The 105578-nt window shown below is 45.1% G+C and overlaps 4 protein-coding genes, 1 non-coding gene and 2 pseudogenes across 6 annotated transcripts; 4 read left to right on the top strand and 3 right to left on the bottom strand.

The window, feature by feature from the left end:
• The first annotated feature begins 11979 nt into the window (after positions 1-11979).
• On the top strand, positions 11980-12053 carry LOC136490438 (small nucleolar RNA R66). The gene has a single exon (XR_010767723.1). It is a non-coding gene; the product is annotated as a small nucleolar RNA R66 (small nucleolar RNA).
• A 12169-nt stretch (positions 12054-24222) lies between these two features.
• On the top strand, positions 24223-31748 carry LOC136486276 (uncharacterized). Of its 2 annotated transcripts, XM_066483153.1 has the most exons (4): positions 24223-24343; positions 24559-25778; positions 26142-26264; positions 31451-31748. In XM_066483153.1, the coding sequence occupies exons 2-3, from the start codon at positions 24604-24606 to the stop codon at positions 26254-26256; spliced, it is 1290 nt and encodes a 429-aa protein (XP_066339250.1). In that variant the 5' UTR covers positions 24223-24343; positions 24559-24603; the 3' UTR covers positions 26257-26264; positions 31451-31748. The 2 variants fall into 2 exon arrangements, with proteins under 2 accessions (XP_066339250.1, XP_066339249.1); XM_066483152.1 differs by lacking the exon at positions 31451-31748 and having other exon boundaries at positions 26142-26426.
• Positions 31749-36187: 4439 nt separating this feature from the next.
• On the bottom strand, positions 36188-39323 carry LOC136487688 (uncharacterized). Its single transcript, XM_066484787.1, has 7 exons — positions 38973-39323; positions 38805-38875; positions 38417-38525; positions 37781-37863; positions 37516-37674; positions 36763-36864; positions 36188-36650 (listed from the first exon to the last, which is right to left on the bottom strand). Exons 1-7 carry the CDS (start codon positions 39037-39039, stop codon positions 36501-36503), a joined length of 741 nt encoding a protein of 246 aa, XP_066340884.1. The 5' UTR covers positions 39040-39323; the 3' UTR covers positions 36188-36500.
• A 15505-nt stretch (positions 39324-54828) lies between these two features.
• Positions 54829-66951, top strand: LOC136487689 (long chain acyl-CoA synthetase 6, peroxisomal-like). Its single transcript, XM_066484788.1, has 23 exons — positions 54829-55297; positions 56702-56762; positions 56834-56911; positions 58291-58362; positions 58457-58538; positions 58875-58980; positions 59060-59136; positions 59263-59307; positions 59380-59466; positions 62360-62449; positions 62548-62627; positions 62721-62814; positions 63319-63407; positions 63535-63623; positions 64107-64236; positions 64351-64466; positions 64985-65108; positions 65195-65281; positions 65587-65690; positions 65774-65859; positions 66083-66169; positions 66278-66364; positions 66446-66951. Exons 1-23 carry the CDS (start codon positions 55144-55146, stop codon positions 66539-66541), a joined length of 2121 nt encoding a protein of 706 aa, XP_066340885.1. The 5' UTR covers positions 54829-55143; the 3' UTR covers positions 66542-66951.
• LOC136487121 (uncharacterized) lies at positions 60567-61562 on the bottom strand (annotated as a pseudogene).
• Positions 66952-80662: 13711 nt separating the features above from the next.
• On the bottom strand, positions 80663-82796 carry LOC136488034 (zinc finger BED domain-containing protein DAYSLEEPER-like). Its single transcript, XM_066485090.1, has 2 exons — positions 81749-82796; positions 80663-81438 (listed from the first exon to the last, which is right to left on the bottom strand). The coding sequence occupies exons 1-2, from the start codon at positions 82794-82796 to the stop codon at positions 80663-80665; spliced, it is 1824 nt and encodes a 607-aa protein (XP_066341187.1).
• Positions 82797-94502: 11706 nt separating this feature from the next.
• LOC136488035 (disease resistance protein RGA5-like) lies at positions 94503-100088 on the top strand (annotated as a pseudogene).
• Positions 100089-105578: the final 5490 nt, after the last annotated feature.

The following is a 105578-nucleotide window of genomic DNA, read 5'->3' on the forward strand; positions in this document are numbered from 1 at the left end:
AGCGGTGGCCGTGCAATGCATGCATGTGCTGATGTGCATGTGCATTTGCATGCAGACGCAGACACCGGAGTTGACATCGCAACCACTCGTCACTCTGGCAGCTTCTTGGTCTCCTGATCTGGGGTCCTCCGGAGTCCGGTCCGCTGGATTCATCATCAGTCGCCAGGTAGGAGATTTAGGACCAGGGCTTCTCCATTGGCTTCAGGAGCCGTTTGGAGCCGTTTTCTATCAAACGGGGTAAAATAAAATAGCTTCACTTATGAAGCCCCTAAAAGCATGCTCTCATGGTGATTTGGAGTGGGATGGAGCAAAAAAAAATGGCTTCTCCTAGCTCCTCCTCCAGGCCCCTAAAAACATGTTCTCACAGGAAAGTCATTTTGCCAAACGGTTTACCAAAACCGCTTCAGCTCCACCGGTGGAACTGTTCGTGGAGCTGAAGCCAAAAAAAATGGCTTCACTAGTGAAGTGAAGCCCTGCCAAACAGGTTATTTGAGGCCTTTTTTTTGCGATTTGATGCTTGTATTAATGAGAGGGCAACATGCATGATCACAATCTTCAGCAGATTGGCAATACAGGTTGGGGTTAACTGCCACTCACCCACCCTGTGCCATTTGAGACTTGCTTTGCTAGAGTATGGGCTACACGATTACAAGCTCTATTAACATACATCAGAGAAAAATCAAGAAAAGATGCACTAATCTCTCTTATATCCGTGATGGTTGGTGAAATGCTTGATCTCTGAAGTTCTCCCATCTCCCAAAAGTTTCACCAGTTTTGGGCTGTTTGTTTCCACTTGTACCCGGCGGAAATTCACCTCTCTGGCTAAGATCACGCCGTCTCTGCAGGCTGCAGCTTCCACCATCAGGGCGTTGAGGCCATGGCGGTACCACAACGCCCTTCTTCCTCTGAATGTGCCTGCGAGCTTTGTTGCGGTACCCCAAATGACTATGAGTCGTTCATTGATTTAAATCGGACGGTTACGATGAACTATTACTTCCTAAGAGATAATAGATGAAATGTATATTTATTAATTTTTTTATTTTATAAAATAGGATAAATAAGGAAAGTTTTAGGTATAGAAAATCTTTTTCTAAGATATGATTGATGCATCTATGATATGATAGATATGGTAAATCTTTTTTATTTTATAACTTTGGACTTGATTATATTTTGATTTGCATTAAATTTTTAGCGTGTGTATGCATGCATTTTAGGTGAGAGTGGACACATGACATGATTTTTACCGTGTGTATGCAAATTTTTTAGCGTGACACATTAAAGTTTTATGTGCAATATGATTTGCATGTACGTGCTTGTGTTAGCGTGTGTATGCATTTTAGGTGAGTGGATACGTGACATGCTTGCATATTATTAGCCTATGTATGCGTGTTAGGTGAGTGGGTATAGTGTTAGTGCATGTAACGTAATTTCATTTGTAACTTCAGAATTTGATAAAAAAAAATATGTTTGTAATTTTAGGATTTGATAAAAGTTTCTATGTTATATATTAATTTAGTGACATTTTGTTTAATTGCTGCAAGCTCTAATACTGATAAAAACTATATTAATCTATTGATATTTCGCTGGAAACATCGGACGTATTATATGTGTATATGAATCGAATGGTTCAAATTTAAATTTATATTTGGATATCAACTTGATTTTGAAGACAACAAATATCCACTTACCTTATCTATTATTTTATTAGAATAAATATTTGTGCATGTTCAAATTTAAAACACGTCTCCACGGAAGGAAGGGGCTAGCTAGCGTGTGCATGTGGCCATGTGGGGAATCGGCATGTCTTCCAAGATTTCCCTCCCGTCATTAGGGGATGTGGCGAGATTTTATTTTGTTTTCATGGATTTTTTTAATTCATTAAGTAATTTATAAAATGTGAAAAATCAATGACTCGGATTGATTTGAAATATTACCACCTAAGAGGTAAAGTTTGTACCTTAGCACATGCCTGCAGGGTCCCGTAGTACCACCCCGATAGCTCCTTGCCCCATATCCGCATAAAAAGCACCATATTACATTGGATCCAACCATCAAGTGGCGCCCTCCAACTCCTAATGGCGTGAGTGCCCTTCGGTCTTGCAGCACTGGTCAGAAGATATAGATCATGTGCAGTATCGACTGTCCACTGCACCAGCTTCTTTATCGGCAACCGATCAACACCATGGCGATCTTTGTTCCTCTGCAGCCACAAAGCATATATACATACCGATACAGAAGACACTCCGATCATGCTCTAAACAGAAATCTAGGAGCAGTAGATCACTGACCCAGGTATGAGGATGTAGCCGCAATGTTGGGATGAATTCATGTAGTACTCTCCACCAGAAGACTTTAACTTTCGGAGGAACCTGCAATTTCCAAATTCGTTTCCAAGAATTATCACCTGAGGTGCTAGCATGGGAGACTTGGGTTGTGGCCAACTTTCTGTACGCAGATTTGACTGTATACTCACCATCATGTTTCTCTGGCTCCCAAGCCCATCAATCTTCCTCTTGCGGTCGCACAGGAATCCTGAGTATGGCCCAAGCATCAATAGGTAAAAAGATGGCTCGGATAACATCTTCATCCCACTGTCCAGCTTCCGTCATCAGCTCCTAGACATGAGTCACTTCCTGGTCGACGCTAGGGGTGGTCGGCCTTGCATCAAAATGCAGTGGAATCCAGCGGTCACTCCATATATTTGTCGACCTGCCATCACCGATCCGCTTGATCAGTCCCCTCTCCAAAACCTCTCTACCAGCCATGATCGATCTCCATGTATGGCTAGCGTGTTTTTTTCTGCGTGCTCCTTATTAGGAAATCACCATCATGGAAATAGCGGCCTTTGAGCACTTTGGCATACAGGCTGTCGGGGCGGGTGACAAGCCTCCACCCTTGTTTCCACAGCATGGCCTTGTGGAACATATGCATATCACGAAATCCCATTTCACCCTCAGATTTGTCCCAATGTAGCCAGTGAATGCGACAGTTATCTCCAGATCCTCCCCACCAGTAGTTAGCTATGATGGACCTCGTCTTCTTACATGTAGCTTTTGAAAGCAAAGCAGCTCATCGAGTAAGTTGGCATTGCCTGCACCACTGATTTTAGGAGGACCTCTCTCCCAGCATTGTTGGCTTCCCTACGGCTCCAAGTGCCAATCAGGCCCTTGATTTTTGTCGGCAAGAACTCAAAAGCTTCAGTGGTGGACCGACCCAGCGCTGTTGGAAAACCGAGATATCTATCAGACAAAGCCTCCGTTTCAATGTGCCACTCAGATCAGACCACCTCATTCACTTCTTCCAAGCAATTCTTACGAAAAAAGACAACCAATTTTTCTCTATTAACCTGCTGCCTTGATCCCCGACTATATAGATGTTTAAGATTCCTTGAAGTCTAGCATACCCTCTTTGCGACGCTTCTGAAAATACTATGCAGTCATCCGCAAAGAGAAGGTGTGATACCCATGGAGCGTGGATGCCCACGCGAACACCTCTGGATAAGTACACTGGGCCAAAAGACTTCAAGAGCGAGGACAATCCTTCCGCACACAACAAGAATAAATACGGCGAGATTTGCCGTTATACCTCTCGTAGGGCTGAACACATCGGAAAGAACTCCGTTAACCTTGATAGAAAACGAAACCGATGTCACACACCTCATCACAAGTGAGACAAAAGCTCCGTTTAATCCCAATTTCAGCATAATTTGCCGGAGATATTCCCACTCTACGCGATCATATGCTTTTGCCATGTCAAATTTGATTGCGCATGCCCCGGATTTCCTTTTCTTTCTTTGAAGATAATGTGTGCACTCATAAGCAACTAGGACGTTGTTAGTGATTAATTAGTGATTAACCTGCCTGGGACAAAGGCGCTTTGTTCCTCAGCCACAACGTCATCAAGAAACACTCTTAGCCCATTTGCCAATATATACCTTCGAACATATCTTATAGACCACATTGCACAATGAGATCGGCCTGAATTGTTTCATCTCCTGTGGATTTTTCACCTTAGGACAATAGTTGTCCTATTAATCGAGTTCGATATGTCACCGCCATTCAGAAAATTGAGCACCGCGGCCGTGACACTGGGGGTATGACCCTGGATACCCACGGCGCAAGACATGGGCCGCACCATCAGGAACTGTCCAGCCCACCAGATGACGACTTACGGAGCACGGCACCGCTTGGCTCACACCACAAGGCATCTAGGCAATATCCTGAAGATGGCGCAAGATCTCTGAGGTTATGCCGTATATTAGATTCTTTGTAAAGATCTCTTAGGATATGCCGCATCAGCAGGCCGCCGGCCGGCAACCGACCACGCCTCACATCACCGAGCAGCCGTTGGGGTTTGGGGTGATCCTAGCCGGAGAAGGAGGGGTTGCCGGTGAGCACGCGTGGCTGCGAGCACGGCGGCGCCGTCTCGAGCAGTAGAGCACGGGGAAGGAGAAGGATAGGATTAGGTTTTTGGTTATTTCTCACTGTCCACCCCGCCACCTACACAGCAGAGTTTAACATGTTCATAGTACATGGGTCTCAGCCCAGACGCGCCAGGCGGCCCATTGCCGACTTACAGGTCCAACTCGAGAGACTTACAGTCCAATACAAATAACCTAACAAGCGTAAGCATAATACTAAGAAGGTGTGACAGGGTTCTCGTCGCTAAACATGTTGTCATGCGGGTGACACTGCGGCGGCATCGGCGGAGTAGTACGCCGGCGGCGGGTACTGCGGCATCGCCGGGAGCCCGTACCCATACCCATAACCGCTCGCCGCTGGTGCCGGCGGGTACCCGTGGCCTCCGCCGTGGGCATGGTGGCCGTGGTGGTGGCCGTGGTGGGCGTGGTGGTGGCCGTGCCCGTTCAGCAGCATCTGCTGCTGCTGCATTTGACCACGGCATGCTACCATCGTACTCGGGCTCCTCCATGTTCCGTTCTCAGGCGTCAGACTTCTCGTCGTCTTTCTTTCTCGGCGGCGGCGCTCCTGCTACCAACCAAGACTTGACTGTGGACGGCGGTGATCACGTCGAAGGCAGCCTGGGCCCTCTGCTCCATGGCAAGGCGCCCTTGCATGCCCTGATGCATCTCCTCGAACAGCAGTACCAGCCAAGCAGCAGCAACGCCTACCCCATAATGTCTCCAAGTTGTATCTATATAAAAATGGCAATGCAAAAAAGGAGTCTTTAAATAAGTAGGACTCCAAATATGTTGGTATATGCTTGCAGACCTAGTATATTCAATTCATTTATTGCTAATGCTAGAGATACATATATTTTATCTACAATTTATTTATTGCTAATGCTAGAAAAAGATATGCTTAAAACTAAACCAAAACATTTGTATTTTATCTACAATTTATTTATTGCTAATGCTAGAGATACATGTATGGTCTGCTATAGCTAGATCGACATCAATGCAAAAAAAAATATATGAGTCCTATTTTATCTATAATTCATTGCTGATGCTAGACAGATACCATGATATCTTCAAGTGCTACAAAAAATATAGTGTAAAGAAAGGAGGTTTATAAATTAGTAGGATTTCTTAGAAAAAATTCATAAACCAATCTACTACATTTATTTTTATTAGCTACAGTATGCTGTTGCCACTAGAGGTAGACATATGGCATGGTCTTCTAGCTAATAAGTCGTCCGCGGCTATAGCTAGATGTAGTGATGCCATAATTTCTCCAAGTTCTATATATATAGAAAATGATAATGCAAAAAAAGAGTCTTTTAAATAAGTAGGACTGGTAATATGTTTGATATGCTTGTAGATATAATAATATTCAATTCATGCAAACTTACACATATCTACAGAGACGACTTCACAAGTCAAACTCTACATTAATCGTTACAGATAGAAATGTGTCGCCTATAGCTATATTGATGTCATAATGCCTTAAAGTGCTAAGAAAATAGTCCAAAAAACAAATAGTTTTTTTATGGAAAAACTATATGCTTATATATCCACAAGAAGCTCACACGCTAATTAAACCAAAACATTTGTATTTTATCTGTAATTCATTATTGACGCCAGAGATAGATATGCATGTTCTGCTATAGCTAGACTGATATCATGATATCTTTCAAGTGCTACAAAAAGACATTGTAAAGAAAAAGGATGTTTATAAATTAGTAGGACTCCTAATATATCTATATGTTTGCAGGCTTAACATTCAATTCGCGCAAAATTACACATCTCTACAGAGCATACAAGTTAAACCACTATATCTCTATTGCCACCCCTAGAGCTAGATATGCATGGTCTGCGATAGCTACACCAATTGATATAATGTCGTGCGTCTCTAAGTGTGAAAATGATCAATCTGCTTGCAAAAAAAAGAGCACATGTGTTCTATGTTATAGGTCTTGCATTCAACCAATGCAAACACATATTGTATCAAGGAGTGTTTATTAGAAACCAAATAACAGCACTTTTTTCCCTCTCTACAACTCATTTTAACATGGCCAGTAGTACTATATATGATGATATGATGAATAGTCAGATAGACAAAATGCATGGGCCAGTATGTATAGACTCCATGGCCACCCCTCTCCTGCGCCCGCCGCCAAGCCACCCTCGGCCGGACTGTGCGGCCGCCAAGCCACCATTTGCGGAATGAACCCGACCCTCTAGTCTTCAAACCAAACACTCCTAAAAATGGGTCTAACCCACTCAATCCCCTGAACTAAAAAGACGCTTAGAGCCTCTTTAGCAAGGCTCCTACTCCGTAACTCCGTTGACAGAGCCACAACACTCGTCCGGAGCCCAAAGGGCCAGATTTGCCCATAGTCCTTACATGCAAAATGGCTCCGGCTCCAGCTTCGGTGCCAGAGCCGCTAGCAGAGCCGAGTCGAAACTACACTAAAGATACCCTTAAAATCTAGCATGTACATGTGATTTTGGGATTCTATCAAAAAAAATATTAAATACTTGAAATTTGCTGAGATCCAAACGGGACCTGATATATGGGGCCACTCAAGAGGAGGTGAAGTGAAAGAGATGGGCTACTGATTAGTGGGGGCCCGGCGTGTGGGGTGGGGTGGATTTGGAGCATCCTGCAGCCTGTTCGTTTAGCCGTGGCTTGTCGTAAATGATCGTAAATTTTTAGCTGGAACAGTATTTTTCTCTCACACAAACCAATCAGTAGTACTTTTTCACGAACCAGCAACAATACGAACCAGCCAACCGAACATGCTGCTCGTCTGGGCCACATTGTACTCATCACATCAGCCTAGAAGTTGCTTCCATCAACTCTTAAAGGCCTGCCTGATGGCATATATTTTAGTAGGTTTCTGTAGGGAAAAGGTTCCGACAATCATGCATTTTGGTTGAAATTGTGCTATCTACCTGCTCTTTTTTGTGAATCCTATCTACCTGCTCATCGATCACAGCTTTGGTCAATGACACGCCTTTTCATGTTACGGACTATCACAGGCTCGCTGACCCATCCTCCCATTGTGTTCCATAGCAAAAAATTAATATGAATTTTAGAGACTTTTCGGAAATGTCAATGAATAATATATATATATAGGGAGTATATATATATATATATATATATATATATATATATATATATATATATATATATATATATATATATATATATATATATATATATATATATATATATATTACGTACACGGTACGCTCGTTCTAGGAAGTACGTGTTTGTTTGCTAGACCGAAACTAGGAACAGAACGTGCTGGCTTTCTCGGGCCTACGTGTAGTTGTTTCCCAGCTCTTTTGTTGAATAGACCCCATATAAACTAGGCAACCGATTTTTGTTTATGGAGTGAACCGACATGTGGCAATGCCTATTTCATGGATAAAAAATGTTTGCTTTTGCAAGAAGACAAACAGTAAAAGTCACTGTAGTGCATTCTTCATTCTAAATTACGAGTCATTTTGATTTCTTTTATATATAGGTTTTACTATGTATCTAAATATAATGTATGTATATCTATATATGTAGTAAAATCTATTTATCTAAAAAAAAGTAGAATGATTATAATTTAAAACTAAATGAGAGGTGGTATATGCATGATATTTCCACCATCCATCATTTGCCGAGGGACGATGAGAAAAAGTGTCTTTTTAGTTATGAAGTTTTTGAACCTGAATGAGAAGCCTCAACCATCTGATGTGAACAGGGTTCAGGACTCTGAACTGTCATCATGATTCGAGGGACCGCCGGGACTTACAAAGCACTAGGTTAGCAGCCTGTTCGCTTGTTGGTTTCAGCCAGCCCAAATCAGCCAGCCAACAGTGTTTTTCTCTCACAACAAATCAGCACCAGCCAGCCCAAACCAGCCCAGAAACCAACCAGCGAACAGGCCGTAGGTCTCCTTTAACCACTCAGGGCGACGGCTCGTTCAGGGTACGGTAAAGTGCAGTGGACAGCACTTCTCGAACCCTAGCGACGAGACCACCAGCAGCAGCTGAATTCGGATCGGAGCCACACACACACTCCACCTACTGCTATACACACGTCCAAAGTTCTTTGTCCCCTTCGTTTGGCTTATAAACCGTACTTTTCAGTCAATAAATAGTATTTTTCTCTCATAACAAATCAGTCAACAGTATTTTCAGTCATGGTTTATCAGCCAAGCGAACAGGGCACTAAACTCCTTGTGGGAGCTAGCTACTGGTCTCACGTACGCCACTGCAGCAAAGTGGTCATTTGTCTCATTGTTTGGCAATTGTGCTGGTATACGGATCCTGTTTGTGGAGATTCATTGAAGGCAGGTAGGGAGCAAATCGGACATGATTGTAGTGGAGATTGAGTTTTTTTAACCTCCTAAAACTCCTAATAAAAATAGCGAATGATTTTTGTCTGATGCCCACTAGAATGTACGCAGATTTTTAGCCCTTGTTTAGTTAGAGTCCAAAATCCAAAAAGTTACTACAGTACCTGTCACATCGAATGTTTGTGGCCCGTGCATGGAGCATTAAATGTAGACGAAAAGAAAAACTAATTGCACAATTTGGTGGAAAATTGCGAGACGAACGTTTTAAGCCTAATTAGTCAATGTTTGGACACTATTTGCCAAATAAAAACGAATGTGCTACAGTAGCCCCAAAATCCAAATTTCGCGAACTAAACAAGGGCTTATTATTACTGGTAAATGGCTATAAAGAGAGTGATATTCTTGGGGAGAAATTGTTTTCAAAAAAACGCCGCCAAACATTCAATACATTATCGTGTATAATCACTACCGGAGACGGTAGAATTGCCGAGTGCATTCCATCGGGCACTCGGCAAACATCCAAGTTACCGAGTGTATTTAATAAAACACTCGGCAAACATATAGCACTCGGCAAAAGTCAACTTTGTCGAGTGCCTAATATAAAAACACTCGGCAAAATACAAAAAAACCTCTCGGCAAACACGGAAACTCGGCAAAATGGAGTCACGTGCGCTGGGCGTGCGGCGGCCATCTGACGACCGCTGGGTGCGCCGCCCTGCCGTTAGAACTTTGCCGAGTGTCCATTAAAGATACTCGGCAAAGACAAGGTATGTCGTGTGTTTTTGCTTGACACTCGGCAAATTAATATTTTTGCCGAGTGTTTTTTGTTTACACTCGGCAAAGTAATGTTTTCGCCGAGTGTTTTTTAGTGGCACTCGGCAAAATAATAATTTTTTTTTCTCTCCTGCCCTCCAAACTTTTTCTACTCTCCACATACAATATGTGGTACTACATGTTAAAATTTGGTATATTTCTCCATCTATTTGCTATATTTAAGTAATTTATTGCATTTAGAGATTTTTTTTGGTTTAAGTCAAATTTGAACTGCAAGTGATACAAATAATGGAATAAATTGAGTGGAGAAATCATATTCATGTTATTGAGTCCATTTTGGGGCCTTACTCGGGAAATGAAAAGAATTTTCGAACATTTTATTTAGGAAACACGACCACGAACGTGTGGCCAAATGGTTTTTAAATTCTAAAAAAAAACAAACGAAGTCTGAAAATGACGAGATTTGTCAAGATCTCCTGATATCATACGTGGAGACTGTGAAAAAAAATTGAGAAGGTTCTGCATAATTTGTCACGTACGACCTTTACAAACAGAAGCGTCTTCGTAGAAGAATTGTAGCGTTTAGAAGGATCCGGTAAGATTTGGAGTCAAAGTGACGGTCGAATTGGGGTTTGACTTCAAAACTTTTTGTATAGGCAATAGACAACATAGATTGGTTCACGTCAAATTTTGGTAATTTTTCAGATCCGTTTGATAATTTTAATTTATTAACTGCAATTATAGAATTTTAATTGATATATATTGAATTTGAGCGATAACTGCATAAAATAATGGATTAATATTCGTAGAAAAATCAAATATGCATTGTTGAGTGAATTTTACAAGATATTTCTAAATTACATTGTAACAGATTTAGTAGAACACGCTATGAAGGAGGACGGTGGAGCATGAAATATCGATTTATTTTGCCGAGTGTTTTGTATCTGACACTCGGCGAAAATAATAGTTGCCGAGTGTCATATAGGGGACACTTGGCAACTTCGTCGACCGGCCCCACTGTACAGTATCGGGCCGTAATAAAAATTAAAAAAAATAATGCCGGGTGCCTCAGATCTTGGCACTCGGCATACTCCTTCATATGCCCCCAGCGGTTAGCACCCCCGGCCCTCACCCTCGCACACACAACACGCCGCACCGCACCGCACGCTGCCAACCCCCGCCCCACCGCCTCCCGCCGTGCCCCACCGCGCCCCGCCGCGCCCGACCCTTCACACACACGCCGCACTGCACGCTGCCACCCCCCGCCCCACCGCGCCCCGCCACCGGCGCGGCATCGCTGCCCCGCCCCCAGCGCCGCCTGCCCCGGCGCGTCCCGCCCCGAGCGCCGCCCGCCCACGGCGCCGCCCGCCCCTCGCCAAGCAACCCCGCCGCCGTTCACCCCTCACCGGCCGACCCCGCCGTCGTCCGCCCCTCTCCGGGCGACCCCGCCACCGTCCGCCCCTCGCCGAGCAACCCCGCCGCCGTCCACCCTCTTGCCGACGGACCCCGATGACGTCCGCCCCTCGCCGAGCGACCCCGCCGCCGCCCCTTCCTCGTGGAGCGACCCCGCCGCCGTCCGGAGGCACCGGCTCCAGCGCTGCCTCTCGCACGGTGCGTCGGCCCCCGGCGTCTTCTTCGACAATAAGCCAGCAGGGCAGCAGGTCTTCGTCGGCCCTTCTTGAGGTCTTCGTCGGCCACCCAACAGGTATTCCTACCCCTTCTCTTCCCTTTATATGCTTTGTGAATTTGTATTCGGATCTGATCTATTTTCATTTCAGCATGCGGTTCTGCATTCATTGATCTCCTTTGATTTGAATGTTCCTAGCTATTTCGAAACGATCAGCAGGATTTGTAGCTCTGTAGTTCTGTACATTTAGCTTTCTGTATGTTCATCGGTCTTTTTCAAAATCAATTACAGTTGATAACAATGAAAAATACCACTTCAGTCAGCTGCACCCATATCATTGCATTGCATTGCTGATTGTCTTGTCTGCAAAAGGTTCCAGCCAGCTTTGGCAGTGCAGGGGCTGCCAAACTAGTCACTAAAGTCGTTGCAGTACTGGACATATTATAGCTAGCTGTCCGCTATCCTTCCCTTTTCATTAAGGAAAAACATGATCGTTGATTCATTTGTGTTCTCTGTTTTTTCCGGAAGAGCTGGTAATGTGGCTTCCAGGGAAAACAGAATTTTCGTGTTTGATTGGTGCTTGATTCCGTGATGAGAAATCCAACGAGACTCGAGCCCCTTGATGAGTCGATCCCTCAGATATTTCTCTCCGGGGCTCGAATTTTCCAGTGGGGCGAGATTTCGGGAGATCTTGAGTCGCTTCACCTACTGACCACCGTGAGGCGCAGCGAATAATATTCTCCCAAATTTGCCCGCAAAAAAGTTCTTCCAGATTTCTGTTCGTTTATTTTTGTTTTGTTTTTTGTGCTCGATCCGGTTGTGAGCCCCATGATGGCACAATCTTTGAGACCTGAGATTTTCTTCCTTGATGAATATCAAAAGCATGATTCCTGAGGGCCACAGATGAGATCGATCACCTTTTCTTACGCTTTTGTATTTAGAGACTAGTTTCAATTGATCTGGTTGTGGATGATGAAATGCACTGGGTTCCGAGCAGTGAAATTCTACTGCATTGCCGTGGCTAGAGTCAGTTGTATTGCTCAGCTGAGGAGCTATGATCCTTTATTTGCTTTCTGGGAGAGATAAATATGAACTTTTGTTGGGTGAAGAATATGTAGTGACTATAATGCTGAACTGTAAACTGCTTTAAACCCCTCAGACTCTGGGGATGTTTATTCCATAGAACACTAAGAAAAAAAGATAATTCATGGGATAATATCTTGGTCTGTAGATTGTGCAGGAGCTCTCAGTTTTAGTTTACTGTAGAGCTGCTGATCAACCAACCTGCATATTAGTACGTATGACCAATATATAGAGCAGAAGTTAGTTCATGTAGACAGTTGTTTCTGTCCAATAGCCGAAATTTATAATTGACACTATTATGTTCGTTTGTTGCAGGAGAGGCTATTGCAAGGATCATTCCCCACCGTTCTTGACTCGTCACTTTGCATGACAGCAAGGTGAGGCATCCTACACCTCTCTTTCCATATCATGTTCGTATATTACGTAACCTACCTAGGCGTCTCCCGTTCGAAAGAGGTACAGTTGGAAATATGCGGATCTTTGCATATCTATAACCGTATATGTTTCGAATTGTCCACGTTTTTTGGACATCCCGAGGATGTGTAGATGCGGTTAGTTTCTATGCTCTACTCCGATCCGTGATAGAGTTTCAGCAGCATCTCCCTGTTATTCTCCGGATACACAATCTCCCTTCTAGGACGTGTATTTGGAGAACAGCGGGGAGGTGCTGCCAAAATTCTGTCTCGGATAGGAGTAGAAATGGAAACTAACACCATCTATACATCCTCGGGTGGGATTAGGACCTATCTTCACCTATTAGATAGTATCGGAACGTGTAGATGCAACGTGATTTTTTATATTACTCGCTGATATGCTAGAGGATGGATGACCGTGAGTGGATGTACACGGGCCGCTTTAGTCAGAGTTCGTGGACCGAAGAATGGATTGACAAGACCGATGCTTTCTTGAAACGGACATTTGCAAGGGTTAAAGGAGCTAGTGTCACTTGGTGTCCCTGCAGCAAATGTGCAAACACGTATCGACAAACCAAGTTGGTCATGGGTAAATATCTTTGCAAGAATGGATTTACGGTAGACTATACCAGGTGGATCTACCATGGTGAAGTCGATCGTGGGAGAGACGAGGTCGTCAGGCAACGCATCGAGGAATATGATGGGGATGCCGGGGTAGGAGACATGTTAAATGACTATCATAAAGCACACTTCGATGAAGGACGTAGGGAGGAGGAGCCAGAGGCTACCGCAAAGGCGTATTACGACATGTTGTCTGCGGCACAGCAACCCCTTCACTGGTATTCCAAGGTTTCTCAACTGGATGCCATTGCACGCCTAATGGTCGTGAAGTCCCAGTTTAGCTTGAGTCGAGACGCCTTCGATGTTATGCTCACAGTTGTTGGCAGCCTGCTCTCAGATGGTCACATCTTGCCAAAGAGCATGTATGAGGCACAGAAACTCCTTCGTGCACTTAAGATGCCATACGAGCAGATACATGCCTGTCCGAAGGGGTGCATCTTATTTAGGAAAGAGTATGCGGAAGAAAAGTATTGTGTGAAGTGTGAATCATCTAGGTTCCTGGAGGTAGACTCTGGTGATGGTCAGAAGAGGCAGCTCACAATCCCCATGAAGATCCTACGGTACCTTCCTTTTATACCGAGGATCCAACGGCTTTACACAGAAGGACGAAGGGTTAAAAAAGAAGAGACAAGAACAATGAATCTGACCCAGGAACAATTCTTGCAGGTACATATAGAACATTAATACTTACTTTTTATGAGATTAATTACGCTTAATTTCATTTTTTCATATATCATACACTTGATCACGTAGGTGCCTCCGTACTGGTGCGCCCAGCATGCCCAGTGCTGGGAATAAATGGTGGACAAGTAGTTGGAGCCTGAGTGGGTAGAGACGCACAACGCTTGCCGGGACCGGCGTTTGCTGATGCCACGTGCATCACACCATCAAGGCAGCCTGAGCCTCGACGAATAAGGGGAAAATGGGTACGCGAATTTATTTATTTATTCTAACGCTCAATTCTGCATAATTTCTAATCATTTTGCATTTTTGCCGCAGTCGTCGTCACATGATGGCCAGCCTTGCTCCCAGTTCAAGGCATGGTTCTGTCCAAAAAGGGCAAAGCGACGTCAAACATCGACTTCAACCCGGAGGACCCGCCCGAGGCGTATAGCGATCCCAGCATCCACAGCCGCATCAGTGAGTATACAGCGATGGCAAGGCAGGTTCATGGGCCACAGTTCAATCCGAGCACCCAGAATCTTGATGGAGAAATCGTGATGAGGGCGGGAGGAGGCAAGAAGCATGGCCGATACTGGATTGGCGACAGTACACTCGACACGGCCTCTACTCCCACTCTCTCCCAGATCCGAGCAAGGAGCACGAGCTCGAGCCCGGCGATACGCCCACGGCCAACCGCTACACAGTTCCAAATGGAGGTTCTCTAGATTATTTCTGTTTTATTCATCGTTCGTTGATTATTACGTACTTTAGCTTTGCATTGTAACATTGGGATGAAATGTTATAGGCCTGGGGAAGCAGAAATAAAACAACGGGAGGAGATGGAGGCGAGGATGGTGGCCGAGCGGCAAACGATGGAGGAAGAAAATCGGTTGAGGATGAACCAAATGTTCCAATACATGTAGAATTTTGCATCGAGTATGGGTCAACCTTTGCCACCGCCACCGATGCTATTTCCTTCACCTCAGCCACCCACAACTACTCCTGTGAGTCACTTGACACCTTATGTTAGATCTATTTATTATTATTTTTTATGTCAAGATATTAGATGGATGGTTACCTTGCAAGTTGATGATTTTTACTACATACTTACATACTCATGCATACTATAGTATTATAATAACATATATGCTCGATCTAGAATAAATCATGGGGTGGCCTCCCTAACTGTGACAGCGACTTGACGAATTCACTTTAGTTTCGCCGGTGCTCCCAACTCTCAGTTAACTTGCTTTTGCACTAAATAAAAACTCACTAAAGAGTTTGTATTGCTTAACGAAATCAAGTCCACGAACTGTAAGTGTCATGACTGAACATCTCTGCTCATCAGGCACCTGAACCAATTTTGGAGCAGACTATGCTTCCCCGTTTCTAAAACTTAATGCAACAGGGCTAAACTATTTTCCTTCTCCGGCCATCAGACAAATGACCAGTCCAGTTGCTTTGCTCTTCCCAGCAAGAAAATAGCGCCAAACACTTCTCTCCTGTTGCCGTTTCCCTCCAAGAAAGAGAGCTGCTGATAGAATAAAGTAAAGAAAAAAAGAGGCTCTCATCCAAGCCGTTCCATATCTATCTTGCAGTTAGCAGCAGTGACTGCATCGGATCTGCGGCGGCCAAAGTCGTTGCTGTAGATGAGTAGGTCAGCGTGATTGGCTCTACATTGCTGCAGCACATGTATGCACACGTATGCGATTCAAGCTCCTGGAACGAATACTCCGCAGCAGCTACAGGCTGCAGCACATGGCCCAAGTGATGGTGAGGCGTAAGAGGCCTGCTAACTGAGACATCGATGAGCCATTATTGGGTTACTTGTCTTTTTTTGGCCTGCTAACTGGATGAGTCTTGCAGTGAAATTAGAATTAAAAATCAACTACATCTTTTCTGTTATTCTTAATTTTGTAACTGAGGCAAGTTAGATAACTAAACAGTATCACTCAGTTATTTGACAATAAAATTAGATGTTAAGTGTGCATAAGCTAGATACCTTGGAAAATTTGGAAAAATGAAAGAAACTGCACAGGTAGCCATAAGGTAGGAAAATAATTAAAAATCAGGGGTTGCAAAAATTTCAGGCTTAGGTAGTACTCTCTCTATTCCAAACTACACAGGAAGCATGATACCATGGACATCTTACCTGCGAAAGAAGCATGATACACAGGAAGCAGCACGTAGATATGTGGATGCTTGCTAATTCCCTTATTTTTAATATGCAAGTAGTCTGCTGTGTGCATAGCATGAATTTAAGTGTTGCATTAGTGTTGAATGTTGTGATTACAATTACAGTATGTTGTAGATGCACACCTTTCGATACTGAAATTCACTTTGCAATATGAAGTCTAACACTGTTAAAAAGGAAGCTAACACTGTTTCGAATACTTCTCTTTTATGCAGAATCAATCGGCGGCATCAAATAATCAGTCTCAAGACCTGGATTTGTCGCAGAGGTTCCAAGGGCCTCCGCAGTGATTGTGTTTGCATTTGTGGCTTATTGTGACTTAGTTGTGACTTGTGATGATGGTTTATTGTAAATTGTGATGATGATTTATTGTAAATTATGATGATGGTTTATTACCTGTGACATATAATTATGCCTGTGATGATGTTTTATTGTGAATTGTCATGGTTTTTTGTGAATTGAGAGGGGTCTGTTATATGTGACAGATTAGTAAAAAATGGGGAGTCTTGGTCGCAGGAGTTGCCGAGTGTCAAGCCAAAACACTCGGCGAAGAGACCATTTTCTGTCATTCTGGGAACCTTCTTTGCCGAGTGTATTCCAATGGACACTCGGCAAAGTGACTATAAAATCTTACCGTTGCTCGCTTGTTTGCCGAGTGTTTTAGGCGTGGCACTCGGCAAAGTGTCTAAACTTTGCCGAGTGTTTTCGTGTTGACAGTCACTTTGCCGAGTGTTTTCGTCTGGACACTCGGCAAATTTGAGAAACTTTGCCGAGTGTTTTCGTGTTGACACTCGGTAAATTTGAGAAACTTTGCCGAGTGTCAGGACGAAAACACTCGGCAAACTTGAGAAACTTTGCTGAGTGTTTTCCATCGTGCACTCGGCAAAATCGACGTCACTGTTCCATCCCGTCAAATTTTTTTTGCCGAGAGTTTATTTTTACCGAGTGTTTATTGACACTCGGCAAACAGTTTGTCGAGTGCCCAATAAAAAACACTCGGCAAACTACTGTTTGTCGATAAATCAATGTTGTGTGCTGTATGCCGAGTGTTACACTCGGCAAAGCGTTTGCCGAGTGTTTTTGGGCCTTTGCCGAGTGCCAGGGGCACTCGGCAAATCTACCGTATCCCGTAGTGAATATTCCTTGTGCGTCGACATATTGTTGGCACTATTTTTTTTTAGACAAGCTTGCCTGCTTGCCTTTCATTCATATCAAAACGGCTGGAGCCTCAGCCAAGACCAAATCACGCACACATGTCGGTATCTCATGCCACATCTCTGACTAGTGTGCGTGTTCGTGACTTAGGCCATGTTCGCTTGAACTTATCAGCGTACCGTTTCGGTGAAACAATAGTATTTTTTCTCACAACAAATCAGCATCAGTATCAGCATCAGTCGTTTTTCTAGCCAGCCGAACAGGACCTTGTTTAGCTAACACATGAGAAATCTTATTACAAAGATCTACTAACATACTTAAATACAAACTCCCTAAAGGCAAGCCTAAGTTCATTTATCTCTGACAAAACCGGAGCAAGGATGGACCGTTGCAGCACCATCTTTCCCCACAACTGAACAATCGATCTCTAGACAATCCGTTTCCAGGTGAACCCGATGCATTCTGAATTGTCTTCCCAATCTCACCGCATCTCTACACGCCAACGCCTCCCCTATGTCTGCATCAAGGATGTTCTCATACCATTTCGCTTGTCGGCACTTTTTTAGGTTCAGGGTGTTGCTGCAGCAGCTTCCATGCAAAGGTGGTAGGCATGCTTTGGACTCATCATTTTGTAGAGGGGCATGCATGGCGTGAGGAACTCTCCTGCGGGGAAGACCGTCCGTACCTGCATGTGTGTTCAACTGAACTCACTCACAGGACCCCTGCTTAGACAGGCGGTCACGGTTTTAGGATCACCTTAATTAGGTTCCTATATACTACTACTGATATCTCAACGATGCAACTTTGACACGTGAAGAAACCTCGTGATACACGTAATGTGCGTGATGAAGGTGACACATCTCAATTGGTTGCTAGATGATGTTTTATAAGGCATTAATTTTACATCGAGGCGGTGGTAGTACCTTGCAAGCATTCCTCAAAACAAGGCTAGAAAAACGCATCGGTCTCTTTAAACTTGTCTAGACATGGGCATGTGATATTTCGTTTTGGAAGAAGATAGCACCACAGCTATCTAGCTACAGAGTATATGAGTATATTATATATGTTGATTTTAATTGTTTGCGTGCCCAACCAAAAAGGCCGGTAATAAATGTTAGTGTAGTAATGGATTAATCGTGTATGGAGAAGTGACAAATTAGTTCAATTTATAATAATGTGGCTATTGTGTACGTCTATTATGAGTTTATATGAAAGGTGAAAAGCAAGATGTACGCTTGCACACGCCTCATGACACGAGCTGGCTCGGATGGCCGGTCCATGACATGAATGGTGCGTGATGTCGTTGTAGCTCCAAACTCAAAATGAGAATGGTGAGAGTGGGAGGCGACGGACTGAGGGATGGAAGAGGAGCGAGTGGCGGATGATCAGGGAAGAGAGTGAGGGACGGAAGAAAGAATTTTACCGCTTATAGAGTAGATTAGAGAATGAACCGAGGGACACAAGTGGATTACATGAGCGGTGGACCAATGAGAGAGTGAGAGACGAGAGAAACTTTTTAAGAAGAAACATAACTTTATTTTAGGGAAGATGCTGATTAGAATAACGTCATGTGTGTTCATAGGTGCGTGTCAGCTTTTGTGCTATGTTTCAAAAAGAAAATTAATTTGTATTAAGTCTGTTTTTTGGAATGAGGTTTTTTTAGTACGACAGTGCTAGCGCCTGGATGTCCGGACGGACGCGCGTGTTCGGACGCTCGTGCCTGTAGTCTATTTCACGCACCCACGAGGGTCCGCGCTGCTCGAACGTTGCCCGCGCTGCTAGATCCCACGCGGGGACCGCACGTGCCCCCTCCACATCCTCCTGCCTGGACATCTGCGCCCGCTCGGCGACGCCCCGCAGCAGGCGGCTACGGTACGTGAGTCCCCAGCAGCAACACCCGATCTACTTTTGAAACATCCAGATGAAACGTTTGCAACATGCGTTTGAAGACATATGACACTTGAAACATGCTTCTGAAACACTTGTAAAAAACACATGAAAACACTTGAAAAAGCCATTGCAAAACATATACAACATCCAGATAAAACACTTGCAACATATGTGTAAAACATATGCAACATCCAAAAAGAACACACTTGCAACGTACGTCTGAAACATCTGGAACAGATGTTTGCAAACGTGTACAACCACTACAACATCCCAATCTATTTTTGCAACATCCATATGAACCACTTGCAACATATCTCTGAAATATATGAAACAATTGAAACAAACGTTTGCAACATGCGCTTTTAGTGCAACATCTCCTTGCTGCTTGGGAGAATGGAGGCTCGTCGGCATGTAGAGTTCACCGAGCGAGCGGCCTAGCGACACTTGTAGGCGGTGGGCCAACGACGACGTGGAAGGGAGGCATCGGCCGCGTGATGCGGCGGGGAGGCAGTGGCCGCAAAACTAGAAGAGGGCAACCACGGCCGCCGCGTATGGCAGGGTCGGTGGCTGAGCACTGCCCCTCAGAGACGGCCGCGCGCCGCGCCTGACTAGGCTAGCGGCCGAGCGCCGGAGGCGCGGGCGAGCGAATAGGAGCAAGTGAGCGGATAGGAACGAGTATGTAGATGTGCAAATTTTTTATTTAGAAATGGAGAAGTGGGGTCTTGGGCTGGCGTCGCGGCCCACCTACGGAGCGTCCACGGACGCCCGATCCCAGCATTACAGTTAAAAGTCTGTGATTCTTAAACCCGGGTGTTTTTTCGTACTTATTAAAAAAAAGTAACGCAGCGTTGTTTGTTTTCACGTACCGGGCCAGGCCCTGTCATTTTCCCAATTAGTTTAGGCCCTTTTATTTGTATGCGCGTTCTCCTCTCGGCATCGTGGGCCTCTGTGAGTGTACGTACGCGCGCGACGTCGTATATCATGTCTCCAACTGGAATAAATGGGCCTTGTATGCTCAGGATTAGTGCCTACCAATCATTATGCACACACAAGACGTTAGCGTGGACACACCTACTCATCGATCAAGAGAGAACAAAACCATAGTCATATCATCGTGTACTAGCAAATATACACCCATGTGTTGCTATAAAAAACATCATTATACTCATAATAAGTAAATCGATAACTTAATAAACAAAAACATGCCGCTAAATAATATTTGTGACTGTAAATTCAAATTCAAAGATATTGGAAAACTATGAAACTTGTATAGCTAGATTGGCCTCAACTTAAAATGAACCATAGTTTGTATGATTGTGATATATGGTTTTTGTAAGGCTGGTTGTTAGTTTATCATTTCTAAAAAGAGAAAAAAAAAACAAATTTTAATTAATGGGCCGCGTGAATTTTAGTTGCACGAGATGGGTCTACGTTGGTGTTGGACATTGGATTGTTGGCATTTTGGCCCATAGAGAAATAACACAGAGATTGGAGATATATGACGAGTCCACGCCGTTGTGATGCGTGGCACAAACTCACTGTAACTGTAACTTTATCAACATCGGCTTCCAATACACTGTTTTTTTTTTATCCCAAGGCTTCCAATAAACAGTCCCTAACAAGTAGTAGTTCACTTGCTGGCTAAGGGAAGCTAAAATGGGCTACTAGGCCATATATCGAAACAACACAAGACTGAATTTATTTTAGTCACCTAGCAATTAGTTCTAGCAACTAGTGGACTAACAAATAGTATTAGTTGATACAAATAGGCCCTTAGTTGGAGTATGACAAAAAAGAACCCTAGTCCATCCAACTTTATGTGACTAAACTTTAATCCTAATACCCAAACAGACCCTAAATACCAACCCATATATACACATTATCAAAAGCATGCATGATACTAGTATATTGACAGAGTCAAACTAACTTAAGTCTGGATGAGTTTATGGAAAACAGTATCAACATTTAAGACCTTAAATAAATGTATATTATGAAAATATATTACATGACAAATTTAATGATATTTCTTTAGTGTATGATAAGCACTAATATTTTCATATATAAATTTAATCAGACTTAAGATAGTTTAACGGAGCAATTTAATCAAACTTAAGATAGTTTTACTGAGCATTATTCTAGAATTATACTGTTTTTACACTCAGGCAGTCTATTCGAAAGCTTAAATACCTAGCTTAGCTAGTACGATAGAGAAAGTCATTGCATTGTATGCATGTGTTCAATATCTATTTAACATCCTCTCTAACAACAGGACTCAAAGGAGAATCCTTTCTGCAAATGGGTTTTTAGGAGAGATGATACTTATATTTGGGTTGGGTCTCTCAGATAACTCAAAATAGGTCTCCTGTATAGATACTCTGTTAGAGACTAATTTTATGTGTTCTGCTATCCATTTTGGGTTTGGCCCCAGGAGACACTCTGACTCGCTTGCCTCCCTCCCGGTCCGACAGTTCCGTCATGGCACTTGGAAAGGCTGTTTGATTGGGTCGTCAATTTCACCCTGCTGCTCCCTGTCAATGTTGTCGTATATATATATAATGTTTGTATTTTTGTGGACATTGAAGATGGAGAACAGTCAGCTTAGATAGGGGAAAAAATTATACTCATCAATGCTGCTATATATCTGGCTGCTTGTACTATGGAGTATGATGGCTTTCTTTATTCAGGTCCAGCGTAATGTGATTGTAATATGAACCTTTTGAATATAATGTAGATCAGTTGTGACTTGTCTTGCTTAATTGCATTCTATTATTATCATAATAGTAAAATTTATGCAAACATGTCTTTCCAATGTAAAATTCTTGGACTAACTTGTACCATTCCATACAACCATCCAAACAAAAAATCATATTTCATCCTATATATAGGTAACCAAACAATTAACATGTACCATCTCATATAGATTGATCTCATCCATGCTCCATCAGCATGTTCGGATGGCTGGCTGGTTCGTGGCTGGATCGTGAATTATTATTGCTGACTGTGTAAGAGAAAAATACTATTCCAACTAAAAATTTACGATCATTTATGCTCCATGTATCCGGCTCCATGTATCCAGGATGATCCATCCCATCTATCTTCGTTCATCCAACCAAGCACTGCCATAATGATGATTCTGATTGACAACAGGCTCCGGTCCCACTGCCCAGTGCTGTGCACCACCGGAGCACCACCTGCCTCTGATTCTTTTCCCTTTTTATATTCATCTGCTGGTGACTTTAAGGAGTACAGAGCAGACACGGGTTGACTGATGCGATGTTTGGCCTAGGGTGGTACCTATGTGATGGCTATAACGTCATGCTTTATGAGACAGGACGGAGGGAGTAAGCATGCAATAAGTCCTTGTTTAGTTTCACCTTAATTTTTAAAAAGTTGCTACAGTATCTGTCACATCGAATGTTTGCGGCCTTTGTATGGAGCATTAAATGTAGACGAAAAGAAAAACTAATTGCACAGTTTAGTGGGAAATTGCGAGACGAACGTTTTAAGCCTAATTAGTCCATGTTTAAACACTATTTGCCAAATAAAAACGAACATACTACAGTATACCCAAAATCCAAATTCATGGAACTAAACAAGGCCTAACTCGATCGATTGCGAATATACGCGCTGTGCACTGGCCGCTGACTGCAAGTGGAAAGACGCCGACGGCGACCATGGTTGCTGCTCCAGCGGCGGCCGTGCAATGCATGCATGTGCATGCAGAGGCAGACACCGGAGTTGACATCACAACCACTCGTCATTCTGGCAGCTTCTCTGGTCTCGTCGGTCCTCGCCGGTCCGCTAGATCACCAATCAGTCGCCAGGAGATTTTAAGCCTTCAGCCCCTTGAGCGCGTGCCAGAACATTATGGCGTCTTTAAACAAAGCGTTTGGTTACACTACTTGCCACACCTAAATTATTTTGGTTATGGTAAACTGAGAGTAGTGTGGCTATTGTTTGAATTGGACGCCATTCGGTCAAGGATATTTGTCATCTTTGACTTTGTACGGTCTTACAATAGCATATCTTTGACTACTAATTCTGTTACGATATATCGATATATATCTTATATAAAAATAAACTTCACTAGCTTTCTATCTTAATATACAGGCTATCTACGTCATATCTTACTAAATGCCACATCATCTATCCATTAGTTTTCAGCCTCAATATGCAAGCTATCAACGTCATCCTCATTAACTGATACATCACCAATCCCTACTAGCTAGCATTAAATCTCTTCATGCAACCTATGCACATCATCTTTCACTAAGTGCAATTACTATCTTCAATCTATCAAAAATGCAAGGCATCCATATTAATGCTAGTTGTTTTGCCATTCCATCATCTTACAAGTCCATCTAATAGTTTTTATTGGATTCTTTTATTACTTTGCCTAATTTCTATATGAACCCAACCCACTACAACAAAAACTCTCCCAGGAGAGTACCATTGAGATGGCTTATTAACCAGTTTCTATCCAAAAGCACTCTTATGAATCCCTAGGATCTAGGTACAAATATGAGAGACAGAAAGAAGCCGTGTGTAGCATGAACCGAGATTTGGTTTTAAATCATGAATTTCAGCTAAACGTGCAAAAGCGTCAGAGTATTACAAATAAACAATTGTTTTAGTAGAACCGATATTGTTTAGGTTTTTGTCTCCATACAACCCTAACTTATCTTGTACTCCAAGAAAATCCCTTTTATTTCTATATAATCCGCCTACTGCCTACTAGACAGCATTTATCCACTATTCTACCGATTCTAATCGAGACCTCATTCTAATCTCCTACAAGAAACAACCTCTAAAATGGCTTCTTGATGTTTAACACAGTGATTAATTTTTTTTGAATCTAAACCTTGATTAAATTGATTCGGCCTAAGTTTTGATCTTCGCTCTATTTTTTTCTCCATCCACCCCTAAAACGTGCAACGCGCAGTATTTTCGTGGGCTGGCCAGTTGGGCTATTATATTTTGTGGAAAGTTTCGGACGGCCCATAAACTTGGGCCCGTTCCAGTTGGGCCGTCCACCGACTTAAACAAAAGAAAAAGAAAAGTCTCCCGTGGCCTTCTTCTCCCTCGTGCCCTTCGTCTTTCGTGGCGGCGACGGCTGGGCGAGCGGCGCGACCCGTTCCCAGGTCTTTGCCGGCGACGAGCATCCACCAGGTACGCCCCTTCCCTTCCCCTTTCCTCGTCGTTCCTTACTTTCCCATCCCAGCTTCCGCTGTCCGAAACCGAGCACCCCCAAACCCTAGTAAGCTATTTCTGTTCGAATTCGAATCTTACCCGAACACGCGCACTATATATGTACCCAACTACCCAAGTACTATTGTGGATCCGCCCCAGCTCCTGTGTCACATCGCGATTTGTGTACTTTGCAGGTCGACCAGAACGCAGGAGTGGGGAATCGGTGAGCAACTGCAGCCATGTCCGTGTCGGCCGGCGTGAGCGACGCGGCCATCGCGGTGCGCGACAAGCTGCGTGGCAAGATTGGCCAGACCAAGGTCAAACGGTACTGGCCGGGGAAGCCGCCTGAGTGGGCTGACGACGCCGATGAGGACATCGATCTCAGGACGACACGGGTTGACAAGGCGTTCCCCAAGGACGACGACGGCGATGTCCCCGCGAAGGATGACCGCCGGCTCCGCCGCCTCGCAGAGACTCGCGCGGAGAATAAGGAGGAGCTGAGGGCGGATCATCGCCGGATACGGCAGGCGGAGATCGTGTCGACTGCAGAGGAGGAGAACGAGAGGCAGGAGGCTGACGTCGACGAGGAGGATGAGGAGGCCCAGGAGGAGAGGAGGAGGAGAATAAGGGAGAGGCAGCTGCTGAGGGAGCAGGAAGAGCTGCTTCCTCAGGAAGAGGAGGAACCGGTGGAGGATGAGGAGTCTGAGGAGGAGTCTGAGTATGAGACGGACTCTGAGGATGAGCAGATGGGCATGGCCATGGTGAAGCCTGTGTTCATACCAAAGTCACAGAGGGACACCATTGCGGAGCGTGAACGGCTGGAGGAGGAGGAGCGGCAGCTTGAGGAGCTGGTCAAGAAGAGGCTGGAGGCTAGGAAGATTGAGACTAGACAGATTGTGGTTGAAGAGATTAGAAAGGAGCAGCACATTGAGAAGGCGCTGAATGAAGAGGCCAACATTGAGGATGTCGATACAGACGACGAGTTGAATGAAGCAGAGGAGTATGAGGCATGGAAAAACAGAGAAATAGCAAGAATTAAGAGGGACAGGGAGGAAAGGGATGCGAGGTTGAAGGAGAAGGAGGAGATCGAGAAGGTCAGGAATATGACAGAGGAGGAGCGTCGGGAATGGGAGCGGAAGAATCCAAAGCCACTTCGTCAGACGACGAAACAGAAGTGGAAATTCATGCAGAAGTATTACCACAAAGGTGCCTTCTTCCAGGAAGGTGCTGATGATGTTATCCAGTCAGCTGATAAAGATGATATCTACAGCCGTGATTTCTCTGAACCCACTGGAGAAGATAAAATGGATAAGAGCATCCTGCCCAAGGTCATGCAAGTTAAACATTTCGGGCGCAGCGGCAGAACGAAGTGGACACATCTTGTTAATGAGGACACTACAGATTGGAATGCACCGTAAGTACATATGTCTGTCGCATCATTATTTACTCTCGTGATATTGTTCAGTTGGCTTGTTTAGTTTTCTTGCAAGTGCTTTCATTTCTAATTTCCTAGTTATATTTTGATGGCCTCAAGGCAAATTATTTCGGATGCTTTTAATTAGGAAGTCCAATGGAGGCCCTGGCATAACTATTGTAGCTTTTGAGACAGAATTTGACTGCAGTTCTTCAATCCACTAGTTCGTTAAAACCTCAAAGCTTAGTACATATTTGTCAATTGAATTGCTTCGAACGTTTTCTGGGGTGCTGTATCTTGATCTTTTAACAAGAAAACATCTGTACTGAGTCTGGACTAATAATTTCTTAATGAATTTTTCAGATGGTCAACAAATGGGCCTCTGCGAGCAAAGTATAATGCAAAAATGGCTGGCATGAATGCGCCTATCGCTAAACCAAAGGGAAGTAAGAAGCTGAAGGACTGGGATGCAAAATGAGATACCAGGTGAGCTGGCATTGTCTAAGCCTTATTGCCATACAAGCACTACCTAGCCAACGAGTGCAAACAATGCTTATGCAGATGCTTTCTTTTCATTTGTACTGCATAAACCATGTGACCTTTATGTGCTATAATCTGTTAAAGTGTCCCACTAGTATGATGTAATAATCCATGAATGATCATTAATATTGCTTTCTTGTGATGTTTTATCAGAAGCGTATCCCATGTATATTTTTCCTCGAATGGCGCTGGAGAGGTTCCCGTCATTATCATTAAGAAAGAGTACCTTATCCAAACAGTGTTAAAAATGCGGTCGTTACGGTGTTTCCAAATGTCCCAAGCGACTGAAAATGATCAAAGTGTTAAGGCCTCTCTGGTGCTCCTTGTCTGAACCCTTAATTTCACCATCCTGAGAAGGAATTAACATCCAGTTGTGGTGAGAGTATGCAAACCAAATTTCTGAAAAACAGTGAACCACACTTCCCTTGCAAGTTGCCACCACACATGAATTCAACATATAGTTAATATATTCTGGGGCTTATCACAAAGTGGACATGCTGCAGGGTGTGGTAGTCCCAGCTTTGGTAGTCTATCAGCCGTCCAACAGCAATTAAGGACCTCAAACCAAATGAAAATCTTGCACCTTAAGGGGCCCAAGACTGCCAAATCCCCTTCCATGAAGTGAACCTAATGGTCCCAAAAAAGAATTCATTATAGGCAGATTTGCTAGAGTAGTTGCCAGAGCTAGTAGCTTCCAGATATGCTGATCCTGAACATCCGGTTGAAGGTGAATGTTTTCTGAAATTTCCCATGAGTAGAGATTCCACCAGGACAGTGACAGAGAGAGGTCCTTTAATATCACCCACCCAACACCAGATGTCCAAGGTTTCTTGCGCCGTTCTCTTATTGATAATTCCTTGAAGGGATGATTGCAAGAAGATTAGGTGCAGTCTCAGCCATAGTCTTTCCTTGTATCCATCGATCAAACCAGAATTTGTATCCATCGATCATTACCCACATTTTTTTTGTCATGGCCATGGCAAATAAAAGCTCTAGCATTTTGTAAAAAAAGAACTCCGCCTGTCGGGGAAGATCATCCCCATGACACTTCATTAAGAGGAAGAAACTCAGCCTTCACCTAACCGAGAAACCCCCTGAACCTGAACCCTGACAGTGCAGACCCAAATTTGTTGCCAGCAAGGGGGATTTTTTGCAGCCCAGCCCCGAATTCATCCCTGTGGGGGATTGAACCCAGGTTGCTGGGGTGCTACTAAGGAGCGCCAACCAACTGAGTCCCTTTCACAAAGCTCATCTTGGTGAACCTGAATCTGAAACCCTGTGCATGGTTTGGTTGGGTCTGTTTTTTTCCTTGCCACAGTCATCCGGCACGCAGCATCAAACACATGTGCATGGATGCCCAGCCTGCTATACTGGATAGGTCTTTGAACCCTTTTTGCCATGAAACCAAACAATTGCCACCATTATCCTGTTCTTGACCCTTCCAAATAAACCCTCTTCTTCTCTTGTCCATTAGAAAAATAAAGATCATTGGAGAGAGTGGGTTGCCCTGACGGAGGCCACGCAGCCCACGCTGTTGAATAATCTCCTTTCCTGGTTCCCCATTTACAAGCATGTGCAAAGGAGGTTGCAACAGTGTCGTCTGAAACCCTATTTGATCAAGACTTTCAGCATAAATGCCCAGGATACTGAAGAATCAAACACCTTGGAAATGTCCAGTTTGAGGAAGACATGAGGTTCCTTTTGTTTTTGTAAATAAACATTTCACAGTTCTGCTGGAGTGCTGGGTATCTTTCAAAGAAGCGCTGATTTAGGATAAGACTAGAAAGACCGGCGCGGCTTTGCCACGCCCACTTTAAAGATTGGCCGGTTCATCTCTTTGATGCGTTGCTGGATTTGTAGTTACTGGGACTGCTATAGCGACCATACAACATACATGGCCTGTCCATGATAGCAAGGGGAGATAATAAGCAAACCGGAGCATTATTGTACCAGAGCCTTGTACTACTTTGTTTTGCTAGTTGTTGTTTTTTTTAATTTTGCTTTGCAGTGACCTGAAACATCGATGGTACTTTGTTGAAGCTGTTAGTTAGTTCAGCCGAAGAAGAGCAACTCCAACAGAAGAGCTATCCATGTTGTGTAATCTATATTTGACTATTTTGGGGAAAATGAGAGATTCCAACAGTTATTGTATCTGGCTTTCTAAAATAGCAAGTCATGTATCCAAGAGTTCTCGCATGCTAGATATAGCTTGCATGTGCCACTAACCATTCTCCTCACCTTATTGGAAAGGTTGTTGGAGTTTTCTGTTTTTTTGCTAGGGTTTCTATTTTAGAGCTTGGTTAAATCATGAGTTGAGCCATTTATTTTTACCAACTCTGTTGGAGTTGCTCTAACTTTTGCATAATGAAAGCCATTTTTTGAGCTCTTGCTTTGTCTATCATAATTAAGCTTACAGTTGGCACTAAATTTACCTATAGATTATACGAGGTTTACATTTACATTCTGATTAATCTATACTGAGTTTATACATTAAAATATGTATTTTGGTTTATTATCTACTTATGATAAAAATTGTAACACTACCAGTGAAGTTTGATCATATTTGGTGCTAACAAGTTCTGGCCAAAATTATATTTATTTATATTGTAACACTACCTCTTGAGTTATTAGACGAGCCTTGAACCTCAACACCAGATCTTGGCATGTGGTGGGTTCAATTGCACGAAGTACTGCCCTGACTTCCTCCTCAGCAATGGGTGAGGATTCTCTTCTTTCTGAAAGAGATGATTTTGATATTGGTTCCAAAGAAGACAGCTTTTCATCGTTGACAACCAATGTTCTAGTTTCCTATATACCAAGAAATAGGGCAATTTTAAAGCAAAGAACCTGGTGCAACTTATGATTATATGACTGCAACTCAAATTTCACGTGTGTAGTGTGGAGAATGAAGAAACTGCATACAGGTTCTATCTTTATCTTTTTGGAGGTTGCACCATTAGAAGTATTTGCATCACCACCCCCTGATTTCCTCTTGAGTGGATTTGGATGAAGGTGTGGCGCTATACAAAGATGAGTTCTATTCCACAAGATTAGGTTTGCTAAGGTGTCCCACCTCCTATGAAAGAATATGAGTTTTAAGAAGAATTGTGATCATTACATCTCTGTGCTTTTGCCGTCAACGTCAGACTCATGTTCCTGAAACAGAGAAAAATTATGATAAGTATTTACTAACTCTATTAAGAATTTAGTTAGACTTTGTAAATAAAGATAGTAACACTGTTTTTGTTACCTCAATATTCGCCTCTGCAATGTGAGCCTAGATTTTAATCTTTGTTCACTGCTCAATGTTTTTTTTAATATAATCATTTTTTAGTTTGAATAAAATAGCATACGTACCATCCTTAGGCATTATTAAAATGAATGAATATTTAGTTTGTAAGTACTGTATGATGAGATCATATATCATAATAAAAGATAGTCTCAAAAAGGGAGAGAGACCTTGTTTTTTTGTGCCAAGAGCCCATATTATGTGTTCTGCCTATGTGATGATCTATGCTTGGAAACAATATGGCTGTAATGTTGCTTTTAATGTTCTGTAAAATCTACAAGATTACTGTAAATTAGTAAATGGTTGCTACCCAGTGGCGCCACACCAGAAGGGCCTGAATGCCTTATCAATGCAGATGAACACAACACATAGGCAAGGCAGATGAGCCTACAATTAAGATGATGAGTCTATCCTTAACTCTGAAGAATAATACCATAGATTATCTTATTTCCTTTTGCTGTTTTCACTTGGCAGAGCATGAAACCTGATGCTTCCATGAATGATGCATTTACACATTAATTTAAGCACTGTCGCATAGATCAATCTCGAGAAGAGATTTTTGATACATGCCTGTCTAACCTAAGCTGTTTGCTCTCGCCGGCGATGGTGTACCAAGTTTGACCTCATACTTGATAAGTAAGACACTCAGTTCAGTTATTGGAAGATGTCTATTTGGCTGATTGTAGGTAACATCAAGAATAGAATGTTTTGAACAGGAGGGACCAAGATATCTGAAGTAGTTAGCAGCTCAGCATTGCATTATCAGTGTTTATGCCGAATTTTATTACATAAGGAAACACTAGTTACCAAAGCTCTTGTTGTTCTTCACATACTTCAACAGGAACTCGTCTGTAGGAAGATTCTCATCGCACAAATAGTACTCCAGCTTCATGTTTCAGAATGCAAACAGATCAGATAAGCAAATTTAGGAGTGAACGTATTGAGCAGAAACAGCGCATACGGAAAGAGAAGTTGCAGAGGGAAGGTCCAAAGACAGGTGTTCCGTCGTGATGCCGTCGAGAAGCGGAGCCAAGCAGTCCATACCGGAGGGCAGGGCTTCCTCCATCTCGACAGTATGAGGCGGATTGAGCTCGTCACCGACTGCAAGGGGCTCGGGTGCGATGGCATCGACAAGAGGTGGAGCTTCCGAGGCGCCAACGCCAGTCGTAGTTGTCGCTGGCGGCTTCGGGCGAAGGCGTGTGGCCGTGGGCTCAAGGAGAGGTTCGGGACGATCTGGGCTCGACGCCCTGGTGGTAGCACCCGACATTTTGGACGCCGCGGGAGGTGAGGGATGAGGCTGCGGCCGCGGCAATGAGAAGGGAGTCGGAGCTGGTGGCCGAGCCGGGGTGGCCGCAGCCGCCGTGCCTACGCCCGCCGTCCGCTCCGGGGTGGCCGGAGCCGCCACTCCGGGCAGCTTGGGCCCCGCCCGCGCCGGGATGGCTGGGACCGGAGCGTCCAGGGCCTCCGCGCCTGTGCCGGGATGTCTCGCTGGTTGCAGGTGCCCGTGCCGCCGCTCGCTCAACGGATGAGCCCAAGAAGGTTCCCGAGGTTTCGGGTTTACAACGAAACGGGTAGAGACCAAACCGATCCGCAATCGAACGCCCACCATCGCAAGATCGAACGGCTTACGGCTTAACGGGCGACGTGGCACGATGGTTAGCCCGCTTTTGGAAGCAGGATTAGTATATAGAGATACTGGGGATTTGTTAATTCTGGTAGATAACGTCCTCACTCTTTTTTTCATTTATTACTTGGGGGATCTGGACAAGAAACAAAATGTAGATTGAAAAAGTATTTCCCAAGGAGTCAACTGACATTTTATCCATAAACTCTCTTGCTGCAGAGAAGGGGGGCTTTGCGGAATGCTTCTGACAAGCCTCACCTTGAAGAATCATCATCAAAAGAAAAAAATCCGGAGACGGCTGGAAGTCTTTACGAGTGATGATAACATTGACTAAGACCTAGAGTGTCTTTTGTAGCTCTTTTTTGTGTTACGCTGAAGTGGTTTGCGTAGTGCGCTTTGCTCTGCGAGTAACCTGTGCTGTAATGTGCGCTGGCCGCTGGCAAACCCATCGTTCTTGTAACTCACTCGTATTGGTTTTACCCCTTTTTTTCTAAAAAAGATGAGATATTATTTTGAATACACCTTCCCTGAACAAAGGCTATTTGGTTTACTGAGACCAAGGTGGACAAGTTTGGAACCAGCTGATTTGACCCACTGATTTGTCAAAGCTGTGAATTAGGCTAGCTTATATAGTTCGAATTCCTTTGACTTGAAGGGCATCTAGAAAAAGTTATTGCTCTAGCAGTCTAGCTACGTGGATAACTCGTGCAAATTCCATTTTCACGAGCATTCACTCGTTTCTAATTCAGTGAACAATTCGACCAAACGAACACTCCACCACACGTTCACCTTCTCCTGTAAAGCTTCCGTTGTTCTCTGTCTCTCTTGCCTCTTTCTGTTACGCGGAGCGGAGCCTGCCAAGCCGTTTGAGTCGGACACGCAGGTGCTCGCACGCTAACCGCAGATGCGTCCATCTTTCTCCTTTTTTACTTTCTACTTTTTCTTTTACCTTTTCATTTTTTATACATTAACCTATCTATTTTACATGATCATATGTGTATTCATGTTTGTAGACATATAGTATATAAAACAGTGCCTTCGTTGTGGAGCCTGATCCGTTGATGTTGCGTTAATGATATGGTGAGTTCGTCTATCCGTCCGGGCGCCGTCTTTCCAAATAAAAAAATATCTCTCACTCTGTCTGACCGTCTCACGCGTTTGTCGCAGGCTCTGCTCTCCTTCCTCCGTTTCTCGCAGGCTCTGCTCTGCTTCCTCCACCCCGAGCGCGCAGCAGGCTCCGCTCTGCTTCCTCCACCCCGTGGCCCTCCCTCGCATCCGCGACGCCAGGCTTCGCCGCTAGAGTCATGCCTTCCACTTGCTCCCACCCTCATCGCTGTCGTCAGCATCGGCGTCCTCCTCATCACCTCCTCCTGTGGCTAGAGACATCGCGGACGTCGCGGCGGCCTCGAGGCTCCTCACACCCCAGTAGCAGAAGAAGCTCGCGGGGGTCAAGTCCATGGTGCTCTTCGTTCCGCCATCTACCAACCCTGATCTGCTCATCGAGGCGGTTATCAAGTTCCTCAGCGCGCCTGACATGGTGGTCGCCGCCCACTAGAGTGTGACATGTTGCAAGCATATGTTTGAAGTGGTTCAGATGTTTTAGAGGTATGTTGCAAGTGTTTCATAGATGTTGCAAAAAGTAGATCGGGATGTTGCATATGTTGCTAAGTGTTTCAGAGGCATGTTGCAAGCATTTATTCAAAATGTTTCATCTGTTTTCAGACGTATGTATGCAAGCGTTTTTTTATTTGGACGTTGCATATGTTTCACACATGTTGCAAGAGTATATTCCCATGGTTCCGGTTGTTTTAGTCTTATGTTACAGTAAGTGTTTTCATGTTGCAAGTTGTAATGCTACATATGTTTCACACACATGTTTCAAATATACGTTTCAAATGTTTCATCTATTTCAGATGTATGTTGCATTCAAATGTTTCATGTTTTAGAGGTGTGTTCGAAGAGTCATGGGGCATGGCTCGGACGCCGAGGGGATCACGAGCCAGGTGCCGGCGGTTGGGACGTGTGGCACGCCTAGGTCCTGCGGACGGGGCGTGCTCGTCCTCATCACGGCTCTCAGGTCCCACCCACACGAAGAGAGAGAGGAGCGGGGTCGTTGGGAAGGAGCCAACGACGACATAGGTGGGGTGCGCGTACGGGGTGGGGCGGGGTGAGGCGGACAAGGGCGGACTGCGTGTCGTTTGTGCTTGTTTGGCTTATAAGCCATGACTGAAAGTACTGTTGGCTGGTTTGGTGTCAGAGAAAAAATACTGTTCATTGACTGATAAGCCATGGCTTATAAGTCAAATACGACCAAGCGAACAGACTGGTTATTCTATAGGGTCCTAGGTATCAACCTCTCGGGTTAATTAAATTGTATACAAGCGTGCTTAGGCCTTCCACAATGTGGAAGTAGAGCCAGCAAAAAAACTAGGGCCCACAGCTAAAACCAGGAACGCTCCTCAAGTGTTGTAATGTGGACAGCAACGGGTGGTGGAACCCGCGTGAGAGATAAAAAAATACTACTCAGAAGTCATTAGCCATGAACTGGTACTCGGATGGGAACAGCGTGAGCACAAAAGTACCAAGGAAATTGTTTTCTATTAATTGGGCATCAGTTGGAAGCGGCGCAAGTTCTTGCTCCGGTCCTTTACATTGTTGGATTGTCAGGTTCGTATCATTCCTGTTCGATTGGTTGGTTCGTATCGTTACTGGTTCGTGAAGAAGTACTGCTGGTTGATTTGTGTGGGAGAAAAATATTGTTCCAACTAAAAATTTACGATCGTTTATGACAGGCCATAGCCAAACAACAGGCTGCTTGTTTTTCTGGCACCGGTACAAGTTGGAACTGATTGCTGTAATGGGAGGAGCGGTTCTCAATTTCTCTCTCTAAAATAAGCATCCCTCAAGCCATACGCTGTGGAGGGCCTTATATAACCTTATCAGATACATTGTTTTTTCTAAAATACGATTCACTCAATTTGTATACAGACAATACAATCAAAATCGTTACCTTACCGAAGCCGACTCGAATGGAGCTCTGACTCCCGACTTCGATTCAGACGATCGACGATATATGCACAGGCAGAGCAGATTCCCTCCCTGCTGTCCCTGGTAAGGTTTGCTCGATCATCTCGTTCGATCCATCCCGTGTTCACCCATCTTACTACTCCGCCCGCCGCCATGTCCTTTCCGGCCATCAGTGGCCGCCGCAGGAGGAGCCGGGACTAGCTGCAGATGGATGACACAATCCCTACTTCCGATGCTCCAGCTGGCTTCCTTCTAGTGATTATGCCGGTGCTCGTCGATGGCGAGATCTATGAGGTCAACTACGAGTTGGTGAGTTGCCAATAAGCCGCGACGACGACCGCCGCAGGCTGGACGCCATCTGGCGACAGCGGGAGGATCTGGATCTGGTTTTATAACCGCAAGTGTGCTCGAGCCCCCGCCTCCAGCGATGATGCCATCCAGGGTCTGCTGCGGGAGGCGAGGGCCGGCGACGCGGGGATGCCGGAAGAGTGCGCCGTGTGCCTGCAGGATTTCAACGCGAACGCGGAGGAGACACTCAGGGTGATGCCATGCTCCCACGCCTTCCATCCGGACTGTATCTTCAGTTGGCTCCGGGTTAAAGCTGTCTGCCCGCTGTGTCATCGCGCACTGCCCACGCAGCAGCATAAAGACCAAGACTTTGAGGACTATGACGACTCCGACGAAGACGAAGACGACTCCGACGAAGACGACACTGACTCCGACAAAGACGACGCCGTAAATTATCAGGAGGAGAGCACACCGGCGGTGCCAGATCCAGAGGAGTCCTAACCCTAAGACCTGCCTGCAACAGACAATGGTGGAGCCGTGTGTGCAATTGTTGCCAGATGTACCGAAGCAATATTGTCTATCAGCAGTTCCTTGATCTACTATTATTACTCTACTACTTGTAGCAGAGTTGTATAATAATAATAATTCCTAAAAAGAAAGATCGATGTGTTTATCTTCCTTCAGTGTAAGTTTTTCAAAAGAGTATGTCTACCCAACAACTATGTGTTTTATGCAGTTTCAACACATGAATTTTTTTACACCATAGGATTAAGATCCAACAGCCTCTACCTTTTTCTACTTTCAGCCTCCACAGATCAAACATCACAGATCATAATTTTTTTTCTATGGAAGGACAAAAAGACAGAGTCAGTGACACGCGGGGCCTACGGGGTGAGGTGGCGCCTCCCCACTGGTTCGTGTGACGTGGCCTGGGGCACGGCATTGAATGCCATCGCGAACGTGTCGGTCGTCGTCGTCCTCATTCCCATCCGCTCGGTCGACGAAGCGAGAGAGAGGAGGAAGAAGAGAGGGAAGAGAAAGAGAGAGGGAGAGATAAAAAAAATTCATGTGTTTTTTTTGTGCTAAAACACACGTGTTGTATAGCATTTTTGTTTAAAAAAATCTTCCTTCAGTGTAAAAATAAAACTAAACAAGAAACACCGAGTCATCTCTCTCTTCTTCCTTGGTTGACTACTCTACTTCCATATTTCTCTCTCTTGTAACGTTTTATTTCTCTTCTACTTTAGTTCTGTAACGTTTTATTTCTCATCATCCTTGGTCTACTACTCTACTCCTGGCAGTTTTGTAGCGTCCGTCACACAAATCCTTCATGTTTGTTTGGTCAAAAATCTGATCGAACTTTTAAAACTTATTAAACAATACTAGCTTTCACCAAAACATAAAAAAAGCATGCCCAAACTTATTTTCAAAAATAGTTCCACACTAAATCCCTCCACAAAATTTTAGCCATATTAAACATCCCATCACTAGCTCAAAACTGTTTCACAAAATACAAAAGGTCCAAAGTTAGATCACACTCCATGCCCTAACTTGAGTTCAAACTTTGAACTGATCAGACCCCATTCCCTAACTTGAGTTCAAATTTTGAAATCCAAGAAACTCGAGAGGGGCTCGATCAAATACCAAGACACCGTCGATGCTCACATAATGGAACAAGAGGCTCGGTACAACCGGAAGTTCCAACTCTCTGTCATGGTTTCAAACCGTACAGATTGCCTGCAGGTTGATGCGATATAAGAACATGATTGCCAGTGACCCATCACTTGCCTTGCAATGTGTTTCAAAAGGAAATACCGATAATTTACATTTGCCAACAGCCTAAACGGAATCTAAAGCAACAAATTTGTTGTCTTGTTGAGCCACATAAGATACTTCGGTACACACTCAGGCAAGGTCTGAGCGCCCCAAACTTCTGGCCCTCACACAACTAACGTCAATGGGACCCATTCTTCTTCATCCTCAGAAAGTTAACTAATGTGATTGCGGAGGGAACACCGGTGCCCTGCCTCTTCTTGATGGTGGTTGTCTTCCAAGGCCTCCCATCTCTTACACTGCTCGTGGTTGTCGAGGTCACGTTGTAGAACTGCATATAGACAAGCCATGATCAACACTGCAAGTCTGCAGCTGTTTAAGAGATAAACTATGTTCTTCCGGAGGAAGCTGTTGGATTTTCTTCGACTTGGGAACAAACTAACCTCACAAACACCGTGCAGAAGCAGCCTCTGAAATGGGTCCTGGACATTCAGCATAAGCACATCCTTGTCACTAGTATCTTCAATGAAGGCCCTAACTCGTTCCTGCAAACATGAAAAGGCAGAAGCAACGTGACATGAGCAACTGAAGAAAAATTAGTGGAAGTGGCATAAATGAAGTTAAGAAAATCGTAATTGTAATAAGTAGGAAAGAAAACTCGGCTCCGGTTTCTAGTGAGCAAAAGAATTTCAGTTATCCAGTAGTGATACCAACTTTTGAAACTCTAGATGAATTTTAGCACAAGGCGGAAACAAAGTAGTTACAGGGCTTTTTAGAGAATAAACACCCAAAATATTTCTTTAACACAGCCTATGCACCATAGAGATGATTGCAAGAAAGCCATCTCTGCTTTTACAAGCATAGTGTTAAACTGATATATATTTTTATACTGGAAACACAACAATTATTAATCAGCTATAAAAAAAACTGAGTAACAAACTAGATGTGGTATTGATGAATTATCTAGATGTGCTTAGATAGCAGATTCAGACATCGATACAAATACATAATATGAACTTTGATGTCTTCTTTACAAGAAAAACTAATTACCTATGAATCCATTATTATCGTTCCAATAAATAGAGGTTCAAACATGATTACTTTCTTTGGAGAAAATTAGAATTGGCTTTGGTTGAAGAGAGGGGGGGGGGGGGGGGGGGGGGGGGGGGGTTAAACTTGAGGAAAGAAGGCAGTACTTCATATATTTCAAGCAAATCAGGAAGGAAATTTTTCTTCATTGCTTCTCTAGTTTGGCGATCTATTCGATGCCAACCATTCAGCGCAATCAATTCCCCTTCATCCACATGATTCCTGGGGTTTTCCGATGATCTTTTCATATGTTGCAGCAATCTTGCCTATAGAAAAGAAAAAACTTGCTAAGTACAACTGATCCACTAAATTAAATTGTGGACAATGATGAAAAGAATGTGGCTAGCAAGACAGGCATTAACATCTACATACTTCAGCATCCATGTCAATGCTCCTGAAGGCATCCCATTCACCAACACTTGTCCTGCAGAATGCTGACAAGGGCACTTCCTCACCTGCATAATCATTATAATATAGAAGAGATGAGCTTTTCCAAAGCATACACAGGAAAATATCATGCATGTGATGCCCATGCTTAATGGAAGAGTGATACCACACAAGAATTTGAATCAAAAGAATGTGATTCACAATAGAAGATCAACAAGCATATGGTTTGACTAAACAATCTTTTAGGATTGTAGTCCTTGTGAAAGTTTAAAATGGGCATGCTTAAGAGAAGATTGTCTCTACGTTTCTGTCAAATGTCAACATAATTTAGAGCTTTTCTGATACACCATTACATGAAGCAATGTTGTTGCAACAGATAGTGAAAGTACAACGAGCATATCCTGACTCCAAATTTTTTTCAGCACTGTAGTTATTGTGAAAGTTTTAAAATGGGCATGCTTATAAGAGAAGGCGATATCTATTCTCCTGTAAACACACTGCTGAGCTTTTCTAGCAAACGTAAGCAATCTAAAAACACAAGCCGTGCAAATACGACAGCAAAGATTATTGCCAGGTTAGTAAAATTGCATTAAAAAGCTAAAGCAGCATCTGGAAGCTTACCCCACGGTGGAGGAGCGAACAGGCCTTTGATCTCTTCAACATGAAGACGCGGGACAAGTTCAATCAGCAAGCGGTCATTCATCCATTTACGTGATCTCCGGTTACTGACCTGTGCATAATAAGAACATTGTAATGTGTGAACCAACAAGCTGCGGAACCCTAGTATATATACACAACAAAAAATGTTTCATTTACAACAGACGTATTTCATCATTACATTAAAGCCTGCAAAAATAGACGATGTGATTTTGCACAATTTCATTTTTTTTGTTTATCATCACAGGAGATGCACAGAAAAATTTTGACTTTAAGCATGCACATTACAGAAGAAAAAGGGTGGCAAGAGGTACAGAAGGCAAACACCAATCAGGATGAAGCATCCTCTCACCTTGGTGGCCATGTCCTCGAGGAGTTCAATCTTCCTCTCGATCAGCTGTGAGCGCGACTTGGCGCCATCGCCTGCGCCCACACGCCACAATTTCAGAAAAAATCGCTACCTCCGCCAATTTGGGGGCGAAATCCGCATCGCCATCCAAGAGACTGGTAAAGGCGTTACCTTTGGCCGAATCAAACAAGGAGGAGTATAACTCCTCCTCCCTCCGCAGCAGATCCGCGCTCGCCATGCCTGGGGGAACCTTCTCTCCCACACGTCACAGTCTCGGGGTCCTGTGACTGCTGCGCGTGTCGATGCGGTCCCCGGTGGTCGGGCAGCGCAGCGGCGGTTGGAGGGGAAGGTTGGGCCGGGCGTCGGAGGACGCGAGATCAGCTGACGGCGATGCTCCGGCGGCAGTGGCGGGTGCGCCTTGTGGAATCGGGGCGGATTGGATTGGGGATTGGAACTTGGAACTTTGGAAGGAGAGATTGTGCGCCAATTGATTCGCCTTCCGTGATTCCGTCACGAGGGGCATGAAGGTAGGAACAGACTTGGGTTGGGCGAGAAACTTTAGGCGCCTGTACGCATTCTCAATGACAGTGGGACCGGCCTGTTATGGAGCCCGCATGTAAGGTATACGGGTTTCTTTTCTTTGGTCCTGTCTTTTAGACGAGGTCAAGCAGTTTTCCTGGTAGCCTCTAGTCGCTCTCTGGAATAGATTGGCGGCCACGGAAACGGGAAAAGGATATGCGTGTAGATGGCCAACGGCAGGCCTGGCCGGGCACGCACCCGTGCCTCTCGGGCCATGCCTCACAGGGCCATGGGCCTGGTCTTCGGCCCAGACATGGCACTATAGACTGATTTTTGTGCTGGGCCGGCCTGCGAGGCACGATCAATTTTACAGGCCGTGCCAGCTCGAGGCCCACTGGCAGCCGAGAGAGGGGAAGAGAGTCGCCGTCGCTCGCCGCCGAGGAGATTGACGTCGGATCCGGAGGAGGCTAGTGCGCTCGCGACCGAGGAGGCTGACGCCCTCGAAGCTGGATCCGGAGGAGCCGCTCGAGGCCAGCCACCACGCTCGTCGTCCCTGGATCCGGTTGCGCCCGCCCTCGATCCGCCGCCGGGGAAGCCACCACCCTTGATCCGCTGCCGGAGGACGGGCATGCCCTGCATCTGCCACCGGTCAGCGCGCCCACCCTGGATCCGCCGCGGGGGAGCGCCACACGCCTCCTCGCGCGTGGATCTCGTCGTCCTCCGCCTCCTCGCGCCGGATCTCGCGAAGCCACCGGATCCAGATCTCGTCGGGGCTACGAGCTCGGTGGATGCGCCGCCTGCTCCTGGCCGCCCCGCCGGGAGGAGGCGATGGAGTTGGAGCGGATCGGGAGCCCGTGTCGCGCGGTGCGGTCCTGGTCGATGGAGCTGGAGGAGGGGTAGTAGGGGACGACGGGCAGCACGGGAGCACGGTGGCGCCACAGAGGAGTGAGTGCGGCGCAGCCGCGTGGGGAGGGGACTGCGCGGGGCGACGGGGAGGGGGAGGGGAAGGGAGTTAGGGTTCGGGGCCACGTCGCTCGTGTGGGGCTGCGCGGGGAGGGGAGGGTGAAAGATCCTAATGGCTAGAGGGGGGTGAATAGCCTAATAAAAATTTCTACAACAACACTTAACCAAATAGTTAGACAATTATGAGGCGAAGCGAGTGTTGCGCTAGCCTACTCAAAATGCAAGTCACCTACCACAATTCTAGTTTAGATAGTGTCAATTCACACAAGAGCAATGACACTACCCTAGTTAGTGTGCTCTCAAAGGCTAACTAAAGAGCCACACCAACCAAGCATGCAAGCTCTCACAACTAGCTACACTAAAGAGCTTGTCAACTAGTTTGCGGTAAAGTAAAGAGAGTGATCAAGAGGGTTATACCGCCGTGTAGATGAATGAACCAATTAATCATGAAGATGAATAACAATGATGACCAATCACCTCGGAATCAATGATGAACACAATGATTTTTATCGAGGTTCACTTGCTTGCCGGCAAGCTAGTCCTCGTTGTGGCGATTCACTCACTTGGAGGTTCACGCGCTAATTGGCTTCACACGCCAAACCCTCAATAGGGTGCCGCACAACCAATACAAGATGAGGATCACACAAGCCACGAGCAATCCACTAGAGTACCTTTTGGCGCTTCGCCGGGGAAAGGTCAAGAACCCCTCACAATCACCATGATCGGAGCCGGAGACAATCACCACCTCCGCTCGACGATCCTTGCTGCTTCAAGCTGTCTAGGTGGCGGCAACCACCAAGAGTAACAAGCGAAATCCGCAGCGAACCACGATCACTAAGTGCCTCTAGATGCAATCACTCAAGCAATGCACTTGGATCACTCCCAATTTCACTATGATGATGAATCAATGATGTAGATGAGTGGGAGGGCTTTAGCTTAGCTCACAAGGTTGCTATGTCAATAAAAATGGCCAAAGATCTGAGCCATAGCCGGCCATGGGGCTATAAATAGAGCCTCAATCAAATAGAGCCATTATACCCCTTCACTGGGCAAAACGCGCTCTGATCGGACGCTCTGGTCATACTGACCGGACGCTGGCCCTCAGCATCCGGTCGCCCGATGGACGCCACGTGTCATCGCCTTCAAACGCTGTTCGTCAGATTCCAACGGTTATGACGCTGACCGGACGCTCCGGTCAAAACTGACCGGACGCTCCGGTCAAAACTGACCGGACGCTGAAGCCCCATCGTCCGATCGTTTCCAATAAGCTCCCCGAGGCATGTTTTTTCGACCGGACGCGTCCGGTCCACCTTGACCGGACGCAGACCAGCGTCCGGTGCTCAACCCTACCCACTGTGCTGTCTGACAACTCGACCGGACGTAGCCTTTCAGCGTCCGGTCGCTGAGTGACCCAGCGTCCGGTCAGTAGACCGACGCCAGCATCAATTCGATCAACTCTATTTCAACTCTAACTTCTTCACCCTTGCTCCAATGTGCCAACCACCAAGAATTTTGCATCCGGCGCAATAGAAAATAGACATTTCATTTTTCCAAAAGCGTCGAATCTGGACCCAAACCCATCTCAACCCTGCAAACACCTTGTGCACATGTGTTAGCATATTTTCACAAATGTTATCAAGGGTGTTAGCACTCCACTAGATCCTAAATGCATATGCAATAAGTTAGAGCATCTAGTGGCACTTTGATAACCGCATTCCGATACGAGTTTCATCCCTCTTAATAGTACGGCTATCAAACCTAAATGTGATCACACTCTCTAAGTGTCTTGATCACCAAAACAAAATAGCTCCTATGGTTTATACCTTTGCCTTGAGCTTTTTGTTTTTCTCTTTCTTCTCTTCAAGTTTAAGCCCTTGATCATCTCCATGCTATCACCATTGTTATGTTATGATCTTCATTTACTTCTCTACTTGAAGTGTGCTACCTATCTCATGATCACTTGATAAACTAGGTTAGCACTTAGGGTTTCATCAATTCACCAAAACCAAACTAGAGCTTTTAATCTCCCCCTTTTTAGTAATTGATGACAACCCTTATACAAAAATATGAATTGAAATTCAATTGAATCCATGTTGCTTGCCCAAGCATATTTACTATATGTAAAAGGATATGGACAAGTTTCATGAACTCTAAGTGGTAGCAATTGCTCCCCCTACATATGTGCTAAGAGTTTGGATTGAAGCTTGCACATATGCTTAGATAGGAAATATAGGAGTCAATGTCTACCATATGATGCTAAGGTATAAAAGATGGACCTTTGAAGCATGATACCAATCGGAGTGCACCAATATACTATCCTTAGCATCATGGTTAGCTCAATACCACTTAGAAATATTTGGAAGTGAAGTCACTGGATATCCTATACATGCTAGTTTGTATTTCATCATTCAAATCTACAACTAGCATACATCACATAAGCATAGATATTATAAATATGGAACTTATGCCATGCAAGCAAACATATGAAATGCACATTCAAATGCACCATACAAGTTCATGAGCTTACTCCCCCTACTTGTGTGCTCAAAATTTTAGTTGATCCCTTTTCTTTGTTTCTCTTATCCCCTTTATCTTTGTTTCTCTCCCCCCTTTGTCATCAATGACCACAAAGGTTCTAAATAGACTTACTTGTAGGGTCAAGATTATCAATATCAATCAATGGGGTGAGGGTCATTTTCCCAAATTTGGTTCAATTCTACATTATTTCCCAAAGATATTTAACTCGGTTTGATCCAAGGACAAGCTTCTTCACACCTCCAAATAAGGGTTATCTTGTACCATATTGAGTTAAACACTTATAGTTCATTTTCTAGATTAAACACTAGGTTTACAAGCCCATAAACATGTCATATGCCATCACTAGATCAAATCAAGCATAAAAGCAATAGTGATACCATATAGACATCAAAATTCATTTGATTTTCATGAATGAGCCTAATAAGATAGAACCACTTGCAAGGTCCTAATGAGATTGAAAATATGACTAAATGCACTAAACATGTCCTTAGCAAGGATGTATGTCATGCCAATCAACTTTTACCTTAGATTGCTCGAATGAGAGGCATGTCATATGAGTGGGGGTGCATCAACACATATTTGAGAAATCCAATATGTTCAACTCATTCCTTAGCTTGCAAAACCTTTTCTTATCCAATGGCTTGGTGAATATATCGGCAAGTTGATCTTCGGTGCCTATACTCTCAATGCAAATGTCCCCTTTTTGTTGGTGATCTCTTATGAAATGATGGCGGACATCAATGTGCTTTGTTCTTGCATGTTGCACCGGATTGTTGGTTAGCTTGATTGTACTCTCATTGTCACATAGCAATGGCACTTTCTTGAACTTGATTCCAAAATCACTCAAAGTGGCCTTCATCTAAAGTATTTGTGCACAACAACTACCGACGGATATGTATTCGGCTTCAGCGGTTGATAATGCAACACTATTTTGCTTCTTTGATGACCATGAAACAAGTGATCTTCCCAACAATTGACATGTGCCCGATGTGTTCTTCCTTTCAACCTTGCATCCCGTATAATCCGAGTCAGAGTAATCAACTAGCTCAAACTTTGCTCCTTTGGGATACCACAAACCAACATTCGGTGTATGCTTCAAGTACCTCAATATCCTCTTTGTAGCCTTCAAATGACTTTCTCTTGGTGAGGCTTGAAATCTTGCACACATGCATACACTAAACATGACATCCGGCCTTGATGCGGTCACATAGAGTAGGCTTCCAATCATAGACTGATACAACTTTTGATCCACCATGTTTCCACTTGCATCACTATCTAAGTTGCCATTGGTTCCCATTGGTGTGCTAATGACTTTGCTATCAATCATTCCAAACTTCTTGATCATGTCCTTGATGTACTTGCCTTGACTCACAAATGTACCATTCTTTAATTGCTTGATTTGAAGGCCAAGGAAGTAACTCAACTCTCCAATCATGGACATCTCAAATTCATTAGCCATCATCTTACCAAACTCATCACAAAATTCTTGATTGGTTGATCTAAATATGATATCATCAACATATATTTGCAACACAAATAGATCTTTTCCAATCTTCTTGATGAAAAGAGTGGTGTCAACCTTGCCCATGGTGAACCCTTTAGAGAGTAGGAAGTCCCTCAATCTCTTATACCATGCTCTAGGTGCTTGCTTCAAGCCATACAATGCTTTCTTCAACTTATACACATGGTTGGACTTCTTATCATCTTCAAAACCGGGAGGTTGCTCAACATATACTTCTTCATTGATATAACCATTGAGAAATGCACTCTTGACATCCATTTGATAGAGCTTGATGTTGTAGGCACAAGCATAGGCTAGCAAGATTCTAATTGCTTCTAATCTATCAATCGGGGCATAGGTTTCTCCAAAGTCAAGACCTTCAACTTATGTATAGCCTTGTGCTACCAATCTTGCTTTATTCCTTACAACTATCCCATCTTGATCTTGCTTGTTTCTAAAGACCCATTTGGTTCCAATCACATTGTGCCTCTTTGGTCTTTCTACCAATTCCCATACTTGATTCCTTATGAAGTTATTCAATTCTTCATGTATAGCATTCACCCAATCAACATCCTTCAAAGCTTCATCTATCTTCTTTGGTTCAATGGATGAGATAAATGAGAAGTGTTCACAAAATGATGCCAATCTTGATCTTGTTTGTACACCTCTTGAAATATCTCCAATGATTGTATCCAAAGGATGATCTCTTGCAATACTTGTTGGTTGAAGGATTGGAACTTGATTGCTTGCACTTGCTTGATCATTTGGTTGAGATGATGTACTAGCCATTTGATCTTGATCAATATCATGAGAGTCACTTGCACTAGCTTCTTTTGTATCATCTTGCACATTTGAGTTGGAGAGCACTTGCACTTGATCATCTTCATCATCATTCACTTGCCTAGGCCTCAATTCACCAACATCCATGTTCTTCATGGCATTTGAAAGTTGAATGCCTCTAACATCTTCTAAGTTCTCATTCTCTTTTTGTGAACCCTTGGTTTCATCAAATTCAACATCATGAACTTCCTCAAGAGTACCACTATCCAAATTCCAAACTCTATATGCTTTGCTTGTGGTGGAATAGCCAAGTAGGAGTCCTTCATCATATTTCTTGTCAAACTTGCCCAATCTTGTGCCTTTCTTCAAGATATAGCATTTGCAACCAAAGACCCAAAAATATGCAATGTTGGGCTTTCTACCATTCAAGAGCTCATATGGTGTCTTCTCTTTCAATCGGTGACAATAGAGGCGGTTGCTACAATAGCATGCCGTGTTGATAGCTTCGGCCTAAAAGGATTGACTCACATTGTACTCACTAAGCATAGACCTTGCCATATCAATGAGTGTTCTATTCTTTCTCTCAACAAGGCCATTTGATTGAGGTGTGTACTTAGCCGAGAATTGATGTCTAATTCCAAATTCATCACATAACTCATTAATTCTAGTGTTTTTAAACTCACTACCATTGTCACTTCTAACTCTCTTGATGGTTGTTTCAAATTCATTGTGAATGCCTTTAACAAATGATTTGAATATTGCAAATACATCACTTTTGTCCACTAGAAAAAATACATATGTGTATCTAGTGTAATCATCCACTATCACAAATCCATATTTATTTCCACCAATGCTAGTGTATTATGTTGGCCCAAACAAATCTATGTGCAATAACTCAAATGCTTTGCTAGTGCTCATCATGCTTTTCTCAGGATGGGTATTTCCAACTTGTTTGCCGGCTTAACAAGAACTACAAAGCTTATCCTTTTCAAACACAACATCTTTCAAGCCTTTAACTAAGTCATGCTTAATCAATCTATTCAATTGTTTTATTCCAACATGACCAAGCCTTCTATGCCATAACTAACCCATGCTAGACTTAGTGAACAAGCATGTGGACAATCTAGCTTCACTAGCATTGAAATCAACCAAGTATAGATTCTCATATCTAAAGCCTTTGAAGATCAAGTTAGAGCCATCTACACTTATGATCTCTACATCATCTATTCCAAATATGCATTTGAATCCAAGATCACACAATTGAGCTACGGATAGCAAATTGAAGTTCAAGCTCTCTACTAGCAACACATTGGATATGCTCATGTCATTGGATATAGCAATCTTACCAAGCCCTTTGACCTTGCCTTTGTCATTATCACCAAATGTGATACTATCATAACCATCATTGCCATTGGTGTTGACTGAGTTGAACATTCTTGCATCACCGGTCATGTGTTGAGTGCACCCACTATCAAGAACCTAATGCCTTCCTCCGGCTTTGTAATTGACCTACAAAAGAAGATCAATTCTTTTTAGGTACCCAAACTTGTTTGGGTCCTTGAAGGTTAGTAACCAAGCTCTTTGGCACCCAAATAGCTTTCTTCTTTGAGCCCATCCATGGTTTGCCAATGAACTTAGCCTTCACACCGTTTATACCCTTAACAAGCATATAGGAAGAATTAAGCTTAATAGAGGATACATTAGCATTTTTGCTTTCGTTGGTGCATTCATGCTCTCTATGACCAACTTGCTTGCAACTAGTACAAAATCGACCATTGTTCTTCACAAAACTTGTCTTATGAGGAGCAAAGGCCGCCTTGCCTTTCTTGGGGGTATAGCCCAATCACTCTTTGTAGAGAGAAGCTCTTTGGCTACCCAAGGCCATAAGCAAGCGGTCCTCACCACCATAAGCCTTAGCCAAGGTGTGAGTGAGCTTAGTTACCTCCTTCTTGAGGTTCTCATTCTCAACCACTAGTGAGGTATCACAAGTGTGACCATCACTACTAGATGAGGTAGAAGTGGAAGTGCTACAAGAAGGGTTAGTTGGAGGAACAATAATAGGCATAGATAGTGATGTATCAATTAAATCACAAGTTAAACCTACATCACAAGTTTCAACATGCTTCTTTTTATCTTGTTCATTAAGCAAAGTGGAATGAGCTTTTTTAAGCTTTTTGTGAGCCTTGCCAAGCTTCTCATGGGCATCCTCTTGCCTCTCATGAGATGCATTGAGCTCATCAAATGCTTGCTTAAGGGCTTTTAGTTCCTTACGCAAGCTTTTGCATTCCTTTCCTAAGATGTCAAAGTGTTCTCTAGCATCTTCTAGCATGTCAATTAATTCATCTTTTATAGGTTCATCATCATCATTATCACTATCACTATCATGTTCACTATCACTTCCATCATCACAAGTTTGTACCTTAGTGGCCTTAGCCATGAAGCATGATGGAGAGTCGAAGAGAGAAGGCTTCTCATTGATTGCTATACTTGCAAGAACCTTCTTCTTGGTGGTCTTGTGATCATCACTATCATCATCATCATCACTTGAGGAAGCATCACTATCCTAAGTGACCACATATGATCCACCCTTCTTCTTCTTGAAGAATGTCTTGTCCTTCTTCTCCTTCTTTTCTTTCTTGTCCTTCTTCTTGTTCTTCTTGTCATCATCATTGTCGCTATTATATGGGCATTGAGCAACAAGATGATCTTTGCTTCCACACTTAAAGCATCTTCTTGACTCATCTTTGTTCTTAGATGAAGACTTCTTTCTTCTTGCACGGTAGCCTTTCTTTACCATGAACTTGCCAAACCTCTTGACAAAGAGAGCCATCTTCTCATCATCACTATCATCCCATGAATCATCATCCTCACTTGATGTTTCTTGCTTTGCTTTTCCCTTGGATGATGTGGCCTTGAATGCCACGATCTTCTTCTTGTCATCCTTCTTCTCATCTTTCTTCTCCCTCTTTTCTTCCTTCTCATCATCATCTCTATAAGCATCATCGGTCATGATATCACCCAAGATTTGATTTGGTGTCATTGTGTTCAAACCACTCCTTACTAGCAAGGTGACCAACATTTTAAATCTCCCGGGCAAATATCTCAAGAACTTGTTTGAGAAGTCCTTGTCCTCTATGTTCTCACCAAGTGCTTTGAGATCATTTACAATCACCTTCATTCGGTGGAACATGTCTGGCACACTCTCATCCTCCTTCATCTTAAAGCTTGCAAACTTTTCTTTGAGGATGTATGCCTTTGCACCCTTCACGGCTTGAGTACCTTCAAATAATTCTTCCAACTTCTTTCAAGCCTCATGTGCCATCTCAATATTTTTGATTTGCTTAAATGTTTTTGCATCAATTGCATCATGAATGGCACTTAGAGCAATATCATTATTTTGGAGAAGTACTTCTTCGGCGGCGGTGGGATTTTTCGGATTACCAATCTCAATTTTGGTTTCTACCACCTTCCATACCTTTCTATTGATTGACTTGATATGTGTGGCCATCTTTGACTTCCAATAAGAATAATTTGAGCCATCAAATTAGGGTGGCTTCTTGGTGTTGTTGATTTGAGCCATTTTAACACCGAAGGTTGTTAAGCCTCAAATAACGGTGACCTCGGCTCTGATACCACTTGAAAGGTCCTAATGGCTAGAGGGGGGTGAATAGCCTAATAAAAATTTCTACAACAACACTTAACCAAATGGTTAGACAATTACGAGGCGAAGCGAGTGTTGCGCTAGCCTACTCAAAATGCAAGCCACCTACCACAATTCTAGTTTAGATAATGTCAATTCACACAAGAGCAATGACACTACCCTATGTTAGTGTGCTCTCAAAGGCTAACTAAAGAGCCACACCAACCAAGCATGCAAGCTCTCACAACTAGCTACACTAAAGAGCTTGTCAACTAGTTTGCGGTAAAGTAAAGAGAGTGATCAAGAGGGTTATACCACCGTGTAGATGAATGAACCAATCAATCATGAAGATGAATAACAATGATGACCAATCACCTCGGAATTAATGATAAACACAATGATTTTTACCGAGGTTCACTTGCTTACCGGCAAGCTAGTCCTCGTTGTGGCGATTCACTCACTTGGAGGTTCACGCGCTAATTGGCTTCACACGCCAAACCCTCAATAGGGTGCCGCACAACCAACACAAGATGAGGATCACACAAGCCATGAGCAATCCACTAGAGTACCTTTTGGCGCTCCACCGGAGAAAGGTCAAGAACCCCTCACAATCACCACGATCAGAGCCGAAGACAATCACCACCTCCACTCGACGATCCTTGCTGCTCCAAGCCGTCTAGGTGGCGGCAACCACCAAGAGTAACAAGCGAAATCCACAGCGAACCACGATCACTAAGTGCCTCTAGATGCAATCACTCAAGCAATGCACTTGGATCACTCCCAATCTCACTATGATGATGAATCAATAATGTAGATGAGTGGAAGGGCTTTGGCTTAGCTCACAAGGTTGCTATGTCAATGAAAATGACCAAAGATCTAAGCCACAGCCGGCCATGGGGCTATAAATAGAGCCCCAATCAAATAGAGCCATTATACCCCTTCACTAGGCAAAACACGCTCTGACCGGACGCTCTAGTCATACTGACTGGACGCTGGCCCTCAGCGTCCGGTCGCCCGATGGACGCCACGTGTCATTGCCTTCAAACGTTGTACGTCAGATTCCAACGGTTATGACGCTGACCGGACGCTCCGGTCAAAACTGACCGGACGCTGAAGCCCTAGCGTCCGATCGTTTCCAGTAAGCTCCCCGAGGCATGTTTTTCCGACCGGACGCGTCCGGTCCACCTTGACCAGACGTAGACCAGCGTCCGGTGCTCAACCCTACCCACTGTGCCGTCTAACAGCTCGATCGGACGCAGCCTTTCAGCGTCCGGTCGCTGAGTGACCCAGCGTCCGGTCAGTAGATCGACGCCAGCATCAATTCGATCAACTCCATTTCAACTCTAACTTCTTCACCCTTGCTCCAATGTGCCAACCACCAAGAATTTTGCATCCGGCGCAATAGAAAATAGACATTTCATTTTTCCAAAAGCGCCGAATTCGGACCCAAACCCATCTCAACCCTGCAAACACCTTGTGCACATGTGTTAGCATATTTTCACAAATGTTATCAAGGGTGTTAGCACTCCACTAGATCCTAAATGCATATGCAATAAGTTAGAGCATCTAGTGGCACTTTGATAACCGCATTCCGATACGAGTTTCACCCCTCTTAATAGTACGACTATCAAACCTAAATGTGATCACACTTTCTAAGTGTCTTGATCACCAAAACAAAATAGCTCCTATGGTTTATATCTTTGCCTTGAGCTTTTTGTTTTTCTCTTTCTTCTCTTCAAGTTTAAGCCCTTGATCATCTCCATGCTATCACCATTGTCATATTATGATCTTCATTTGCTTCTCTACTTGAAGTGTGCTACCTATCTCATGATCACTTGATGAACTAGGTTAGCACTTAGGGTTTCATCAATTCACCAAAACCAAACTAGAGCTTTCAGAGGAGAAGGGAGAGGGGAATCAGGGGTGGCCGCCTAGCCAGGTGGGAACTGGGAGCATGGGCGGTGGGGCTGTGGCGCTGCGCGGGCCACGGGGGAGGAGGCTGCATCCTACGACAGATGAACAGGCCAGGCCGCTAGCGGGCTGCCTGTTCTGTAGCAGGGCATGCCGTGTCGCCCCATGTGCCCTAGGGTAAGGCCCAGGCACGGTCTGCTCCTCCGTGTCGGGCCGGGGCGTGCTTGGGCTAGGCCAAAAAAGCGGGCCTTGGCCCGGGCCGACGGTGTGGCAGAACCATCCGAAATAGCGTACTTACGGAGGCGCTCGTCTTCCACCAGACACTAAGCACCCCAAAAGTAACTACAGCGAGCGGTGTCCGTCGGGCGCACCCCGAGGGAGAACTCGAAAGATCCATATTTTTCCCAAGGATCCAATAATGAGAACGAGTTACAACACAAGTCCATTTCATACATTAGAGTTTCTTAAAAAGTACATTATTACAATACCAAATACAGAGCGTGGAATGATAAACAGTGAAATATTAAAAGATAACATCTAGCGATAAGATAACGAGGATTCCATCTGAGCCCACCAGAAGGATCCTCCACACAAGGTACTCCTCAAGCATCACCTGCAACAGGGGTAAATAAACCCTAAGTACACAATGTACTCGCAAGACTTATCCGACTAGTGGGGATATTTTCTCGACTCCAAGGAATATGCTAGGCTTTTATGGTTGCTGGTTTTCTTTAGCAGAAAGCAATACTAATAGTGAGTCCTTATTGATGCTTATTATTATCAGCCGTATTAAGTTTTCATCTAGTTAATCTATATAAGCACATGTTCTACTTTCAAGCAAGAGTTGAGCAATCGATTCGTTTCTTCTCCTTTTCCACTTCCAGTTCTTACTACGGTGCTAAACCGCAGACAAGTCGTACCGGATAACCCGGCGATTCACGAATCAATGTGTCCAGCTGGGTGCCTCGAAGATACATGCCCCGCTTGTACTCCAGGCACAAGTAGGACTAACCCACCACTCTCCTGTCCCGGGTGTCTAGGTCTCCGTCTAAACTTAGACTCTAAGCCCCCGCACTGAGTCCCGGACTCAGTGCGGTGCAAGGACCTCCACCACCTCCTCTTCCCATCAGTCGGTCTGGAAAGAGCCGGATCCGCGATAAGAGAGCAGCAAGTCTTCCCTGCGTCCATACCCAAGTATGTGCTAGGGACAATAGTCTGTGACTTGCCTAGAGTCATATGCAACGACCGGCCCTTAATCGACACAAACAGAGAAAAAGTATAACCGGGCTATGCCCTATTGGCCGCAGGACACAACCCCTCACACCCACCAGTACCAAATCCATATCCCTGCCCGGTCACAATTTTCCTTTCCATTATTTCATCATGATATCATAGTTTAATCACCTATTTACGAGTAACGACAGGTTACTCACGCTACCGACATTCTGAGCACAAGAAATCATCTATAGAAACTATCTTCTACAGTGGAGGTGTCTTTGTGTAATAATTATTTTCTCTTTCTCTCTCCCGACTCTATCTTCTTTCTCCAATGAGAGTGTGGCACGAGCCTCCTGGAAACTGATGGTTTCTCCCCAATGGCGATTTCATTATTTTTTGGTGCATTGGGTCAAGAGAAGACCTGATTTCTTTATGAGAAAACCATTTCTAGGATTTTTGCTCTCTTGCTTCATTAATTACATTGTCATATCAGCATTTTGCCTACGTGGCAAGGCATTTAATGAAAATAGAAACCATCATCAATACACCATTGGGACTGCCCTTACATACAAGTTGTAGCCGTTTTCACCTACACACTCCACATGAACATGGTCTTGTAGGAACAAAATAACAAATTATGTTACATACATAAGCATAACTTGTATTTGTATACACTATATTAAACTGCACCCAAACTACTAACAACATAGTATTGAAAAAGGCTTTTGACAAAAAAAAAACGACACTAATAAAGTTGCAAACAATTTAGTTTTATAGGAATTCTCTTTACGTAAGACCTTCGTCTATCGATTTGGAGACATACTAGGTACCGTGCTCGTGCGTTGCTACGTGATAACTAACAATTTATACTAAAAATACACGGATCGCATGATAAGATAACAATACTGTAAAAATTAAATACCAATGTTAAAGTGACATTTAATCCAAAAAACAAAGTTTATGAATTTAACACAGTTACGGAGTGCATGGCATCGCAGACTCACAAACTCTACTTTATAGACATTTCCGTGATGCGGCTAAGATAATGTTTTATATTGGCATGAAGAAATCTTCGATATCCATTTCTTTCATTGTAATCCATTTATCTGGACAATGTTTGTGGTGAGGGCACGATTATAGTTTTTAGTAGCTTTACGATATTATCCAAAGCTATGAGATGATTGATGTCTTGCAATGATCCTTTCATTAATTTAGTTTTCTATCTATGTTTAATTGTTTATTCAGTCTGTTTTATAGGCACGCCGGTAGATAATGGATGATAAAATTCAAGCATCTATAATTTATCTCTTTGACTTTGAGCATGAGTTTTGTTTTTATTTTTTAATTGATATATTGTCCTTTTGTTTTTACCGTAGCGTTAGCACGGGCATGCATGAAAAACGAAGATGTCTTTACACTGTAGAAATCTTTTAAGAAGATCACGCATAGATTATTCTTGTATTGAATATTATATATATACAATCACCTAAATATTCTAATTAAACTATAAAATTTTGAATTAGGATACGAGGTAAGACATGCAAACAGATATTTCAAAACAACCTGTAGAGTCTAAAGAACTTAATAAATAAATCTTTCTGGAGACAATGCAAATTCTCTCTAATATTTCATTTGGTGTAGTTAGTGTTATCATACTACCCACATGTATTCATGGAAAATAAATCGTGGACAAAACATGGACACGTTTTGGTGCGACATTCCAACATGGGTCTATCGTCCTGCCAATATCCTTGAGGCATATCACATAGGGGATGAGAGTCCCTCTATGAGATTGCTTATAAGAGACTCAAACTTATATTTGATCATGGTAATGTTGAATTGCTTTGCATCAAAAACATCGACAATGATAAACGGGGACATATGTTTTAGTATGCATAGTGGAGAAAAACTCAACCTTGGCCTTCTCAGCGAGGACAATTTCAGCAAGAAACAGCAAGCGAGGGCGATGAAATACGTGAGCGTGAAACCAAATGAAAGAAGAAAAAAAGTTATCCCTTTTGCAAGTGCAAAAAGAGAAAGTAATTAAATGTAGGCAGATTTGGCAAGGTTCACAGAAATACAAAGAGTTTCCTTTTGTCTTAATTCTCTTTCATTCTGTATTAATTCTCTTTCCTTTTGCTCGTTGCCATGTATGCTGGTGCATGCAAACATGCAATGTGTATATGGATAGCACAATAATTTTCTACTTCCTATTTTGCCGTGATTCCTCTATCATATGACAGGCAATATTCAATCAAAGAGATGTTGTGGGATCGTAGACATGAGTAGACGGACGAATCAAAATAAATATCGCACTAAAAATATTCATACTTTTTTTTTTTTAGTTTTAGGAGATATAACGTGTTTGGTTTGTCGTCCGGGCAGCTCTCTCAGCTAGACAACAACGCTTGCACAGGCCGACTGGCCCATGGAGAGACTATGCCATCGGAAATGTCAATAATTATGGGCTGATGGCAACCCCTACCGTAGTACAAACATGAACATCGCTCTCATCTTCCTTTATTACGTAGAAATTCACTGCGACTACTACGTTGCGTTTGCACATCCCACGTGGAAGCCGTTGGCAGGTACGTACAATTACAATAGCAATAGCAACCAAGGAAAGACGAGGTCGCCGCGCCCACGCCCACCGACGGGCCCCAGGCGGCTATGCCCCGACGCACGGCACGACGAGACGAGAGAGACGCCCACGCGGCCACGCAAGCGAAGGCAAACTGACGCCGAGAACACGTACTACTACTATTATCCATTTATTTATTTTAATTTTATATATACTCCGTATATCCGTGAGCTGTTCCCTCGACGACTCCAAAAGGCGTCGAGAACACCGATGCACGCATCCATCCATCTAGAAACCGTCTCGATCTCGAGCAGTGTATCTATCCATCCAAATCCAAACCCAAACCCCCAAGGCCTGAACCCCGCGACCGCGAGCTCATATCTGTGGTGAGCGCGACGCAGGGAAGCCAGCGATTGGCGACCACGAGGAGGAGGAGTCCGTCCCCGTCCCCGTCCCGACTCAGCCCGCAGCCGTCCGACATCGCTCTCTCGCGCCTCTCGATTCCGACGCCAGGAAGGCAGGAACACGCGTACTATTACAACCGTCTCCTCCTCCGCCACCTCGGGCAGCTCTCGACCTCCCCGCCTTCCCACAATCCCACCCCACATCGTATCGTCCCCACGCAACGCAACGCCAGGGACAAGGACCGGACGGACTCCAGCCGAGCCGAGCACGGAACGGAACGGAAGCAATGGCGCGGGAGGAGCAGGAGCAGGAGCAGTCCACAATGGGCGACGCCCAGCACCGGCTCCGCGCGGTCTCCGCCCACGTCGGCCACCAGACGCCGGCGGCGGCCGGGGGATGCGGCCTCGCCGCCAACCCCGCCGCCGCCGAGTACGCCCACGGTACGTACGCCGCGCTCCCCCTTCCCGGCTCCCTCCCTCACCTATCCTCCGGAGTCCGGAATGCATGCGGCGGCGTGGCGTGGGGTGGGGGTGTCAGGCTCAGAGAGAGCTACCCGCCCTATACTTACTATTGCTACAATACCCAATCCGGAGTTGTCGGTGATGCCTCCGGGGTTCCCCGCCGCCGCCGTCGAATTATGCCGATCCAAATTCCAAAGTGCCACTGGAGGCCTCTAGATGGTTTCAGCCAACAGAATTTTCCTCTCACACCCAACCAGCACCGGCCAGCCTAAACCAGGCAGAAACCAAACCAGGAACACGCGGGTAGTCGCAATCCTGTCGGGGGATCTTTGGGACGCCGTGGGAGCGTCGGCTGCCGAGCCGCACGGGCGCGGCCACGTATCAGCGGATCGCTCGGTTGACCGCTCGACTTTTTTATGAATAAGAATAAGAATGGAACCGTCGCTTTTGCACTGGATCGGGGGTGTTGCTTTGCTAAACGCACTTCTCTTCAGATTGGATTGGACTCGATGCCTCTCCCTTTTTGACTTTTGTTCTTCTTTATCTGGGCCTCGTTTAGATTGTGAAAAAATTTCAAACCGATGAATAGTAGCTCTTTTGTTTTATTTGACAAATATTGTCCAATTGTGGATCAACTAGGCTCAAAAGATTCATCTCGTGATTTCGAACTAAACTATGCAATTAGTTATTTTTTTTACCTATATTTAATACTCCATACAAGCGGCTAAAAATTGATGTGATGGAGAAAGTGAAAAAACAATTTGGATAGCATCTAAACGAGACCCTGATAAATTCCGTACTACTATATCGGGGTGGGTGGGTGGGTGGGTAACCCAACAGTTTTGATGCAGAAACCGGTGAATGAAAAAGTTCTGTTAGCTAGCCCTGTTTGGAATTTGCTACTGCCTTAGTGTCCCGTGTTAGCTGAATAGCTGATCACGGTAGTACACCCACTTTAGTGCTCAAGACAGGACACTGGTTGTTTCATGCCCAGGTCCAACTCACCACTGTACATGTATCAATAGTATGGCATACAGTATAGTATAAAGACCGGAAGCATATAAACTATTAGTCAATGCAGTGGCAAGCTTATGAGTCTATCCTGTCATCCCCAACCCCAAGTTCAAATCCGTACATTGAATTTTTATAATTATAATTAATATGGACATGGATGGTTTGGCGGTTTGCTGCTTGCTGCTATCTGTTTCTTACCTATCCATCACCCATCGGTCCCATATATATTATCCCAATTTCAAATGTTCATGTTTCAGTTAACTTGGACCATTTCTTAGAGGCAAAATGCCACATTTGCGATTTGGAAAATAGCTTATCCAAACCAAAGATTTCATTAGCAGCTGACTTTTCATACCTTTTCTTTAACAGAACAGGGCTACAGTGTTGTTCTCCCTGAGAAGCTGCAAACTGGAAAGTGGAATGTGTACAGGTAGGTTGCTTACACGCTAAGCTGCATTTTGCTTCTAGTGGTGGCTTATATCACCTCTTTCTGTCTTGCAGATCTGCACACTCGCCTCTAAGATTAATAAATAAATTCCCTGATAACCCGGAGATTGGAACGTTGCATGATAACTTTGTGTAAGAATTCTCAATCTCTCTCATCTGACTTCAATTGAACGGCCATGACTTTCAACAGACCAAACAAATGATGGCGCTATTTTTTTTAACGAAATGGCACTATTTTTTATTCACCAGTCGTCAGAAAAAACTAATTTCTCTGTCAAATAACCTCTGAGATTGGAAAGTTTGCTAGTAGAGCTGGGAGAGTTTGTTATTGTGTACGTTTTTTAGAGTATCTTTTCTGGCCTTTTTTTTTCCTTGATGAGGTGGGAATGAGATGTTGTGCGAAAGAAAGGATGACCAGCACCATCAACCTACTTGATCTGTTTTAAACTTTAATTTAATCAATTCCCATCTCAACTTATTCGAAGGATGCTAGGTTATGAGATTTGAGAACATACCCTATGCTCCCACCAGGTTTGGTGCTCCCATATTCCTGGCGCACGTTTGCAAATATAAAAAGTGCATAAAAAATCCAACAAAAATATGGACAGATAGATCATGCAACCGTCTCTGTCTTGTAAAATTTGAGCTTGAATAAAAAAATGCTATGAGAAAGAGAAATCAGCATGTGAATTGGTGCGGGCAATGCTACCCTGACACATCTTTTTTTTACCAAGTCAGACACCCTGCACCTGTGTCGGATTTCCGACACTATGCTATTACAAGTGGTATGTAGCATGTCCCCAAAAAGTCTGGCAAATCAGATACTCTTGCTCGAGTTGGACAGTGACACCCTCACCGGTGTGCATGTAACACCACACATGAAGAGTTGCGCCCACACCAATTGTCCAATTCACATGCTATTTTTTCTTCTTTTTTTTTGTTCCTCCTTGCGCAATTTTTTAGTTCAGGATCAATTTTTGCATGGTCACATAGATGATTGTATGTCCATATTTTTGTTGAAATTTATCATGCCTTTTTATATACGCAACTGTGGACGGTAACACGAGAGCATCAAATATGGTGGGAGCACTTTGGATATGTTCTTGCTTGGTTATGAACCTTTATTTTCAACTCTCATTTTTTTTTCTTTTTTGTGCACATTCAAGAGTGTAAATTATTGATGCGATAGTTTTACATTGCTTATGAAGGATTTCCTAGAAAAACGGAGTTAGGTAAACAAATGCTAGTTATGTTGCGGAAGACTTGGATCTGAAAAAATATATCGTCATTTTTTGGGTCAGATTAATTTGGCAAAGTGGACCTGTAACTTTTTAAGCAATTGTAATTGTAAAGTAAGAGCTAAAAAAGTTGAATGACAGTTTTTTATCTGCTGTTTTTATGCAACCTGCTAAAATATGCTTATTTTTGCAGACTATATGATTCATAAGAAAATGCTTTAGTGCTTTAGTCATCTCCCAGGCACAATGACCTATGTATGCCATATTCCACAGATATGCAGTCGAAACTTTCCGAGATTGTAGATATTTGGGTACAAGAATCTGCCCAGATGGAACAGTTGGAGAGTAAGGATCAGTTACCTGATGCATGCCTAATTCTTACCTTTCTGCTACCTTTTTTCTAGCATTGTTTACTCTTTTAAGTCAACAAATATTGCAGCTACAAGTGGATGACATATGGAGAAGCTAGCACGAGCAGAACTGCAATAGGTTCTGGTCTTATTTATCACGGAATACCTGAAGTGAGCCATCATGCTCTCAACAAGAATTGTTCCGCTTTTTTGACTTTTAATAAGCATATATTTTGCCACACATTGATATATTTGTAAAGAAATTTTAGCATTCGTAACAGCAGCACCAACAACTAAGCCTTTTAGTCCAAAGCAAGTTGGGGTAGGCTAGACATAAGACACAGCAAATGCCTCAGGGAAGATCTAGAAAAAGAGGTAGTAGCAATAGTAATAACAGTTGGTAGAGGGGGGGGGGGGGGGGGGGGGGTGGGGGGGGGGGGGGTTACTTCTAGTATCCAATGGTGAATTATTTGAACTTACTTTTAATCTTTTTTTTTTCTTAATCAGGGTGCACGAATTGGTCTATATTTTATAAACAGACCGGAGTGGATCATACTTGACCATGCTTGTGCGGCATACTCATATGTATCTGTGCCACTTTATGATACTCTCGGTATGTTCACATCAAAGAATGACCATTGATCCCTTCTTCATTCATGTAATAATAACGTCTTTTTGTACACTTTCTTCAGGTCCAGATGCAGTTAAGTTTATTGTGAACCATGCAACAGTAGAAGTTATATTCTGTGTGCCACAAACTCTAAGCGCTGTGAGATTTCAATATCTTACCTCAACGTTAAATAATTACTAGTTTCTGTACTGTATCGTGATATATAATGACAAAGTGTAAACTGATTATTCAACCTGTTTCTTTGGGTTTATCTATCGGTCGCAGATTTTAAGCTTTATAACTCAAATGCCCTGTGTTCGTCTTATTGTGGTAAGTTGGACAATTTACAATTGTATGTGCTTTGTATCCTTCCTGTGTATTCAATAACATGTTTCTGCATAGGTCGTTGGTGGAGATGATTCAAATATGCCAACTGCACCAACAACTACTGAATGCAAAATTATGACATACAACAGACTACACAACGAGGTGGGTTTGCTAAATGATCCTTGAGTTTTCTCATAAAAAAAGATTCGTCTATGGAGACCTATCCTTAGCACTGCATAGTGGTTGTTGCTGTACATTATGGTGCCTGTAAACCACACTATGTTTACACAAACGTGCCTGAGCACGTATTTCCGTAAACCACACTATTGTTTGTTTTTTCGCGAGCGGGTCGGAGCCTGTATTTCATTAAGAAGACAGGAGTTTTGTTTGAAACGTTACAAGTCTGTTCACCATCTTGGATCGGTCTGGACGCTTGCAAGGCGCAAGCAGGCGCAAATCCACAAAGGTGGCAACAGACAACCCTCAGAATTACAGATTATACTATACGGCCAACCACTCTATTGTTTGTATATCTGAAGTTAAGGAGTTTTGAGAGATATCAAGTACATGATAGCCATTGTTACTGTCAATAATCTGAAGTAGGCTAAATCAGCTTCTCTTGAAGCACCTCAAAAGTAAAATTGTCATTCCCTTTTGGTCACTTGCTCTATTCTTGTTATTTTCTTGTCTATTGTCTACAAATGCTTTGCTGATATACTTGAAAAGGTTCCAACACTCTTTATGTGCCAACTATAAGTTGCTTTATTGTCCCCCTTGAACACGAGAGCACAGAAACAATCTTACATAGCAACAAGTTTTGGTCTACTGGATGGAAATGGTCTTATTGTTAAACTCATGGTTCTGTGTTTATAGTTGTTATGTGGTTGCTGGGGTTGTTGGGATCGAGAGGAGCGAGTTGAGGGAAGTGGCGGCGATGCGCGCGCTACAGTACCCGCAGTGCCACAGTACGCGGGTACTGTTCACGTGGTTGTGGCGGCGGCTAGGGCTAGGGCGCAGGGGGAGGCCGGCCGCAGGGCTTCGCCCACGGCCGGCAAGAGAGAAGGGATTTCCTTCTAATCTCTTGCTTTATTATAGATTGATATATCTCCTCTCATTATATAGAGAGGTCTAACTTGGCCCCTAAGCAAGCGACTAATTAACCCTAATGGGCTAAGGCCCAATAGGCCCTTGACTCCTCTAACACTACACCTCACCTGGACATGCAGCTCGTCCTCGAGTTGCAATCTAACGATGACACTAACGATGCCTCCACTAGACACAAACCTAACACATAAAAATAAGCCTTTTACATCTCGGCTTATTTTATTGACCCGAAGAAGACTACGACTCTTTATTTTTGACTCCTGAAGATACGGCGAGCACCCTCCGCTTGCTGGACCAGCATGTGTGTAGCCACCTGGATCCCATGGAGACCATCGGAACGAGAGGGGTGCACGGGTATGGCCACCTAGAATTAGTGGCAACAGCAACCAGTGGAGACGTGCTCGTGGCGGACGGTGGCGGAATGCGATGGCGCTAGGCAGTGCGTCCCCGCCGGTGACAAGGAGGGAAGCGGCTCCCATATCGCCGGTGCCGCAGAGTTGGAGTTCGCCGCCCGCGGAAAAAACACCATGCTTGCGCCTGAAGACAACAGCAGGTTGGCGCGGTTGCTGGTGGCCGTCCGACCAGGCGAGGTCTACCGACCATGCTAGGTCGCGCTCCCCTATGCTGAGGTCGACCGCCGTCAAGGTCGCCTCGTGCATAGGTGAGCGCATCTTCTGCAGCCGCCGGCGCGCTAGGAGGCCACGCGCCGTAGCCTGTAGCCGCACCGCCGCAAACACCTTGCAGGCACTTGCCCGCGCAATCGCCTTCCTCTCCGTGAGCTGCAAGGCTGCTGCTGTAGGGACGACTGGACGCCACCGCTTGAAGATGGGGTGTTGTCGTCCCTGCCGGCGCGCTAGGAGGCAATGCGCCACCGCCTGCAGCTGCGCCGCCGCCTGCAGCTGCGCCGCCGATGCCTGGATGCCATCCACGCCCCCGTAGAAGACGCCATCGCTGTCCTGCTGTGGCGGCACGGGGCTGGGGGTGGTGAACGACGGGATCAGTGAAGGAGAGGTGGAAAGCAGCGCGGGACTGCTGCTCTCCTCGGCGGTCAAGAGTCCGTTGGACGGTTGCGGCGGCCAGCTGATCGGCTGCGGGAAAGGGCCGGGCGCCGAACTCGCATGCAGGGCGGCCAGGGTCGCCTGCATGGCCGTCATGCCGCGGGCGATCACAACCACATCGGCGGCCAAAGATTCCAACGTCAGGGGCGCTCCCGAGGATGCGAACGACACCCCCGACGCGGCCGACGGCGCTGGCGCTGATGGTAGGGGGTGGACATGATCGAACCACATGATCGAACCAGAGATCTCTGATACCAGATGTTATGTGGTTGCTGGGGTTGTTGGGATCGAGAGGAGCGAGTTGAGGGAAGTGGCGGCGATGTGCGTACATATTATTATGTCAAGTTTAGGCATTAAGTTTTACCCTAACACGTGCCATGGCCGCCTGCATGCCCATACTATTATGTGGTTGCTGTGGAGCTACAGTACCCGCGGCGCTACCGTACCCGTGGGTACTGTTCACGCGAGGGAGGCTGTAGGCCGGCCGGGGGCCTTGCCCACGGCCGAGCAAGAGGGAAGGGATCTCCTTCAAATCTCTTGCTTTATTATAGATTGATACATCTTCTCTCATTATATAGAGAGGTCTGACTTGGCCCCTAAGCAAGCGACTAATCAACCCTAATGGGCTAAGGCCCAATAGGCCCTTGACTCCTCTAACAATAGTAATAGTATGGGCACGTGTTAAATGCTTATTGTCGTACATATTATGCACATCCTGAGCTTAAAACAACAAACCGCCTTAGCCCCAAGCACGCACATGCTGGGCATACAACAAAAGTCTTTGGTCCCAGGATGCACTTGCTGGCATTTTTTCTTTTGTATAGGAGTTTCCTGTATCAACAAACTGTCTCTCATGTTCTTGTTTTATGAACTCCTCTTTTTTCTTAACTCAGGGAAGGATGAGTCCTCAAACTTTTAGTCCTCCAAAACCTGAAGATATAGCTACTATCTGCTACACCAGTGGCACTACTGGCACACCAAAGGTAAATCATCAATGCTTTTATTATTCTTTGCTCCACTAGCAGAGTCTTCTGCATTTACCTTTCAAACTGGTGAAGTTGGATTGTCAATCTTTGCCCAGGGAGCTGTACTTTCGCATGAGAACTTAATTGCCAATGTAGCAGGGTCAAGTTTAGGCATTAAGTTTTACCCCTCTGACGTGTGAGTAAATCGTTAACTGTTTCTTTCTTCTGTAGCTTATTTTGCTTATGTCAACACTCAATATTGAAAGTAGCTATTTGTATCACTCCTCAGGTACATCTCATATCTACCTTTGGCTCACATCTATGAGAGGGCTAACCAGATTGCATTGCTTCACTATGGTGTTGCCATTGGATTCTACCAAGGGGTATGCAGATCTGAAACTAACTAGGATGATATCTTTATACTAGTACATTGCATTCTTTTTGTTTGAATAACCATGCCATCTCTAGAAAAAACTGTATTTGCGTTCATGGTTGTGTTCATGGTCGTCATGCGTAAGCAACCGTGGCCCTGGCTCCTATATGTTGCTTAAGCAACATAAGGTGAGCAAAATGGCATGTATAAAATAATATGGAGAATTATAAAAGAGAGGCGCTGAATAGTTCATTAATGCAATGTTTCATACTTACGTTGTTTTTAGTTTGAATGACTTATGGAACCTTTGGGCCATTCGATCTCTGAGATTAATATTCTAACAATCTATTATATTGGCAGGCATTGCATTGTCACTGAACATTATGTTCCTCTCTTATCAAATAGCGAATGTGGCGTATTAACTTACTGTTTGTCATAATTATTGCTTTACCTTTAGTTTTGTGCTCTTTTTTCATCTTTTTGGTAATTATGCTTATGTTACATTAACATCCAGGATAACTTGAAGCTGATGGATGATTTGGCTGCTTTGAGACCAACAATATTCGCAAGTGTTCCCCGGTTATATAACAGAATTTATGCTGCGTAAGACAATATCAGTAATCCGGATTTTGTTTTTCATGTTTGGTGTAACTATTGCAGGTCATTTCTTTTAAGATTATTGTTTCTTATTTCTTGGTGCTGATAACTTGATTGCATAATCACTTTGTAGAATTACAAATGCTGTGAAGGAGTCTGGGGGATTGAGAGAAAGGTTGTACCATACTGCATACAATGCCAAGCGACATGCTATGATAAACGGTAACAGACTAACAACTTTGTGGAGTCCATTTACATTCGCTTGCAGCTTGAGCTTGTAATTTCTACAATTCTACCTAACCAATTAACAGGATTTCTTTCCTGAGGTGCATAGAATCAATACGGGAATTCTTGTGTAGCCTGCTAGGTCATGGTAAATCACAATGTTGTTCACGGACTATGTATGAACTGGTAGTCTTGACTCCTGACTCCTGAGTCATCTGTCCTTGGCATGAACTACCTAATTAGTTTGTTACACAGTCCATCCTATATTTTTACATGGTATTACTTTGACCATAACAACTGAATCAGCTTGAAGTTCAGTTCTTCTTTAATGATATGATATGCCTCTCTCCCGAGGAAAAATAATAGCTTGAACTCCATTTGGACTGAAAGATGCAAAATTTCATTCATGCTCCACCAACAGATCAAATTTACAGACCCTACATGATGATGAAATGTTACTTCTGTGCTTTCTGTTGTTAGGTACAAACCCATCACCTATGTGGGACAAGTTGGTATTTAACAAAATTAAAGCTAGACTTGGCGGACGAATGAGACTTATGACTTCAGGCGCTTCTCCCTTGTCACCAGATGTCATGGAATTTCTAAGAATGTAAGCTGCGTTCGTTTGCGCTAAGTTGGTGGCATGATGATTATATGAAACAAGTTTGGCTCTGTTAATAATAAGTGACCCTAAATAATAAACACTATTAACTCTTTTCTCTAGATGCTTCGGTGAAGTTCTTGAAGGGTATGGAATGACAGAGACATCTTGTGTCATCAGTACAATGAATATTGGTGACAGATCAATTGGACATGTTGGATCTCCAAATCCTTCTTGTGGTAAGCTCTGGATTTAATTTTTTAAGATTGGAATTAATTTTGGGTAAAGCTTGCTCTTATGTCAACAGTAATTTCTCGTAAAGCTTGTTAATACATAAATAGCACGGAGAGAATCCATCTTCAAATAATGGTGTGTTTATGCTATTACATGCTTTTGATTTACATTTATGTTCCTCACTTTCATACTGAATTGTCGTGATACTTGAGAATAGCTGTACTGAAGAAACCTGTTCTGGGTTAGTCTTGCATTTGTTTCATGTTATCCTGAGTTACATCTTACATACATTCAAGGGTTATTTTTATGTTCAATGTTCAATTTTGTTTGAGGCTGCCCAGTTAACAAGATACAGTAGTCCATGAGTGAAATTATGGTGTTCCATGAAAAAGATGTCACCGTTCTTTCTCTTTTTGCACAAATTATACTAGGTTCAACACTTCAATCTGAAAGATTTGCTTGATGCTAAGCTATATGCATTGTTTTCAGTCTTTAATAATGTGCATTCTGTTTTCTTCTTCAGAGGTTAAACTTGTGGACGTCCCAGAAATGAATTATACTTCGGAGGATCAACCATATCCTCGTGGAGAAATTTGTGTTAGGGGGCCTATAATATTCCGTGGTTACTATAAAGATGAAGTCCAAACGTAACTTGTTGTCATCACACCTCTATTTACATCTTTTAAATAAATATATCCATTAAACTTTGATAAATGTATTTGAAAACCTGCAGAAGAGAGGTCATTGATGAGGATGGTTGGTTACATACTGGAGACATAGGCTTGTGGCTGCCTGGAGGGCGTCTGAAAATTATAGATAGGTAAAGCTGAACGATGTCTTTTGGTATCCCAGTTTGAGTGCAGATTTGGCGCCCTTGTTAGCTAAAATACCATGTTGCAATGTTTGAAAAATCATCACAAAAATCATGTATGTAGTACAAATGAAGTTAAGTATAGCCATAACAATTCAGTTTGAAATTCATCCTAGATGTCAAGAAATTTTCAAGGAAAAAGAACATTTTCAAGTTAGCTCAAGGAGAATACATAGCTCCAGAAAAGATTGAGAATGTCTATGCTAAGTTTTATTTTTGTGTTGTTAATTGTTTTGTACTTTTCTGGGTTCAAGGAAAAAGAACATTTTCAAGTTAGCTCAAGGAGAATACATAGCTCCAGAGAAGATTGAGAATGTCTATGCTAAGTGCAAGTTCATTGCTCAATGCTTTATATATGGTAATGTAATACTCGTGAATCCATATGAGCTGAAAGCGTCAAGTACCGTCGTGTACATCTTAAAGTTGTTGATCTGGATGCAGGTGATAGTTTCAACTCTTTCCTAGTTGCCATTGTAGCAGTCGAACCGGAGGTGTTGAAGGCTTGGGCTGCATCAGAAGGAATTCAGGTAAAAGTATTGGACTACTGCAGTTGTCCCCTGTTTATTTGAGCTCATGAAAGCAGTTTTCACACTGCTCCAGCCTCCAGTTTAGAATGTAAACCAAGCACACGTACTTAGGTTTTTACCACTATCTCATCACATCAAAGCTTTGAAATAATTTAGAGCCACAAATAAAATGCTTTGGATTTGCAGTCATATTTATTTTCTAAATTGCCTTTGTAACATGTAGTACGAGGACTTGAGACAGCTCTGTGCTGATCCTAGAGCAAGAGCTGCTGTCCTGGCTGATATGGATTCCATTGGGAAGGAAGCACAGGTATAATTCTTCACATGTGACCCTTCGCCTTGAGTATTCTCTCCCCAAATGAATTGTCTGTTACAGATGTGCCTTCTTATTGACGACTTTATCCATATATTGTACCAGCTAAGAGGTTTTGAATTTGCTAAAGCGGTTGCTCTTGTTGCTGAACCATTCACATTGGATAATGGTCTCCTCACCCCAACATTCAAGGTAAAGCTCATTTGCTCTGTTAGAGGCGATTCCAATACTAAATTACTGAGCTGCTGACACTCCATCTCAACGCATCTGTAGGTTAAGAGACCGCAAGCTAAAGCATACTTTGCAAAAGAAATCTCAGATATGTATGCACAGTTGCGAGAGACAGAGTTAGCTAGGTCGAAGTTGTAATTGACTTGTGCGATAACAGGAGAAAGGTCATCAATACAGCCATACAGGAGATTGGATTCTGCAATTGTTCTAGCTCACCAAATAAGTTAAATCTTTTTACTGACATGGGAAATAACGGATCATGTCATGCTCTGGAATCGATAATTTTTCAGCAGAGGACGGAGGTGCTTGGTGCATGCTGAATCTACTTATGGTTCCAGTTATAAAGAAATGTTTTTACAAAGTACATATTGGGTCTGAACAGGTGCCCTAGAATGTGTTACTTCACAGGAAAATATTGTTTATAAGTATATGTATATACGGTACAAATACAATACTAAAAACAAGTTGACTGGGACGGGCTGATAATAAAAGACAAAAAGTGAGCCCATTTTTTGTTAAAATTGTATAAAAGGTATGCAAGATTAAGAACAAAGCAAAATTGGTTCCTAGCCATGATTTGCCGATAATGACCAGCGCTTGTGTCCATCTAGGGTATTTTGAAAATTTTATAAAATTGTATTTTAAAATCTGATAAGGCCACTAAACAATCTCAAATCAAAATGTTATGAATTACAAAATTATGTTTTCCACTTCTACCCCCTCTTGAGCTGAACAATCTAGAGGCAGCGTCCTACTTTTTCCTATTTTATTTATTCATTCCGCCTAAAAACAGAACATAGACCTTACACCAACAACGTCAATACGGGCATCAAAAAAAAAAAAAAAAAACAACGTCAATACGTGCTGTTCACAGTATCTGCCTATGTCTGTTTCTGCTATTCTGAAATAGGCCACCATGGCCCTCGCTATGGCTGCTGCTGCAAAGCTGTGGGCTGGAGGATGAGCTCCTGCCGAGCTCCGCCTAGCCTCCCGCCGGTGGCCACCCCGGCCCCCGGCCCCGCCGTCCACCAAACCCTCGCCGCCGGCCACTCCGGCCTCGGCGCCCACATAGCGCCTTCCCCGCTCCCTCTGCCAGCTCCCGCCGTCCATGGAGTGCGGTTCCCCTTCAAGTCGCTCCTGGGCTGACGAGGTGGAGGCGGAGGAGGCCGCCCAGGGTTCGCCGGGCCTCAACCCCAACGCCGAGCCGTTCGTTGGGACTTGGGAGTGCTTAGCCCGGCAACCTGGAGTCTGGCCTTGGGGGGAGGCTTTCCTTCTCCGTGACTTAGGCCCTCGGGAGAGGACCGGCCGTTCGTTGAGCTCGTGGTGGTGCCGCGCTCAGCGGAGCTCCAGGCGGCGGAGGATGCTCTGTCGCTAGCGCTTGTCGCGATGGTCGGCGGGACCAAGCCGGCGGTCTCTCTGGCGATGGTGCGCGACTACGTGCGCATCAACTTCGGGATCGTCGACGACGCTGTTTCCATGCTGCGGCACGCGCCACAAGACTTCATTGTGCGTTTTCGACGCAGGGAGGACCTTGAGGCGGTGCTTGACACGCCGGTCGCGAGAGAGGCGGCGCCATTCACGCTCATCTGGAGGCGGTGGACCAGATTTTCGAATGCGTCCGCCGGTAGCTTCACATTCAGGGTTCTGGTTGGGATCAAGGGCGTCTCGGCGCACGCTCTTAGCCAGGCGGTGGGACAGTACCTGCTGGGCTCCTCCTGCGCCATGGTCGAGCTCGCCACGGCAGATGCAGACGGCGTCGATGTCAAGGATGGTCGTGAGATTTTCCTCGCCGCGTGGTGTGTTCGTCCAGGGCTGATCCCGGACCAGAAGATTCTGGTTATCCCAGAACCCGCGCAGCCACGCGATCCCTGTGGAATTCTGTTCCTGCGGGAGCATGAGACCGTCCACTGCGAGCTCCCGACCCTCCGTTATCTTGCTCGCATGAGGGTGGTTGAGTTCCAGGATTGGGCGGCGCCGCCGTCTTCGTCGGACGACGACTTCCCCGGGGCGGACGATGATGACGACAACGGAGATAGCAATTACAATGGCTATCATCCTGGGCTTGATGGCCCGTCCAGGTCGTGGTCGTTCGGGCCTCGGACGGTTCGCTCGAGGGATGCCGGTGGCGCTCCGTCGCTCAGAGGCAACGGCTCGGGGTTCCGCCCCCTCACGGTCGTCTCGGACGCGCAGCATTCTTGTCGTCCTGTCGCGGCCGGCGTTTCGGCCGCCGGCATCCGTTCGCCGGCGGCGAGGGAGAAGGAATCCACGGTGCGGTGGTCATCAAATCCGTACGGTTCGTGAGGGCACATGCACCTTGGGCGGGAGGGCATGGTCCTGGTCAGGACGACATCGCTTCGGTCGGGGGCCCGCTTGTCGCGAGATCCTGGACGTCGCGTCGCCGCGGCGCAAGCTTCGACGCGACGCCGCGATGCCTGATGTGCCTGCGAAAGGTGCGAAAGGTGCTAATATGCGGCATGTTCGGCCGGGATCGTATACTATCGTGGATTATTATTGCTTTATTACTGCTAGCTGATTTGGCGTGAGAGAAAAATACTGTTTTGGTTGGAAATTTACGATCGTTTACGACCAAACGAACATGCTGATGGCTACAAAGATGCTGAATAGCCTATTAAAACATTTTATAAAATATTAAAGCAATTGATTAATACAATAAACGGCTTAATACAATTTTGCTTTAGTTCTATAAGGGTTGTAAGCCACCTATCCCAACAATTCTAGTTGCTATGATCACTAAACAAATAACAAGTTATGTCATTATTCACTAAACTAGTGTGCTCTTAAAGATTAACTAAAGAGCTACACTAACCAAACTAACAAACCCTCAAAAACTAACTACACTGAAGAGTTTGACAACTAGTTTGCGAAGAATGTAAAGGAGTGAGTAGGATAATTATATCGCCATGTCGAGGAATGAACCAAACACAATGTGAAGACAGCCAATCACCAGGAGAAATCCAATCACAAGAATGACACACGATTTTTTTTCCCGAGGTTCACGTGCTTATCGGCACGCTAGTCCCCGTTGTGTCAACCAACACTTAGTAGTTCGGTGGCTAAGAGGTGTTGCACGAACCTCGTCCAACAAATGGACACCGTAAGAACCTACCCACAAGTGAGGTAACTCAATGACACGAGCAATCCACTAGAGTTACCTTTTGGCTCTTCGTCGGGGAAGGTACAAGACCCCTCACAATCACCGGAGCCGACCACGAATAATCACTAACACGTGCCGAAGCTCCTCCACTGCTCCGCAGCCACAACAATCCCCAAGTACCACTAGATGCAATCACTCAAGCAAATGCATTTAGGATCACTCCCAATCTCACTATGATGATGAATCAATGATGGAGATAAGTGGGAGGTGTTTGCTTTGGAAGAACCACCCAAAATAACATGCTTCCGGAGGCGCTCATCTTTCACTAGACACTTAGCACCCCGAAAAGCAAGCTATATCGGACAGTTTCGTCAAGCACACCCCAAGGAAGAACTCGAAAAATCCATATTTTTCATCCAGGATCCAATAATGAGAACGAGTTTATAATACTTAGTTCATTTCATACACAAGAGTTCTCAGAAATATATTTTTACAATACTAAGTTCAGAGTGCAGAATTTAAACAGCGGAATTAAAATAAACATCTAACGATAAGATACAAAGATCCGTCTGTACCCACCAGAAGAATCCTCCACACAACAGCATCTCCTTAAGCTGCACCTGCAACAGGGATAAATAAACGCTGGGTACACAATGTACTCACAAGACTTACCCGACTAGTGGGAATAATTTTCCGACTCCAAAGGATATGATAAGCTTTATGGTTTGCTGGGTTTCTTTTTTGACGAAAAGCATTACTATTAGTGAATCCTTATGTATATGTTTTATTAGTAGTCATGATTAGTTCATTGGCTAACCATTCTATGTAAGCACCTATTCTACCTTCAAGGAAGAGTTGAGCAATCAGGTCCATTAATCCCCTTTCATCTTCTAGTTCTTACTATAGTGCTAGATCGTAGCCAAGTCGTACCGTATCACACGATGATTCGCGAACCAATGTATCACAGCTGGGTACCCCGAAACACACGCCCCCACTTGTACCCCAAGCACAAGCAAGACCAGCCCACTACTCTCCTATCAAGGGATCCAAGTCCCCGTCCAAACTTGGACTCCAAGCCCCCACTCCTGAGTCTCAAACTCAGTGTGGTGCTTAGACCTCCACCATCCCCGCCTCCAATCAGTCGGTCCAAAAAGAGCTGGAATCCACGACAAGAGAGCAACGAGCCTTCCCACTCCCATAAACAAGTATGTGCTCATAATAATAAGTTTGTGACCTGACTAAAATCCACTACAATGGACGGTCCTTAACTGACACGGATAGGGAAAACAGTGTAATCAAGCTGTGCCCTGTTGGCCACGGGACACAACCTATTACACCCACCAATACCCATACCATATCCCTACCCGGTCTACATTTCTTTTCACCATTTTATTATCAGAGTGATAATAATAATCACCTATTGTGAGTACCGGCAGGTTACTCACGCTACCGATAGCCTAAGCACAGCAGCTACTCGACTTATGCTAGTAGAACTCATAGGTAGGTTTATCTATGCATGTAGTTTCAATATAAATCCTGTAACGTAAATGCACATCACATATATATATCCAGTGATTATTCAAAATAAGGGTAATGTACCGGGGCTTGCCTTGGGCAGGTGGTGTTAGCTTAGTCAGTCAGTGGTGGCTTCAGGATCTCCTCCTGGACGAGGATCTCCTCCTTGTACTCCTTGATCACCTCCTCAAACTCATGATCTCTGATGGTCACGATCTCCGCCAACTAGTTCTCTATATGCATGCGATGATGATGCAACACGTTAATACTAAGGCAACAACAATTCTTAAAATAAGAATACATCTACTAAGCCACTAAGCTAGCTCTAATGGTTAAGATACTAACTACTTATCATTTCCACAAAAATAGGAATGGATTCATCTAACAGATATTAACTTAGCAACTAAAATGTAGTCTTACTCTTATTAGCGATTTAACTTATATTACAACAAGGAGCATCTACCTACTCTAGTACCTAGCCTATTTTAAGGCTACAAAAATTACAGGGAGAACATAATAACACCATAAAGCTAGTGTAAAATTGTCAAAGCTAAAGCTAACACCAATTTACCACAAAAATTCCTACAATATTTAACCTAATAATATTAAGCACTCTCAAATAATTTAATAGCTCCTAGTATCAACATGTATATATCTAAACTAAATACACTAACAGATAGAGCACAATTTTACAAACTTAACAAAATTTGTTTCATAATTTTTGGATACCTACATTATTTTATATTAATTACCAAAGTTCAGCTCAGAATTAAAATGAAAAGCTATTTCTATTTTCCACGAAAAAGATAAACTCATTTCGGCCCAACGCGGCCCACGCGCGGAGGCGGACCGTGGCGGGGAGCTCGCGCACGCTGGCATTCTTGCAAAAACGCCCTCGTGTTATTAAACAATAGCACGAACACTACACGTACTATTTCTATAGACAACAGCTTTGCAATGGAACCCTTGCACTTTCTCCTCTTTACAACGGCATGGTCCTTGACCTTCCCCGTGCGCTCCGGCACGGCGAGCGGTGGCACTAGGCGGTACGACAGCCACCTAAGACCCTTGCGGACCTAGCTAGGAGACCAATGCTCACCTATGGGCCGACGCGTGATGATGGGCAGTGGTGGCATGAATGGGGGTGAAGCAGAGCGGGCTCTCCCCGGCGGCGAGTGACCTGTAACGGCGGCAACCACGTTTCGATGAGCCACATCACTAACATGATGGTAGAGATAGGGGATAAGCACCAGGGGCACACTGCGAACCTGTCCGAAGTGGTGGTTCGGTCGGTGACTACCTGAGCAGTGCTGGCCACGTGCGCGCGATGAGCATGGCGACGAGCCACGACGGACATGGCGCGTCAGCGGCAGCGGGGAGGCGGTAGCGCTCCCACTAGCGTGTGCATGGTGGAGAGGGAGCAAAGGCGAGCTAGTGGTGTAGAGAAATTTGCGTGGGGGTGAAGTGGTGGATGCTGGCCATGACGCGGGCGGTGACGGGCCTTAACGGCACGGTGGCGGACAAAGCTCCAAAATTGGAGCTCAGCTGAGCCGCAATCAAAGCGGGATGGGGCGGTTGGAGAGGGGACATGAAGGCAGAGATGTGAGCACGAGAAATTGATGAGAGGTGCTCGCTCTCTGTCTCACTGTGACGCGACTCGACGGTGGCGGAAAACAGAGGAAGAAAGAGAGAGAGATGGGCGTGGCAAGTGGGCTCGGCTCGTCCTCGCCTTGGCGGGATGTTAGCCACGACATCGGGAGGCCCATGCGCCGGCGCTAGCCGATAGGCGCGCACGTTCGAACGGCGTGGCCCACACGGCTGCAGCGCCATAATTGACAAAGCGACGACGGCGTGCACGGCCACGTGCGGACAACACCCAACCGGGCCAGGGAGGGGGCAGCGCGATGTAGCAAGCAGACGCGAGTACGGGAGCGACACGATGGTAGCGGCAGCATCACGACGCGAGGTAGCAGTGGCAAACGCGACGGCAGCGGCAGCGCGGCCGTGGCGGCATCAATGGTGGCAACGTGAGGCAGTGCAGCAGGATGCGGGGCCAATGACTCGCTGCGGCCGTCCTCGGCCAAGCCCGGGTGGCCCAATCGACCTAGCACAGCGACACAGAGCGACCGCGTGAGGCGCGACCACGTGCATGGTGTGAGGAGGCTGTGCGGTGACCGCGCACCCGGCGCCAACCAACCCGACACAGTGACGCGTATGAATTTTAAAGTGCTCAACACGACCAAACGGTTGCTTTAGGACCTAAACCATCTTCACCATGCTCAAGATGGCACATGAGACTACCAAATCGAGCTATAACACTACACCACTCCTTAACCCAATCTCTCACAATAAATTGCTAAACATAGCAGTGTCTAGCTATTGGCAGACATGGAAATTTCTAAGTTTTTAGGCTGGATTTGTTTTCAATTTGAGATTTCTAAGCTTGTGGAAATATTAGCTAGCAATATCATTTTTCGACTGCAATTATTTCACTGTCATCTACAAAGTTTGGACTTCAAACTTTATTTAAGTGTCACATACATGTTCTATAGTATTTTTGTTCAATAAAAATTAGTTTTAAACCCTACTTGATATGCATGAACTATCGAATCAACTTTTGTTTAGCATTTTTGTTAATCATTTTGAGTTATAGAAACTTATTTACACACTCTATTATATGCATTAACACATAAACATGATGCTTATGACATGCTTTAGTAGATGATTTACGGTGTAACACCGAGGATGTTATATTTGCTTAGGCCCACAAGGATGTCAAGTATGTCAAAGTGCCAAGAGTATGAGCCTAGGGCCGGCCAACCCCTTTAAATAGAGCCCAAGAGCTCAAAGAGCCATTGGCTCTCGTAGGCGTGACCGGACTCGCCTGACCAAACGCAACCTAGCGTCCGGTCGCTGGCATCCGATCCACCGATGCCTACCACGCGTCCTACCTTTAAATGTTGCCCGTTCATCTCCAACGGTCAAGTCCTTGACTATGGCAGAACCGCCCAAGTTATGATGATTCACATGCACTTATCATTGTCCTAAAGACTTCTGACCAATATGCGTGGGACTCACAACTCTGATAGTCTGTCGGGTGTCCTCAGGGATCCTAAATCATCCACTTTTTATATTCGATCAGGATCATTATAGAAGACATTGTAGTATTACAACAGTTGATACATATATATTACATCAAAGTTAAAGAGCGAAAGTATTACAAACCATAAGTTTACAAGCCATTTATTTAAGTCTTACAAACCATTAGTTTTCCCTTCTCAAACAAAGTAGGGTAGCATGACTAACACAACTTTATTGATTCCAAAAAGATATCATCCTGCCTAAGGATGAGAGTACAACACATCTACTGCTGGCTTTCATCTTCCAGAACCAACATACAATAAGGGCGAAAGCCTAACCGCTGTTGGGGTTCACCTGCAACAGGGGTTAACAAACCCTGAGTACTGAATTGTACTCCGTAAGACTTATCCGATGAAAAAAAGACTCCAAGGGTATGCAGGCTCGAGGGATACAAGATAAGTATTAGCAAGAATCAAGATTACCATTTGCGAAAAATCTTACTCAAGTGGATCCTTACTTTCAATATTTTAGCTCAACGTTAATTTCATTATTAGTATCCAATTTGCACCTGTTCTAAATCAATAACTTCTTTAACCAACACATCTCATGTTCATAAGTATCATAGTTTCATTGATAAACTACGATGTAGTTCAGTTGATCGAGTCTTCTTCTCCGAGAAGCAGCGGCGATTCAAATTGATTAAACCTAGCTGGGGATTCCCAACCACATGACATATGCAGGTCCCAGACCTACATATATCAACCTTCACTTGGATCCTCCAAAACATGAACCGGTCCGCGCTACCCGAGAGCACAGTACTCCACCGCCCTACGTCATCCCAGATGTTTCTGTAGGGTGGGTACACGCTACTCTCACCATCTCCCACTCTCAGTGCGCGGTTGTCTTTTCACATAATGGAATAGAAGGTATCAAGCTTACCGGAGTATGTCATCGGTACTGCAAAGTCTCGACCACAAGCGGCCCTACAGCGATTGGTCCTTAATCGACACAGGCAGAGCACTCCATTGAGACTCCATTCTCGATGCAAGCCACCTGCCCAGTCTCAATTTAAATTCATAACCATCATTAAACCTCAAGGCCTTCCCTGAGTATAGGACCATTGAAAAAATGGACTCATTATTCAACTCTTTTCAACTAAGCATGGCTAAGCATCATTAATCTACCATTACTAAGAGGGTGACAAGGATGGGTATTGAAATACCAAGGCATGCATGCAGCAGTTGGTATTCAACCAACCCCTAATAACTTAATGCTCAAAGCACAGGACTCAAAGTGTAATAATATTTGTAAATCACAAAGAAGGGTTCAAATGCTCCGGGGCTTGCCTTGGTTAGTAGAGGTGTTAGGTTCTCCCGATGAGCCACAAATATCGAAACTAACCTCCACAGGTGGATTCTCTTCCTCTGGAACTTGATCAACGGTCACTTCCTCGCCTTCGATCCCTACATGTGATAAAAGATGCATGCTTGATATGATGATACGCAAATAAAAAAATGATGTATGAAAGATGTATGCAAGTGCATGGATGAACTAAAACAAGATTAACAAACTTGAGTACAACTTTCCTTCACGGTACAACAAAGTTAATTACTCACAAAATAATTTGTTATTATTATTAATAAGTTGATTAAGAGCATAACAAGAATGTGATTAAGTTACCAAGGATCTGCAAAGGGGTTAGTATTCCAAGATGCACAATCAAGTCCAAAATCACTTCAAGGTTATTTAAATAGTTATAGAAATCATTTGTGTATTTATTTAATCAATAAAAAGTCATTTAAACACACTTAAATTAAGTGAATAATTTATTTTTATCAAATCAATAGCAAACTTTTTGTGAAGTCAGTTCTAAGCATGTAAAGTATACACATAATTTTATCAACTCTAATTATTTAGTTATGAATTTTACAAGATTCAGCACATTTATTCATTTTTAGAAAATAAAAAAGGAATAAAAATCATTTTTTACCCGCGGTCAGCCATAGAGACTGACAGTCGGGGCCCGGGCCAGCGGCACAGTGCGCCCGTGTTGACCGCAGCGGACACCGCCGTTGACCGGCGATTCCTCGCTGGCGGTGAGGTCTTCTGCGGCGGGGTTTGCACCAACACGAGCTCCATGACCGCGCGCATCCATCTAGCGTACTAACTGAACCTCTACCGCACTGAAGCTAGCATGACGGTGACCAAGGCGGCCGGCGGTGCTCCGGCGAGGCGGAAAACAACGACGGCGGGACCTCCGGCAGTGGTAACGGCACCAACGACTTCCCTAAGACCTAACGCATCTAGGCAAAGTGGCGGTTGAGCGGATTACGGCTCCGAGCGAGCTTGGCCACAGCCATGGCGACCATGGCGGCGCGGTGAGCGGCGCGCCGGCCACGAATGGCCGGTAGAGGTAAAAGAGAGGCGTCGGGCAGCACCACAGGCTCACCGTGAAGCTACTCGGCTACTCGGTAGAAGCGGGGAAGGGGCAGAGGTGCATCATCGACGTCGAGGGCGGCTGCGGCGGCACGGACCGACGGCGAGAGCTTTGTTCCGGCGCGACTGGACCGCTATAGAAGAAACGATGGAGCCAGTGAGCATAAGGGTAGCAAGCCGAAGCTAGAACGAAGGACGGCACGTCGAGAGTCTCACCAGAACGGCCTGACCACGGTGGAGTCGAGCACGGCGGCGATGGCGGGCCGCCGCGGTGGAAATTGCACGCGCGGCCAATTCCGGTGGCGAGAGACGGCTTGAGTGGGTTAGGGAGATGCACGAGAGCTTGGCGCAACTGCGATCGTGAGAGATTGGACTGCGATGCAGCGGTGGTGGTGAATTGCGTCGGCGCGGCAAGGTGACCGGCGACGAGCAGAGAGGAAAAAAGAAGGGAAGGATGGCGACGCTAGCGCTTAAGAGAGGAGAAGAGGCGTTTCTAGGTGAACCAGCTCCCGTTTGAGCTCGACACGCAAGCATTTGCGCGGGAAACGCCGCGAAGGCGCGGCCAAATCATGCACGGCGGTGACACGGCAGCAGGTAGCGCGCCGAGGTACTGTAGCTGCTTGAAGCTTGATCTTCTTTTGTCGATTTCTCCCAAATTCATGTAGCAACTTGAAAAACTCCAAAATAAAAGTTGTTTATCTTGATGAGATATTCAACTTTGCTTTAAGGCTCAACCCCTGATTCGAATTGATTGAAGAGTTTTTGAATTTGATTTGAAATCTGTTTTTAGGGTTAGTAAAACAGCTAATTAGCTACATTGGGCAATTATTTGATGATTATCTAGTTGTCAAGCAATTCAACCAATAACATAGTTTCAAAATAAAAACTCCATGCTTTAGAATGGTACCAAGGTTGCACCAAGTTTATTCATGGAAATTGTTTATTTAAATTCCCAAACATTGAACTTGTTTACCATTTTCAAGAGTTATTCAAAAATGGCTAAGTGCTAAAAACAGTGCTAAATTCAAATTTGGAACTTAAGTTTGAATATGTTTAACTTAATTTCATACCCCAACTTTGGTATTATGAGAAAGCACACACTTTGTACTTGAAAATTTATATTAACATATTTTCAAGTGTTTAAGAAACATTCAAACCATAAATTCTTAAAACACCTTAATTGATGTTATTGTAACCAATTTATGCATCATACAAAACACATCATGTGCAACATATGATTGCCCTACTTAAAACATGAAATGCATTTATACTATGATGCTTGATGATTATGCATAATGATGATTATGATTAGGGTTTTATTAGATGCTTAACACCTAGGGTGTTACATTGACCGCTCGCGTCTTAAGTGGTGATCGGACTCGCAGTTAGTAACGACCGAACTCACCGCAACATGGCATCCGATCGAGTATAGAGAGGTTCCAGAGCTGTTTTTTACTGACCGGACGCGTCTGATCAGCGTCGACCTGACACGCCCGGCGTCTGGTCCTCACAGCTGCTCACACACGGTGTTGGCGTCAGCGTACGTCAGCCTTGAACTGACATGGGCCCTGCATGTCCGGTTTCACTCTGTTGCCAGCGTCCAGTCACGAAGCCACGCCACTCCTTCTTTGGATCACCTGATCGGACTCTGCCCTAGAGTCAGGTCGCAGCGTATGGTCCGTCCTCGGCACTCTGGGCCAACTTCGCGCCGCCGGCTATAATTGACCGGACTCGCAGGTCCACCCTGACAGCTGCGTCCGGTCCTGCGCCAACTTCTCCTTTTCTTTTTCTAAGTCCACAACCACTTCACCCTTACTTCCAACATGCTAACCGCAAAGTGTAGAACTTATGTACATGTGTGTTAGCAATTTTCAAAGCTTTTTACAAGGGTCAAAGTTAACACACTATGTTCCTAAATGCATATGCAAGAAACATGTCACCTAGTGACACTCGATAACCGATTAGCCAAATATTTCCCCTCTTTATAGTATGGCTATTTATCCTAAGTGTGATCACACTCTCTATAGTGTCTTCGTCACCAAAACCAAAACCCTAAGCAATACCTTTGCCTTAATCTACTTGGTTTTTGTTTTTCTCTTTCTTTTTTTTTCCAAGTTGAGCACTTTGATCATCACTATCCACCTTGATCATCCTCTTGCTTCACCACTTGGAATGGACTATCCTCTTTTGTCTATACACTTAGAACTTAGGATTAGTCCATAGATTTTATTAATTATCCAAAATTAAATTAGAGCTTTCAGCCTGACCATCGGTGTGGCACGGGCGAAAAGTTGTCAGGGGATGTCCTTGTGCAGCAACGTGTCGCTCCATGGGAGGCTGACAGGTTTGACTTCAGCACCAGGGTGCCTGTCCATGTGGCCCTAGACCACGCAGCGGACCCAATGCAGCTTAAGGCAGATATTGCCGCGACTGCTCCTCACCTGCCCCCTGCGACGGACAGTTGCTACAGCGCTTGACCTGGCCCCAAAGCGGTTGGCCCAAGTTGACGGGCTGCAATGTGATCTGGGCTACCAATTCAATAGCCCAGTGGTCCAAGGTGGCGTAGTTAGGCCTAGATCGATGGGTGCTGATACTGGGCTAGAACTGTAGGTGCTCACTAATGAAGGTCCTTTGGAGATCGTGACTTTGGGCTGGGAGGTCATGGAGTTCGAGATGTTGGGAGCACCGAGGGAGTCCTCGCCCGTGCTGCCACCATCAGACACATCGCGGGACTCCGCGTTTGATAACACCGTCGGCCAGCCGTTGTCGCTAGGGTCGGTGCCTCTCCCTCTTCAAGACATGCTAGTGGAGCGACTGTGCCTATCGCTGCAGACGCCCGTCGTCCGCGGGCCGCCTAGGTTGCGCAAGTCCAGGACGCCGGTCTCCTTGCTGTCTTTGCGGCGCAGCAACTGACTTGCTGTGAAGTTGCGCGAGACGAACTCCACCAAGCAGGCACAGTGTGTGCTTATGCAGAAGCTGGGAGTCATGGTGGCCTCGCCCGGCGTTGACTCGGAGACGGTGCAGAAGTACAAAGCAACCTTCCAGGCGTCGCTATCTGCCTCCAAGCAAGAGGCGTTACAGCTCCTCTTCGGAGGTGACTTTGACCCGGTGGCCACGAACCTGGATATGGTCGGGGTGGCTGACTGGCTGGGGTTGCGGCTTAGAGCCCCCCAGGTACCTAGCAGCCACGTCGCACATTTGTTCCCAATGTCGTCGACTTCTAGTTGCTTTGTGTGGAACGTGTGTGGATTGAATGGTCGCGCATGTCGTAATGTCGTTAGAGAGTTCCTGGCCGGTCCAGCAACGGGTGACAGTCGTTTGCTTGCTGGAGACCAAGCTCTCCACGTTCTGTAATGATATGGCTAATGAAACTCTAGGAAGCATGTTTGACTACGATTATGTTCCTGCCCTGAACGTTTCTGGGGGCATCCTTCTCGGGTGGCAATGGCATAGAGACCTCTGGGCGGTTTCTGATGTGGTCAAGTATACCTGGGCATCGGGCCAGCCCGGCCCGGCCCGGCACGGTCATGGGCTGGCATGGCACGATGGCTATCGGGCCAAGGAGGCACGCCGTGCCCTGCGGGCCGTGCCTCATCGGCCTGCGGGCCTGGCCTTCGGCCCAAGCACGGGCCCGTGGGTCATTTTTCGTGCCGTGCTGACCCGTGAGGCACGGCAAAAATAGCAGGCCGTGCCAGCCCACAGCCCGTTAAATCTAAAACACCTCCAAATAAATATTTCAATCCATTTAAATATCAAAAAGAGCTGTTTTGTGCAATGCTACCTCATTAAAAACCTACCTAGATAAAACTCACCCTTGTGAGAAACCCTAGGCAGGAAAAAAGAGTGCAACCAGCTCCAAATGTCTTAATCTTACATAGTTATTACAGACCATTGTTCAAATGTTCAAATGAAAACTAAGCAAGTGAGTGAGGGACACATCCACTCTCAACTCACACAAAAGTACTCCAACACTCTCAGCCAACCAATGCCACTCTCAGCCACTAGATGCATCATCTTCACCTTCTGGTTCATCCTAGGAACAGATTCTCGAATGCATCTTCAATTTCCTTAGTATCAGCAGCTTCATGTTGTTCCCTCTTCTCTCCTAGCTCTCAGTCCTTCAACAAGGTCAGCATCTCAACATGTTCTGGTTTCAAGCTCCGACGCCGTTCTTCTATGATCCTCCCTGCTAAGCTGAAACAAGACTCTGAAGAACAAGTGGAAACAGGAACTGACATGATATCTCTGGCCATAATAGCCAGGATGGGATAGGTTAGTTTGTGGTCCTTCCACCACAGAAGAATGTCAAAACCATCCTCATAAGCAGTTATGTAGTCGCTGTCCAAATAGCTTGAAAGTTCAGAAGCAGTAGAGTGAGAAGAAGAACAGGCAGTGCCACTGGAAGGACCAGGCAGACCTGATCCTCCAAAAATTACCCCCCAAGCCTGTTTTCTCTTACCAGTGGGTGGGGTAGGACCAGCAACCCTTTGTGACCTGGTTGCACCAAACTTTCTCAAATATTTCTCAAACATTTTATGCAACTCAGTTTTCAAATCAGCATAGTAAGTAGTGTAATCAGTACCAGTATATTCAGTAAGTAAATGGAGGACCCTTTGCATACCTCTGAGCTTAGCTCTAGGGTCAAGAATGAATGCAAATGAGTATAAGAGAGGAATGTCCTTCCAATACTTAAGAAATTTATGCTGCATAGGGTACACAAAGGGTCTAAGATTAACATCCCTTTCACATGCATGCAAATGGGTTGCAATCTCCAGAACATGGTGCAGCACAAGAGGACTGGTAGGATAATAAACACCAGACAGTGTAACAGTAGAGTCATAAAATACTTCCAGGAACTCCAATATTTTCCCAGCCACGTGCCAATGGGCTGGAGACAACAGTGCAGAACCATAATTTGAATTTATGAACACAGAAAATACTTCACTGTAAGGAACCAAGTGTTTTAGCATGAGATAAGTAGCATTCCATCTAACATCCATGTCTAAGTCCAAATTTTCTAGGTCTCATACCTTTAGCTTCACAGTAGTTTCTAAACATAGCAATTCTTTGATTAGAGGAGTTCAAAAAATTAATTGCAGTTCTAAAATCCTCTATATAAGGTTTGATTCTTTTTAGTCCAAATTTGACTATCAGATTAATAATGTGACAAGCACAGCGTTGATGCACAAGACTATAACCAGGTGTAGGATCATCAGGTGTAGGATCACAACCAAGATAACCAGCAAACATGGGTGTCAAAGTTTCCATAGCCTTAGCATTAGAAGATGCATTATCTAAAGTGATAGAAAAGATTTTATCAACCAAGCCATACTCCTCAACAACAGATGCAATGGAAGCAGAAATGTTTTCACCAGAATGCTTAACTTGAATCAACCTAAGACCAACAATCTTCTTTTGCAATTCCCAATCAGCATTCACATAGTGAGCAACAACAGATATGTAATCCTCTTTAGCATTACCAGACCATATGTCAGAAGTCAAAGCAACAGATGCAGAAGCATGCACATAGTTCCTAATCATAGCACGACGTTCAGCAAATAACTTATCCAGATCTCTAGTGGTGGTTCTTCTAGATGATCTAACAAATCTTGGGTTATGAGAACTTTTAATATATTCCTCAAATGCATCAGTGTCACCAAAACCAAGAGGAAGATCAAGCCTAGCAATCAATCTACACAGTTCAGTTCTAGCAACAGCAGGATCATAGTTCCAATTATGCAAAGACCCATCAGCATTAAAAGCTAGTCGAGACTGAACCCTAGAAGCATTATCAAGTTTCTGTTTGCAAGATTTTTGGTGCCTAAGAATGTGACCAGTACCAGCAGCAGATCTAGCATTCAACACAGTTCTACACATCTTACATATAGCTCTAACACGCACATCGACACCATTAATCTTCTCATAAACCTCCTCAAAGTCACCCCAGCACTGAGACTTGCGCTTACCAAGTCCAGAAACAGCACCAGAGGAAGGAGTACGAGTACCATTACCATCAGCATTACCATTAACACCAGTGTAGTTGGAGTCCACCGTCCCTATCCCCGTTGCCCCTGCATCGACGGCATCGATGTCGATCGCCGGCTGTGTCCCGCGGGTGGTGTCATCAAACACCGCAAAGGGGTCACGGCCATCGTCGTTGTGCTCCAGGGACAGCCCAGCCGCGACCAAGTCATCGTCGCCAGTCACAGGGAACATGGCACCATTGCCCTGCGGGTCACACACCATGGGGCCCTTGATCGTGGACGGCTGAACTCCAGCACCGTTCCTCAACGGTGCGTGGCTATGGCTTGGCCGCGGTGCCATTGCCCGTCGTCCGTCTACGCCAAGGCTAGTTGACAATGAGGCATCGGTAGCAGACCTACAAAGAAAAAGAACACGAAAAGAAGAAAAGGATGAGAAAATGATCCCAAAAACAGAATCAAAACACTGAGAAATGTATAGATCTAGGGGCTAGGGTTAGGGTTACGAATGGGGATGGACTTGCCTGCGCAACCGGAGCCGGATGAGAAAATGATCCCAAAAACAGAATCAAAACACTGAGAAACGTATAGATCTAGGGGCTAGGGTTAGGGTTACGAATGGGGATGGACTTGCCTACGCAACCGGAGCCCGGCGTCGGAGAAGACGAGGGCCACACAAGGGCAAGACGGGATTAAGAAGGATGGCGAGCGACGGCAGAAGAGAGACGGGGAGGCGGACTCACATGTTCATCGACAAACAGAGGAGAAGGAGTAAAAAGGAAGACAGAGAGGGACTGAGGGAGTAGGGAACTCAGGGAGAGGTGATGGAGCGGTGGCGATATCACTGGATCCAAGGACGACGGTCACACCGGCGGCGAAGATGGATCGACGAGAGGAGGCGAGTGGCGACGTGCGAGCGACGAGCGACCGAGCGGGTGTCGAGTGCGGCTGCGGTTGGGAGGCGAATGGGGTTAGGGTTAGGGTGTCGAGTGCGGCTGCGGTTGGGAGGCGAATGGGGTTAGGGTTAGGGTGGGGGTGGGGGCCGGTCGAGGGGGGGGGTCGCGGTTATATGGGGAGTCGGGGAGGAGGCCAGGAGGGGAGGGGCGTTCTTGGGCCGCCGGCCGCCGGCCTACTTGCCTGCTTGCGGGCCGTGCCGTGTCGGCCTGTGGGCCTAGGGTGCGGCCCAAGCATGGCCTACACCCCCGTGTCGTGCCAGCCCGAGCCCATTGACCTTTGGGCCGGGCTAGGGCCGGGCCTAAATAGCGGGCTCCGTGCCGGGCTCACGGGCTCAGGCTTTGTGCCCAGATATATGGTCAAGGGGCGTTTCTCGCTGTTGGCTAGGCTAGCTGGGATAGGGTCCTAAGATCCCTAGTGGATCACCGTCGTCTATAGCCCGCAACATGACCCAGAGAAGGCCGAGTTTCCTAGATGAGCTTCTGCAGTTCAGGGGGATCAATGCAGGACCATGGCTCCTGTGCGGTGACTTCAACATGGTCTACCAGGCAGTGAACAAGAACAACGATCAGCTGGATCATCGTGCCATGAGAAGATTTCGCTCGTTCATCAACCGAGCGCATCTCTAGGAAGTTGACCTAGTTGGGAGACACTTCACATAGTCTAGCGAGCGAGACATTCCTACCCTAGAATGCTTGGACCGTGTTCTAGCTCGATGGACTGGTTTGCCCTACCCAAACCATTGTCTTAAGCCGCTGTCGTTCAATTGCTCGAATCACTGCCCGCTTCTTCTGCTACTTGACATGGTCCCTAGGGCCAAACGAAGATTCAGGTTTGAGTCATTCTGGACCAAACTACCCGGCTTCCTGGATGTGGTTGGCCAAGCCTAGTTGCAGTCGCTCAGTGACGCTGACCCATTCTGAGTGTTGGACTACAAGCTACGCAACGTCGCAAAGGCTCTGCAAAGCTAGAGCAGCAGCAAGATTGGCAGCGTCAGGTTCCAACTTGCACTTGCCCGAGAGGTTGTACTGCGTTTCGATGAAGCGTAGGAATGCATACAACTAATGGTATAGGAGGCAGATTTGCATAAAGCATTGAAGCTAAGAATTCTGGGGTTGGCGTCCTTGGCTAGAACAATCGCTAGGCAGCAGTCTAGGCTCTGTTCCTTGCTAAAGGTGATGCCAATACGAAATTCTTCCACCTCCAAGCATGTCACAGAAGTTGGAAGAACAGAATCGAGTCGCTATGGGTCAAGGGGAACGAGGTTGTCAAAGACGATCACATGGCACAGGCTCTCTTTGAACAATACAATTCCATCCTTGGCTCCACCTTCGAGCGTTCTAGAAGAGTCGACCTGACCACCATTGGGCCACCGTCACTTGATCTTAGCGGCCTTGAGGTCCTTTTCACTAAAGAGGAGGTTCTTGCGGTGGTCATGGACCTGCCGAACGACAAGGTGTCGAGGCTGAAAGGTCGAGATGGCAATCAGAGGGGGTAAATAGTCATTTCTAAATTTAATCATGTCGACTAACCGATATAAATGTGAAATTAAAATAATTTGGTCTAGCCAAGACTACATCCCTCTATCAAAGTTCCCTAGCACCTTATAAGGATCCTAGTTAGGCAACAAAGGTGTCGGACTAGCTAGAGCTCACCTATCCAATTTTAGGAGCAAGGTCACACAAACCTATGCCACTAGTATTTTAAGCAACGAGGGAGCTCCTATACATGTTAGTAAGCAAAAGCACAAGGCCAACTAAGCTCACTAGCAATGCTCAATAACAAGGCAACCAATGCCAAATTAGAGAGCGCAAATACTTAGCTACACAAACTAAGCAATGTGACTAACAAGGTTACACAAACCAAATTAGCCACGCAAAGAAGTTACTTCTATGCTACACAAGCAAGAAGGTACCTAGTGAGCTACACAAGCTAACTAACTACAAGAGCAACTACACAAGCACAATGTATATGAAAATAATTACAAACTTGTGTAAGGGGATTGCAAACCAACGGGAAGAACAATGTTGACACGGTGATTTTCTCCTAAGGTTCACGTGTTTGCCAACACGCTAGTCCCCGTTGTGTCGACCGCTCACTTGGTGGTTCGACGGCTAATTGGCATCACCCGCCAAGCCCGCATGTCGGGCACCACAAGAACCTACCCTAGAAGTGAGGGTAGCTCAATTACTAGAGTTGCTCTTCACGGCTTCCGCGGGGCGAGCACAATGCCCCTCATAAAGCCCTTCTCTAGAGCACCGCACAAGCTTCTTGTGGGCTTCGACGGAGACCACCACCAAGCCATCTAAGAGACGGCAACTTCCAAGAGTAACAAGCACCACTGGCTTGCAACTCAAACACCTAGTGCCACTCGATGCAACCTCATGATGAAATCACACTAGAATCGCTCACTCACTCAATCGGATAAACACTATCAAGCTAGAGTGAGTTAGAAGGTTCCCAAGCACCACCACATAAGCCACCAAGGCCCTAGTGTGCTCAGCTACTGGCCAAAAGCCAACCACCACTTCTATTTATAGCTCCATGGGCTAAAATAGTCGTTACCCCTTCACTGGGTGTTTTTTTGGGATGACCGGACACGCAGGTCGTTTGCATCGGACGCGTCTGATGGTGACCAAACGCGTCCGGTTGCCTGCGTCTGGTTGCAGCTGACCCGCCACGTGTCCCATTCAAACTAGCTATTGCCGCCAACGGCTCTCCCTAACATGTCGCATCGGACGTGCTGTTAGGAAACGACCGGACACAGAGATGTAGCGTCTGGTCGAGTCCAAGGAGTTCCCAGGGCCGACCGGATGTGTTTGGTCACTCCGGACCGATTCCAGAGAGCTCCCAGAGCCGCTCTAAGCTTACCAGACATTCCCAGCATCCAATCAACTGTTTCATTGAACATCGACTTCGCTGATTTGGTGACCGGACGCGTCTAATCGCTTTCTGCAATTCAGTACCGAGCCACATACCGGACGTGTCCGATCACTCTGTGACTAGCGCAACTAACTCCTTTTCTTCACCAACTTCTTCTCCTTTTCAAATGTGCCAACACCACCAAGTGTACAACACCTTGTGCACGCATGTTAACTTTTCACAAACATTTTTCAAAGGATTAGCCACTCAACTTGCCATGCCACTCGATCCTAGCGACGATGCAAAGTTAGATCACTCGAGTGGCACTAGATGACCGATATGCAAACAAGTTTGCCCCTCTTGATAGTACGGCCATCTATCCTAAACCCGATCATCAACTTCTCTATACACCTATGACTGGTGAAATGAAATGCCCTAGGTTATACCTTTGCCTTGCGCATTCCATTCCATCTCCTCCAATGTCGATGCAACACATGCACCAACACGATCAACAATGATATGATCCACTTCACATCATCACGTGATCATATTGGTTCATCGATCTTGACTTCACTTGCTTTTCACCGCTGCCTTTGTCCATCGGTGCCAAGTCTTGCTCAAGCTTCACCGTCATGTGGTCCATCGCTCCAAAGCCTCCGACTTGCCCTTCACGCTTGCAACCGGTCCATCAAGCCAAGTCTTGTCTTGATCTTCTCCACCTTGATCACATGACTCAATGTCATGTCTCATGTGCAATGAGATCCTTCATCATCACATGTGTGAGCTTTGCAGCATCTCCGCGCCATTTTCACCTTCATGTCATATGTTGCTCACACACATGTACCTGTTGACCAATCACCTGTGTATCTCTCATAAACACAATTAGTCTACCTAGATTGTCACTCAATTACCAAAACTACACGAGGACCTTTTAGGGGCCTGATGGCTACAAGAAGGCGAGGGACATAATCAAGGCCGATATCATGAACGCGTTCAATGCGTTTTGGTCGCAAGATGGAAGAAGTTTTAGTCACCTCAATGGCGCCTCTTCATGATACTGCTAAAGAAGGAGGCACCGCCAGCTGAGATTCATGACTACCGTCCTATAAGCTTAATCCATAGCTTTAGCAAGCTGATCACCAAGTGCATGGCTAACCGACTGGCAACGAAGCTTGATGCACTAGTCCGCCGCAACTAGAGCGCGTTCATCATGGGGCGCTGCATCTAGGACAACTTCAGAGCAGTATGCCTTTCGTGTAAAGCACTGCACGCCAAGCGCTCGCCGTGCGTGCTACTCAAGATTGACATCGTGAAGTCCTTCGACACTGTGTCCTAGACGTTCCTACTTGAGGTGCTCCAACACATGGGTTTTGGTCGCTGTTGGAAGAACTGGATATTGGTCATCCTTGGCACGTCAAGCACCAAAAATTTGCTCAACGGCCAGGCGGGCAGGAGGATCTGCCATGTGAGAGGATTGCAACAGGGTGACCCACTCTCCCCAATGCTCTTCGTGCTAGTCATGGAGGTGATCAACCACATTGTGCGCTGGCTTGATAGCGAGGGTCTCCTCACACAGCTTGGGTCCGCTACGGTTTAGCAACGGGCGAGCCTCTATGCTGACAACTTGATCCTTTTCATGGTGCCTAATCAGAACGATCTACTGGTGCTTAGGTCCATTCTCTAGATTTTTGGGCTCGCGTTGGGGCTCTTTGCTAATCTTGACAAGAGTGTGGCAACGTCGATGCACTGCATAGATGGTGACATTCAATGGGTTTAGGAAATCCTCTCCTACAAGATCGAGGGTTTCCCAAGTCGCTACCTGGGAATCCCCCTGTCCATCTTTAGATTGAAAAGGGGGGATGAGCAGGCCATCATTGATGCTATGGTTGCTCGCATCCCACAGTGGAAAGGGGACATGCTCAACATCACAGGTAGAATGACTCTCTTCAAGGCCACTCTCTCGGCTATCCCCGTCCACACGTCCATCATGCTATGCCTCTCCTCATGGGCAATCAAGTGCACCGACAAGTTGCATAGAGCATTCATTTGGTCTGGCTCAGATTCAGTTTCTGGAGGACGATGCAAGGTCACTAGGGGGAAACTGTGTGTAGGCCGCATGAGCTAGGTGGGCTCAGCGTGGCTAACCTTCGACGAGCGGGGGTGGCGCTCCGGGTTCGGTGGGCGTGGCTTCGCCGCGTCGACCACGATAGGACATGGTGGTCGCTACCAGACTCCAAAGAACGCACGGTGGCAGCAATCTTTAGGGCGGTGACGGTGTCGACTCTGGGGGTGGATGGACAATTGGCTCCATGGTACGGGTGTTCATTGCTTGGCGCCGGCGGTGTTTGCAGCGGTCCCCAAAAGGAGATGGAACGTCTCCATTGTGGAGGCGATTCAGGGGAAGGCCTGGGTTCACCACATTGCCAGGCCGCGAATGATGCGACTCCTCACTGAGTTCATCAGCCTTTGGAACATTGTAGAGCAAGTGCAGCTGTTGCCGGGCGTGCCGGACATATGTCCATGCAGCCCGAGGCACGACGGCACGGCACGAAGCTCGCTTTTTTAGTCCAACACGAGCACGGCATGACCCAATGATCAGCGGGCCCAGGCTGGCACGGCCCGAGGAAGCAGGCGTGCCTAGGCCGCTGCTTAGGCCCGTGGGCTGGCATGGCATGGCCCGGCCTACGACGGTCGGCCCGGCAGTGGCTCAGCCTCCCCCCTCACCCTCCTCACTCCTCCCCTCCCCACAGCCCAGCGCGGCCCAGCGGCCAGCGTGGCCCACCATCCTTCCCCCTCATATAAGAGCGCACGCCGCTGCGGTCAACGGATGCTCCCGGCTCCCTCCCATGCCACAGTCGCTCCTCTCCCCTCTGCGCACTCGGCCACTCGCTCCTCTTCCTCTCCGCCGCGGATGCTCCCGGCTCCCTCTCCTTCCCTCGAATCGGGTGAGGCCGCGAGGCGAGCATGCTCCCTTCCCTCTACCTGCGCAGCCCCCTCCCCACACAGCCACTACGCACTCGCTCCTCTCCTCTCTACGCCGCGGATGCTCCTGGCTCCTTCCCGTTCCCTTGCATCGGGTGAGGCCGTGAGGCGAGCGTGGACATGGGATGCCCTCGCGCAGCACGGCAAGCTCGCTGGTGGCCACTGCCATCTGCCCATCTCCCACTGCTCATGCTGGGCCCAAGCTCTGCCTCGACACTAGATCCGGTGTCAAGGGTCAAGGGTAAGCTCGCCGGCGGCCACTGCCATCTCCCGCTGCTCGTGCTTCCTCCCCTTCCCCCTCTCTCTGGCTGCTCGTGCTAGCCCTGAGCTCCGCCCCGACGCCAGATCCGGCCTTCTACGCCCTCGATCCGACCAGACCGCCACGGATCCACCAGCTACTTCGCCAGACTCGCCTCCTCCGCCAGCTACTTCACCGGATCTAGCATCAAGCGACCCGGGGGAGCTCGTCGGCGGCTGCCGCCACCTCCACTCCTTGCCTCCCCCTCCTCTCTGTCGCATTTGGTGGGCCTCGGGCCGGCCTGACCTGCTAAAAAGGCCGGGCTCATCGGGCCGGCCCGGCACAGAAATTGGCCCAACAGGCCATGCCTGGGCCGTCGGCCAGGCACGATGGACTGGTGCGGCACGGCCCAGTGGCCCGATGGGCCCTTCCGTGCCGTGCCCTATCGGGCCGTGCCAAGCATGGGCCCGTGCCGTGCCGGACCGGGCCGGCCCGTTGGCCATCCATAGCCGGACACATTCACCTAGCGGCTTACAACTGATAGGCAGTACTCCGCTTCTTCGGCGTATGGAGCATAATGTTCATCGGCTCTTCAAGACCGCTCGGGGCAAAGCAAATATGGAACACTTCGGGGCCACCCCGTGTCAAGTTCTTCTTCTGGCTCATCATGCATGGTCGTTGTTGGGCGGGGCACAGGAGACGTCGCCATGGGCTGTAGGAGAGCGATGCCTGCATTATCTCCGACTAGGCTGTGGAGATGATGGATCATATCATCCTGGGATGTGTCTTCAGTCGGGAGGTGTGGGCATCATGTTTGAGAAGGTTTCTTCTCCATGATCTTGTGGTCATCCAGGAGACAGACATCATGCTGTGGTGGACAAGGTCCAGGAAATGCCTGCCCAAGGAAATCCGTTGTGGGTTCAACTCCCTTTTCCTCCTAGTCTCGGTTGGCTATTGTGGAAGGAGAGGAATGCGAGAACCTTCAGTAGGATTGCCACATCGCCGACGTAATTGCTTGAGTCCATTGAGCAGGAGGTATCTATGTGGTGTGCAGCGGGGTATAAACACCTGGGGGCGCTAGACTCGCGGCGTCGTTTAGCTTGAGTTGATCTTCGCCTTAGTCGCAAAAATCGGTTATTATGTAATCACAACCACGTGCGAGATGTTCGAGGGGCAAGGGCTGTGGGTTTTGGTAATCTTTGGTTTACCGTAACCCATAGTTTTGTAACAAAACTTTCTACTCCTGCTTAATGAAAATTGTGTCGAGGCATGATCTCGAAAAAAAAACACCAACAACGTCAGAGCATAATGGTAGGTCCATTTCTGTCCCTAGCTCGATGGTAATCGGGGTCATTTTTTATTAGTCTGTATCTGGACAGACATAGACACAACGTCCTTCGACGACATGTGAACTTCACACGTTGACATTTAGGACCAACCACCAAGTATGTTTTTCATAACAAAGATTGACATGTGGGACCAAATTACATATCCCATGAAACCTAAGTATTGACTTGGTAGTCAAACTTATTTGTGATGAAACATAATTCAACATAGATACCAAATGGTTCTATGACACAAGCATCTCATCATAGAATCAATAGTGGAGCATCAAACATGAGCCAGGGAACCAGAGGGTTTGATCTATATACGAAAATACTGCCTATTTTATGACACAAAATTAGAAGGACGTAATAAGCAAAATACAAAACAAGTTCGGGGGGGGGGGGGGGGGGGGGGAGCTACCATGGCATATATATTGTCTAAAACACTAAGTTTAGCTTAGTCTCCATGCCAAGTCATTAGTCTTTGTAGCTAGCTATCATTTTCAGTCTATTCTAGTGGTGGTAGTCTAGTCCTGGTCTCGTATCTGAGTCCCATCAGTAGTACATGACTTTCCCACTTTTTATCATCTTTATAAATTTGTTGGTTTAATTTAAAATTATCTTCATACGAAGATTTTAGACCGCATGTGACATGATAATTAATATAAACAAAACTGGAGGTAGGTGCCGACCAGAATTTAAATTTTGGAAAAGCAAAAGGGTATATGATCCTGACTCCTGAGGGCTTCAGGGACGTGCACGCATACATTTCACCCTTCACAATTTCTCTTCGAAGTTAAGAGGCGTCTTGTAAAAGATGTGGGAATTACTAGCGCTCAGACGTCCGGAGCAGATGAGCATGTCCGGATGCCACGTGCATGCTGCTGCCCTAGCCCGCCCGCCCGTGCCTGCCACTACACCGTATCGCTGCTGCACACGCACGTCCGTACCCCGTCTGCCTCGTTCCGCTCCACGCGTACCCCGCTCCCAGCCATCCACCTCACCTCGCCCCGCCCCGCATGTGCACCCCGGCTCTCCGCACGGACGGGAGCCCGGACGAGGACGAGCACGCCCCGTCCGCAGGACCCCAGGTGCGTCGTGCGCCCCATCTGTCGGCCCCTGGCTCGCCGCACCCCTTTCCCCAGCGCCTGGGCTGTGCCCCCAAAACTCTCTGAACATACCTCTGAAACACGAAACACTTGCAACATGAAACACTTGAATGCAACATAAGTCTGAAGCAGATGAAACATTTGGAACATACACTTACAACATATGCAACACCCAAATAAAACACTTGCAACTTGCAACATGAAATACTTATTGCAACATAAGATTGAAATAGCTAAAATATTTCAAACATACTCTTACAATATATGTGTGAAACTTATGCAACATCCAGATAAAAAACGCTTGCAACATACGTCTGAAACAGGTGATAAACATTTGGAACAAACGCTTGCAACATGCCTCTGAAACACTTGCAACATCCCGATCTACTTTGCAATATTCATATGAAACACTTGCAACATACCTCTGATACCATCTGAAACACTTAAAACATACATTTGCAGCATAGGAGGAGAGAGAGGCCAGGGCCGGTTGATTCCGGCCTCGGAGTGGGAGCCGGCACCGACCGGCAGCGCGCGAGCACCACCAGCACAGGCCGTGTTTCGTGGGTGCCCTTGGCTCGGTGGGGATCGACCTGAGGCGCGCGACGGCACCACCAGCGCCAGCCGAGGCAGGCGGCGCTGCCCCTGCCCGATCTCGTCAGCATCGCTGGATGCCGTCGCTGAGGGAGGATGCGGGCCGAGTTCTGTGGAGAGAAAGAGAGGCAGAGGCCGATTAGTCTCCGCAATTGGGCCGAGGTGTTGTCAGAGAGGGACGGAAGCGGTCGGGGGGCGACGAATTGAAGCCATGCGATGGTCGGTGAACTACGGTGGAGAGGGAGGAAGGCGATCGGCGGCACTCAGGTGAGGTGGAGATGTAGGATGGCGGCCGGCTAGCCGCGGTCGAGAGCGCCGCTGGAGCGCGGTCATAGTGGAGCGCGGAATTGGAATTCGATGGCTAGTGGGGATTGGGAAATGACATTTCTGGAGACCCGTTAGTGAAGAAGACAACCGATTTTTTTTATCAAACAACCGATCGGAGAAGGCATCCGGGACAGTTGGGCCGTTTGTACCATCGCGGCCCACAGCAATGACCCCAGCATTTCTGAAAAGATATTCCACAACCTTTTCAGGCTCGATCTATTGCCTTTTAGTTATTCTATAATTTCGGGCTAGACAATACATCTTTAATTCAACATTATTGCGGAGATAACTTGATAGAGATAGAATGTTCAAGTGTTCAACTATGTCATTCCTCAGCACCTTCCCTAGTGGACTGAACATTCATGGGGGAGTAGAGTATTTGACAACTTCACTCTGAAGGTCCTTGGACGGTTTTGGGGATATGTTCACATATTCCCCCCTTCTTTATACTATTCACTCTATCGGTGTGAAAGGATGCCAAAAGAATTATATCTCTGCTCAAATGTGTTTAGTTCAGACAAACTCTCTCTTATTTTGATTTGCAAAAAACATAACCAGCTTTGGAAAGAAGACATTCCGCATAGGCCAAAACACTAATCTTAGCTTAGTCTCCATACTGGGGCATTAGTCTTTCTAGCTGTTGTTTTCAGTCAGGGAAGAAATGGTGATTGTCTTGGTCTTCCCATCGTCTCGTGTTGATCGGTCTTAAAGGATCTTATGCCCGCAGAGATTTTCTTCGCAAGAAATTTCTGCCGAGACTATACTGCGACTTCCGACATAAATTACTGAAACTTATTGTAGTTGGTTAGCTAGCCCATCGACTAAAGGCCTGATTGGTAGGGCTGAATTAAACATGTCTTTTGTGAATCTCCAATGAGATCTAGAGATGAGTACGTCATGCATACCTCGAGATACATCGCTGCATCTCTTCTTGGGAGTTTTCTCTTCTTGACTTCATCTTTACCTTGTTGCACCGGTGCTTCCGTTTGTATGTTTGTGTGCATTTAACATTTCTAGAGAGTAGCTAAGGCTAGTTGGTAGGATTATTATAGGTTACAAAACTCTTTATGGGTGGGTAGGTAGATACACTTGATAAACTCTAAGTGCACATGTTGTTAGTTACTTCATTTGTTTAAAATTACACTCGGTTCGTTCCAAATTATAAGACGTTTTGACTTTTTTAGATAAATAGCTTTTATGTATCTAGATAAATATTATATCTAGATATATAGTAAAAGCTATATACTTAGAAAAGACAGAACGTCTTATAATTTGAAATGGATGGAGTAGTTCACTTTGGTTTATCCTAACTGAAATCGCGCTAACTTTAAGCAAACTTTTGGGAAATATGGATTCAAATAAATGCTTTATCAAAATATATATTTCATAGACTCTAAATCAACTAATTTGGTGCTGTCGTTGGTATATTTCTTATCAACCCCATTCACCTTGGTCCTCTTGATCACCATTGCCCTGCAGCTATATATATGACTAGGGCCTCCTTGTATCTCGCCTTGGGCCACCAAATATGGTCTGACCGCAAACTAAAAGAACAAGAGCAGATTGATAGGCCAGCCAGCATGACAGGGTTTCTAGTGAGCGCTTCAACAGGGCCAATGAATTCACTCCTCTGTAAGCTGGTCACACTACTCGGTGACGAGTACAAGCTACTGAAGGGCATCCGCAAGGAGATCAGAGCCCTGAGGGACGAACTGAGCAGCATGAACTCCCTGCTGCACAAGCTCTCAGAGGTTGGCGATGAGCTCGATGTCCAGAGAAAGGAGTGGAGGAACAAGGTACGTGAGCTGGCCTACGACATAGAAGACTGCATCGACATCTTCATGCATCAGCTTCGCCCTGGCGGCGGTAGCAAGAAGGCTGGATTGATCCGCAAGTTCACCATGAAGATCAAGAAGTTCCGCCGGGGCCGCCGAATCGCCATCCAAATCCAAGAACTCAAGTCTCGTGTTGTGGAGGAGAGCGGTCGACGCGATCGGTACAAGCTGGACGACGTGCCCAGTTTCAGCAAGAACAGGCTGGTGGAGATTGATCCCCGGCTGCCTGCAATGTATTCTGAAGCTAAAAGCCTTGTTGGCATCGACAGTCCCCGAGACAAAATCATCCATTGGCTAACAGATCAGAAACAGGGGAAACAGCTCACTGTGGTCTCAATCGTTGGATTCGGAGGTGTTGGCAAGACAACACTTGCGAACCAGGTGTACTGCAAGATCAAGGACTCATTTGAATGCACGGCGTTCGTGTCCGTGTCCCAGAATCCTGATTTGTTAAGAATTTTGAGTGATATGCTGTCTCAACTTGGGTGCTGTAGGATGAGAAACCTGAATGATCAGCAAAAGCTTATAGAGAAGATTAGGGAACGCCTCTCCCGCAAAAGGTATATTTTGTTCAGTTTTCTATGATTGATTGATTGATGTCACATATATTTTTAGGAATCGTTTCGCTTAAGGTGGTGATCTGACCAAGTTTGGAATATTTATGGTTAGAGGGTCTAAAATAAAATGTTCTTTCTACCAACTCGCTTCTCTTGCTGACTATTTTGTTCAGCTTTCTATGATTGATTGATTGCCATTATGTGTAAAAATAATAGGTTCGATCATTATGTTTATGTTTAAATGGGACTATTTTACTACTCACATGTCTGCACAAAGACCATAAGTCAGAACAAATGAAACTCTCATCTACCAATAGATGAGCAGGTCACAAGAAGTCATCTTCACCCAGTCTTTGAAAAAAAAAATCTATCTAGAGCATAGCAGATAGGAATTGAATATACGATGTTTCATGAACCATGAAGGACCAAGAAGTACCGTTGTTATGGTTAAATTGTGATCATATCCGATGTGATTAACTACGTTTGCTAGCATACTAAACTTTAGTCCTAGAGATGCGAATAAATGGAGTGGGTGAAGAAACCTCAAAGGAATACCAAGAGCACGAACTCAAGACCCTAAAGTGTACAAGTAACCCAAGACATCATAGAAGAGAAGCCTAAACAAACGTTCAAATAGACATAAAGCAAAACAGTACACGTGAGCTTTTACCACAGGTCACAAGATATATAATCCAGTGCATATATCCGGTGTCAACAAAGAGCATATAAAGTCAAGACCATGACATGAACTCATTGGATGTTTCGGTATCGTGTTGGTGAAAGTTTGTCACCATATGTTTCGGTGCAACACTAGAAGAAATCACTGGAGTTTTTGTCTCGAGGCTTGGGAAGAAGCACTAGGCTCACCAGATGTTCGGATGGTGAGAAATTGAAGGCCACCACTATTGTCTAGTGATTCTAGAAGAGAGGGCAGAAGATGGCGCAAGAGGAACGGTAAATTCTAGCGCCCACCAGGATGGTCTACCTACCTAATGGTTAGTTGCACTCACCGGATGATTCCGGTGATGGGGTTTTGCAAATTGCAATGACTACTTGAGTGTGAGGGCGTCTAAATATACCCTCACTAGGATTTTGAAGGAGGTTAGAGAAGTTGGATGTTATAGGCAAGATTCACACTCGTATTTGACAGCTATATCCAAAGTGATCAAGGTAAGAAGAAGTCAACTAGTGCTAGGTTTAGTGCTACTTTAGGCCTATTAGCATTGTACTTTAGGTGGTAGCAAAGAGTTAGGCAAGGTTTGCGTACCTCTTTGCTTGTTGATGCTTGTGTGCATTAAGAGTTGTAATCTTTACTTGCTGACGCTTGTGTGCACCAAGAGTTGTAATCTAGGGATTCTAAGTCTTGTGAGAGCCTCCAGTAGTGTTTATGGAGTGACTATTAGTGTTGTGTGAGAGAGGAGAGGTCCTTGGTATTTGGATAAAGCTCTATTGAGCAAATACAATGGACAAAATATAATTCTAGGAGAAGCAAGGCAGAGGGCCAGAGATCTACTTGCACATAGGGAAGGCTTGTTGGCTATTCACTGAGTTACTCAACAGGAACTTGGCCCTTGCAAGGGCTTCCTTGCGACAGTTCTAATGGGGACCAGTGGAAGGCATGAATTTTTGGTACCTCACTAAAAAAAATCATTGTGCGGGTCACGTTGTAGCCTACTCTTTGCATTCCAGAATACCTTTATGCACTATGTTGTGTGGCTTTACTTTCCTAAAATTGCATTTTCAGTTGCTAAAATTGGAAACTATGATGCAAAACTTTTGTATAGTAGAGATACCAACACTTAGAAGAACCTATTGCACATTTGGATTGGAATCATGTAGCTTTTTATATGTGCAATACTGGATGTAAATTTTAGTAACCCTAATTTAAACCCCTCTTGCCGTCTTAAGGCGTCAAGGTCCCAACAAACAAAAATAAAGGTGATTACATATGGCATGCGAGGATTGTTGGGGGGGTAGGGTGGGGGTGAGGGTGAGGGCAGGGAAGGGGAAACTAGTCTACCATGATGCAAACCTCCTGCATATCATGTTTTGTACATATGCTATGCTATATTATGTGCCATGTATGTTTAGGGCAGCTCCAATGATGACTTATGAGCTAACTCTAAGCATATTATTTCATATTTTAATAGAAGATAGAGAAAAGCTATCTCTTGATCAAGAGCTAGTCTCATTCACACATTCCAATATTATGTGAGAGTATCATATGGCGCTATTCATGTTATGAGCTATGTGTTAAAAGCTAACACCGTGGAGAAGTTGTCTTAGAGCTAGTAATTGGCTCATACTATTGAGGGTGTCCTTACAACTCAGAAGGTCTATATGGTTCGCTATCATACTTTTCATACTTTGACATGATTCTTATGGCAAATGTTTGGTTCACTATCATGCTTCTCACACTTTAACATATTTTCATGTTCTCACATCTACGAACAAGGATGGTTTCCTTAACACTTAGTTAGCCATTTTTATGTTGTGTGACTAACACATGATAAACCTGAGTTAAAATGCTATGTCAAGCTTTGCTCAATAGATCTTTGATAGATCCATTTGAACCATGGGACTAAGCGAATCATTGTCAAAAGTAGAGGAGCTGAAACTTCCACTAACAACATTCATATTGTTTGATGTACGCTTGAAATAAAGAGCTCTTTTTTAACTTTACACAATCCAAGCTAAACCAATGTTGAGAGATCCCTACCAAGGCACAAGATCGAGGATAAAAACATAATAGACAATTGTCTTATTATTTTTTCCTCCTCCTCTTTGGTCATGTAAAATACTAACAATTTCTTATTGAAAATTATTTTTTTGCAGATACCTCGTTGTAGTAGATGATATATGGAGCATACAAGCATGGGATATCATCAAATGTGCTTTTGTACAAGACAGTGATGGAAGCAGAGTTATAATTACAACACGGATTGAACAGGTAGCTACAACATGTTGCTCTTATTGCCACAACCACATATATAAGATGAAACCCCTTAATGACCTTGATTCAAGAAGACTATTCTTTCAACGAATATTTGGTTCTGAAGATGCTTGCCCTGAGCAATACCAAGCAGTTTCAGAAAAAATATTAAAGAAATGTGGAGGGGTGCCACTTGTGATAATAAGCATAGCTAGTCTTTTGGCAAGTCAAGAATGTTTGCATAAGGAAAAATGGGAGAAGATACAAAAATCACTAGTTTTTGAATTGGAAACCAGTCCAGATCTTGGATGGGTGCGATATGTGCTAAACCTTAGCTATAATGATTTGTCTCATTCCCTTAAGACATGCTTCCTATATCTTGGTATATATCCAGAAGATCATAAAATTGAGAAGGTTAATTTGCTAAGACGTTGGATAGCTGAGGGATTTGTTAGTCATGAACATGATTGGGGTCCAGAGGAAGTTGCAGAGAGTTACTTTAATGAACTTGTGAATAGAAGTATTATCCAACCTGCTGGATTTGAATACGGTGAGTTAACATATTGTAAAGTCCATGATATATTGCTTGATTTTATTATGTTGAAGTCCAGTGAAGAGAATTTCGTCACCAGAATGGATGAGCAACATAGCACAAAAGGAGCTTATGAGGTTCGCAGGCTATGTTTCCAATCAAAAAATGCACACTTGTTACCTGCAAACATGAAACTCTCACAGATTCGTTCAATTACCATTTTTGGATATCCAGATTATATGCATTACCTTCCAAGATTTAAACTCTTGCGAGTTTTGGATCTATACTATTGTGATAAATTTGATGGAAATGAGTTCCTTGACTTGTCAGCCATATGTAAACTCTTCCATCTAAGATATTTGAGGACCAATAGCCACCAATTACAACTGCCCAAGCAAATAGGGGACCTGAAGAATTTGGAAACAATGGATATTAGAGATGCAGTTATCCATACTGTTCCATCAGATGTTCCTCATTTGAAATCATTACGTCATCTGAATATTCCTATTGATGTGAAGCTTCCAAATGGAGTAGGCAAAATGGTTACCCTACGTGCTTTGGGATTCTTCAATGTCGCAGAGAACTCCATAGACAATATCAGGGATCTTGGTGAACTAACAAATCTAATGGAGCTAGATCTCATCTGGACAAAACAAGTTGTGAAAGCACATGGCCCTTGTGAGAAACTTAAGATCGGTTTTCTCATTGATTCATTGGGAAAGCTCACCAATCTTCGTTCTCTTTATGTCTCTTCTATCGATCATACTAAGTCGATAATAAGCCCTACTTGTGACTTCTTGAGTTGTTGGTCTCCTCCTCCACGTAACCTTCAAAGGCTTTACCTGTCCTTCTGTACAATGTCAAAGGTTCCAGAGTGGATTTCACAGCTTGATAAGTTAACAAGCTTGAAGATCAGAGTCAAGGAGTTAACAGGAGATGACGTCCAACTTCTTGGGATGTTGCCCTGCCTTATCTACCTTGATTTGAGTGCTAAGATAGGCCCAAAACAAAACCTCATCTTCTACAGCAATGCATACCCAAGTCTCAAGGAGTTTGGCTTTTCATATACTTTCGCAAGCGTCGCATTTGAACCAAGATCAATGGCAAAGCTTCAAGTTTTGCATCTATCATTCTATAAAGCCAGACAACAACAAGAAGATGTTTCTCTGTCCGGTATTGAGCACCTACTAAACGTCGAGAAGCTTACGGCGCGCATATATAGCAATGGCAAGATTGGGGTTTCATTTATGGATGCCATCTTAAGGCATCCTAGAAGTCAAACTTTTAACATAATCTTTCCCAGATGCTAAATTGTGGGCTACAAAAGGAATGCAGTAAGGCAAAAAAGAGATGGGCTTAGAGTGTTGTTATATGATGGCAGTCATTATTTTTGTTCCATCAATTTCTTAAATATAAGTCTACATGCAATTATTGGTTTTCCAGCTTGTTTCATCAGAATGTACTTGGATATTATGCAAATGTAAATTCGTGTCCCTTCACAAAGGGTTGTCTTTGTGCAAACTCAGTTTAGGGTGTCAGTAAAGAGCATACAGTTTGACAAAGTTTTATGTGCTCAATAATAATGCTTCTACATACAATTTCCTTCCCGCGGGCCCTGTTCGCTTCGCTGAAAATACAAGCTGAAAAATATTGTTCACTGATTTGTTGTGAGAGGAAAACACTGTTCCTTCGCTGAAAAAGCACGGCTGATAAGACAAGTATTGCCCTTTGCATGTCATGCCCTTATACATCCCAACGAAATGACGGGTATTTGGCTGTGCACTCGCTTCTACAGTATTTATATGAGGGCTTGATTGATGCTCTTCATGTCCTGCGGCTGCTCTTCTGTCTTCTCCCAGTAAAAATACTGCGCAAGCTGCAGCGAACGAGCCACCACGGCAGGGACTGCGCGTCTCTGCGGGCATGGAGATGGACCTTCGTGCAGCCTCGCGCGAGCGCCGAGCGGACAGGCGAACCGAACATGGTGGGTCCCGCGAGAGCCTCCTGAATCTTATCCCTTTCCCAGTCGTTGCTCCTCCCTCCTTTTTCCAAAAAAAGGTTCAATTTTCTGCTCTCGTTTGGATACGGCAAATGGCCGGCGACGCTCAGCACAGGTGGTGGCGCGACAGCAGCGCGGCGAGTGGTGGTCGCAGGTCAGGTCGCACGCCTCACCGTCCGTGAATCTCCCTCGCTCCTCTCTCGCTGACAATCCTGCCGGAGATACCACGCCTCGCCGCCTCCTGTGCGTCTGCACACACACACGCCTGCTTCCTCGACACCGACTGCGGCTGGGGTAGGCTGTGACGCGCGTGGCAGGGTGCGGCGTTGCGGCTAGCGCAGGGGGTCACGGCCGTCGAGTAGCAGCTCTTTGGAGTCTGCCGGCGCGGTACGCATTTGCATCTTGAGCCCCATCCAGTCCCGTCGCAGACAATCAGCTAGTTCAGTTTGTAATTTCAGTTTCTATTTTCAGTTTGTAATTTCGGTTTCTATTTTCAGTTAGTAATTTCAGTTTCAGTTAGCAGATTTTGAGCGAGCGGTGGCGGCTGGCGGAGATTGGGCGCTGCTGAAAATCGAAAGGAGCGGGGAGCAGGAATCGTGGGATTGGGCTCTGATTGCCCGCGCACTGCTCCGGTTGGAACCGTAGCCAACCAGCCAGCCTAGCCAGCCGAACACATCACGTTGACGCTGGGGGGATACTGTTTGCTCCGGCTGAAAACTGTAGCCAATCAGTCAGTCCACAAAATTTCAGTATAAACAGTGTTTTCCATGAAAATCCAGCCGAAGGGGTCGCGCCCTAACCGCGTCCCTTTCCTTGCTGAAGAAAAGAAAAGAAAAGAAACGCAGAGGGCATCGGAATCGCCGAATCGGGGCTGCGCTCTCATCCACTTCCGTTGCTGCTCTCCTTCTTCTTCCTCCTCCTTCTCCATGCATGACCAAGACAAAGAAAAGTTTCCGTTCGTTGCTTGCTCCAATCTATCGGCTAGTGACGACGACTGACGACATGATGCCCTGCCCGGCCCTGATGTGACGAAACCGAAACCGATAGAATGGGGTTTTGGTTTTGGATTTTGCTCCGAGACGTTATCTAGTCGTCACAAGACCTGTCCATGCTCGCCGTTGCCGCCGGCCGTCGCCGTGCTTTTGACCTTGTTACGTCCTGCGAGCGTCTGATCCCTCTTTCAATGCATCTGGTCCCTCCGGTGCGGCGTGGAACATGCATGGACCGGTGCTTTGTGGACTTGTGGTCATCCGTCCACGTACCCAGGCAGCAGCATCTGAGCCGAGCCGAGCCGAGGTCATGGGGATAATGTGGCCCTGCCCTGCTGCTGGCATGAGCACCTCCAGCAGTAGCAGCACGCACCTCCGTCGTTGCCCCTTTACACTTGACGCCAGCAGTTAATTTGCCGTAGCAAATTTGGCCTTGATTGTGATACAAACGAACTAGCGATGTACGGTGTATATTTCAGTAAATCACATGATGTGTAAATTCCAAAAACTTTATATGTGAAAAAAAAACTTGAGCAAGGATTGCTACAGTGAAACGATGGCGTATAGTTGTCTACCGAACAGAAACGGGCGGAAGCGATTCTTTTTTTAAAAAATATAGGCAGGAGAGAAAATTCGTGGCGAAACCAAAGTTGAGTTTGCTGCCCCCTTGAAATTGAAACGTGCGTGCGAGTTTCGCAGAAACTTGGCGATTTTCACTCAAGCAAAAAAAACAGGGGGCGAAAAGGAAATTGGTGGAGGGGAAGAAGTTTCGTATATTCGCATCAGCAAAAAAAAAAAGAGTTAATCGCCGGACGGGAAAACATCATCATCAATTAATTCTTCATTCAATCAATCAAGAAGGGAAATTGTCAAGTATACGGTCACTCAAAGGGCCAAGGGAAAAGGATGCCTGCAAAAGAAAAGAAAATAGAGGAAAACGCGGGTGGGTGCCGTGCCAGCTCTGGTTCATGCCTGCACGCCTGCACACGGCTGCACGGTGCACGCACGCGTTGCCCGTTTGACCTCGGCGCCGAGCGCGTGAGGCTTGGTCGCTTGGACGGCGACGGCAGGCGAGCAGCAGCATCGCGGACGCCGCCGCCGGTGGTCCCCGCCTGCGGGCCGCGGCGCCGCGCACCGCGCAGTACCTTTTGCCCTGAAAGGTGAAAGCGACGGCTGTGGTGTGGAGGAAGCGGCGGCTCGAATCTGGCCGGTGCAGACGTGCGGTGCTCCATCTCATCGCCTCGTGTCCGCATCTCGGCACCAGCGGCGCTGGCCACTGGTGGAAGACAGTACCAGTGATACCTCCGTCCAAAAAAATACAACTACATGTTAGCGGTTCACGTTTAACCAAGCTTTTAGAGAATAGTATTTACATTTAAGGCTTTAAATTAATTTATTATCAAAATATATTCCATAATTAATCTAATAATATTTGTTTGATATTATAAATATTGATACTTTTTTATCTATAATTGGTCAAACTTAAGATACTAAGACGTGACACTGTGGTAGAATTGCATTCTTTCTCGGACGGAGGGAGTACTTGTGATTGAGTGTAGGATACATATTCTTTTGTATTATTAACTTCTGTGGACATTGTATTTTGAATAGTTTGGCTCCTAAACTGTTTCACGAGAAAAGGGTTTCAACTATAAAGTTTGAATTCTAGTTTAGCACTACAACTTTACAACTTTTTATAGAGTGTCTCTTTATCCGATGGCATTTGAAAAATTCAAACATCCAGATTTTAAAATCTTTTAAACTAAAATCATATTGTTATGACCCTAAATGATTTGAAGTGAAAAAAATCATCAACTACCAATTTGTAGCTCTCTTTGAGCTCTACAATATTTATATAGAGGTTGTCTTTACCACTTTTGTTTGGGAAAAAATGTCAAGTTTTTTGTTGTTGCATCTGTTCTTAAAGGCAGGTGAAATTACCAACCGCGGCTAAAAATGAACTCCTAAACGCGGTTTGTATTTCTAGCCGCTTTTAGCTAGAAATGCCTCTCTATCTATAGATGGGTCCTTACCATTTGCCCTTGAAAATGGAGACGTTTTTAGGAGTGGCCGGAAATATAAATGACACTGGTCTGTCTATAGAATCATTTACATAGACATTTTTCAATCTAATCGTTACTAAATAAATTATACTTTTGAAAAAAAATCATTTTTTATAGTGAATTGATAAGAGCTTTGCGCAGTGGCTAGTTCAGCTATACCTTAAAACAATGGAGGGATTTAGTGAAGATCCGGTGACAAAATGAAATAATCTATCCGATCCTTAAGTCCACACGAAAGCATAGATTGTCGGCACTCTCCGAGTCTCCGTACCCAATGGATGGAAAGAAAAAAGAAGCATGAACCACGTTGTTTCGGGGCGTTGTTCCGGTCGGGCGTCCGGCAGCATGGATATGATCGTTTCTGTCACACTTGCCTGCGTGGGCGGTCGAAACGTCATGAATCATGCACGTGTACTTCTTTCTCACAATGACACAAAATTCTTTGGCATAGGTGCGCCAAGTTTCAAAATGTATACATTTGTTTTTCTTAATAACATTAATAATAGATGAAAAATACAAGGTTTTGTGCTCACGTAACTGAATATTTGATCAGAATATTAGTTTAAGCCTATTTAATTTGACATTAATCTAAGGGGCCGTTTGGATACTTTCGTTCGTAGGAATTGAAATCTACTTAATAAATTAGGCTATTTGGCTTGAAATTTGACATTTCACCATTTTTTAAAGTTCACATATAAGCTTATTCCAAATTCATAGGGTGGGAGATGGAAATTGATTATATAGATCGTCATTCTATGTTTGTACTTTGTAACTTATAGCACACTCTTCAACTCGCTCTCCTACGATAGAAATGCAACACATTAGTACATCTCTCGTATAGCCAACAATAATATACAAAATATGAACCATGTATAACTATATAAGTTTCATTAATATGTGTCTAAATTATGATTATAAGATGAATTCAATTTCAACGATCCAAACGGACCTAAGAATAATATTGTAAAAAGTAGTATGTACAAATAGAGAAAAATGAGTAAAATATCACCTTTTTTTTTGCATCTAACTCAATATATGGTTAAAATATACTACACGTTATTTGTTAGAATATTTATACATTTTTTACAATAATATCAAAATAATATTAGCATGATAACAATTTTCAAGATATTCTTTTTTATAGTTTTGTTTATAAATAAATAATTAATGATGATCTTATGTGAAACCGAAAGGCGAGATCTTCCTATCGAAGGTGCGGGATATTCAAATTTCGAATCAAAATTGCACCATATGAACTGCATTTGTGTCCCACAACATGAATATATTGCATGTGAATAAAGAGTAATGTTTGACTTATGTATAATCCATTTTCATCCATGCTCCATGACTTTCCTTCTAAACTTAAGGGTGTGGTATACTCTCACAAACTAGAAGATACCCTGTACGTTGCTACCGAGATTGCGAAGCATTTGAAATGAAATTAAGTAGATATGATATTGATAGCTCGTAATTCACTGTCAGTGGAAGATAACATGGATAGTTAGTGAAAGATACAGATGGCTTGTACGAACATAGAAGAATTCACTTTATTAAGTGATAAAAAGGCATACTGATAGAAGTAGAATATGAGGGTCCAAAAAATTAGGCTTAGTTTCAGAAAGTTGGAATTTGGGGCTACTGTAGCACTTTTCGTTTTTATTTGGTAATTAGTGTTCAAACATGGATTAATTAGACTCAAAACGTTCGTCTCGCAATTTCTCACCAAACTGTGCAATTAGTTTTTTTTCG

The sequence above is a fragment of the Miscanthus floridulus genome, chromosome 10, assembly GCF_019320115.1.
Source record: "Miscanthus floridulus cultivar M001 chromosome 10, ASM1932011v1, whole genome shotgun sequence".
In the NCBI taxonomy this organism is placed as follows: domain Eukaryota; kingdom Viridiplantae; phylum Streptophyta; class Magnoliopsida; order Poales; family Poaceae; genus Miscanthus; species Miscanthus floridulus.

What these genes read in the sequence shown, in the direction of transcription:
- LOC136487689 (XM_066484788.1), top strand. Translation starts at nt 55,144, where the DNA reads ATGGCGCGGGAGGAGCAGGAGCAGGAGCAGTCCACAATGGGCGACGCC. An exon ending in ACGTTGCATGATAACTTTGT is followed by an intron (nt 56,912 to 58,290) that starts GTAAGAATTCTC and finishes CATATTCCACAG; the next exon opens with ATATGCAGTCGAAACTTTCC. An exon ending in TCCTCACCCCAACATTCAAG is followed by an intron (nt 66,365 to 66,445) that starts GTAAAGCTCATT and finishes ACGCATCTGTAG; the next exon opens with GTTAAGAGACCGCAAGCTAA.
- LOC136487688 (XM_066484787.1), bottom strand. Translation starts at nt 39,039, where the DNA reads ATGGCGAGCGCGGATCTGCTGCGGAGGGAGGAGGAGTTATACTCCTCC. An exon ending in GCATTGACATGGATGCTGAA is followed by an intron (nt 37,675 to 37,780) that starts GTATGTAGATGT and finishes TCTTTTCTATAG; the next exon opens with GCAAGATTGCTGCAACATAT. An exon ending in ATTTGCTTGAAATATATGAA is followed by an intron (nt 36,865 to 37,515) that starts GTACTGCCTTCT and finishes TCATGTTTGCAG; the next exon opens with GAACGAGTTAGGGCCTTCAT.
- LOC136488034 (XM_066485090.1), bottom strand. Translation starts at nt 82,796, where the DNA reads ATGGTGTGTGACCCGCAGGGCAATGGTGCCATGTTCCCTGTGACTGGC. An exon ending in ACCTGATGATCCTACACCTG is followed by an intron (nt 81,439 to 81,748) that starts GTTATAGTCTTG and finishes TGTTGTCTCCAG; the next exon opens with CCCATTGGCACGTGGCTGGG.
- LOC136486276 (XM_066483153.1), top strand. Translation starts at nt 24,604, where the DNA reads ATGTCCGTGTCGGCCGGCGTGAGCGACGCGGCCATCGCGGTGCGCGAC. An exon ending in ACTACAGATTGGAATGCACC is followed by an intron (nt 25,779 to 26,141) that starts GTAAGTACATAT and finishes TGAATTTTTCAG; the next exon opens with ATGGTCAACAAATGGGCCTC.